This window comes from Sebastes umbrosus, chromosome 21 (genome assembly GCF_015220745.1).
Source record: "Sebastes umbrosus isolate fSebUmb1 chromosome 21, fSebUmb1.pri, whole genome shotgun sequence".
NCBI classification, from domain to species: Eukaryota; Metazoa; Chordata; class Actinopteri; order Perciformes; family Sebastidae; genus Sebastes; species Sebastes umbrosus.
In genome coordinates this window covers 18,660,029-18,786,081 of record NC_051289.1, presented here as the reverse complement: position 1 = coordinate 18,786,081, position 126,053 = coordinate 18,660,029, and the positions used below count along the sequence as shown (strand labels likewise).

The window sequence follows — 126,053 nt, the reverse complement described above, 5'->3', positions numbered from 1 at the left end:
GTTCATTGTAACTAGGGCTGTCAATTGATTGGAATATTGAATCGCGATTAATCGCATGATTTTCCATAGTTAATCGCACATTTTTTATCTGTTAAAAATGTACCTTAAAGGGAGATTTGTCAAGTATTTAATACTCGTATCAACATTGGAGTGGATAAATATGCTTGAGGCAACAGGCAACAACAGCTGTCAGTGTGTCAGTGTGCTGACTTGACTATGACTTGCCCCAAAACTGCATGTGATTATCATAAAGTGGACACGTCTGTAAAGTGGAGTCTTGTGGGTCTTGAGGTCAAAGGTCAAGGGACCTTTCTGAAAATGGCCATGCCAGTTTTTCCTCGCCAAAATTTAGCGTAGGTTTGGAGCTTTATTTAGCCTCCTTCAAGACAAGCTAGTATCTTCACTCTAGCTTTCAAACTGGGCCCGCTACAACCTAAAAATCACAAGTTGCGTTAATGCGTTAAAGAAATTAGTTGCATTAAAATGAATTTGCATTAACGCGTTATTATCGCGTTAACTTTGACAGCCCTAATTGTAACATTTTGGTCTTATTCAGCATTCGGTTGTACTTTGCTCCACCCTCTCGTGTCACTTCTGGTTGCAAAAAAAACAAGATGCTGACGGACAAAATACCAAACTCGAGGCTTCAAAACTGCAGTCCACAAACTTCTTATATACAGTCTATGGTAGAAACCAAAAACAGAGCTAAAAGGAGCGCTTATTTTGGACTTACATTCACCAGGTGGCGAGAAACACAACTCCAAATGAATGCTCATGTTGCACCGTGTCTGATGGATGTGTAAATATGCAAATGTTTGCTAGTGCATTTAGTATAAGAACTTTAAATGTGATTATATGTCAGTGTGGTGTTTTCACTTTTTTCTGTGGAATTTGGCAATTTCTTTAACAAGATAGAAGCGTAAAAGAGTCTGAAGAACGTATCTTTGCTGCATTGCCTATTTAACAACACCATCTTGTCCCTGCAGTACACCTCAGCTCACACGTATTATTTCACCACACACTGGTTTCAACTGCGAGAGAAGATGCCTCCAAAAATAACGCCTCGACGTCTCCGCCGAGCGCGCCGACGCTGTTCCAGCCGCAAGGACAAATGAACAGTAAAACGCAACAGGCGCTCCAATGAATACAGTATAAATTTACACAGGGCTTTCCAGAGGATGGCTGTCTCCTTTTGACAGTCGCAAGAGGAGGGAGAAGACCGGGGCAAGCCAGTCTGGAGCGCTGAGCGCGAGCGTTCATGTGTATGTGCACGCACGTGTTAGGATAACTTCACACACAGGTCTGGCTAGCCAAAACAAGTATATATCTTGGCCCGCCGTGGAGACAGGCAGCATTACGTTCACCCGCAGGTCAGGAGCTCTCAGGCCCGTGGCCTCCCACCCCCGTGGAATCATGGGAGTGGGGGAGTTTGTGTTTGTTTGCGTAACTCCGAGCATTAGAGGGGGCTTCTTCATCCTTGCCAATCCTCCCCGACAGTTATTATCTAACCTTGATTTTGGGATTTTAAAGTGAAGAAAGAAAGGGAGAAAGGAAGTAAAATAAAGAAAAAGTGTGCTCCTATCACTTTTTCTTTAGATTAAAGGTGCATTATGCTGATTTTACAAATAATCGGTTTATTTGTCATGGGGAGTCATACCCAGCCTGTGAAAAGAGTTCTATAATGTTTTCCGTGGCTCTGGAGGAGCTTTATAAGATCTTAGAAAATAACCCTGATGATGTCATGAGGGTTATCACAGGTTGGGCTTGAGGCTTTTTACAATGTCACACCATAATGGTGTGGTGACATGGAGTGGGCATGCAATTGTAACTGAACAAAAAGCCTTATACAGCATTACAACTTTTGAAAGACATGGGTGTTTGTTAAAGAGGTTCTACGGCCTGCAGGGCCATGTCAGCTACTTGTTGGTCTGTGGTAGCCCCGAGCCCATCACATCCTTTGTACTTCTATAACAAAGACACATCACAAGAGACATTTGGCCAAATTCAAAGCAGCACAGGCCAACACGTCGTCGTGGACTTTTATCCCCCATGGATCAAGAACCAAAAATACCACACTTCTCAAGTGTTTGCACTCAAGTCCCAAGACCTAAACTTTGAGTTTCGATTTCCAAACAAGTCATAATGCGTTCTTTAACAACAGAGTGATAATATATTACATTTACGAAAATCATGAATGCTTTTTTGTATTTATTTGTCAAAACAATAGTGACTGAACTTACTCATAAATAAAAAAGAGATCTGGGGAATTAAGCGTTGACTTTCTGGGAATGAATAGCATTAATGTTAGTTGATTCAGGAAATGAATTGATTCGTGCCACACTTTTTAATCTTTGGGTTTGTTGGAAGGTATCAAGTATTCTCAAGTCATAAGGCTCAAGTCCAAGTGAAGTCACGAGTCGCTGGCGTTAAAGTCCAAGTCGAGGTGCAAGTCTTTTCTTCATTTTGTCAAGTCAAGTATAAAGTCATCAAATTTATGACTCGAGTCCAAGTCATGTGACTCAAGTCCACACCTCTGTTAATTAGACCCTGCCTGTCTGGTAAATGCAGTATTCAGATCCTTTACAACACCACACTGTAATAATACTCCATTATAAGTAAAACTCTTTCATTGCGAGTTTTCCTTAAAGGGAGTGTATATAGGTTTTTACAAATATAACATTTTTTTAATCTTTTTTTATTTCCAATGTGTGAACCGGTTGTAAACTAACCTAAAAAATTAGACCTTCCGCCACTTTCTGGTTTTCCTCTATCAGTCCGTAGACTGCTTTAAATGTGAAGAATGCGGGCCCGTTTTTCTGGGGAAAATCCAACGGATGTGACGTCATGCGCGCTCACGAGTGCCTTTATTTTCAACTCCTCTTACAGGGCTAACAGTGCGCAACCATAGCTAATGTTCGGTTAGAAATGGAGTCCGCCAATGCCAACAATGCTCGCTCACGTCTACATAGTACGAGCACAAGAGTAACATGATTCTGACTGTCAGTGACTTAACGGCCACAGGTGTCACTGTGAGTCCCTTTAAGTAAAAGTACATCAATATTATCAGCTAAATGATTATTCTTACTGATGTGTTAATATTTAAGCAGCATTTTACTGTTGTGGTTCATTAACCCTTATCATTTTGCTATGACAACCGTCATAGCAAAATGTTAACTTATTTTCAACATTATTACTGTAGTTATGAAATTAATGTAATCTGAATAAAAAAAACTGATTATTATTATTTTAGGAAAGTTACAATTAATTTGCTTATTGTGTAAAATTAAAATAGACAGAGCACATGAGGAGATCTGTGTCTGTCTCTGTGTCTGTAACTGAAAGAGTGATCCTACCCCCCTGATAGTGTGTGATATTTTTTATTCGAAACTCATGGAAAACCTTTGATCTATCTATTCTCTTTTAAATAATTTAACAGTATAGGCTGCAATTGTGAGTAACCTATTTGAAATTTCTTTGGAATTACTGCCAAATTACCCCAATATTTAACTCAAAATGTATCGAACATTACTTTATTATAAACATTATTTAATAATGATATGCTAAAATAGCATATAATGGTTAAAATAGGGCCCTTAGGCTTGATAAGTGGCTGTGCGCTGCTCTTCATCGGAGGTAGAAAACCAAAACTAATAGAAGATACTTCTGATCAGGCACAAATCTCACCATTGTGTGACTTATTGTCTACACAAATGTAACCTGGTAGCTGATGCCATGACTCGGGGAGTTTATTAAGAAATTTCAAAGAAGGTATTTGCTAATTAGCAGACATGGAAATAAAGCATATCAATTAACTTTGTATTCTTTTCCTGGAAATGTATTAAATAAATTACCAGCTATTGGGGAAATAGCAGAATATAATTATTAAATAATGTTATAAAAAAGTAATTTTTTATCAATTTTGAGGTAAATATTGGGTTAATTTGGCAGTAATTTCAAAGACATTTTAAATAGGTTTCTTTCTAATTATCACCTAATTACCATGAAATTTGCGGACCTGTAAAATGAAGTGTTACTCTTAAATACAGTAAGTAAATGTACTTTATTACATTCCTCCCTGTTTACAGTTTGTAAGGCAGGATTTCTGTTAAAAAAACATTAAGTCTCTAAGTCCAAACCTGATAACATCAACAGGGTAGATTTTTTTCAGACTTTGGAGCGTTCCCTCCCGAGCTGATTACTCCTCATGACAAGTAAACAGAGTCTGTGGAGAGCCCTCTCTGATAGAGGAGGAGTATTTGAATACTTTTGGGATGTCTGACTAGTGTTTTGGTTCTGTCCTAGTCACCGTTTCCCCCTGACTAAGATGTCTGGGGTGGGGCTCGCTCCTACAAGTGTGTCAGCCACTTCCTGTCTCGAGAAAAAAATCCATAGAAGAAGACGGAAGCGAGTCGAGAATACTCCGAGAGATTGACATCTCTAGTCCTCAAAACATTGTATTGTTGTTCTCTCAGACTCTGACAGCAAGCATTCAACTACTGCTGAATACTCTTGTTTCAGGAGTTTCCCCGAGGGGGGCCGACTCGACCTCTAGAGAGAGACCCATGAGAAAATTCTCAGGCTCGCGGCGAGATCTGTTTATTTGCTGCGAGCCAGATTGTTCTCAGCAGCAGAATTTATAAATCACAGAGTGGGTTTTTTCCCTTCAAACTCGGCTCATTCTCGCAAGCTCTTTCTGGGCTTGAAATTGATCTTTTCTCTTCTCCGCAGTATCAGTTGCAATGTAGGCTCCACCTGAGCACTTTTAACGTGTGTCTGTGTGTGTGTGTGTGTGTGTGTGTGTGTGTGTGTATCTTTTAGCTGGATAACTGCAGCTGTGGCTGAGCAGAGTGGTGATAGTGGGGGTTGCTGGTCTGTAGAAAAGGGGAGGAGGAGGAGGACCTCACATTTAGCTGGCGTCCCCTGGGAGAGATTAAGCAGTTTAGTCTTTGCTGTGTCTCTCTCTATCACTGCCTCCTGCTTCTCCTCTCTATTTGGAGCAGGGCAGGGTGTTCCGTCGTCCTCCTTTTGCACTTTCTGTTCCTCTCTTCTACTCTCGTTTCCTCTGTTCCTCCGCCGTCCTTCCATTCATCCTGCCTGCTTCTTCTGACACACTGAGCTCTTTCGCTTTCACCCCCACACACCCCCGCCAGACTGTTTCTATTTTACACCTTCTCCCTTTTTTCTTCTTACCCGACCCCCTTAGACATCCAGCTGATTCTCGGAGCCCAGATGGCACAGAGAGCTATATAGCGTGGTTTTGTGGTTGAGCTGCACCTCCTCCTCTCATCTGCACACCAGCCCCTCTCTGCCCCCCCCACTCCACGATAGGCTGCCTCGGCCGGGCCGTCCCACCGAGCTGATCCCCTGGTCCTGCGTGGAGCACCACGGAGCTCAACCACTACTCACATTAATCTCCTAAACGATCCTGGACCTAAGAGGATCAATACTCATTTTCAGGGAGCAGCATGATCCCTTAATGTAGTGGAGGATGGCTGCTTATCCCTCACTCTCTCTCTCTCTCTCTCTCTCTCTCCCCCCCTCCCTCCCTACTCGCCTCAGTTTCAACTCCCCACAGGATGAGCAGGAGTCATTCTATTTCACGGCCCACTTTAGTTAAGACAATATCTCGGGTTTTAACGCTGATGTCGTAGCACCTGTATACGTCCTCTTTGGGGGAGAGTTCGCAAGGCCTACGTGATGAAAACTGACCGTTTTTATTAGTTAAACCTGCAGTAGGAAGAATGTTTTTGGCATCATTGGGCAAAAAATCCATAATAACCTTTCAGCATATTGTAATTCAAGTGTTCTGGGAGAAAACTAGACTTCTGTTTTCAGGCTTTAGAAAATCTAGCCCGTGACGGGAGACTTTGGCCAATCACAGGTAATTTCAGAGAGAGAGAGCGTTCCCATTGGCTGTGCTCCAGCTTGTGGGCGGTGCTTTGTATTTCCTCAACTGATCTCAACATAGCTGCCGGGTCACAAACTTTCTAATTTTTACAGCTAAACAGTACACTACAAGATGTTTCTGAGAACATTTGAGGAGAGAAATTGGCATTACAGTAACAGAATATTGATTCATATTTGATCAGCGCTGCCTAGTTTGACCGTTTGATCGGAGTTTGTGAGTGACTGACAGCTGCTCAGAGACGGCAAGGCTCCAGCTCGGCTCTGATTGTTGGTTTTCCTCCTGTCTGGGAAATCTTGCAGATGCCATTAGGAGCACCGGAGGACACAGAGGCACATGATTTTTTTCAGAATACCTGTCTCATCCACTACTGTCAGGATATAGTGACCGTTTTTTAAAATCATATTTGCTCCAATTCTACCTACTGCAGCTTTAAGATATTAGTTTTAGTGCGGGGTGGCTGCTTTTATGGTTTTAGATCAATGCCTTAATTGACTTCTCTGACCCCGCATTCATCCAAATCATAGAGGGGTCATCGGGAAGCCTGTGTGCGTATCTAACAACATAACCATCTCCATGTATTTCTCATTTGCTGGTGCATGAATTTGCTCCGTTACAAAATACACAGGGATTCGCCAGAGAAAATAAATCACCCCGTTTCACTTCAGTTCCCCTGAAACACATCAGAGACGTCTTCAGGCTATTTCGTACTAGTAGCGGTCGTATAATTGTTATTCTTTGTTTTCCACAGACGCTGAGAAATGACTGCATGCTAATAGCGGCGCGATCCAAGGAAAATGGGGGGAAAAAATCTGACTTTCCATTGGATAACAAGCATCCTGTTTTTCCAGGCTCGGCGTGCAGGGAACGCCGCTACGGCTGCACGGTTAGCCGAGCGTCTCGTCATTGATCTTTGCTGATGTCGACTGTTTCTGGGGCCTTTTTCATCAAGGGAGGAGGGCGGGGAGAGGTGGAGAGAGAGAGAGAGAGAGAGAGAGAGAGAGAGTGTCCCTCTCAGGCTGGCTGTCTATTGGTGGGAGAGGCCACCTGGAGCAAGTTTGGAGGTGTTGTTTATGCTAAAGCTATTACTCTCTGTCTGGGCAGCCTGCCCCGAGAGCTGGACTGCTCCACTGCTACTGAATTATTCAGCCCAGAGATCTGCCATCCTATGTATACAAGCTGTCACATGTGGCTGAATGATAATCTGATTGTCCAGCAATGAGGAGTGTGTTACCTTAAGTCTAAATGCTTGATAGATATAGGGGCTGTCAATCAATTAAAAATATTGAATCGTGGTTAATCGCATGATTATCCATAGTTAATCACGATTAAATGAATCGCACATTTTTTTATCTGTTCAAAATGTACCTTAAAGGGAGATTTGTCAAGTATTTAATACTCTTATCAACATGGGAGTGGGCAAATATGCTGCTTTATGCAAATATATATTTATTTATTATTTGGAAATCAATTACTAGCAGAAAGCAATGACAGATATTCTCCAGAAACCCTCACAGGTACTGCATTTAGCATAGAAAAATATGCTCAAATCATAACAAATAAGCAAACTGCAGCCCAACAGGCAACAACAGCTGTCAGTGTGTCAGTGTGCCGACTTGACTATGACTTGCCCCAAACTGCTGATGGAATATCATAAGTGGGCATGTCTGTAAAAGACTCGTTGGTACCCATAGAACCCATTTCCATTCACATATCTGGAGGTCAAAGGTCAAGGGACCCCTTTGAACATGTCACTTTTTCCTTTTTTTTAAGTTTTGAGCGTTATTTATCCTCCTTACCTGAACTTTGACAACCCTAGTAGATTTATATCAAGGCTATATGCTCGTGTGACATAATATCTATGGTTATATGATAATCCAAATACATCCTGTAGAAGGACAGAAGTCAAAGTGGTATCTTCTGCTTGCTAACTACAACATTCCCAGTGATTGCAACATGTCATGGCCGCATTTAACAGTCAACACAGGACACCATACTGGAGGCGAAACTGGGTTACACAGTCTAGCTGCCACAATAGACTGAATGATGACAACATCTCACATACCAGAGGTTCAGGCATCAGAAACCTTATAGTCATCTGCCTCAAGAATAGCCACAGCCTGCCTGCCTGGCAGCAACCGCTGCTCCTCTGACCTATAATTGCATGTCATGGGATCTCAAACATCATTTCATTCTCTGCTGAGTTTATAAACTTCATTTTTTTTTTTGTCAATATAAGTTTCCAGAAGAATTCATCTCAAACATGTGATTCTTTTTTTTCTATTTACACAGAGCCTGCTGTGATAAGTGCTGTGTATGTGTGTGAGAGAGCACGGCTCAGGAGAACAGCAGGGTTTTTCTTTAGGTGGAAGATAGAATCAGTGATGACAGTCTCATGACCTCTTCCTCTCTCTAACACACACACACACACACTCTCTGTCTGCTGCGTTTCTATGCTACTGTGCTACACACACACAAGCACACACACAATGTAAACAACAGGTCGGTATGTCAAAGTTGGGTAACAAAATGACATACTTGAAGGTGCTTATAATAACATAATGTGCACTGATTATGTCATAGAATAATTAATCTTCAACTAATTATTTATAAGTCTGTGTGAGTAAGAGTCAGACACTGTCAATAACCTTCTAACACTAAATATCCGCTGCTGCCATTATAGATTATAATTTACAGTCTTTGATGCACATTTTTAGATTATAATTTACAGTCTTTAATGCGCATTTTTGCACATTTTTTAGATTATAATTTACAGTCTTTAATGCGCATTTTTGCACATTTTTAGATTATAAATTACAGTCTTTAATGCACATTTTTTAGATTATAATTTAGTCTTTAAAGCACAGTTTTGCACATTTTTTTAATTATAATCTACAGTCTAATGCACATTTTTCAGATTATGATTTATAGTCTTTAAAGCACATTTTTGCACATTTTTTGATTATAATTTACAGACTTTAATGCATTTTTGCACATCTTTAGGTTTTAATTTACAGTCTTTAATGCACATTTTTTTATTATAATTTACAGTCTTTAAAGCACATTTTCGCACATGTTTTAGATTTTAATTTGCACTCTTTAATGCACATTTTTTAGATTATAATTTACAGTCTTTAATGTACATTTTTGCACATTTTTTAGATTAGTTTAGTCTTTAATGCACATTTTGCACATTTTTTTATTATAATTTACAGTCTTTAATGCACATTTTTGCACATTTTTTATTATAATTTTGTCTTCAAAGCACATTTTTAGATTATAATCTACAGTTTAATGCACATTTTTGCAGATTTTTTAGATTATAATTTACAGTCTTTAATGCACATTTTTATCTTATAATTTACAGTCTTTAATGTAAATTTTTTTAGATCATAGTTTACAGTCTTTAACGCACATTTTTAGATTATAAATTACAGTCTTTAATGCACATCTATGCACATTTTGTTAGATTATAATTTAGTCTTTAAAGCAAATTTTTGCAAATTTTTTAGATTATAATCTACAGTCTAATGCACATTTTTTTTAGATTATAATTTAGTTTTTAAAGCATATTATTTAGATTATAATTTACAGTTTAATGCACATTTTTGATTATGCACACTTCAGATTATAATTTACAATATTTAAAGACAATTTTTTTCACTTTTTTAAATTATAATTTACAGTATTCAAAGCAAATTTGTTTCACATTTTTAGATTATAATTTACAGTCTAATGCACATTTCTTTGTAATATGTATGAATCATCTGTCACTTTATGTAGCCTACATATTGTAATATGTACATATCTGTCACTTTAAATCCTACATGCTGTACATACATTATAATACAGACATCCTCATGTGTACATACAGTACATAATCATCCAGTCCATGTATATCCATCCAGTATTGCACTATTTGTATTGTTTACAACTTCCAGAACACTTGACTTGTATACAAACATTTTATCTTTGCTATTGTATTCTTATTTTATTGTTGGTCATTGTTGTTCTTAGCTGTTATCGGGGGGACAAAACAAACAACAACAAAAAATAAGATAGCCTTCAGCAGGTAGGTTCTTATGTCTAATGCACATTTTTGCACATTTCATATTATAATTTACAGTCTTTAAAGCAAATTTTGTTCACATTTTTTAGGTTATAATTTACAGTCTTTAATGCAAATTTTTTAGATTATAATTTACAGTCTAATGGACATTTCTTTGTAATATGTATGTCTCATCTGTCACTTTATGTAGCCTATATATTGTAATATGTACATATCATGTCACTATAAATATAAATCCTACATGCTGTACATACATTATATAGACATCCTCACATGTACAGTACATACAGTACATAATCATCCAGTCCATGTATATCCATCCAGTATGGCACACTTTACACTTTACACTATACATCCTATATACAACTTTATAGACTGCACATATGTACATATTACATTTATTTATTGCACATACTACATTTATTTATTGACGGACTATGTTCACCCATTCACTCTGTATCTCTATTATTGTTTTTATAATTTTTGTATACCTGTACCTCTCCTGTGTTTCACTCTGTTTGCTGATGTTGCAGCTTTGACACCTGAATTTCCCTCCGGGGATTAATAAAGATTCATTTTATCTTATCTTATCTTATCTTATGTATTCCAAATGTGCACTATTTGTATTGGTTACAACTTCCAAAACACTTGACTTGTATATAATTAAAAATTGTATATTTCATCTTTATTATTGTATTCTTATTTTATTGTTGGTCATTGTTGTTCTTAACTGTTATTGGGGGAGACAAAACAAACAAACAAACAAAAATAAATAACCTTTAGTAGGTAGGATGTTATGTTATAAATAATGCAAACTACCCACTATCACCTATAGGCCCACACCTTTTACTTCCTCCTATAAAAAGACATGTCTTAGATCCATGAGACATTCAGTGGAAGGCTAGGGCAGGTATACAGAGCTGTGCATGCAGTCATCCCTCTCTCACTTCCAGTACTCACTAGTCTGATACTGGCAGCGTGGGTCGGGGAGGTGCTGGGAAGGTGATGTCGTAAAGCTGAGAGTGTCGTAAACCAGGTGCGGAGAGAGAGAAGGGGAGGTGAAGAGGAGGGAGGTGGAGGGAGAGGAGGGAGGTAGGGAGGGAGGTGGAGGAGGAGGAGGTAGGGGGGTGAGAGAGGAGGTGACTCTCCGTGCAGCATTTAGACACAACGAAAGGATCATGGCGGATGGCCCCAGGTGTAAGCGCAGAAAGCAGGCGAACCCGAGGAGGAACAACGGTGAGTTACAACTAAATACTTCACTCTAAGGAGCTTTTTTCTTTCCCTTTTTGTCATTTTAAAAAGTTTAACAGCCCAGAAGTGCGGTAAAGTAGCTGTGGAAGTAGCTGTATGTGCAGCCCCTCTGTATAATATGTGGTGTACCGTTATATACCTGCAGTCGCGTCTCTCTCTCTCTCCTCCGCCTAGCGGTCCGCTGCACCGGAGACACAGACCGTTATATACGCACCTCACCTCCTTGTTATGAGTGCACTTTAACACTTCTTTTATTCATTTAAACACACTTTTTAGCTTCTTTATACACGCTGCTTTCATTGGTTTTGTTTCATTTTGTCGAGTTTTTTTGTGAGCACACCACTAAAAACTCGGGACCTGCTTCTATGGGAGACTACCTGACTGTTATTGCGGACAAACACAGACGGTTCTTTAACAATCATATGTTTGTTTTTTTTAAGTCGTGGACGTGGGTTTATGTTTGTGAAACATAAGGGAACAGTTTGGTGTTGTTCTGTCTTTCTTTCGCTCACTCATAGCAGGTAGCGACAGGACACTGTTGCTGTGCACTACACGGACTGACAAAACGCGTTTTTTAACGAAACGCGTTTTTTTGCCGCCTGCTTCAGAACTCGCTTTGTATTATCGATGTTTTAAAGGCAGAAAAGGAGAAGAGTGTTGTTGTGTTGAAGCACGTTTTTAAGACAGCTCTTTTCTCTTCTACCCTACAACTTATTACGCTGTTTTTAGTGCCGTGCTTTAAACGCTAAATGTTTTTTTTACCGCGGGTGTTTTTTAATAGTAAAAGTAGCGGCAGAAAAAGATCACCATAGAAACATGGTTCAGGGGGTTCCGGGGAGAACGAGGGGATATCTCACGCGCTGTTTGTGTGTGAGCAGCTGCCCATATAAGGGCAGCGGATCCTCTCGGAGTCGCGCTCTGGGAATCTTGTTCGACACCGGGGAGACGAAACCACACTCAGTTTTTCACGTCTTTCCTCTTATCGCTTATTTTAACAGGCTGTATGGCGTTTATTGATAACACAAGTGGACACATAATGTTCGTTTCGGTTTGCGAAGCAAAACGGCGCTTTTCCCTCACCTTATTGTGGTGTGAAAATAGTGTTTATATGGCAAAAAGTAGGTTACTTTGTCACTAGATTTATCCCCTGTTTGCATTACACGCGTTGATGTTGATTGAGCTTAAATTCGTGGTAAATCAAATGGAGTTTGGCGAGTTGTTGAAAGTCTGTTTTTTGAGAAAGCAAGCCTTTTTTTTGTTGTCTATCAACTAGACATGTGTTGTGCCACCCAGTGTAGCTCAAAGGAACTGGACTAACACAGGATATTCAATGTAAATGTAGTCAAAACAAACCTGTACCATCAAATATAGCCTATGCTATGGGATGGAGATGGACGGATGTCTACTTGTTGTGCTTAAAAACAGTAATTCTGTGGGAGGAAACAGTGTTTTCTTGCTGTCGTGTGGATTTGCTGTGGATACCTGCGGGAGTGATGTGTTTTTTTTTGATGGATGCTATAGATGTTTTCCCACTGTCATCTCCTTTCTTTATGGGATGTGTTCAGCTATGCATTCCCTGCCTGTGTGCAAGGTGTGGACACACCTTAAATAACGGTGCAAGGTGTGGATGTCTCTCTGAGAGAGAGAGGACAGAAAGGGAGTCTAATTTACCTTGGATGTCTACCTGTCATTTGTTGCTCCTTTAACTTAACTTATTAAATAATGACATCCCTATTGATATTTAAAGTCACATCCTTAACCAAACAGATGTGTTCCCTGCTACTTTGCTACTCATTTGCATTTTGCTTCAAAGAGCCGTCAAGGTCTTGCTTTTAAGTCCTCACTTCCTGCCACCTCCTGACAAGACTGTCATGTAAATCAACATCTCTGCTTTTTTTTGAAGGCAATTCCTCAGTAAAAGTTAGATTGAAGGCTGCTGTTTGCATGTTGTCGTACCCTCTGTTTTTGTTATACTTTTATAACAAGTTGGCGTTTTCATACTGTCTTTGCTATAGGGATGCACCGATGCCAATACTGGATCGGATATCGGGCCGATACTGACTCATATAGGTGGATCGGGGTATCGGTGACAATGGATCTAATCTATTAAAATATATTCTATATTTATATAATATATACATTATATACTGGAAGTTTAATTCCTGTTTGAGCAGTATGTTACTGCAATAAAAAAGGTTTAATTGTAATTCCTGTTAATTTTTAAGATTTTTTTTACCAAAGGTGCTGGTGATGATTTATTATTTTGATAATAAATAACAATTCACAAAATGTATATTTATTCGTTACATTTTGTTTTACAAAGTTAGGAAAGCGATGAGTAAGTCTCAAGCCTGATGTTGCCTCACACATAACAGAACGATCCCAGTCACTTCTACACAGTGAGGCATACAGCTGATTCATTAAACACTGCTATATCGGATCGGTACTCGGCATCAGCCTAGGTATATCGGTATCGGGACTGAAAAAAGTCGGATCGGTGCAACCCTAGTCTTTGCAGAAAGCAACTCCAGCCCTTAAAAAAAGTTTCAATAGCCATTGCTTGGGCTCTTATAATTAAACAAGCCCTCAAGTCGTGCCCAGTTTGTTATGGCCAGCGGCCTTGCCAGGTCCCTGGCGAGCACGGCGGTTGGGGGGGGGGGAGCTGAGATCAAGGTGAGCTCCATTCCCCGCTGTAAACAGAGAGGTGTTAACAGCCTGCAGGACGACAGGTGTTTGCAATCGGCGGGATACTACAGCTTCCTTTGTCGCTTCTCCCCAGTCAGCTCCCCCTAAGGAATAGCAGCCGTTCCCTGCGACGGTAATTTAACACAGCAATTTGGGAATAGAGGAATGCGCCCGGTGTTAACATTCTTTACAAAAAAATAAACAAGGCTGTGCTGGGACAGCTTTGTGCCCCATGCTCAGGAGCTGATGTTTTCAGAGCGGTGTTACGGGGACACCTTGAAATGCATACAGGTATAGCTGATTTCTATTTATTTGACAATATCACACGGCTCATTTGTCTCATCCCCTAATCTGTCTTTCCTTCCCCCTCCATCCCCAACCCTCTCTCTCTCTCTTTCTGAGGCGTTCACACACTTGCACCTTGATGAATCATCCATCAAATAAGGAAAATGAGGTTGTGGGCTTGGCGCTTGGCAACAACTCATGTAACGTTGAAGAGCATGTTTATTGGCCTGGTAAAACTATACTTAAACTATACTTAGTGTGCCCTGGACTCACTCACCCTGTCTAGAAGCTATTGAATGCAACCACATGCTGCAAGTTTTGTGGGAGAACAATAAAAAACAACAACGAGTTAGCTCTAAGGTGCAGTTTGTTAGTGCGAAACAAGCCGTGTTCTGGGCTACAGCGGAGGAGGTGGGGATTGGCTCCGTGGCTCCGCATGCCACTTCGGTGTTTTTAAAAGACATCTGTTTACATTTAAAAGGTCCGCCCCTGTTGTGCGAAGAGTTTAGCAGAGGAGGAAATTTTTCATTTATCTCGCTGCTTTTCACCAACTTCCTCAGCAGCTTCATTTAAAAGTGCCAAGTAAGAAGAAAATCCCCCTGCCTCCTCCTCCTCCGCTCTCTCTCTCTCACTCCTCCTTCCAGAGCTATCCTTTATTTTGGGGGGTTAAGACACAGTAGCCAGGGGTGCTGTTGATTGCCCCCTGACCTAGGCACCCATGCGTGCCTAGAGTATGACTTCACTTTCCCCCCCCTGTGCCATTGTGAGGCTTCCAGCATGTCCAATTGTGTTTGTGTTAAAGTCTGTTCAATGAAAAGGGAAGAGAGGAGGAGGAGGAGGATGAGGAGGAGGATGAGGAGGAGGGGGGGGTGTTGGAGCTGCAGCTTTTTTCTGCGCTCCCTCCTTCTCTTCTCTTCGTCCACTCCTCTCTGACCCCTTCAACTGTGGGCTCCGTGCTCCCCTGTGGAGCCGAGAGGGGGGATGGAGAGAGCTGGTGAGAAGAAGTGGCCGGGGTGACTAAAGGACTTTACAACAGGTGACATCTGAGGGATGAAAAGCATGAGACACATGGCAGCTATCTCACCAGACCTGTATGGATTTTATTAGAGTCAAAACTAGCTGTATGTTTTGCACATACAACCCAAAATGTATTTTGTACCCCAAATACAGGTAAATATCACGTTTTACTAGGGCTGTCAATCCATTAAAATATTTAATCGTGATTAATCGCAAATGTTAAATGTTCAAAATGTACCTTAAAGGGAGATTTGTCAAGTATTTAATGCTCTTATCAACATGGGGGTGGGCAAATATGCTGCTTTATGCAAATGTATGTATATATTTATTATTGGAAATCAATTAACAACACAAAACAATGACAATTATTGTCCAGAAACCCTCACAGGTACTGCATTTAGCATGAAAAAATATGCTCAAATCATAACATGGCAAACTGCAGCCCAACAGGCAACAACAGCTGTCAGTGTGTCAGTGTGCTGACTTGACTATGACTTGCCCCCAAACTGCGCGTGATTATCATAAAGTGGGCATGTCTGTGAAAGGGAGACTCTTGGGTACCCAGAGAAGCCATTTTCATTCACATATCTTGAGGTCAGAGGTCAAAGGGACCCCTTTGAAAATGGCCATGCCAGTTTTTCCTCACCAAAATTTAGCACAAGTTTGGAGCGTTATTTAACCTCCTTTGCGACAAACTAGGTTTTCTAGTTTCATATGATGCCAGTATCTTCACATAAATAAATACATTAGCATTAACACATTATCGCATTAACTTTGACAGCCCTAGTTTTTAGTTTTTTTTGTTTGTGGCTCAGCTTCATCACTCAACACGTCCATCAGGGTGGGAAAAGGCCTGTCCTTGTCTGACCATTCGGCGGAATTAAAATGATGTGATGTACGACCACGCTCCCACCTCTGTTAAGGCAGCTTAATGATTAGCTGCTCCCATGGAGGCTGAGAGCATTAGCCTATAAAAAGGTGCTCTCCCTTCGTAAAAGCAGGAGTTTTAAACCCAGAGTCAGTTTCAGTAACCCCCTTAACTGCGCTTGGATGTGCTTTATTGGGGTTTGTGTGGCTGAATGCTTAAATGAACCATTGTGTGTTTGGGCTTTAGTGAGAAAGCCCGAGGAGAAAGAGCCTAGTTACCTTTGCAGTTTGCCTGCTCTACCTCATACACTTTCAGTGGCAGAAGAAAAGGCCCATTCAGCGGGCCCGGCATGGGGAGGGAGAGCCCTTTTCACACTCGGCTTGTGGGAAACTTCTCCTCCATACTGTGCATGCCATTTGCATATGACCCATTCTTTTCCCAAAGGTCCCCGTGAGGGAGGAATCCGCGGAACGTTCGCAGAATTCATCAAATCCCTCTCTCACGCAGCCCTCGGGCCCTCAAGAGCCCTGCTCTGCAGCGCTCCGTTTTGACATTTTTGTCTCGGAAAATGTAGCTTACGTCTGCGTCACGTTCGCTTGCTTTAATGCTAACGCCGACGCATCCCCGTGGCATTTATGTCCCATGTATTTTAAAAGTGCTACCCAGTTGTGCTATTTTTAATGTCAGGGTGAAGGCTTAATTTGGCACAGCAGGCAGGAGTTTCCCTAAAATCCCCAGCATGGGCCGTGAGGGGGTCCATCTGCATGACAGGACAATGTGATGAGGCCGCCGCGCGCCTCGGAGGCTCCCTAACTGACGCCCACGCAGCCATCCGCGGGGTCGACAACACTCTCCCCCGAAAGGACAAAAATATTGAACACGGGGGGTAATACAGGGATGAGGCGGTGGGAGCTTGTAGCGACGCGTCAGCTCAGTGAACTGAACAAAAACACGACCGTTGGCCCCCCCCCGCCCCCAGAATAGCAGCCCGAGCGCTAACGATCGTTTAAGTACTGCAGGAACCACAACTGCTGCCTTGATGCAACACACAACACGCGGAACAGCATCCATACGGTTGAGTTGTGTTGGTCTGCAACAGCTCCGACAGCCTTGACCCCGATACTGACACAGAAAGTGGTGTAGGCAAGTATCTGTTGCAGTGCAATGCAGGGAGGGAGAGCTCAGTTAAGTGTATCATGTGAGCTAACTGAGCCGAAAAGCCTCCTCTGCCCTCCTCTCCTCCACCGACTCCGGAGCAGTGAGTCACAGGCAGACAGGTGTGTTTTGCGAGATGATTTCAACCTCACAAACTCTCCAACCATGTTCTTTTTCCTCTTTCACATTAACTGTCCCTCGCTCCCTCCCTGGTCTCCCCCCCTCCGTCTCAGCCCCTCCCCACTAGTGTGGGGGTGAGAGGTAATATTCTCCAGTAGTGTGTATACTTGAGGGAGAGATTACCTCTAAATTGCCATCCTGGCGGAGGTAAATATTGTGTATGGTGTGCCCCGGCGCTGCTTGCTGATGTGTGTTTTTAATCATGTATTTGGTGGCTTCTCTTCAGGTCCACAGTGAGTCCCTCTGGGTCTGTCTGCAGACCCCTCCTTGTCCCCCCACCACCACCTCCTTCTCTCCCTTCCCGCCCATCTATCCCCTCCCCTCCCTTGTGGTCCTCAGTGGAGCGGTTAATGAAAAAGACTGGACTGACACAATAGGCAGAAGGCGGGCCCGGTAAGGGGCTCTTACGCCAGCTTGTGTTTATGGCAAATACTCATCAGGACTAACCTCTGCTGTAGCTTCACTCAGACCAACCGACTGTCACTTTGTGTGTCTTTGTGGACGTAGACGTTGGATGTCTATTCCTGCTTGACCTTACTACAGTCCCTCAGTGTCTCTTGTCTACAGGGATGAAATTAGATGACATCAGATGAGTAGTAATCCGCCGCCGTGCATTGTGCTTTGAACGCAGCCTAGTGGGCTGGCTTTTTGCCAGCCCGTTATGATGACCATATTGATTTTCCCCTCCGTAGCACACACAACTGATAATGGCCCTCCTGAGGGGGTACGCATTCATATTCGCATACTGATTCCAGTTGCACAGCTTCGACTGCGATGTGACTGACAAATGAAGTCCCCCCACAACTCTGTGCATTGAGGTGGCTATAGGCTAGGCCCGTGACACACAAAAAACCTTAGTCACCCTGTTTGTTAGTCAGAGAGAAGGCCGGCTGCTATGTTGAATGTCAACATGGATAAACATCCACACAGGATTAATGAGAGGAGAATGGTCAGCCTGAAAACAGAGGGGAGGGCAGAATAGAGGGAGGCATGGAGCATCCGCGTCGCCCCATTTAACTCATGAGTGTTTTGTTGGGCTCCCCATGACCCCGCTAGTGTGACCTAACAGAAGGAGGCAGCCAAGCCTAGACACACTCAGCGACTGTTAGCTATAAGAGGAGAGATACAGTATGTCTTTGTGAAGGAAAAACACAACATATGAATGCAATGAAGGAATAATATGCAGTCTGGACTAAATTGTCTTCAGAGCGGTAAACAGGTCAAAACAAAGACAGAGAACGTTTTTTTTATTGTATACTTACTAACTATAAACATTTACAGTATTTCCTAACTATGTTAGGTAAGTTGTGTCTTAAGTTTGCATGTGGTTTCATTAAGTTCCTCTTTAAAGAGACTCAACAGGGCTGGTCCCATTTAACAAATACCTGTCACTGAATGATGCATCCATCTACACCAGCGCTTCAGTGTATTCCCCAGTGCGTCACCTCCTTCCATATATGAGTGTCACTATTCTTTCTGCTAATCTTAAGTATTGCTTAAACACATAGTTAACAAAGGTGGCACCAAGTCATTGTTTTTAAAGTCACAAGTAAGTCTCAAGTCTTTGCGCTCAGGTCCCAAATTAAGACTGACAAGCCCCAAGTCAAGTCCCAAATCAAGTCCCAAATCAAGACTGACAAGTCCCAAGTCAAGTCCCAAACAAAGTCCCAAGTCAAGACTGACAAGTCTTGAGTCAAGTCCCCAAGTCAAGACTGACAAGTCCCAAGTCAAGTTCCAAGTCAAGACTGACAATTCCCAAGTCAAGTCCCAAGTCAAGACAGGCAAGTCCCAAAACAAGACTGACAAGTCCCAAGTCAAGACTGACAAGTCCCAAGTCAAGTCCCAAATCACGACTGACAAGTCCCAAGTCAAGACTGACAAGTCCCAAGTCAAGACTGACAAGTCCCAAGTCAACTCCCAAAACAAGACTGACAAGTCCTAAGTCAAGACTGACAAGTTGCAAGTTAAGTCCCAAGTCAAGACTGACAAGTCCCACGTTAAGTCCCAGGTCCTAATTTTTGAATTTCAAGTCCTAAACAAGTCATAATGCTCTCTTCACCAAATTTAATGTAATTTGCGTCTCCATTTTGCATGGTTTTTGTACGCGAACAAAATTATCTTTGGTATAATTTTTTCCAACTGATGGTTTGTAACATAACATTAGTTATTCATGGTTCTCTCCAGCAACTTGATTGGATGACGTGAGATTGGTTCGAACATAATAGATCTTAGGAATTAAGTGCCAACTTGCTGGGAATGAATGACGTTAGTTGATTCAAGAAATGAATGGAAATGAATTGATCTGTGGCCCACTTTTTGAATAACATACTTTTTAATCTTTGGGCTTGGGGTAAGGTATCTTATAAAAAGTATTTTCAAGTCAAAAGGCTCAAGTTCAAGTGAAGTCACGAGTCATTGGTGTTAAAGTCCAAGTTGAGTTGCAAGTCTTTGTTGAATTTGAGTCGTTATTTAATTTGTGACTCGAGTCTGACTCGTGTCCAAGTCATGTGACTCCGATAGTTAGTTTCACATTTAACCTTTTGGATTTGATGTTCTGTACAGTACGGTTAGAGCTGGGATTGTGTTCTTGCTCTTGTTGACCAACCTGTAAATTTAGGCTTTCTACCCGACAAGCACCTGTGATACACGATCGACGGCCTTCTGGAGCAAAGTACATAGTGCAGTTTTTTTACACTGGGACTTTATGTACCTGGGAGCTGGAATCAAGCCAGTGACCCGCTGACATGTCTTTGCCCACCTGTCCTGGCTCAGCTCACCGCTGCCAGCGTTCAGGTGTTTACAGTCCAAACACACCGGGGCCTCCCCGAGCACGTAACATAAATACATGTGTGGGTGTAATGTGTGTGTAGGTAGTGAGGGGAAGGGATCTCCGTAGCCAGGCGATCATACATCTGTCTTCTTACTCATGCTGACAGCGCCCTCCCCTCTCTCGTTACACTGGCGCCGGCGCTTTTGCCTTCGAGTCAATGAAGCATGGCCTTTAATTGATCACGTTTGGAGTTGTACGACACTATCAATTAGTGCTTGCTCATCACTTGTTTGTTTGTTTTGTCCTACTGTTCCCATTATAAGACCCATCATTAGTTGTATGATCTGTGCGTTGACAACATCAACAAAGCCACACTATTGCCCCACTGTCAGGTACTTTCCTCCTGTGACCCTCTATTTCTCTTTTTCCCCATAAATCGTCTCACTCTTTGGCTCCTTCTTGAGTCCGATGTATTCTTCTCTTTTAGCTGCCTCTCTTTCTCCCTTCTCCTCTCTCTGGCAGCTGCCTTGGCTCTGATTCTCCAGCACCAGCAGGTGCTGTAGGCATGCAGCAATTCAGCTATACGGCACTCATAAATAACACCTGACAAAAGTAGGAGAGAGCCAGAGCGAGCGAGAGAGGCAGAGATTGAAAGTTTCCTCTGGCAGGAGAACAGGGTGTGGCTCACGGTCAAATGCCGGCCTTCTCAAGAAGGACATGTTCAGAATAGAGAGAGAAAAATGTGAGCGTAGCAGAGAAAAGAGGAGGAATGCGAGCTGCATTCACTGTAAATGTGTGAATGCGTCGCCTGTTCTTCTGAAGTTTGCGCTTCTCCTCAATGCCAACTTTTCAATAAACCGCTTTCATGCAAATTTCTAGTAAATGGCTCTTTTTAAACACAAGGCCAGCACTAAGTGACTGGTTAAGGAGGAACTTGAATTTGAAGGAAGGGAGCGTTATCTTTTCTGTAATTAGGATGTAAGAGCTCGGAACAACGTTAATTGTGCTCTAAAAGCAAATGAAGAGGTCAGGAAAGGAATTATATGCACACTTTCATAATCATCATCAGTAATGAACCAGCACTCGGAATAAATGAACCCATAAATCAGCCGCGATCAAGGACTATTAATGAACGCAGCTCAAAATCAAACCCGGGCTGTCTCTTTGTCATTTTACGCTCTTCAAAAAACGCCACACACACATCCTGTCTCATCAGAAGCTATCGATCAGCTTCTCAGGGCGAAGGTTAGTTTGTCATTTTCTCTCGCCTCGCCGTGAACAAAACCAGGAAGTGTGTGAGAGATTACGGCCCAGGATGCAACCTGAAAGCCCTTTATCTCTGGGAAAACAAGAGGCTTCCTGCGGTCCTGCTCCCATCCAGGCCACCTCCCCCCTCCTTCACCTAACTGGCCCCCAGCACCTGTGGCAGCCTATTTATAAGGCTCCTCATCAGGGGCCGTGGAGACCACAAACCGGGAGCAGAAAACATGAAAGCCTGGGAAAAAGAGTTAGCACTATTGCTGAGCTGTGGACCCGTCTGTTTCACACCACACAGAGGGCAGAGAAAAACAGCATCTCCTTTCAGACACATTAAAACGATTTGGCTCTGTTTAATTTAAGGGTGACGAAAGGTCAGTTTTTCTTTCTGCAGAGTACTATGCTATCCCGTTGAGACTTAGAAAGGGGGCTGAAGAACACTACGACTGTGTCAACCCAATGACTCCAGTTAGGGGTGAAAGGATCTATCAATCTGGATCTATATATCGGTTCAATGATCAACGATCCAATATCATCAATGTAAAGTGAAAACATTTTGTGGCACGTCTGTTTCACCATTTCCGTCCAAGCGCAACTCGTTCCAAAACATTCACACAGTGCTAGCAAAGAGCGTATACTGCCAAGAAGTGAAAGTCAATTGTTCTTTCCATTGCAACATCAGCGCCCAGCAGCAGAGCTACGCTTCTGCTATTTTGGACTAAAAGCGACTACCGGACGCCAGTAAAACGTCCGCCCACAAAGTGCCATATAAAATCAAAACTACATTATTTCTATTCTAGTTACTATGACGGTGAAGATAATAAAGAAACTACTTTTTGCAAAAAAAAAAAAAAAACTGGCAATTTTTTCTTAGAAAAATAAGCACTACAATGGCACAGGACAATAAGGGGACATACTAAATAAGTGTTTTTCATTTTCTACCTAGTTTCTAGTTACTTAAAAAATATTCCCGAAGCCGGATCATGTTCCAAATTGCCACCAAAATGTAATGGATTGTTCATTGTGCCACACCCCACCCCTCCAAAAAATTGCATTCAACTCCATCACGGACTTTTGGAGTAATCCTCCAAACGGACAAACCAACAAACCAACAAACCAACGCCGGAGAAAACATAACCTCCTTCCTAGGCCTTCGGCGTTGGCGGAGGTAATAATAAGCATTTTCAGTCCAAAATGGCAGCAGCGGCTGTTATCAAAAAAACACCAGAGTTTCGTCACTTCGCTTATATAGTGGTTACTGGCCACTCGGTTATGCTTTCCGCAAGGATGGCCGCACGGACATGAGCCGGCGTGGAATCATGAAAAGGAAACAAGCGGGGTTAGCAAACGGGGTTAGCAAGCAGTGCTAGCGGCGTAACGTTAGCGAGTGTGCAGTCGGACGAGAGAGAAAGAGAGCGTGTGTGGGATGGTGAGTAGCAGTAACGTTATAGCGTTATAGCAGTCACTTCTGACCTGCCTATAAAGAGCAACTGGACACAGTAAGGAGAAAATAGTCCTGTCAAGTCTGTGTCATCCTCATGAGGAAGTTCATGACTTAAATTAAACACTTATGTTGAAACCATTTCAACATAAGATTCCACCTCTCATCTGGTATTTTTTGATGACTAAGCAATTGGTACATCGCAATCCCGTTGGTCACCTAATGTTGTGTTGTTAACCCAAAAACCTCGACCATAGAAAACACTCCCTTTGCTCCTTTGAGTTGCTGCCACAGCTGGCAAGGATGGTTTGTCTTGACGGTACCCTGCGTTGAATTTCAATGACCCCCGTCCTCCCCCTGGTCTTATTATGCCATCGCTGCTAACTGGCTCCTATTCACTGCAGTGTCCTGACTTCCCAAAGGGGCCTAGATAAACAAGGGCTATTCAGTCCCTGAAAAGCCCCCCCTCCCATACCCCTTGCAGCCTCGGCCTCTCCTTGTTTCAGTGCCAGGCTGCAGCGCGTCTCGCTCGCCACCGACGCCAAGCAGCAGCGGGCACCGTGCCATCGATTCTTCTGCACCACACAGCACACTTTTAGAGAGATTAAACTTCGACTTGACTGTGACGACTGATAAATGGCTGCCGCTAATGTAACGTATGAATGGCGAGGAAGGGGTGCCTTTCTGCATGTTTCTGTGATAATGTGCAGTGTGTGTGTGTGGAAGAGGGAGCAGTTATCTGTAGGTGTGGCGTGGTGTGATGTTGCAGGCCAGGCTGACTTCCTGTTGTTATAGTCCATCAGGGAGATCAGGGGGTGGGGGATGCTCCCATGAGACTACCCCGTGAGAGTCACATGGTCTGGCTGCAATGCATTTAAAAGGCCATGTTTTTTGTGTGTGTGGCTCAGCGTGGTTTGCGAGTGCATTCCTGGCCTCCACCTGAATCCTGACCCGAGTGTGAACTGTCTCCTCCTGGCTCTTCCTCTCCTATTTCTATTTCATTTTCTGCCCGTTCCCTCCATCCATCCTCCATCCTCCATCCTCCATCCTCCATCCTTCCTCCTAATCAACAGATCTCAGAGGAAAACCACACATCTCCCCAGGGTGCCCCTCTCTCTATCTCTCCTAACCAGATGTTTAAAAGCTGTTTGTTTGTTTATCCAACGGAAGTCACTTTGATTGATGCCTACTATAAAACTGTGCCTGTCGTGCACGCCGATGCCACATACCTCTGTTTTTAGAGTCAAATATTTGAAAGAGCGGATCGAATAAATCGGCCAGGTAAATTGCATCAGCAGTTGTCCACGGCCCTTGTAGTTGAAATGATTGCAGACATCATTGTGCTCGCTGGCGTCTGTGGACCATTGGTATGCAAGAGGGACAGTGTCCCTTATGCCGACCTTACACCAAACGACTTCGGTCTCGCAGACATATTTCCAATGTCGGAATAAAATCACGAGAGTGTTGCGGCGCTCTCCCGCGATCTCAATCGTTTAGTGTAAGGTGGTCATAAAACTCAGTCCAAGCTCTCTTAAGTCAGTCCTTTTCTCGTCTCGACGTTCCGATAAAATCAAACAAGTTTGATATTATCATGAGTTCAATGACGTAAACATTGTCAACAACCAGTAGGTGCGCTCTCTCTCCAGCACCAAACAGGAAGCAGCAAATGGGGTAGAAAGTAAACACGGAGAAACTGGTGAAGTGAACAAGAGTGCCTCTTTGATGTGTCCTCCCATTTCTACCACGATAGATGATAGTTAATCAACAGTTTTTCTTCTTGTAAATTTCCACCAGGAGCAGGATGTGACATCATCTCAAAAGGAATCTAGTTGTAGTTTTGTAAATAATGACCCTGCAAGATCCCCAGTCTTTGCAAAATCTTACAGTCTGTGACTCAAAACTCTGTGACTTAAGACACATTGTCTTTAGATGTGAGACTTCAGTACTTTTAAAAGTCTTTGCAAAGTCTCCCAGTGCATGGTCGGCATTAGATTGTAATGGCCCTCCTGTCCAGCCCACCTCCGCCACTCCCTGACTCGCCTGCTAATTTAAAGCAGCGCCCTTCTAATCGAATGGCTGTCTGATAAATCTATGAATCAGGACAGATGTCCGGCATGGCAGTGGCAGTGACACAGCGTCTAGACGGGCTGAGGGGTGAGCAGACGACTCGCGACGTGATTCAGATCCGAAGGAATCTCGACGCCCTCCATCAACCGGGGGCTGGTCGTGTCTGCTGAGCGGCATTTTAACCAAATCTGTTCCACCTGAGCGTCTGAGAGGGTCAAGTCCTCAAGAGGACGAGGGAGGATTTTCTCAGGCCAAGGTGGATTATTATGGACAATGATTCTAAAGTACGCCCTCAGAAATAACATTAGAGTTGATTGAAGCGTGCATTATGGTAACAAGGTAGCAGGCTTGTATTTGGGTCAGGCTTTATCTAGCCCTCTTCTTAGGAAAAGGCAGAGGCCCCGGGGCTGGATTCCACCTAATAATTGTATTGCTCCCGTGACAGATAACATTGATGTAAAGCTGTTTATTGTTGATGATGAGTCTATTGAACCCAGCCGTGCTCTCTCTCCCTCGTCCTTGGGGAGCTTATCCCCCGGGCAGGGCCGCTTGTGTTTTTATTAAAACCCAGGTTTAAGTGGACCAGGTCCTGCGATCGACAAGCAGATTAACCAACTAATAAAACATACATCACGATATATATCGAGAGGCCCCCTCTGAGACTCCGGCTATTAATATACAAATATGGAGGATTACTGTCTGCTTGTCTCCATGGCCGTGGAGAGGGGATTAGGGTCCTGGTCCAGACAGATTGGATTTAATGTGTGTGTACGACTAAACGATTGCTGTACTACAAAGCCCTTCTGTATGCGCAGACTGATCTCTGCTCTCTCTGGCTGAGACGTCATAACATCCTGTTGTGTTTGTGGATCGGTTACATCCATGACATCTGTGTGTCAGTTCTTTCTCAGAAAGAAACATTTTATTTGATCCTCTATTTTGATAGTCATAGTCACCTAGTTAGTCATCTGCATTTCTACATTTCTGTTCTTCACAGCCCATACTAACCTTATTTCCACTACATTATGCAACACTTGTTTACTCGACCAAAACATGCAGGTTTGCAAGAAATGACCGGGATGGTCTCTCTGTAGCACTTGTGTACTTTCCTGGTATTTAGTTTGTTGTGATGACTCAACGAAATAAACACCTTAGTGTATAATTGTATTTATAATTTTCCTTAATGAAACTTTTGGTAGCACTCTCCATGTCTATAATGCATTAAAATCTGCTTATAGGTCGCTTGACCTCTGACCTCAAGATATGTGAATTAAAACTCTGACATGAACAGAGTGAAAATTGTACCCTATTATATAAAACCGATGTTGACAATACTCAGCATATCGCAAAATGTTTAAGATTGCAAGAAGATTGTATGGTGACTTAAGTATCGTGATAATAGCATATCATGGGGCCTCTGGTGATTCCCAACCCCTAGTATGAGTGCTTATAACTATAATTATACAGCGCTATAAGCAGATTATACACATTATAGACATGGGCGTCACAGAAAATGCTACCAAAGGCGTTTTTTTCTAATCATAAATAGCATAAAAATTAACATTTGTCAACTGCAAGTTACGCTTAAGTACGTCCAACTGTCACAGTTTGTTGGATGGGTGGCGATTGACTCGTACTTTCATAAATGTCCATGTATGTGTGTGTTTCCAAAGCGGGTAGTCGTGAACCTGACAGAAAAGTTTGCCATGTACTAGAAATAATGCATCGCCTTTATAAAAGAAATGTACATGAGCTGTACATACCTTTGCTGCTGAGGACACCATAACCTCTCAGGCTGCTCAAGTTGTTCATGGACGTCTCAGCGACATGGAAGTCTGAAACAGATCAATTCGGATCCCAAATAAAACAGGAGACAAACATGCACACAAACAACACAAAGCACAGACTAGCAAATCATATGACTCTCTTAACTCACAATCAACAATTTCATAGTCTACAGCATGCTCGACACTGAGAAATTAGTCCCAGTCTGGCATACATATTGTTCCCTCTAGCAGCTAATGTGACGCCATTTCAGCCTGACGCACTATTGAATTGACAAATTACTAGATAATGCACGGGAATAAGGCTCCTTTAAAAGCACAGACTTTGATTTAAACAGAATATTCATATTTTTTTTACTGCTATCGGGATGTGCAGAAATAAGCATTTCCTTCAGACGTTCCCGTCTCTCTCTATTCCGGTTATGAGAAGGACTATATGCTCACATTCTGCAGAAGTGAGAAAAAAAACTCCAGAGATTTGTTTTAAGTCCCCAACTTCCTCTGTGCGAGTCCCCGATCCGTCTCTCTCAGCATTAAAGCGTAGCCTGAGGGGAATCCTCATAAAGTCAAACTTTAAGGGGAGATGGATTAATGCACAGACACAGATAGGCAAAGACTGGGGAATTCTCAGTGGGCTACAAGTGACTACACCGAGTGTGGCGATAATCACTAAAAAGTGAAAACACGTGTAGTATCCTACCCCGCAGATGTCCTAGAGATAGCACTCGGTGTGTGTCCTTTACCTGTTTTAACATGCGGCCCACACAGAAACACACTCACACACACACCCTGGGCTGTTTATCCCCAAGGGCGCCCAGCTAAAGGAGAGAGAGCCCCTTAATCATGTCCCTGTCCCACGTCCTCGTTATCAGCCACGATTAATGAGCTCTCCATTAATGAAAAAAAAAAAAAAAAAACAGGAGGTGCCAACCCCTCCTGTAGGAGAGAGAGGCGAGGGGGGAGGGAGGAGTGTGTGCGTGTGTGTGTGTGTGTGTGTGTGTGTGTGTGTGTGAGGGGGGCTGATGCTCCCCAGGTGCAATGACATCACCCTCCAAGGTAGATATGATAACTGTCACAGCTCGCTTTTGTTGAGGATGACAGAGCATGTGTGTGTTTGTTTAAGTGTGTTTGCGTGCACATGTGTGTGTGTCGGTGTCTGTGTGTGTGCCTCACACACAATGCTGTGTTTTGATTGTTCAAACCCAACCTCTTGGGTCTAATCCGTTTTGCCTTTGTATACGTGTCTCCCTCTTTTGTCTATGGTGGCTATATGGCGCGAGGAGGGCGTGAGGGAGGGGAGGCGAGGGATAAGGAGCGCTTGATGAGACAGTGGGAGAGGAGGAGGAAGAGGAGGAGGGGGAGGAGGAGGAGAGGGCGGCAGGTGCAACGGACACCCGGCGCAATCACCGGCGCTCGGCAAAAGCGGCGACAGGAAATCAAGGTTGTCTTGGCAACCTGGCACTATCGATTAAGCGCGGCCGTCTCCGAGCTCACATCAGAGTCCCGGTGGAGATGGTGATGCGTCGGGTTTCAGGAGACGAGAGGAGAGGAGGGAGGAGGAAGAAGAGTAGATGCTGGACTTAAGAGCAGGAAGAGAGGAAGGATGGACACCGATGAATATAGGTGTCTCTGTCCTCCTTTACTGGACACCTCCGCTCCATGTTGCTCTGATTCTCTCTTCTAGATTTATGGATGCAGAATACTTCGGAGTCATTTCCACGGTCGGGGCCTTCTCAGAACCCCGCAAACATTTAACACGCCCGTGTTTCCCCGCTGCCTCCTTTGTGCTCCCTCCTCCTTGCATCTGTGAGAGCACAGTTCTCCCAGTGTTTCCAGGCCATTAGTTCACATTGTGCGGTTTGATTTAAGGACCCGGTGGCATACATGACGAGTTTACTTTCCTGTCTCTGCAGGGCAAGGGAGGGGGGTTGCTGTGCAAAGCCCTGCGTGCACACAGCGATTTCACCATAATTGTACAGGTGGTGATGTTGCATAAGGCCTGCGCAGAGGTAATCGATACGCAGTATTGACTTGTTAGGAGGAGTATTTTTGTCTGATACTGCATTCAGTTGGTGGATCTTAGACAGGCCACGTCTCTTTCACACTCGCTCCCCCCCTCTCTCTCTCTTTCTCTCTGCTGACAGAAGGTGAAATCACCCCATCCCAAATCCCTAGCAGATATGTCCTCTCTTTCTCTCCTTTATTATTAATTGCCTTCTTTATTTTATAGATTTTTTTTCTGTCCTGTCCATCATCCAAACGTGCAACGTGTTTCCCCCACCTACAGTATGAACTAAACACTTGTTAGATTGGGAAGCCGTGTTTGCCGGAGGAGATCTACCGCTGTCTTCTTATTGGAAGGACAACAGTACAAAACTCTCCCTGTCTCCATCCCTCCCTCTCACTCGCTTCCTCCTACCCCCCGCGGTCAGCAGAACACAGAGCAGTCCTCTGTCCTGCCATCATGTGGGTGTTACAGCCTGGTTAACCCATAACTATCTGCTGAGGATCTGTATTGTTTCACACACTGTTTCATTTAGAGAGTTCAGTAAACTCAGTTTTTGCTCAGGAATAGTTATGTATTTTGGGAAATACTCTTTAAGATCGACACCACTCTCCTGACTGTTTGGTAAATATGAAGCTACAGCTAGAAGCCAGTTGGCTTAGCTTAGAGTAAAGACTGTGAACATGGGGGAACAGCTAGCCTGGCTCTGTAGCGTCTCTAAAGCTCACTTATTAACATGTTTTATCTTCATTTAATCAGTACAAAAAACAAAACAACACTTTGTGGTTTTACAGGGGGGCAGGGCGTAGTGATTTCCTGTAGTTGCCACTGGTTGCCTGGCAAACTCACAGTCACAAGACTCCAGGAAGTCGCTGCGTCAATGAATTAGCTTGTTATTATTCTGCTTCATTATTGATAGAAACGCTAAAGGCTATGTTTCTCAGCTTGCTTCTCCCGCTCAATCAGCACAAACAGCACTGATCAGTCTGACCAGCATCACCCCACTGCATCATGGGTAGGTTGAATTATGTCCAAACCCATCAGAGTTAATTCACACTGTTGATGATTTAGTGCGGCCCATCCAGAGAACTAGGTAAACAACTCTCTAGTTGACCCTTCATATTCATATTGGAAATGAGCTCAGCCCGCAGTTTACTTTCAGTGTTTGAAAATTATTGTTTTTTAAATCATTCCTTCATGACTTGATGGCTTGTCATGAAAACTTAAAGGTGCAGTGTGTAGGATTTTGCGACATCTAGCGGTGCGGTTGCAGATTGCAACCAACTGAAACTTTTTCCGTGTGGCTGAAAAAAACGCTAAAATATGAATGATCCTATCTAGAGCCAGTGTGTCCATTCTGGGCTCCTGTAGAAACCAACCCGGTCTCACAGGAAGGCATATAAATACCACGACATTACACAGACATTCCGCGTGTCATGAGTACGCATTTGAGCTTTTTCTACGCTTTTCGCGTGTCATTTGTACACCACGCAAACGTCCGCAGTTAGGTTTAGGTCGTTTCTCACTTTTTATACTACGTCACTAACTCTTACCGTAGCATTTATTAGCGAATGCATTTATATTACAGTCAGTACATAATACATGGCGTACAAATGACACGCAGAAATAAAGAAACGCCTTGTGCATTATCGTGGCACTTATACGCCTTTTCGTGCAAACGGGCTGGTAGAAACATGGCGTTGCAACATGGCGGACTCCGGGAAGAGGAGCCACTCCCTATGTAGATATAAACGGCTCATTCTAAGGTAACGAAAACACAACGATTCTGTGATTATACACTAAGGAAAAAAAATTATTAATTTTATATTCCATTTCTGCCAATAGAAATGCTAAACACTGGCCCTTTAAAGACACCCTGGCTTTGAACAGTATTACAGTGCAACGTCATGGCTCCCAAAACAAATATATGACAGAAATCAACTTGAGAGGCTATTCATGTATCGATATGGACAATTAAATATTGTTTCCTGTATTAACCAGTAGTGTTTAACATCACTTATAAGTCAAAACAACAGGCAGGACTTGGTGTAACTAATAAGGTTACAACAACACTGACTGATTTATACTAAAATGAATTAAGTAGTGCCAAATTAGACGCCCTCAGACTTAAAATGAACACATTAACAGGTGAGAACAGAACTGAACTGAGCACGACCAAAATCGTTTGTGGCCCAGAGTAATGTCTTACAAGACTGAAGGGGCGCCTAACATCCCAACTCCCCTCTCATCTCTCTTTATTTGGGCCTATTCTGGGCTGGACTAATGTGGCGGCGGCGCTGCGTGCTGAGTGAGTCAGCGGTCATTAGGGCGTGCAGACAGCACTCTGCCGGAGGCCACAGGAGCCAGTCAGTCTAATGATGAGGTCGGTGAAGTGCCAGGGACCTGAGCGCTCAGTCAGGACGTCCTATAGCTCCATCCAATTAGCCTCACCCCCCCCTGCCCCGCCCATAGTCACCGTTACTCTGACAGCGCAGGACAGCTGAGAGACGGACATTAACGCTTCCTCTTTGTCGGAAAAAGATCTACTGAGTGCTTCTCTTTGCCATGCAACAAGTATCGGATTGTTGATTTCATAACTTCCTCATCTTGCATTTCCTTTTGTAGACGCATATTCCTTTGTTAGCCCCGAGCAAAGTCTGTATGCTCGTATGTGTCGGCCACAAGTATCTAGTGTAACCGTCATGTAACTGACTTGAGCCGTGAGAGAGAGAGAGAGAGAGAGAGAGAGAGAGAGAGAGAGAGAGAGAGGCTCAGATCCAGTCCTCCTCCCCTGGGAGAGGCTGACTGAACAGGAATGTAAACATGGCAGCTAAATAAACTGCTGTGTGGGACACAGAGAGAGAGAGACAGGGAAGAAGACAGAGAGGGAGGAGAGAGTTCAGGATCACTCAAAGGAAAGGACACCCTATTACAGGCTGGATCTCAGTTTAAAGTGAAGAGTAGATGGTTCTGAATCAGGACAAATGCAGCAAAGGGGATTCTCTTTTACATCACATGAGCTAGAGGCAGCTGTAATCAAAGTATTGAACCTGGGAGGGGAAGATGTCATCCGCGGCGCATCGAGGCTTACAAGGACAGCTCAGCATTCCTCTCCCTCCCCTCCTTTTAACACCTTATCTCAACCTCTCACTCTAAAATAAGATGCACTCACACCATGTCACATGGCACCAGACATCACCCACAGCTCCTCAAATACTCCGCCGACTTTGAAAGCTTGAAAGTGCAGGAGGCTGCTTCGCACTGGTCTGCATTTCATGTGAAAAAAAAAAATGCAGTGTCGGGGGTAGCTGTCATTCTCTGTGATATGAGGAGTAACTCTACTGTTGCACTGCTCCCGTGCCAGTTCTTTTCAGTATTGTATTGCAAACAGGGCTGTCGATCGATTAAAATATTTTGATCGTGATTAATCGCGTGATTAATCGCGTTATTATCGCGTTAACTTTGACAGACGTAATTGTAAACCATCAGGTGCTGTATGAGGTGAAAAGCTGTCCATACTGATGGTACAATGCCAAAGATAATTTACTTTTCACATTTATGAAATTGTTATGCCGTCAACAGCACCAGCAGTCCTCTTTCCACTGGTCCCAGTGCAGGGAGAAAAGCATCCTGAAAAGCGTCTCTCTGTCTGGGGCTTCTTTCTGGCGCCCTGCGCCTCCACTCCCAGTAGCAGTCTAATCCTTCAGGCTTGTTTTGATGTGGTGATGTGACTGTTGAGCACAGGTGGTGCCGGCTGCTGCCATGCGGTCTTTCTAGTTGCCGTAACCCAGGGCAGGTGGCAGCCATTACGACTCTGTCTGAGGTAGCAGACGGGCAGGTTTAGCCATCAACCGTCCCACCGCCTGTTCTGCTCTCTCAGCCCACAACGGCTACCGATGGATGACTGTTGACATAGCTGAGAAAGCTGCGCTGGCATGGCACAGAGTCCCACTACCACCTGTCCCTTTTTTACCTTCTCCCCAAAGCTCCAACCAGCACTTCTTAAAGGCACTGCTTTAGATCCCGCTTCTCAGGTCCCTGGTCTTCCATGTTTTGCTTTTTTTTTTCTCTCTCTCTTTCTCAGTGCCTTTCATTTTCTCCCAAGGTGGATCAAAGAGAAGAGGTCTGTGGAGGCGTATAAAACCAGACTCAGTGTCAACAAGAAACTTTCTCTGCTTCTTACATAGCTAGAGGAAAAAATCCCCTCACAACTTCTGAACGCTTTATATTTAATAGGGCTGGGACGATACACCTATCTCCCGATTCAATACTATCCTGATACTTGGGTGCCGATTTGATATGTATTGCGATTTTTAAGTATTGCGATTCTACAAGTATTGCCATTCCATATAACGATTTGTTGCGATTTTTGTTCACTTTTTAAACACTAGACCATAGGGAGAGGTTGAATCATCCACTTCTAGGGACTTTTACTTTGGAAAATATCTAAATTAGTACAGTCAGATGTCCTGAAGTCAAATAACTAACTCATTGCCAGGCATGATTTATTATTTTTTTTCCAGCAATCAAAAAATCAAAGAGTAAAGACATTTCCCTCACAAATTAGTGGTATTTTATTTTTAATTTATAAGGGACATGTAATGTTTGTTGTTTCGGCTCGCTGCTATTTCTTTTGGTTGACTACAACAATAAAAGTGGTAACTTCCTTCTACCTCCGCAGAGCCTCAAATGAGGCAATTATATTCTGGCATTAAAAAATCGATTTAAAAATCACAACAACAAGAAAAAAATGTGATTCATAGGTGAATCGATTTTTTTTACCCACCCCTAATATTTTGTTACAGTAGTCACTGAAAATGGGTGCATCTCTTTGCCACAATGTCCTCTTCTTACACCAACAATATATCTATGCCACCGGCTCATCAATGCATCCTGATATCCTACCTGATGTCTTCTCCTTGTCCTCCCGCTACCATCTCTCCCTCCCTGCCTCCAACACTGGGCACCGGGCCAGAGGTGCTAAACAGCGTCTTAACCTGGTGTCTGAGCCTCGACTCATCCTTTATTCATTCCCATTAAAGGAGCATGAGAGTTGTTCTCCGCCTGTAGTCGCTGCCGTCCCCCCCCCCCCCCCCTTCCATTAGAAAGACAAACGGCCGCGGTGCGAGTGTATCTACCTAGTCTTCTGTACATAACTAATGAATGAGATATGGTGATGATGTTGGGGCTCTTCTGATACCTGTGAGTCCAGTTTGTGACATGACGGACCATATGGTGAGGCTGTAGGAAGACACAAATACACTACAGGGGTATAGGTGTTGTTGCATAAAAAGTCTTGATATATATACTCAGAGATGAGACTCTGCGGAACGCATTGATGTTGTTTTTCTGTGTGTAGTGTCAAAAATGCGTCCATGGGAGCAGGTTAGAGAACTGGTAGTCTTTGCTGTCCTCAAAAAAATATTGGTCTGGATTAACATGAGTGCCGATGGGGCAGTTGGTCGGAGTTTCTCTCACTTTCAGGCTCCTAGAGCCAAATGTGTAAGTCAGTTTGATTCTATAGTTACATGTCTGCGACCAGCACAAGCTTTCCTTCCCTTTCAGAAGATTTTAGAGCTCCCCTCCACTCTAGCGGTGAAAATTTCACGAAACGTGAACTGCGATTTCGGGGAAACCGCTCCAGCTATCAAAATGCCCACTTGGCCCAATAAAGTCCCAAGTCTCGTGAACCGTTCAAACTTTTAATCATTTTTCTACGTTAAAGTATGGCGAATCGGCATGGCCCCAAAGAGGGAGTGTGTTTGAGCTCTCTTCACGTCGATTTCCCATTGTTTTCTATATAAAATTAAAAAATTCAAATTGATTTTTGGGGTTTTCAGAATGTTTCTTGGTAGCCCAGTGAGAATTCCACCCCCTCTGTGTTCAGCTCAGATCCATGTTCAGATTAGGTCTACAGCTGTGATAGTTTTCTCGTTTATTAAATTTTGGTCTCAAGCTGCTTTCAAAGTGGCATAAAAATGTGGTAAAAAACCTTGAAATCCCCATTTGAGGAAGCTCGCAATCATCTTGAAATAGTTATACTGTTAAACAGAGGCACAAAAACAATAACACTCATCGAGTACACATGTGCACACAAATGCCTCCAGCAGTGCCATTTAGCTGGCAGCGGGCCAAAATCTTCCTTACAATATAAGCCCCCAGGCTATAGTGCTTCATGTAGAGCACACACACACACACAGACACACACACAGGCCAAACAATATCAGCATCTCCCACTTTTACAACCTTGTTTCCCTGCGTGAAAGAAAAAGGAGAGATAAAGAGAGGAGGACAGCAGACGATGGGAGGAGAGCAGCGAGATAAAGGTTAAGAATGGCGATGAAAATGGAGAAAAGTGCTACGCCAGCGACTCCGGCAGGGAGACAGACAGGAGTGAGCATTTCTGCCCCGCTGGTGGAATTTTGAGGGTGTAGGGAGGGGTGTGTGTGTGTGTGTGTGTGTGTGTGTGTGTCTGTGTGTGTGTGTGTGTGTGTGGGGCAGGTAAATTGAATATCAGCATATCCTGTGGACTGTCATCCCCACAGTCTCTCTTTCTCTTTTAACCCTCACTGGACTGCATCTCAATCAATTAACGTAACTTGTAGGGGTGGGAAAACACATCGATTCCCCTGTGTATCACGGTTTGTTTGTTTTTTTTTTACGATTTTTTAATTACATTTTTAATGCCAGAATCAATATATTTGCTTAATTTGAGTCTATGCGGAGGTAATAGGAAGTTACCACTTTTATTGTTGTAGTCTGAGTAACGTGACGTCATATCCGTTCCGTATCCGTCAACCGAAACAAAAGTAGTAGAAAACGGCGGAGGGTCCACGTGGATACGACCTGCACCCTCACATTTTAAATCCAAAGTGGTAAACACTACACATACAGTAAAAAAAAAAGTATGGAAATGCACATATGGAAATAAGATTGATTTGATTAGCGGGAGTATACACGTGTGACTACTTCCGGTTTTCAAAATAATAAAATATGCTCTCCAGAGGTATAAAACATTACATGTCCCTTATAAATTTAAAAGAAAATACTACTAATTTGTGAGGGAAATGTCTTTATTCTTTGATTTTTGGTTTTGCTGCAAACAATTTAATTCCGTTTGACTTTCGGACAACTCTGACGACAGACATGCTGAAAATCAAACATTTTTACTGTATTCATTTGGATATTTTCCAAAGTAAAAGTGCCTAGAAGTGTATGATTTTCCCATGGTCTAGTGTTAAAAAAAGTCAAAAAAATCGCAATAAATCGTTATATTGAATTGCAATACATATCAAATCGGCACCCAAGTATCGTGATAGTATTGAATCGGGAGATAGGTGTATCGTCCTGTCCCTAGTAAATGGTACTATTGGTTGGAGACCCTCGTGGGAACAAAGATCATTGACTGTTTGACTGTGGGGAATGTGTGTCACTCGGTGCAAAATGTGTGTTGTGTTGAGCAGAGGTGGGCGGGGGTGGGGGGATTGGGTGAGCACCTGAGCAGTAATCCAGCCAGTTAGTTTTAGAGGAGCCATTTAAAATGAGCGGAGGCGTTAAAGAGAGGTGGATGAGGAGGTCAGGATTTTCCTTTAATCCTCACGCTGCTGCTGGCAGAGGAGAGTGACGGGGGCAGAGAGGCAGCAAACTGCACCGCTGTGACAGTATGTTTAGGGAGGTTTGAGGTTGGCGCTGTGCCACTGTAACACTGTGTATTAAAAAGAAAAAAAAAACACAAATTATAGTCAGTTAGAATGGCACTGACTGGGGTTACATAGCTGAACACAGACCAGATGTATATTAACCCTCAGATGTGTGTAACAAAGCTGGCATCTGCAGAAACATGTTGGCACACACGGCCACGCAAAGCTTCAGATATCACCCACCATTCCATTGTTTCATACCTCTCTCATTAATGAAAATCTATTGTGTACCGCGGTCCAGATCAGACCCGCACACACACACACAGGTTTCCTGCCCTACTCACCAGCCCCGTGGATAAGGGGCATTACAGTAAAATAGCAGGTGCCTGTCCATCGCGGCGGTGTACGGGCTGATTTGATGGTAATCTCTAATCTGTAAAGCTTTGATGCCACCGCCGTGCTTATCAGCCAGCTTTGTTTGGCCAGGCTCGGAGCGCTAGTTTTAACAGGATGACGATGTTGCGCGATTAACCTTTGGTGGCTTTTGAAAAAGCAGCTTCATTGCTGCTGTTTTTATTTTTGCACGAATGAGTTGATGGTTGTACGGGGTATGTTTCTGTGCTGGCATTTCAGTGTGGGGAGTTTTTTTATTTTTTAGTTGGAAGGTAAAATATATATTGTAATGGCCCATTTCCTGTGCTGTTTGTTTGATCTTTAGTCCAGGATACCAGGGGTGGGACAATACACCTATCTCCCGATTCAATACTATCAGGATGCTTGGGTGCTGATTCGATATGTATTGCGATTTTTAAGTATTACAATTCTACAAGTATTGTGATTCCATATTACAATTTATGCGATTTTTCTCGATCATGGGAAAAATTGGAATCATTCACTTCTAGGGACTTTTACTTCGGAAAATATCTTAATTACTACAATAAAAATGTTTGATTTTCAGCATGTATGTAGTCAGAGATGTCCTGAAGTGAAATATATCAATGTTTTATACTTCTGGTGAATATAATCCAATCAATCGTATTTCCGTATCTGTATTTTGTATGTACAGTTCCCTTTTTTAACACTTTATTTTGAAAACTGGACGTAGTCACACATGTATACTTCCTCTAACTTCTCCCGTCAGCTCCGTTCTCTTTATGCATCCATTTTCAGCTCCATCGGGGCCGTTTGAATGCATTTAACATAAATGTCAGTATATGGGTGCTCTACAGTTGTAGCGTTGGCCCATTTGACCATGGAGATGAGAGTGACGGTCGGCTTGACCACACGTTGCAGCAATACGATAACGTTTCCTATCCATGACAGAGATAGCATGCAGCTTTTCCTGTCAACGTGTGAAACCCAAAGTGTTTCCATACTTAACTGTATGTGTAGTGTTTACCACGTTGGATTTAAAATGGGAGGGTGCAGGTCGTATCCACGTGGACCCTCCTCCGTCTTCTACTTCCTCGTTTTGGCTCGTTAGGGTACGTTTTGGTTGACAGATATGACGACACATTACTCAGACTACAACAATAAAAGCGGTAACTTCCTTACTTCTACCCCCATATAGACTCAAATGAAGCAAATAATTGATTCTGGCCTTAAAAACTCTATTTCAAAATCATAGAAAAAAAAAACATAGGTGAATCCATTTCTCCCTACCCCTATAGGATACCTAATCTGTGCTGGTTAAACACTATGGCAGGCTGCTTCCTATACATTATACATGAGAATGCATTGTTGATTTCATTTGTCTTTCAGGTATGCTTCCATCCCCCAACTCTCTATATCTCTCACTGTAATCCAGTATGTGCTGGGGGGCTTGTGTATTCACTATAGTGGTGTTATTAATCCAAATTTGCTGGTGGATCCACCGTGTTACTGTGTGCAGACTGGAAGTGCAGCAGACAGCGGGGCTGTTGGTGGTGACATGCACGGCTCACATGGCGCCAACCTGCTTTTATTGGACAATAATGGGAGGCTGCCACGGATGACTTACACAGGGACGCACCCGCAACCTTCCATATGGAGGGGTTTTATTTGAGCACAGGACGCTTGGTGTGCAACCGTGCCATGTGAACCACCGTATGATGTATTTTCTGGCCTCTAATGCTTCGCACCGCAACACCTACTGGATAACAGGGAGTGGGTGTTGGGTGTGTGATTGATTGTGCCTCATAGTGGAAGATGTTTTGCATGCATCATAGGTGAAGCACTGTGGAACATTTAGTGGGAATACATTTGTCGGTTACTTGTTATGGTTTCATATGCTTACACTGGTGAGTCACACCCCTGCAAGACATCATGGTGCATTCAAAGACCCACGTCTTGTATGAATTAGACATGCAGATGTCATGTTATGACGAGCTGCTGAGACGTAATCAGGACAAGGCGAAGTTTTCTGCATCCTGCATGTTGAACCCATTTCAGTTGGCCATCGAAGAAGTCATAACTCATCGGTTCATTATGTTGTCTTGGGATGAAGTGAGCCTGCTAATGAGTTAATAGTGTTAGGTTATCAGATTAGAAACGCACCTGTATGGCATTAGCACACAGCAGAAGTCTGGGTAAAGGAGTCCCAGTGGACTCCAGCATCGGTGGGTCGTCAAAAAAAAAACTTAAAGTTTTTACTTTGTGTGCCTGTCAATCTGGGTGTGTGCATGATTTCAGAGCCTTTAGTGGACATGCAGAGCAGAGAATACTGCTTATTTTGTCATGATTTTGAAACCTATTTTTATATATTTCTTTTAATCATTCAAATTTGCCTCGGTGGTTAATAACACCTTTTTCTGTGGACGGAAGTATAGAGTTGCACTGCAGCTTTGTTACACTGTATGTGATGTTCTCCACATACATTTATACATCAACTAATGGTAATTCATGCTAAATAAATGTAATAAGAGTAAAATGTGCAGACCCATTCAGGGTCAGGTGACACATTCTTTGGTCTCACCTGTAGCTCATTGGCTGTTGTTGTGCGAGTCACATGTTCTGTCTGGCGTAATCCACAGCCAGACTAGCTTCCTCTGAACGTAGTCACCATCCTGTCTCCTCTGGCAGGTACTGGAAGTGTTGTGTCAGCTCTGTGATAGCCTCTTCAACTTCCTCCTGCTCCTAAGATAAAACTTCCCCTTTGCCTGCGGGGCGCTCAGCGGGAGAGGAGCTGTGGAAACACGCTGGAAAAATGGAGATATTAGAAATAAGCTTAGCTGCGTTAGTGATACATGGGGCTAATTATAGACAAGACAAACAGCAGAACATCTACTACATGAGTATTTCATGTTCCTCTGGAGAGCCAGCTTCTCTTGTTCTCTACTTTCTCCCTCCCTCTCTCTCTCTCTGTTGATGTCCAGTTGGAGCACCTGGGAGGAAGCAGCTGTAGGTGGTGATTACAGTTCAGAGACTCCAAAATAACCTCTCCTCCTCTCCGCCTGCTCTCTCCCTCCGTTCTCTCCTTCTCAGCCGCCCTCTCCCAGCCTTCTTTTCTCTGAATCACCCCTTCATCCAGAAAACAGATAGGCCTATAAGAAGTAGAAACAAAAAGAAGAAAGACAAAAGAAAAAGTGCAATAAATTGCCTCCATTCTCTGCTTTTTATGTGTGTGTGTGTGTGTGTGTGTGTGTGTGTGTGGCCATGTAAATAAAGTGACTAATCCACACTCCCTGGCTCATCAATATGGGGAACGATGGGTTCAGCTCACACAGATGAACACAGGATGAATAATGTTAGCTGAGCATAGCTGCATATGACCACCCCTCTCTCCACCCACCGCCAGTGTGTGTGTGTGTGTGTGCGTGTAAAAGTGTGTGTGCATGTGTTTACCGTGCTGAAGCTCCCATCAATCACACGCCCAGGACCTTTCAGCGAGCTCCACGCACACACCGAAGACACCGACACGTACACACTCCCGCTGAGTTTATTAAAAGCCAAGAGTGTTATCTCTGATCCGTCTGACAACAGCTGCACACACACACACACAAACACACACGTATATATACAGTCAGCTCTAACACAACCATCAACACAAGTCACACTCATGACGGTGGTGTGACGAGAAGAAGAGCTGGTTACTTGGACAGATCTGTCTTTCTTTCCTCTTCCTCTCGGCTACGGAGCGCATCGCCGCGGTGGAACAGGAAGGCCAGTGTTCAGGGTCACGCTCTGCCCAGCGGAATTCCCCCCTGAACCACAGGGAGCACACAGGGCTAAAACACAGCCCCGTTTGACCCAGTTCAGCCACCGTAGTGCCAGAGAGACAAAGAGCAAGCTCCTCTCCTTTCCAAAACGGTTGCAGCTCTCGTGGAATCCTGTAGTGGTGTATGGATGCATCAGTAATGTTACTGATTGTATCGGCGCTGATGTTTGCTGCCCTAAAGCAGGTGTTAGGGCTACAGGGCCACTTCCTTGTCAATCTGTCCTTCCTGGAAGAAGACAAACCAAAAGGGATTTTTTTTAGGGCTGTCCTCGACCAAAGAAATTCTTAGTAACACTCAGATTTTGTTGACTAATCAATCAGTTGATTTAATAGCCAACATTTAGTCCGCTTTAATCAAACTCTGGTCCGGTTAATTTGGGCAGTTATGAACGCAGTAATTGTACTCTGGTGCTGACCAAATCAACTGCTCCAAGACCGCTTGCGACCGTTTCCAAGTGAACCAAAGGGTGGGGCTGCCTGTGTGGCCATTTGTTGAGATGGACACAGGTAAACGACAGGTTAACATGAGTCGGGAGAGAGCCTGGACTTCTGCAGAAGTCTGATGTTTGCTTGACATCTGGTTTATGGACGTTCATAAAATCATAAAGTGGAGCAGAAGGGATTCAGGCGCACAGTCGATCAGTGTTTAGTCAAAGTGTAAAAACTTGGACAGCAATATATCAAAGTCTGCGATTCCCTGAATAGAAGTGGCAGCTCATGAGACGAAAAATATAAATTTGCGCCTTCGTACACACCGGCTTAGCAATTTTTTTTTTTTTGGTCTGCTTTAATTTGTGCAATGTGTAACCGAACCAGACTAAATACAAAACAAACCAAAAGTATCAATGCCACTCTTATTCAGACTAGCCAAACGCACTATGGTTTTGTGAAAGCACCCAAAGACCAAAACGACCAATTAGTCGACTAATTGACTAAAAGTGGGCATCTCTAGATTCCTCTTCCCACATGGAGTAGTGTTGTAGTGTAGTGTTGTAGTGTTGTAGTGTTGTAATGTAGTGTTGTAGTGTTGTAGTGTTGTAATGTAGTGTTGTAGTGTTGTAGTGTTGTAGTGTTGTAGTGTAGTGTTGTAGTGTAATTTAATACATAAAAAAACTGGGATCACAATCACAAGTCACTTGAACATCAGCCATCCTTTTTTATAGATTGTTTTACCCCTAGGACAACTAGGCGTTTTAAGTGTTCCTACTTGGGGATACTTGACATGAAAAAGAGGGGAGGCTCTGTCCCAGAAAACATCTGGCTGTTCCCTGCTAAATGACTTCACAGTACGGGTGACGTCACATGGGATAGTCCCGTGAGTCCGGGCCAATGATTGCAGTGTGCTTGGGTAATCGACGTCCCCACCCTGTTGGCTGTCGCGTACGAGAAAACCCTGATGTGGCCTCCATCCACCAGCCTCGGGGATCTGGCGACCGTCAGAACAGAAAAGAACATGACTAAGCTTGAATGAAGGACAAGACAGCTGTTTGTAACTCGCATCCAGTCAGAAAGTAACATCATTATTTGGTTTGGCAGTCGCGTTGGTCCGAACTATTCTCACACAATCGATCAATTCAGGGATATGGAGTCTGGCTGACTCACTCGTGTTGCCCTTCAGCTCTCAAAAGCAAAAAAAATTCTCCCGTTTACAGCGCTGGAGTACACTAAGCGAGGCGATATGACACAAGAGTCCCACAGCAGCAGTGTGCTTGACTCACTGTAGGCCCATTACCACAGATGGCGAAGGGGAGTGAGAGATCTTTGCCTATCGATCGCCCCAGCTGGACTGTCGATACTCCCCTTCGAATTCTGACACGGCGAACTAATGGTCTCCCGGGCCGGTGGCAACCAGACACACGCCCACGCGCCATCCCAGCACCTCTGGGTGTAATGGACAAAAGAGAGGCCCCGTCAATACATCAATACGCGACTGCCTGCGTTTTACCTGCTGCCTCAGCCATTTCACCAATCAGCGGCGCATTGAGGAGGCGCATTAACAACGGCGCGCTGTGATTTTTCATCTGTCCGCCCTTGTTCTGCAAATCATAGTTTAGTCATTACAGTCGTGGAGAAAGGAGGAGCTGGGAGAGAGGGGGACTAATTTGACCCCCTTGTACACACTTTAGGCAAGGTCTTGCAACATGTATACACACACATGCACCCTTTCTTGTCTCGCCTGGTTTAGCAAGACAGATTTCCGTAGCCGTCCATCCGACAGGCCGCCTGTAGTCCGCCCTCATGGTCATTTAACAGCAGGGTAATGGTGTGAACGGCGCTGGTTGACTGCTCTTCAGCTGTAGTCGCCCCGGGGGCTGGTGTTGTGGGGAGAAGGGGCTAACCCTTCCTGATCACACGGGGACTTTGCCTGGGGAGAAAGGAAAGGACGTAAGGGGGGGGATTGGGTTGTGTCGGTGGAGGACTGAGGTGACAAAAGAGCTTTTGTGGATGTAGGTTTTACGGCGTTAACCCCTTTCTCTCCCTGCTTCACATGACTAACAAGAAACCACTGTGACAACTGAGCAATAGCCCCGGGGCAGTGTGTTTGATTATGTGTGTGTGTGTGTGTGTGTCAGGGGTTGTGCAGGACGTTTGGCCTCGGGTGTCTTGTGACAGAGCTGACATTCTGGAGAAATGAGAGAGTGGTCAGCTGTTGTCAAAATGCCAGAAAAGAGGAGGGTTTTTCCTAGAAAAAAGAAGAGCTCTCGCTGCACTTTTGCGCGTTAGTGTCAGAATTAGTGAAGCCAGAGTAGGCTGTCGACGTGGATCTCGGTCCACGGCTTCACTGAGGTGTGCTGACCTGCTGATTGCTATAAATGGTGGGTGTGGGGGGGCTTTAAAATTAGATGTAACCAATAAACAAAAAGGCACTTCTGGGTTATTTCTGCACTTCCACCTGTCCGTACAAGCCTGTTGCCCTACGGCCTGTCCCCTCACCGAGACATCTGTCAGGCAGAGCCACAATGACCTTTTACTGAGGCGCACGCACCAACATAAATGTTGTCCATCGGCCTCACTCTTTTAGTTTCTATCTCTCTTATCTTTTATTATTTTCCTTTCTCAACAGCCACCCTTGTTTCAACCTTTTATGTCTCCTTTCCCCCAGCCTCCGTCTCTCCTCTCCGTCTTTCTTTCCCCTCAGTCTCTCTGACAGTTTGTGACACTCCCTCCCCGGGGCAGCCATCACTTCAGATGAGCATCGTATGTGACAGGCCAGCTTTGTCTTTTTAAGCCATTAGCGGTTCTTCTCCTCCCACCTTGCCAGAGCTCCCCTCCGTTTACCTCTTCTGCCCTCTTTTTGAGTTTGTACTCGCACATCTCATCTCGCTGCTGACTTTGTATTAATCTACATAGCAAACGCAGTCTCGACTCGCACGGAGTGTAAATATGTGACAGCGCTGATGACGACGATGTTAAGTCTCCTTAATAAACTGAGGGTTGAATTTACTGATGATGAATCTGTGCAGTAAGGTACACTTACTGTACAGGTAAGCAAGCAGGATTTAATGAGATTTTCCAGTTGGAGGACTGTTTGTCTCCCTCCCTTCTTCATAGGCCGGTGTAATTCTCCCTGCTCTGTACTCCCCCACAGTAAACTGTCAGGCCTAATACAGGCAGGAATGTCCAGTCACCTGCTCCTAAAATGCAACAGCCCTGTGCTACACTAACCTAATATAGACCTGCGCCACACAAGCAGGTTGGATAACACCGTTGTTGCTCATTGCATATATTTAAACACACACCTCAGCGTGGCCCAGCTCAGCTGTTAGGCCACAATGCAAATCATGCCATGCAATTCTATACGATAAATGGATGGATGTATTATGTTTGTTGCACTTATTTTTGTTCATAAAGAATTGAGTAGTATTTATGATCCCTACATGTAATTTTAAAGAGGACCTATGTTTCAGATGCATACCTGTATCCCGAACCGTGTTCATTTTGGCAGCTATTTTTGATTTAGTCTTTGTCTTAAGATGAAAATGCTTATTAGTTTTTGTCACAATTTTGGTCAATTTAAGTCATTTTTAGTCTAATTTTAGTCACCAAAAAGTCATTCAATTTTAGTCAAAATGTTTTCTCTTAATTTTATACAGCATTTTTATTTTATTTTTAAGAGAATGCGGAAGATGTCCAAAATAAAGACACATTTTGGTAGTTTCCATGTTTTTAAACTACATTTTAGTTGTGTCTTTTTTTGTCAGCGATATTGCATGTTTGATCACCGTTAGTGTTTAATGAAGTTGGTGCCGTCTCGTCATCTTCTCGTCTTAATCCTGGAAAAAAAAGGTCGTTGACGAACATATTTTGTCATAGTTTTCGTTAACAAAATTAACACTGCTCCCGAAAAAGCCCAGTCTGCTCTGATTGGTCAACCGAACCAAACTCTTTGGACTCCGCTCCAGTTCCGCTCTAACTAGCTTTGTTTGAGGCCGTGCCAAACTAGCCGCTAGGCAGGTATTATGCAAATGTGTTACTTGGTGACATCACCATGTTACGGAAGAAAAGGCGGGGACTTCAAGCAAGGCGTTTCAGGAAGTTCAGGAGCAGTGTTTCTGTGGGGGACTTTGGGCTTTGTAACTTTACAGACCTTTTACATGCACAAAATACTACATAACATACTAAAGGAAAGGGGAAAACGCATAATAGGCTCTCTTTAAATGAAAGCATGATCCTGTACAGTGAGACACCGTTGCAGCGCCAACTGGCATAAAGAAAGACTGGTAGCATTTGTAGCGTGTTAGCCATAGCTTTCAAGCACTCAGCCGTCTCACCCGGCCCTGTGTATCTATAACAGAGTTGGATCAAGCTGTGAAATTAGATTCCGCTGTGTGACAACACATTCAACAGTTTGGCCCGCCACTTGACAAATGATTATTATCACAACCCCCCCCCCCCCCCCCCCTCCCCGAATACATCTGCCTATTGTCCAGCCTTAATGCGTGGGCGGATGATTTTAACACATGTGGGCTATAACAGTATCTGCTGGCCCAGTCATATTTCTGTCATTAGCGCTGAAGTGGTCGGAGAAAAAGGACACGAGCTATGTAATGAAGTTTGATGCTACTGATGTAACTGACTACATTTAAACAGGCCTGAATACCTTTAGGCAGTCGCTCTAATAATATCCTCACAGAGCCTCCGCTCAAAATGTCAACCCTAGACACAAACTGGCAAAATCAAAAGGGGGAGAAGACCATTACACCACTGTGCAGCCTTCACAGCCTATCAGTCTGTAACTGCAGCCTGAATGGAGTCTGACAGCAGAGGTGACAGGGACATTTCATTTTGCTCGCGACACTCCAACGAGGTTTGACGGAGGCTAATGTAACATTAGCCAGGTCTGTGTTTGGATGCCTGCCTCGTATATTACAGAGGTTTTTGCTCTTAACTTGAAACAGGCTGTAACAGAAGGGAAACAACTGTTTACCCAGGTGTGTGCTGATGTTTTCCTGTGCGGGCTGAATATTTGTGTTGCTGTTTTGGTGTTGTTTTTGTTTTCGAGGTGGTTTCCAGTGCGATCATGTGTGAATAATTTTGAGCCAAATACATGGTGGAGCTCAGGTAACATAGTTTGTTGTTATGGTCTGATAAGTGATGGCATTGAATGAGACAAAGGGGAGAAAAATAGTGACAGATCAACCGTAAAAAAGCATAGAGCAGAAGGAAGCATGACTGCAGGTTTACCAGAATCTACAGCAGGTGTTTCCTCTCTTCACCTACTTTTTTTCTCACCCCCCGCTCACCCACCTTCTACATCGCTGCTTTCTCAGTCACCTGATTGTACTGTGTGTACAGCCGATTAGATTGTTTTCAGGCTATTAAATAGGCATTATCAGTCGCTACAAGCCCCAGAGACGTGGGTCAATAGGGGCCTACTACACCCACTAGTAGGTTTTAGCATCTATTCACATGGTGGATCACAGAAAGAAGCGACCATGGTAATTATGACAGGAACAGAAGCGAAAGTCAGGCGCTGTAGTATAGACAGTGTGAAACTCCATGTGGAGTTGAGGTTGGGGACAACAGATGAGACACAAACCACAGGGTATTCACCTAGGAGACCAGAGAACGCATCATGTGTGAAACCAACAATGTGTAGTTGTCTTTGTGTTCGTAGTTATTTTAACCCAAAACACAATATTTTTCCCTAAACTTGACCAAGTGGTTTTGTTGCCTAAACCTAAAGAAGTTGTAGTTTTGTTGCCTAAACCTAAAGACGTTGAGGTTTTGTTGCCTAAATCTGAAGAAGTTTTAGTTTTATTGCCTAAACCTAAAGAAGTTGTAGTTTTGTTGCCTAAACCTAAAGATGTTTTAGTTCTGTTGCTTAAACCTAAAGAAGTTGTAGTTTTATTGCCTAAACCTAAATAAGTTGTAGTTTTATTGCCTAAATCTAAACAAGCCTTTTTGTTTGTGTTCAAGACGTAACGTTTCATTCAGTTTTACAACATGTTAGAACGTGTTGCTTTTAAGTTTCACTTTCACTTTTACAAAGTAGTAGATGTAGTAGGCCCCAAATGATCCACATCTATGGTGCTGATAGCGACTGATAATGCAAATTTAATGGCCTGATAACAGTCGAATCAGGTGCAGCGTAGCTGGACTGGTTCATTAGGTGGGCATTCTCTCACCACAGACCTGCTGAGTGTTGGAGAACTGGAGCAGGCCTCTTCACTGGTGGACCAAGGGAGGGAGGGATGGTGCAAAGATACTGTAAGTGGGTAGCACAGGGTTCAGGTGCATGTGTTTGTGGAAGTTTTGCAGGACTTTTTTTTATGACAAGTTAATTGTCTAAAAGTTCATCACGGCGTGAGGGATATGTAGCCATCCATAATGATAGAAAGCCCTCTACATGCCAAGCATGCCTTTTACTGGCTTAACATATAGAAACACTTCAGTCTCACTTAGGTGTACCACTGTTATTACCGTTGATGGGGTTGTCTCACCTCTAATATAAACATGGGCTGGTGTAAACTTGGTGGCCGGTGCATTGCTGTGGATCGTGTGTGAGTGTGTGTGTGGTGTGATCACACCCGCCGGTCCCCACCAGCCCACTGGCCTTATTTAGAAGAGCTGAGAGGAGCCAGATGCAGCAGCTCTCCGAGGAGGCCCAGCGTAACAGAATGTGTGTGGCTCATCACCATGCTCATTAGCCCCGCAGAGAAATACCAGCGCCTGCCACTGTGATTCCTACCGAGAACAGCCTGTGACTTCCCCTCAGCAGAGACACAGCCTATTATCTAGGTGCCATTGAGGTACGGCGATACTATTAGGACTAACCCTGAGAAATAAAGTCACGTGGCCTAATAAGCAAAGCACATAATAGACAAGGTTTAGTCATTTTCAATCTCTGAGGTGCAGTTTTCCTAACACTCATTCACAACCACCGACTTCCTTTACACTTGGAAGTGTCATCGTGCAGATTAAGAGAACAATAGCCACCATTAGCATTAGTGTTATCATGGAAAGTGCTCATCAGATGGGAGATGAGTGACCCGCCGAGGCCCATTAGCTCACGTGCTAAAACCTTGATCAGCGTCATTAGGAAGACAAGAGCCCATTGTCTCTGGCTCACCTCTGAAATGTTTCCGAAGAAGAGCTCTGCTGCTCCACAGGTTGTTGAAGTGCTTCCATGGAATAATCTTAACCGACTGTCTGTGTTATTGTTATTTGCTGCCTGAATCTATCCGTGGAACATTTAACATCTCTACAGTGGTGGAATGTTATGAGGTACATTTACTTGAGTACTGTACTTCAGTACAATGTTCAGGTGCTTGTACTTTACCTGATTATTTCCATTTTTTGCTATTTTATATTTCTTCACTACATTTTGGAGGAAAATATTTTACTTTTTACTGCACTACTTTTGTTTGACAGCTATCTAGTTACTAGTTACTTTGCATACTCAGATTGCAGAAGCACAATCAACAATTAGATTATGATGTAATATTATGGATTAAAGTACAAAGTGTTATATAAAGTAGTTAAAATTAGCCCCACCTTTACTAGTTAAAGGGGACCTATGCTTTTGTGCTTTTTCCCTTTCCTTTAGTGTGTTATATAGTTTTTTGTGCATGTATAAGGTCTGCAAAGTTACACAGTTCAGGCCAAAGGGAGTTACTCTCCCCAACAGAAACACTGCTCCTGAACACGCCTCGGTGAAGTCCCGCCTTTTCTTCTGTAACGTGGTGATGTCACCAAGCAAGACATTTGCATAGTACCTGCCTAACGGCTAGTTCGGCACGGCCTCAAACAAAGCTAGTTAGAGCGGAGCTGGAGCGGAGTCCAAAGAGTTTGGTTCAGTTGACCAATCGCAACAGTGGGTCATCTGACCAATCAGAGCAGACTGGGCTTTTCAGAGGGTGGAGTGGGCGCTCAAACAGAGGGTGAAAAAAGGTGCTGCAGCACAGCCGGTATGACAAAAGTAAAGTGTTTTTTGAACATTAAACATGTTCAAAAAACACTTCTAGTATACTAAAACATGTTCTAGTATACTAGAACATGTGCTGCCACCGAATACTTTCATATAAGCACCTGCAAATGAGCATAATAGGACCTCTTTAAAGTGATGTACACATTTAATGTATCACTAATTATAATCCAGTGATGTAATATATGATTCTGAAATGTACCTGTGTAATGAGTACATTAACTTTTGGCACTATAAGTATATTTTCATGCGAATATTTTTGTACTTTTGCTTAAGTATGATTTTGAATGCAGGACTTTACTTGTAACTGCAGTATTGCTACTTTGACTCAAGTAAAAGATGTTTTTCCACTGCATATCTGGTAGTCATGGCACACGTAAATACAAAATTGCAACAAAAGTGACTAATTCTCAGGACTACTTGGTGCTATTTTTACCTGAAGTCTATACTAGTGCTTCTGCTTTTTGCCCTTAAGCAAACTTAGAACAATGAGTAAGAGTCACTGGGTGTTGTTTGGGGATTTTTTGGGGAGCTGATTGTTGTGTATCTATAGAAACTGTCCAGGGTATGACTGGTCCTAGATGTGACTGACCACCTTTGGTATGGTTGACACTTGGTAGTGGAGAGACTTGGCATTAGCTGTCAGGAAACAGTCTCTTGGGACCCCTAGTGCCCTCTCCAGCTAACTGACTGTGTGTGGGGGGATACAGCTATGTTATATCTCTCAACTACTGGAACCAAACAGTTTTTTCCTGACCTAAATGGCCTAACAAGTTTGAGGCAGCCTGTGAAACAAGCCAACCATTAAAAAAAATCCCCAATTCCTTTGTTTTGTTATAGGCACTCAAGTTGACCTTCCTGACTCTGTGGGAGGAAGGCTGTTGTTTTAACAAAACCAGCAGCGTTTACCTCAGCGCCGAATGAGGCACCTCACCTTGAGACGGCATACTTGAGGTTTTGAATGGCACGGCTTTGTTTTACTTCGGTTCGAGCTGGTGTTTTTTTTTTCTGTAGTGGTTGGCTTCCCTGAGAAAACGGCACTGCGGAGCCGCAAGGGTAGACTCTGTGACGACAGGGTCTGTGCTCTTTGAGGATGCCTGTGGTAGTTTCACCGCTGGCTGCCTGGCCTGGCCCTGAGCTCCGAGTGAGATAAGTGGCGTACCTCAATGAGGGCTAAATATAGAGACAGAAGAGAGGTAGAAGGGCAGACAAATAGTGGCTGCTGCTTAGGATGAGTCAATATGTCTAATCGCAAGCAGCAGAATATGTGTCAGTCAGTTGGTTGAAATTAGTAGCAGGGAGGGCGCACACCCTTTGATCTGTCTCTTTAAGACAGGGAAAAAGTGTTTTGGTTGGACATTCCAGACATACCGCCTACACACTGTGGTATGGGGCAGTCGGCTTGCACATAAAACCTATAGGTTTACAGATGTCATTATAGGTAATGAATCAAGATAAAGCGTCCTTCAAACGGTAATGTTGTTTGTTCACAGCGCTATATGTATGTTTCTCCGTGTCCTCATCTGAAGCTCAGTTATTACGCCAGTCACTCGCACCTTGAGGGCCTCAAAGTACAGAGATAGCTCACTCCCACAGAGGTTGAGATACTGCCATTCCTATCTGGCACGCCTCAGCGTATGAAAGCACAAACCAAGCCATCTGCTGTTGTACAAACACGACTCCGCAGTGATTTAAAGTTCCTAATGTTTCTTATTCATCAGGATCAAATGGCACGGGCCTCAAATAAGTGCCAGCGAGGTTTACGTCCATACATAATTACAGGACAGAATCAACAAAATGAACCTGTGTCAGGGGGGACACATGGTGCTTAATGTTCCGCGCTGACAGATCAGCGATGATCTGCCAAGGTGATCCCCTCCAATGGGGTAACGTTGGGGCCTGTTTTGGGAGTGACCCACACAGTCACCCATTCCGTTGCCCGTAATTGATACAGCCTGGCAGGTGTCATAACAACACAGCCCTCCTCTCTCCGGCAGGCATATTAAAGTGTGGCTGACATGGACTGTCTGGCACTGTCTTTCAATAGACTCTGGGAACGTAGCGAGGGTGACAAGTGATGGTGAGGGCGGAGAAATTCAAGCAGCATCGGCTACAGTCATTTACCGAGGTGTTACCGGGGCGCTCCAGCCGCGGCCACGTATGTGTAGCATGTTGCAAAGATGTGTAGGTGACGAGTAAATAACATACCTTCATTTCACATTAGCTTGCACTATCAATAACAGTTGGAATCAGGACCAGGATGCATTGAGGTCTTCCAAGGTAAAAGGCCTGTAATCAAGACATGTTATGTTGAGGCTTTAGAGTGCTGCAGGGATGACGTATTTTTGTAGGGCAAACTGGAAGTTAGCATCTCGCTTGTTCCCTCGACAAAAAGCCAATTGGATTTTTCCATTGGATTATTGCAGAAAATAAGCTCTGTGGTAAACCATAGACATACTGTAATTTATATAACATATATAACATATATGTATATAACTTATACAATAAGTGGACATAATCACCATGACGTCAGCCATTGGTTTGTGGACTGCCGTTTTGAAGCCTCGAGTTCAGCAATTTGGCCGTCAACATCTTGTTTTTTTGCAACTAGAAGTGACACAAGAGGGTGGAGCTAAGACATTTTTAGGCGACCAAATTGTTACAATTAACTTTCATGAACTGAAAACACACTGTGAAAGGGGTTAAAGTCCTAAGACGGAAACACAGACAACTCCCAGACCGGACAACGCCGCGGTAGCGACCTGTCAATCACAAGGTAGCCACGCCCTAAAGCATACCCTGCTTTATGGTCTATTTGACTCTAAACGGGACCATAATTTACTAAATGAACTTCATGCTGTATTGAAGAAGACTTGAAACTAGCGATTGAGACCATAAACTCATGTTTACACATTTTATTGAGATAATAAATCAAGTGTGAAGTAGGCTCATTTTGTCATAGACTTCTATACAATCAGACTTATTTTTGCAACCAAAAAAACAAAAGCTTACGTTAAGTTATAAACAAACTACACCACTAAGCTAAAAGCGAACTAGTGTTCGGCGTGAGGATGTTTTGTAGTCTCATTTAGCCACTTGTTAGCAATGGCGTTTTTTTAAGATACGTAAAAGCTTTACGAGTGGGATATTGTACAACACGTTAACCAAAAACACATTAAAAAAAAAACATTGACTTCGAGGCGAGGGAACAGGAAGTGCTAACTCATTTCCAGGTTTTAGGACTAATTGCGTTGCATTGATTCTGCCCTATTACCCAGATCCATAGAGTCCGCGTGGGCGGGTTTTGCAACGGTGTGACCTATGGCCACTTAAAGCCAAAGCCACGGTTACAGTTACAGGCTATTATTTTCTCAGGTGTTCAACCTATGGAGGCAAGCAAACTTTCAGAAGTAAGCTCTTCACCTCCTCCACCTGGCAGTGCTTTCTCTCTCAGCTGCGTAGGAGTCGTCCTCCTGTTGTGTGCTAGCATGTTAGCGCTAATGAGGCCAGCTGTCCAAACGCTCAGCCGGTCAGCCAGAAGGGACCGCAGCCTTTGTTGATGCTAGGTGTTACATCTCCTGTAGGAACACACATTTTTGTTTCGACACCGCCAACCATTTGGCACAGGAAGGCCGTCTCTGTTCATCCCCCCCCACCACCACCACCAACCAACACCACTCGCCATCCATTACTCTTTCTCTCACCCCCTTTTGCTGTACTTTGCAGCTCCTACTTTTATTGTCCCGCTGGCCGTTGCCACCTCCCGCCTGCACACACACCGGCACATTGATTTTCTCTCTACAGCTTTATATTTGATCATTTTCTCTTGACACTGCCGACGGAGAGTGTTGCCTTTGTAATCGCTGACCTCAGCTCCACACCTGAGTGGCTGTGGCCCTAAAACAGCCTCTCAGAGTCGTCCTAAAGCACCTCCTGTTTCAGAATGAAGTGTAGCGCCCTGTTTGGGCCGCTGAACGGACAATACATCACCTGGCAGAGACAGAACAGAGAGGTAGGGGCGGGGAGAGAGAGGTGGTGGTGCAAGGCAGATGAGGGAGAGGGGAGAGACTTGTTCATACAGTCTCACAATGTGATATAAATCCAATTAATTATCAGTTTTATTTGAATGGAGAGTGCTCCCAGCTCTTCAATTGTTCTATTGGCTAGCCCGGACAGCAATCCAGGTACAAAGAATGTGCGTTACCGCCTGAATGTGTCTTTTGAAAACCACAATATGGTGGCGGTGGCGGTCACATCATATTAAAGAGAAAAAACAGATAATATTGTGGAGTGAGGAGCAGTGTGAAGAGAGGAAAGAGGTTGAGAATGAAACGGCTCCCCTGATGAACCCCGATAGGATTTCGCAGCTGCGGCACAGCGGTGTTGACCCCGCGAACGACTCGCCAAATAACAGCGCTTTCTCCCTCCTCCTCCTCCACCACCACCACCACCACCTTTCATCCCTTCCGCCCCCACGCCTCCTTCCTCCCGCCTCCCCCTCAGTGCTGAACCCTGCACGTCTATACCGAGTTTTGTGTGTGAATACCGACCGGTTGTAACGACCTGCACAATGCCGAAACAATTCTCATTGATTGAAAACGGAGGATCATGATTCTCCCAGATAACGCCTCCTCCTCCTCCCCGACAAAAAAAAGAAAAAAAAACATTAGCAGCCACTTCAGAAAGAGGTGGGCGAGTGGGGTTGGGGTGAGTGAAGATAGAGAGAGAGAAAAAAGTGTTCAGGTGCTTTGTACTGGCAGTGCATATTCAGCGAGTGAATGCAGGTGGTGTGTGTACGTGCGAGCGCTGTGTGTGTGTGTGTGTGTGCGGCGTGAGATAAAGTAGCTGGAGAGGTAGTTTGAGCGCTGCAGCCCGGGCCCTCTGCTGACTGGGCTGCTCTCACTGGAGAATTGATTTGGCCTCCAAGAGGATCTGTAGCTCTCTCAGTGGAACAGAGGGATGGAGGAAGGGTTGGGGGCGGGGGGAGAAATGGAAGGAGAGTGGGTGGAAGTAACACAGGTGGAATTGAGAGGTGGAGGAACTGGGTGGAAATGAAAAGAAGACACAGGAACACGCACACACATCTGAGGCAGACAGCCGGTCAGGAGAATTTACTCCCCGTAATAACCCTCTCTGTAGGCTGGCTGTCTCTGTGTCTCCTGGCTCCTCCAGCCCATAACACCACCGACCAGGTCACACTGACTCCCACACAGCACACACACACCGCTTCAGACTGCAATCTAATGATCTCACACACTGGTACTGTATGTGTGTCTGCGAGTTTCTGCCAGTGTGAATTCTCTGTTTCTCTGTTGTTCCAGAGTTTGTTGACACCGTGGATTCAGATCTTTCTCAAATTTTTATTTGCGTTCTTTTTAGGGACGCACCGATTTATCGGCCGAACATCGGTATCTGGGCTGCTGTCGGCAAATAAGATGACGTTCGCCGATAGCAGTGGGCGATGTTTATCGGTTGTGTTGCATCAATGTGTGTTACGACTGCGGTGTGATGCGCATGTGTGGTTTGTTTACAAATGAAAGTGAAAGAAAAAGTTGTCTCCGTGGGAATATTACGCCGTCATAGAGAGAGTTCAGCAACAATAGCATTGTTGTATTCAATTAAAATTACGCAGTAAAACAACGGCTTACAAGATTTACTAAAAACACTCACCGTGGCGAGAAGCCACCAGAAGCCCGTCAGTCCAACGAGTGGGGACGCATCACAATATTTTTCCTGTCTCAAGACTTTAAAATAGATACAAAAGGGGAATAAATAACAACAAAAACAACATTAACAAAAACATCGGTATCGGCTATCGACCATATTGTTATTTTAAACATCGGTGTCGGTATCAGCCCGGAATTTGACCATCAGTGCATCCCTAATACTTTCACTTCATCGAGGCAACAAAATCATCAGTTGCAGTGTTTTTAATAGCCCTCCATTCACTCTGTTGTTAGTGGCCAAGCTGTTTTATTCTCTCCTGCTTTAACAACTTTCCCCCGTGGGGATCCTTTAAACTTTCATCTCATCTACTGAAGTTAGGCCGTGGTCTGTTTAATTGGTGTTTCCAGCTCCGCACCCCCTCCTCCTCCTTCAACCATTCCCTTTAATAGTTCTGACATTTAAATGACATAGTACATATATTTAACCTCCCCCGACTCCTGGCCTTTCACTTTCAGTGCTCATAATCAAGAAGCACATACACCCCCCGCCTCCACCCCCCATTATCTTTATCCAGGATACAAACACTAAATTCTCTCCTTTAAAGATTAATTAAAAGAGATCGACCTGTCATTCTAACCTCTGTCCTCTGTGTCTCCTCTGTGCAGTGACTAACTACAGTAATGTGGTGGAGGCCGGCTCAGACTCGGATGACGAGGACAAGCTGCACATCGTGGAGGAGGAAGGCAGCCTGGCGGACGGGGCCGACTGCGACAGCACCCTGCCAGACGACGAGCACCCCAGGGAGCACTGCTGGGACGGAGGTGAGACCAGACGCGCACTCACAGGACGCTACGTTATTATTATTATCACACATCACACGCAGTGAAACGTGCAAATGCACACCTCGTCTCCCCCGCCGACGTTCCGTGACTCGTGTTCCACTTTTCCTGCATTGCGGAAAAGTTCATCACAAGCGCTCATTTAATCGTGTTTGCTGCTTTACAATCTTATTTACGCCAGTGGGGGATGACGGCACTCGATTCACTGTTTGCCAGAAACTGTCTTTAGACTAGTGCCAGTTTATTGAGACGAGGCACAGTAAGGTTCTTTCATGCTGCTGGTATCGTCCAAATTACACAGAGAGATGATTCCGTATCAGAACAAATGACTTCTTAAAGCTGCAGTCGGTAACTTTAGGTAAATATGATAAAAAAGTTATTTTTATGAAACTGTCACTATATCCTGTGGACAAATATGATGCTTTATGCAAATGTATGTATATTTTCATTACTGGAAATCAATTAACAACACAAAACAATGACAGATATTGTCCAGAAACCCTCACAGGTACTGCATTTAGCATAAGAAATATGCTCAAATCATAAAATGGCAAACTGCAGCCCAACAGGCAACAACAGCTGTCAGTGTGTCAGTGTGCTGACTTGACTATGACTTGCCCCAAACTGCATGTGATTATCATAAAGTGTGCATGTCTGTAAAGGGGAGACTCGTGGGTACCCATAAAACCCATTTTCATTCACATATCTGGAGGTCAGAGGTCAAGAGACCTTTTTGAAAATGACACTGCCAGTTTTTCCTCCACAACATTTAGCGTAAGTTTGGAGCGTTATTTAACCACTACATCCTAAAAAATCACAAATTGCATTAATGGGTTAAAGAAATTAGTGGCGTTAAAACAAATGTGCGTTAACGTGTTATTATCGTGTTAACTTTGACAGTCCGAGAAAAAATGTGTGCAAAAGAAATACAAATTCCCATTTATATATCAAAATACAATCATCTTTTCTTCCTGTTAAAGAAAATATGACGTGTGCTTACGTAAGGTAGTACCAACCAATTTCAACCAATGATATCATGACATCCATCCATCAATCTGCGACGTTTAGCAACAAGGGAGGTGTGTGTGGAACCACAGTCTTCTGTAGCTCCATATCACACTGAGCTTTTTAGCGGTCCCATCAAATGGGAAAGATTTGATTTAAATCCCTCTTGTAACTGTGCACCGTTCAAATACGTCACAGTACAGCTGAAGATGCTGTAGCACTGGGACTTCAAGATGTATACTTTCATAGTGTCTCCTTTCAGTCAGTCCTGCAACTGTGTCATGCAGCCTCTTTATTTACTCTCACAACATCTATTGTTTGACTGCTGCTGTCTCATTCTGACCTCAGCTGACTTGAAGCAGGCTAAGTTAAGAAACGTCTCGCTGACGTCTGTGCACGCAGTGAAGTACCACCAGGCTTTGTCTCATTGTGAAACAGCGAGTGTAAGGAAACAGGTACTACACGTGGTGGGTTCCTAACTAAGGCAGGAAACACGATATTAAACAAAGACAATGCCAACAGAGGGAGAGACCTTCAGGCACAGAAAATAGCCTCGCAAACCAAAGAGCCGGCGGAGAGCTTTATGGCACTGGTGGGCATTGGAGGGGCCGCCGTGAACTTCTCTTTACCTCAAACCACGTGGAAGTGACATCAGAGGCGGCTCACCGCCACAGGAAGGGCTGACGTCACACACACCCCCCCTCCTCTTCCCCCATCCAAAACAACAATCGCAGGTGCTGAAGGATGTTGGTGTTTCAACCTGAGCCCAAGGCCTCCGCGCTGCTCTCCTGACCTCGTACTGCATGTGCATATAAATCCGTGTGACGCCGTTAGTTTCGGGGCCTGTGCCAAGTACAGTATGTGCAACACTGTGACAGGTCCGTATGAAATGTAATTAGATATTCAGCCACAGGAGTATTTATTCTAGGGTGTTGCTCCTTGCAGATTTTGGCTGGATTGTTAACGCGTGAGAGATGTGTGAGGCTGAGGGGGGGCTACGGTTGAGCAAGAGGTCAAGTTAGCACATGTTAAAATGTCCAGCGACTCAAACACTTTCAGTTTAGGGAGGGAGTTTTTGAAATTCCTCTCCAGTGAGTTTCAGGCTCAGTCAGTTTCAGGTGCGAGGTTTCGGTTGCACGTGCACACAAACAGTACAGTATGTGTACAGACTTAAAGCTGCAGTAGGCAAGATTGGAGCGAATATGATTTAAAAAAGTTATTTTTATCAAACGGTCACTATATCCTGACAGCATGAGACAGGTAATCTGAGAAAAATCATGTGCCTCTGTGTCCTCCGGTGCTCCTAATGGCATCTGTAAGATTTCACAGACAGGAGGAAAACAACCAATCAGAGCCGAGCTGGAGCCTTGCCGTATCTGAGCAGCTGTCAATCACTCGTGAACTCCGATCAAACGGTCAAACTAGGCAGCACTGATCAAATATAAATCAATATTCTGTTACTGTAATGCCTGTTTCTTTCCTCAAATTGTTTTCACAATCATCTTGTAGTGTACTGTTTAGCTGTAACATGAGAAAGTGTGTGACCCGGCCGCCATGTTGAAATCAGCTGAGGAAATACCAAGCACCGCCCACCATCTGGAGCAAACTCTCTCATTTTGCAGCCAAACAGTACACTACAAGATGTTTCTGAAAACATTTAAGACGAGAAATAGGCATTACAGTAACAGAATCTTCAATTTGAGTCTCCGTTGAATGAACAGCCAATAGGAACGCTCTCTCTCTCTGAAATGACCTGTGATTTGCCAAAGTCTCCCGTCACGGGCTAGGTTTCTTGAAAGCCTGAAAACAGAGCCATGAGGAGGTGCAGAAGTCAAGTTTTCTCTCAGAACACTATATGCTGAAAGGTTATTATGGAATTTTTTGCCAAATGATGCCAAAAACATTCTGCCTACTGCAGGTTTAAGCCACAGACCTGTGCTCAGTCCGGCCACCTATTCCCCACACTATGCTGTCATTCTCGTCCCTGCTCTCCAGCTCTACCTCCTTGCATAAAGGGAAAGTTGGAGGAAGAATAATGTCATTGGTTTTGGCCGGGGCTCGCGAACATTAAACACTTCAAAAGCATGAGTTACACTGAAACAGCTCAGTGAGCTGGCTGCACTCCACACTTATGCCTGATCAGGCATATTTTCTTTTGCCTTCACTCATGTGCACACACGCACACACACACACACACGCACACACACACACACACACACACACTCTCACACCGTCTCAAGCCCTCATATCGTACATCAAGCAACATCTTTGCTGTCACTCTGAATCGCACTGATGAAACACGGGGAAAGCCACAGTCCTGTAAACAAACACACCTCTCTTGCCTCTCATCCCTTCATCCCTCCCTCTGACGGTTTCACTCCTCTGAGAGAGGAGAAGTCTCTGGCGCAGCCTTGAAAAGTGACCACCACCCACTAATCTTCTCCTCAGCGGAGCCCAGTTTGCTTCAAATTAAAACCTTGACACCCCTTCTCCTGAGACCGCCGCGCTCCAAAACCAAACGGTGGTTTCTCAGCGCTCTGCCATCTCTCCTTTCCTCCCCTCCCCTCCTTTCTTTTTTTTAACGCTCTCACTGTTTCTCCTGTTCTGAATCATTCCTTTTGATTATATAGTATCATGGGCACCCTGCTCGCTGTCATTACTCATTCACTCCTAAATGATTATATAGTGGTGGAGTAACCCAGTGTCGGTGCAGTAAACTGCAGCTCGTTTTTTTCCTCTAAGAACAGGCTGACTAACTCCAGGGGATAAAAAAAGGTAGAGAGAGAGAGAGAGCGTTGACCTGGGAGGGCTTCTCCTTTATATTTGATGAGTTGTAGAGCATGATTACATCTCACAGAATGGGCAGGGTGGACCTGGAGAGCTTTGATATCGTGAGGCGGCGATGGCACTTAATGACAGCGAATGGCTGTGTTTAACTGCATGGAAATATGGCTTTAAGGCCTCTAGAAGATGAGCCGGCTGTGAGTGGGTTTGGCGGGCACTCGTCCTGTACTGCTTTATTCCAACCAGCAGTGAAGTTGCACGGTTCTCACGCACAGTGACACTCAGTATTTCCTCACTGTTGGCCTGACATGAAGTGATGATATTCAGTGTCCCTTAGAATCGGTCTCAAATCCATTCGGATCCCTTGTGCAGCAGGAACACCTACATTCCTGCGCGCCTTACGTCACCATAAAACTGAGCCACCCTTCTGGACAGGAAAGGATGAATCTCCAGAGAGCTGGGGAGATTGTCCGGTGGAGACACGAAGCACAAATACTTGCTAGCCAAGGATAAGCAAATCATCCCAGATTTGGATGTGTTCCCTCCTGTTGACGGGAGATAAAGCGAAACATCTTCACTAATCGTTGTGGAATATTTGAGCTGTTTGCGCGAATCCTTATCGCTGATATGCCTCTCCCCGTCCAAGATAGAAGGTACGAACCGGGCCTGGATGCACAACCACAGGAAGCGTTGGGGGCAAAGGTCGGCCAGAGCAGGAAATGCATCATGGGATACCGCCGTATCATGTTGCAGAGATGTGGGCAGGGAAGGATGAGAAGGGAGCGAGGGAAAGAGAAGAGGAGAGAGTGGGTGGTCTGGTGATTTTGTTCTAAGACGTGCTATAGTTAGGTTACACTGTAAAATAAATAAAGAAAACACTACAACTTCAGAGCTGCAACAGAACGTCCTGCTACAACCTCACGAGGGCCTTCCTTCTGGGGGTTTTTCAACTGATTTTCCACTTGTGCAGTGGTGCATTCACATCCCTGCGTCAGCACATAAATGGCCTGTGTGATGTTTCATGTCAGGGGAGCAGCCTGATAACACGGAGCCGCCTCAGCGAGGCTGTGAACCCTTCTGGCCTCGCTCTGTACTTAACAAAGAGCCGAGACACACGCACACACACACACACACACACACATACAAGGAGTGAAAACAACCGCTTGTCATACCTTTGCACCACAGACCCCCAACTGGGACTTAACTTCACACACATGCTCAACATTTAGTAGCCTAGAGGTGTGTTTTGGATGCTGCCTTTGAGCAACAGTCAGATCAGCACTTTCCCACATGCGACAATGTTTGACAATGACCACGTTTTACATGCACACTAATATTCCACTATTGCTCCAAATGTGAGAATATTCAGAATTTGATAAAGGTCATGTAAACTAGGGGTGTAAGAAAATATCGATGCAGTATCGCAAAATATAATATTGCGATACTCAGACGGCCCAACGATGGACGACTCGGCCGTGATTCTGTCTTTCGGAGGTTGTGGCAGGATCAGTTTTAAAGCTAGAATGAAGATACTGGTGTCATATGAAACTAGAAAACCTAAGGAATCCATTAATACCAACCCTTGACCTTTGACCTCAAGATATGTGAATGAAAATGGGTTCTATTTGTACCCACAAGTCTCCCCTTTACAGACATACCCACTTTATGATAATCTCATGCAGTTTGGGGCAAAAACGTGCAGCTTTTTGAATGCAGTATAAAGGTGTTATTTTCTCCTATTCTAAAATGATGTGTTGGAATATTTCTGCATACTGGGGTCCTGGTTTATGTGTGATGATGTTAGTCCCCATAGTAGCCATTTCACATAGTAACTCAGATTTTATACATACGATGGTGTGTCTTTATACTATGACAGTTTTCCTAAAATTAGATTTGAATCGCAATATATCACCTGGCTTACAGTATCGCAATATATTGAATCGTTAAACCTGTATCATGATATGTATCGCATCGCCAGATTCTTGCTAATGCACAGCCCTAATGTAAACAGCATATTCCGTTTGGATATTCTGAATTAGGTCTTATTCTGAACGGAGCATTTTCCGATTAAGACATGTAGGATATGCCGATATTATTCAGGTTTTAGGAGCATTCTTTGGACTGTTATACAGCTTATTCAGAATATGTGTCTCAATTTGGGGTTTTTAAGGCAGTTTGCGACACACAACGTCTTTGTCTGTCTGTTTACGGCCAGCTCTGTGCATTGTACACAAACCAACTTGCCGACAGTTTGCAGAGATGCACGACCTAAAGAAAAGCCCGCATTTCTGGTCTGAAGGAGAAACTACTTTTAAACATTATGAAAGACTTGGATATCAACAGGTTTTTTGGATGTTCGTAAATATGGCAACGCCGACCTTTTCAAGAAGGTGGTTGAAGGAATGAAAGAGGGAGGTTGTGTTCGCCACCGGTTAATCGGAGTATGCACGGCTGCATGTAAACGGGAATATTAGTGGAATATTTTGTGCATGTAAATATAGTCAACGTGTTGTTAACAGCCAAAAGAACTGTGACATTTTGTTAGACAATTCACTTAAAAAAGAATGGTAAGCGTAATTCCCAAATGTCTATTACTATGTCAATTTACTATTTCTTTAAGATGAAAAAACAGCGGTGTTGTTGGTCATCATGGGAGAAAAGCTGTGTGATATGTGAAGGTTAGCAGCTCCTAATGTGTCCCTGACTTTCCACTGTACGATGAGAATTCCACAATTCAACTTTCTCAGCAACTGCTGTTGGCCTCTGCTTCACATGTTCACCGACACAGCCTCTGTCTCTGCATTATCTATTATCTCCGAGCGGGAAGGTTTCTTCGAGCGGTCTTTAATAACCCTAGCAACAAATGACTGTGCTCATATTGTTCCCCGGCTTTGTTAAGGTGCACCAGAGGAAGCCGGAGCAGCGCCTGCGTGTAAGAGCACTGGTATTCGCCGTGCGTCGGTGTCCCAGCACCTGTTCCCATCTCCGAGGAGAGCGCAGCTGGCCCCGTCTTTCAACAGGCGCACAATTCACAAAACACAATCCTCAAATCTCCTCTGGAGCTGGAGGAGCGCTTAAATCAATCCGTAAAACATCTGCCCAGTAAACACAGCATCCACAGTAGCATCTAACTTTGCTTTTAGCTGATAGCTCACCCTTGTAATTACTCTCTGTAATGATACACACAGGCACACTAACACATCCATAGAGGAATAATGCTCGGTTTAATCGCCGACACACTACACTCGGTTCCGGTATCCACTTCAGGAAGCTCAGGGAGAGCAGAGATGGAAGGAAGCATCTTAAACTGCGTCCTCAGGTTACACTTCCTATAAGCCGCAGCTTGGTAATTAGTGCTCGTTAGACTAGCTAGCCGGGGCTCATGTGATGAGGAAGAGCGCGCTCGGCTCCCACATGCAGGCTCTCATTTGTTGGGATATTAAGCACAGTCTGAAGGCCAAGCCTCTCCAGAGAGCAGAGCATGGTGTGTGTGTGTGTTAACATGCATCCGTTTCCTGCGTGATATCCATCCGCCGCAATACATCAGGACAAGATCCATCACCTAATTATCAGTCCCAGTCTCAACAAGTACCTTACCTAACATAGTGAATAGAGGCTCGCCATTCAGTTCTTACAAAGAGCTTGATGCTCATACAGTAGCCTGTGGCCTTTGATGCTAATTAGTTTTCTCATCCTATTGTGAACAACAGCATTCAGGATGTTTGTTTTTTTTTCTTCCCCCGCCGGGCACTGCACGCCTCATTCCAGGCTGGTGAAACATGTCATGATCAAGGGCTCGGCCTGCAGCTCCGGTTCAGCTCTAATGACACTCGCAGTGACATTATTGGATTATCAAGTTTCATATACAAAGGTTAAGGTTTCATATGCACGGCCTGCATCGATAGGAAAACATGTACGCCTTTGAAATAACGCGGTGATCGATAGCACTTTTTTTTTTACAGGCATGGCTCTGATCATCAGTGTGTGTTTTTGTCCCCCTCACAGTGAAGGAGGATTGTGTGTCAGACGCCGAGGACGATGTGAGCACGGACGCCCTCGTGGAGGAGATGCTCCAGCAGGGAGACACGGCCGTCATCTACCCGGAGGCCCCAGAGGACGAGCCTCAACGCCAGGGCACCCCCGACGCCAGCGTCCACGACGAGAATGGTACAGGAAAAGCACCACACGGCAATCACAGCACATTCATGTTACGGGTGTTTCTGAGTTTTGTTCAAAGTTGCAGTGATGAATATATATACAGTGTTATTTAAAAGATATTACAAAATATAACAAAAATAATGTGATTTAATCAAATTTATGAAGCATTTTATGGGTCCAAACTAAGGCTGTCAAAGTTAACGTGGTAACGTGTTAACGCAAATTCCTTTTAACGTCACTAATTTCTTTAACGCATTAACACAATTTTTAAGGTTGTAGCGGGCTCAGTGTTAAAGCTAGAGTGAAGATACTGGTATCATATGAAACTAAAAAACCTAAGGAATCCGTCGGTACCATCCATGTCATCCTAGCTTGTTGCCAAGGAGGTCAAATATTACTCCAAACTTGTGCTAAATTTTGGCGAGGAAAAACTGGCATGGCCATTTTCAAAGGGGTCCCTTGACCTCTGATCTCCAGATATGTGAATGGAAATGGGTTCTATGGGTACCCACGAGTCTCTCCTTAACAACTATATGTCATTTTGTGTACCTGTTTATACAGTATGTATTGCATACTCTGATGGTTAAAAATTTAAATTCATAGAGATTGATTTAATTTGGCAGAGTCAGAAGTGACCGGGCGTTGCAGAAATAATACAAAAAAACAAAAAATAACACTCTTAGTGAGATCTTTTTTGTGCACACATCCCCATTTCCGGAAATACTATTATGTGCTTTGTGCATTGATTGCTTCAGATGTCATTCATATCCCTATTAGTAGTGCAAACACACACACACACACACTGAAACACACATTTCCACCCGAGAGCTCCCAGTCACACTATTACTGCACCTACCCAGTAATTACTGGCCCCCCGGGGACGGCTCTACCTGCTCTCCGTCTCACCTTTAGGTGTTAACTCCACCCCATTAACGCCACTCTCCGACATCATTACACACACACACACCGCTATTTGTTAAGTGCAGCACACTGGGGCTTTTATTGCTCCCGGGCTTTTGGCTTTTACCTGCTACCACAGAGGAAGGCGGGGGGGGGGGGGGGCGGGGGGGGAAGCGAGGGAGGAGGAGGAGGAGGAGGGCCGGAGGGAGAGAAACGGCAACACCTGAGTAAATTTGTCACGTCTGTGCGAGCTCTGACTCACGGCTACCTGGGCGATAATGTGTGTGTGTTCCCATCCCGAGGCCCTCACCTGTCCCGCGGGGAGGCGGGGGGGGGAACTTAATACATCACCTGTTAACGAAATAATGCTTTACCTGTGTGGGAGCCGGGCAACCGAGACCCTCTGTTTTAACCGGCCTGGATGTCGGCAGGCGGCTGTTGTTTACCCAGCTCACTTTTCCTTTTCATGCGTGGGTGTTTTTTTGAAACGCACAATAGGCAATCAAATGATGGAATCGCAGGCGTGCGGAAGCTGTAATTGCTGAGCAAGAAGCACAAAAGCAAAAAATAAATTCCTAGGTCCTGCGTCAGCAGTCCAGTGTGCTATTTCTACAAGGACAGGAAGGTGCATACTATGGATCACTAATCAGCGTTTATCCATTTGGTTACCTGTGTGCTGTTTACCTGTGGGGGAGGACCTCTCAGTGATTGGTGAACTAGCAGAGGAGTGTTACTGCAGCCGTCCGGCCTTGTGTAACATCAAAGAGCCCTCCCTGTTCACCATGTGTTTTTTAACCTCCTCCTCCTCCTCCCCCTTCACTCTCACACATGTCATTACAACACACTCTTGTGTTTTCTGTTCACCCAGGAACTCCTGACTCCTTCTCCCAGCTGCTCACCTGCCCGTACTGCGCACGTGGCTACAAGCGTTACAGCTCCCTGAAGGAGCACATCAAGTACCGGCACGAGAAGACCGAGGAGAGCTTCAACTGCCCCGAGTGCAGCTACAGCTTCGCATACCGCGCTCAACTGGAGCGGCACATGACGGTCCACAAGGGCGGACGGGATCAGGTAAAGACCGACCGACAGGATACTGATAAAACACCTTTACCGGTCAAACTCATCTTCTAATGCTCCGCTGATTCCACATTTTCTGCTCTTAGTGTTCCCAGTTGTGAGTGGAGAATGTATTTTTTTGTAACACTTTATAATAACTATGATTTCTAAATGGTAAATTGGTAGTTAATTAAACCTAGTTAATAGTTATTTTACTGTTAACAAACAATGAAATGATAATTAATAATGTATACTAATTATTAGTAACGCTATAATTAATGTTATTTTAACAGTTTATTGTTGCACACATTCTATATATATATATATATATGTTAATAATTACAAAATGATTTGTAAACCTTAAAGAAATTGTTTGTAAAACATCTATAAACATTACATAGACAGATGTTTGTAACACTTTGTCAGTGGTTAATAATTGGTTTCTGGTCCATCTATTTATGTAATGTTTATAGATGTTTTACAAACCATTTCTTAAAGGTTTACAAATCATGTGGTTATCATTAATGAATACTTAATATAGTATATAAAATGTTATATTATAAATAGTTCACTAATGTAATCAGAATGTAATTGTTATCGTCTCTTATCAGCTTTGATACTTTGATAATATAGAATTTATAAACAAATGATTTCATATTACACAAACTAATGATAAAATAAATTATAGCATTATTAATAATTGTTAAACATTATTCATTATTATTTCATTGTTTGTTAACAGCAAAATAACTATTAACTAAGTTTAATTAAGTAGCAATTTTACATTTATAAATGATGGTTATTATATAGTGTTACCTTTTTGTTGTTGTTGCTAACTTAGATGCTTAATGCAGCTAGATGATTTCTTTGAATCCTCTTTTAAGAGCATGCTACATACTCTAGTACTATAATAGTGAAGAGTGCTCATTAATATTTTGTCAGCTTGACTGGATTACTTGTGATCGGTGTCAGTAGCACGCAGTAGTAATTATGCACCGACAAAGTGATTCTAAATTATGCAAACCTGCATGGAAGCTTTAGTCCCGTTTCTTTAGCAGCTCGCTTCCAAACACGATAAATAAACACGAACTTTTGCCCCCGATTGATTAATGACATTGTGACATGAATTAGTAGCGGTTCAAAGGTCGTGTTTTCATTGTGTGTCTCACCGATCGTCCCCTCTCCCCTCGCCCTGACAGAGACACATCACACAGTCGGGAGGCAATCGTAAATTCAAGTGCACTGAATGTGGCAAAGCATTTAAATACAAGCACCATCTGAAGGAGCACCTACGCATCCACAGCGGTGAGTGGACAACCCTCTGTCACCATGGCAGCATTCTCTGTGTATGTGCACGTGAGCAGCTCTACTGTATACGTCTTTGCTATGATTCTCTGTTGGCCACAGATGTTACAGTGAACCAATATTGATGTTTTATTTAGGTTTAAGCCAATTCCCTGTATTTAGCTATCCTTCATTGTGTTTCAGTCCATTGTGTGCTCTTCCTTAATGTGCCATAATTGTGTTTCTTTTGGCATTATGGGACAGCAATTAGAGAAGGGCATTTCCCAATGGTGCCATTACATCAGCGTTTAAGCATCATTGAAATGCATTAGAGCTTTTTCCTACCGCACTGCTCATAGCCTAGCTTGCTCATTTAGCTTCATTCACTAATGGAAATCTGTCCCCCCTCACCCCCCTCTCTCTCTCTCTGTTATACACATTGTGGTTTTATTCAGGAGAGAAACCCTACGAGTGCTCCAACTGCAAGAAGCGCTTCTCCCACTCAGGCTCATACAGCTCCCACATCAGCAGTAAGAAGTGCATCAGCGTCATCTCATTTAACGGCAGACCGCGCTTGGGGAACGCCAAAACCCAGACCCAGGGTCCATCGCCGGCGCTGCCCACGTCGCCCTCGGTCCTCCGCACCCAGATCAGGGAGAAGCTGGAGCACAGCAAGCCCCTGCAGGAGCAGCTGCCACTCAATCAGATCAAGATCGAGCCCGTGGACTACGAGTACAAGCCAACGGTGATAGCGTCCCCGGCTATGGCCGCGGTGAACGGCGGGGTTTTCAACGGAGGCGCCGCGGCTCCTCTGCAGGGCACAGTGCAGGCCGTGGTCCTGCCCACTATGGGGCTGATGTCACCCATCAGCATCAACCTGGCAGACCTGCAGAACGCTCTCAAAGTGGCGGTGGACGGCAACGTCATTCGCCAGGTGCTGGAAAGCAATGCCAAAGGCCAGGTGCAGATGACCTCGGGGTTAACCACTGGAATGCTCCATCCCGCACAGCAGCAACTCATCTCAGCCATCAGTCTGCCTATCGTGGGTCAGGATGGAAATGCAAAAATCATTATAAACTACAGTTTGGACCCAAACCAGGGCCAGCTCACAGCCCATAACCTGAAGAGAGAGCCTGAGCCAACCACCACTGACACCTTCAAGTCCCAGAAACTCCCCGAGGATCTAACCATCAGAGGCACCAGGCCCAACGAGACTACAGAAAAAGAGGAAAAGACCACTAAAACATGCCTCCTGTGTGATAACTGTCCCGGCGGGCTGGAAGCACTCGACGCCCTCAAGCACTGCAAGAAGGATGGTGTCAGGCTGAACGGAGCAGGCCTGGATAAGTCGGAGTCTGCTGTTGCTGCCTTGCTGTCAGAGGGAGGACTCTGTAACCAGCCCAAGAACCTCTTGTCCCTGCTCAAGGCCTACTTTGCCTTAAACGCAGAGCCCACCAAGGATGAGCTGGCTAAGATCTCTGGCTCTGTCAGCCTGCCGGTCCACGTGGTAAAGAAGTGGTTTGACAAAATGCAGGAGGGTCAGATATCACTGGGCGCCCCGACACCTCCCTCAGAGGAAGAGGACACCTGTGAAGCTAACAGTGTGGTGTCTCTGTTCCCGGGGAAGGACAAGGCCACTATGAGCCCCTCTGTGACCCAGGACAGCCCAACAGAAGCCACCCCAGCGGAGGTGAACGGCGCCCACAGCTCGCCAGCCTCTCCCTCACCACTAAACCTGACAGCCGGCGGTCCCGTCCCAGCCCAGCCGCCCCAGAGCACTGATGGACCCCTAGACCTGTCGCTGCCAAAGCCCGCCAGAGAGGAAGCGGGGAGAGTGCCGGCTAAAGCACGCGTTCGCCCCTCCCCTTCCTCCGGCTCTACCAATGCGGACGAACCCCTTAACTTAACTTGCACAAAGAAAGAGGCATCGCCACTCTCAGCCATGGGCGTCAGCCCCATCGCACTGTACGCCAGCCAGACAAGTGCCAAACCCCTCGACATTGTGACCACAATGCAATGCCTACGGGCGCTAGCCACTAACAACAAACAGACTATCCTGATCCCTCAGCTGGCTTACACCTATACCACTACAGCAAGCAGCCCTGCTGGGACCCAGACGCACGAAACCATCCACCTCAACGGAGTCAAGGTGAGCAATCATTTACCTCCCCCAATTTAGCAACAGTCTTTGTTAAAAGTATAGTTTGACATTTTGGGAAATATATGCTCATTCGCTTTCTTGCCGAGAGTTCGATGAGAAGATATTGCTCTCATATCTGTATGCTGAATATGAAGCTAGCCAGTTAGCTTACATGTGGCTCAGCACAAAGACTGGAAACAGCGCCGTCCAAAGTTAACAAAACCCGCCTACCAGCACCTCGAAAGATCACAAATGTCTAATTAAAGCTGCAGAAGGCAGATTGGAGCAAATATTATTTTGGTGCATAAGACAGGTAATCTGAAAAAAATCATGTGACTCTGTGTCCTCCGGCATCTGCTAGATTTTTACAGACCAGAGGAAAACAACCAATCAGAGCCGAGCTGGAGCCTTGCCATCTCTGAGCAGCTGTCAATCACTCGGAAACTCCAATCAGACGGTCAAACTAGGCTAATCAAATATGAATCAATATTTTGTTACTGTAATGCCTATTTCTATTTATCTTGTAGTGTACTGTTTAACTGTAAAATGAGAAAGTTTGTGACTCGGCAGCCATGTTGAGATCAGTTGAGGAACTATCAAGCACCGCCCACCAGCCGGAGCACAGCCAAAAGGAACGCTCTCTCTCTCTGAAATGACCTCTGATTGGTCAAAGTCTCCCGTCGCAGGCTAGATTTTCTAAAGCCTGAAAACAGAGCCATGAGGAGGTGCAGAAGTCTAGTTTTCTCTTGAATTACGTGCTTATATGCTGAAAGGTTATTGTGGAATTTTTGCCCAATGATGCCAAGAACATTGTGACTACTGCAGGTGTAACTTGTTTGTTTAATTCAAAAACTTAAGTAGAATAGAAAACATGTTGTGGTTTTATAGGTGGTTGTGTGCTGGACTATTTCATCACTATGAGTTTACAAGGCAATCAGTGGAGACTCCAAACAAAATATAACGTGTTAATTAGTCCAATGTTGAGGTGCCGGTCGACAGATTTTATTACCTTTGGACAGAGCCAGGCTAGCTGTTTCCCCCCGTCTCCAGTCTTTGTGCTAAGCTAAGCTAAGTAGCTGCTGGCTCTAGCTTTATATTTAGTGTCCAAACATGAGAGCGGTATCAAACCTTCTCATCTAACTCTTGCCAAGAAAGCTTACAAGCATTCCCAAAATCTCCGACTGGCTGTCTGTACTCCTCAGTTACTGCGTGGCCTACTGTACACAAGGGAGGAAGTTATTTATAAATGTTCACAACTTTATTAGCTTCATCAGCATATCAGAGTTAGTTTTTTGTTCCTCTAGTTTGACAATAAAATTGTTCTTTATACAACAATGTCGCTGGATTTAAAGTCAAAGCAGCAAACAGGTCCGACTCTTAAACTCTTATTTTGTAAAGCAACTGATTTACAGACAACGCAGGGAAGAATTTCGGAGTCTAATCCAGAAGCCATTTTGAGAAGCAAGTGGGTTGGAATCAAGTTACCTTTTCTCTTTTTGGAGCGATCAGTCAAACCCTTCAGTCCAGATCATTACTTCTTATTGTTCAGAAACCACCAGGACATGATAGATAGCGCGAAACCATCCAAAGTGTAATCAATAAGTCATATATAGAAATGTCAGAATTCAGCTCGTCGTAAAAATGATAGCCATTAATACTGTAGTTCTTCATTGTGCGGACACGTGGTGATGGATGTAGATCTCTGTTGGTGTATGAGTGATCTTCCCGGGCTGTCACCCAGAGGACATGAGGCTGCACTTTACTGCAGAGACCCTATTGATCTGCTGGAATCTGTTTAAACGGCACACCTCTGCCTGCCCCATTGATTTATTGTTGTTGTATTATACTTTCGTGTTAAGTGGATTGGCATAGACCTGCCTTGTAAAAAGAAAGGGCTCCGTGTATATATCATCTCCTTAATATTGGCCCACATCCTCTTTCCCTGGGCAGGAGATAACTGTTAGTGTGCTCATAAGTGAACAGAATGGGCCGAGGAAAAGATTGACCCCCCTTAACCCTGAAAATTCAGAGTGATTTTACAGCCATGAGTAGGATATGACACGGCATCATTTCCTGCAATGCCCACACACACACACACGCATTGTTCACTAGGGGTGGAAAAAACAAAACAATGTATTGTATTGTTTTACGATTTTGAAATCAATTTTTGCTTCATTTGAGTCTATGCAGAGGTAGAAGGAAGTTACCGCTTTTATTGTTGTAGTCTGAGTAACGTGACGTCATATCCGTTCCGTATCCGTCAGCCAAAACAATCCGCAACGAGCCGAAACGACGAAGTAGAAAACGTTGGAGGGTCCGCGTGGATACGAGCTGCATCCTCCCATTTTAAATACAAAGTGGTAAACACTACACATCCAGTAAAGTATGGAAACACTTTGGGTTTCACACATTGACAGGAAAAGCAGAGCTAGACATTGCGGCTAAAGCTGCATGCTAAGTCTGTCATGGACAGGAAACGTTATCGTATTGCGGTAACGTGCGGTCATGACGGCCGTCGCTCTCATCTCCGTGGTCAAATGGGCCGACGCTACAAATGTAGAGCACCCATATACTGACATTTATGTTAAATGCATTCAAACGGCCCCGATGTAGCTGACCATGGATGTATAAAGAGAACGGAGCTGATGGGAGAGCTAGAGACGGACTTGGAGAAGTTTGACGAAGTATACACGCTTGACTACGTCCGGTTTTCAAAATAAGGTGTTAACAAAGGGAACTGTATATTCAAAATACATATATGGAAATAAGATTGATTGGATTATATTCACCAGAAGTATAAAACATTACACATGCCTTATTTGTGAGGGAAATCTCTTTAATCTTTGATTTTTGGGTTGCTGGGGGAAAAAAATAATAAATAATTCCTGATAATTACTGATATATTTGACTTCAGGACATCTCTGACTACATACATGCTGAAAATCAAACATTCCTACTGGATTAATTTAGATATTTTCCAGATTAAATGTCCTTAGAAGTGTATGATTCAACTTTTTCCCATGGTCCCACCCAGTGTTATAAAAAAGTGAACAAAAATCGCAATAAATCATAATATCGAATCGCTATACGTAAAAAATCGCAATACATATCAAATCGGCCCCCAAGTGTCGTGATAGTAATGAATCGGGAGATAGGCGTATCGTCCCAGCCCTGTTGTTCACTAGTACCGGTGCTTTTCTGACTCATTCATTCGTCAAACATTTTGAATTCCGACCAATACATCTGTGGTATCTCACATTCTCCAGGCGGAGCCGCAGGACACGGGCTCAGAGGGCGTGTCCACCGTGGAGGAGCAGAACGACTCCGACTCGGGCCCTCCGAGGAAGAAGATGAAGAAGACGGACAGCGGCATGTACGCCTGCGACCTGTGCGACAAGATCTTCCAGAAGAGCAGCTCACTGCTGAGACACAAATACGAACACACAGGTAAATAAATGTTCAGCTCTCATGTGTTTCCCAGACCTACACAGCCCCAAACACAGCCAAAAACCACAGATGGACTGTGAGACAGAACCGGAACTTGTCTCACCAGCACTCACTGTCGGGTCTTCTTGGGAAAGATGAGTCAGAGAGCGAGTGAAGGGGGATTTTGAGCTAAAGCTTAAAGAAGGGTGGACACCTCCATTCCATCAGGTATTACTCAACATGCACAGAAGAGGTCTGAGAATTTCTTTCCGCCAACTCCCCACCTCTGCACTGCCAGCTTCTCATGTGAAGCACCAAATGTTGCAAGAGGCGAGCTCTGGTAGTGATTTGGATCGCTCCAAGATGATGATTCCGTGGCCAAGTGCAGGTCAACGCTCTCAGAGGCGTTTCAGCTTTATTTCTTTTTTTTCTTTATTACTCCGATACCTGGCTTGCAACCATAGTTTTCAGCTCCAAATGACCTCATCCAAGGTGAAAAGCTGTTCCCTGCCTGGATAAAGTTTCCTTGAAGGTTTGCGAGCACAATTGTTGTGATTTTGTTGTATTGTTTTGAGCTGTTTCTCCTTGGATACATCGATGATAGATACTTGTTATGGGCCTCTCTACCTCACTGCGATTGTGCTGGAGTGTTTATTGTTTTCCTCCGACGTCTGTGCCTTTTCACTCAACAGCGTTTCCCATTTTTCTCAAACATACATATTTATTTTTCTCTTTCTCTGCAGGGAAGCGACCTCACGAGTGCGGCATCTGCAGCAAGGCCTTCAAACACAAACACCACTTGATCGAACACATGCGGCTCCACTCGGGGGAGAAGCCGTACCAGTGCGACAAGTGCGGCAAGCGCTTCTCCCACTCAGGCTCCTACTCCCAGCACATGAACCACCGCTACTCCTACTGCAAGAAGGAGACGCAGAGCCAAGGCGAGGGCCGGGAGAGCCCCGAGGAGGACGGCGAGGCCCGGGCCGAGATGGAGGCGCTGGGCCGGCTGGAGCGGCTCCTGGCCACCTCCCAGCTGGACTTGGACGAGCGAGGGAGCAGCACAAGAGAGGAGGAGGAGAGCGAGGAAGAGGAGGAGGAGGAGGACAGCGGCGCGGTGGACATGGACGACATCCAGGTGGTGCAGATAGGGGACGAAGGAGGGGATGAGGAGGAGGAGGTGGAAGAGAGGAATGAGGAGGAGGTGGTAGAGAGAGTATTGGTGGAGGGAGGAGGAGGAGAGGAGGAGATAGAGGGAGGAGGAGAGGAGGAGAAGACAGAGACAGAGGAGAAAGAGGAAGAAGAGGAGGCTGACACAAGGCAGCAGGAGGTGCTCGGGAGCATTCAGGAAGAGGAGGAAGTCAAGATGGAGGAAGAGGAGGCGATGGATACAGAGGAAGGGGTGACGGAAGAGGGGAAAGCAGAGGAGGAGGTCACGGAGGAGGTCACGGAGGAGGTCAAGGAGGAGAGCGGAGGCGAAACAGACACGGTTTGCGAAGAGCAGAACCCGCCGCCGCCGGAGAAAGGAGATACTGACTAAAAAGAGGAATCAGACTCCTCCATGAGACACAATCAGATTCCTCCTCTCCCCGCGGAGAGGAAGAACGCAGGAGATGATGTCTGGTCACTCTGACAGTTCGCTTCAGTTCACTACTGTGTAGAAATCCAGGTGTGCCTGAAAAAAATACTAGTGACTTTTCCTGCAGGAGAACGATTTTCTCACTGTTAGAAAAATCAATTTGTAAAGAAAAAGATGAAGACGAACACGAATTTTAACAAAACGAAGGAAATGCATTATACAGACTTTGGAAGCTAGAGCCGACACGTTTTAGATAATGTTTTATTACTAAAACACCTTGGGTCATTTCTTTTTATCAGTGTTACTAATTTTATCACTCATATTTTAACCTTTAAAAGCTGTACAGTTGGGAGATATTTCTATACCTTTTTATTGCCAATGAACAAAAAAAAAAAAAGTCAGTATTTTATTAAGTTGGAAGGAAAATAAGAAAAAATCCTGTGCACTACAAGTGGCTTGGTTTACCTATGGATTGAGCAGTTGAGTTGTGTTGTCTACCCTTCAGTATTACCGCACTAGATATACCACGCCATCACGCTAGCAGACGTTAGCGTCACATTTTCTTTTTTTGATGTTCTTTTGATTGGATTGTGAGCCTTAAGAAGAAGAACAACGGAGAGCAGGACGGGTCTTTTCAGTCATTTACTTCCTGTTAGACTTTTAGACTCATTGTTGTCAAAGCTTCTTTTACAGATCAGTGTTTTATAGATAATAGTTTGACATTTTGGGGAAACAAACTTGAGAGTTAGATGGGAAGATCGAACCAACATATCTGTCCGATAAATATACGGCTACAACCAGCTGCCGCTTAGCTTAGCTTAGCTTAGCTTAGTTTAGCATGAGGACCGGAACAGGGGGAAACAGTGAGCTAAAGCTAAATCTAAAGCTGCTAAAGCTAGCAGTTATTTCCTGCTTATCTACCGTTGCACGCTACAGTCCAGTAGGTGGCGGTAATGCATGCCAAACTATTTCCAAACAGAGCAAGGCTAGTTGTTTTCCACCTGGATGTATAATACGGTAACCAGACGTCCCAGTTTCTCCGGGACTGTCCCAGTTTCTCCGGGACTGTCCCAGTTTCAAGCTGATGTGTCCCGAGTCCCGACACATATCTGTAAAACACTCAAATGTCCCGGTTTTTAACAGTCACTAACAAATTGTCCCGGTTTTCACCACAATTAAAATAATAATATTATACTTACATTATTATTATTAAACTATAATTATTCTACACAGTTCCCACAGTTCCAGGCCAAAATGTCGTCTGAGCTCCACAATTTTAATTATAATCGCATGGGACAAAACAAGTTGAAAAATAACCTACGAAGGCCCTGACATCAATACGTTTTGTCGGAGGAAAACTCTCTACGGGACTCCCAATCTGTCAGTGCGTCATGACAGGGATAGCCCTGTGATTAAAGGGGGGAGAAAGTAGACCACCATTGTAAAAGAGGTGTCTGTAAAACTGTTGACAGGACACCTCGAACTGCAAACAAGTCTATTATGACTCTTTCTATTAAGAATTTTTGATCCATAGTTTTATATTTGTAAAACTTTTGGTCGAGCCGAGAAAAGCGATTTAAAAATCTGTGACGTAATCGTAAGGTAAAGTCTACGGGCTGAGCGGGAACTCGTGAGCAGCGCCAGCGGCAGAAACACTACTGCACATATTCAGTCGGCCGCACACCCCGGAAGTAAACCCGGAAGCTAGAAAACTTTTTAGGCGTACGCACTGGCCGATCAAATCTCATTGTACGGAATAGGCACCATCTGGGTGTCTGGTATTCGAAGCTAATCATTTCCTGGCTGTAGCTGCATATTTACCGGACACATACAGGAGTTGTGTCGATCTTCTCATCTAACTCTAGAAAGCAAATAATGCTATTTTCTTAACATGTCAAACTATTGCTTTAAATGTTCAGAGCGAGCAGAAAGGGGATGTAGAAAACTGTCTGACCCTCTCTATGCCTACCCCCCTAACTCCGAGCCATATGCAAAAAAAAAAAAAATCAAAACTAAAACAAGAGAAACATGCATATCAAAAGTGCCATTGAATTTTGCTGTCTAAGCTTAGCAGCTATGATCAGGTATTGCCGGGTCCCAGATCAGTCGATAAGCCGGAATACTGTTGACTTTGGATCGCCACCGCACCTGAGAGAGGAGAATTTAGCCCACCACACATTGACGTGTCCTAGATTTTAGAGAAGTTGCTCTTGTTTCTAATCTGAGCATCTAAAAAAGAATTACAATGCACATGTGTTCCAATGGATGATGATGAAGTATTATTTCTAATTGCTAACTGTGTCCTGCCTTTTCAAAGCTTATTCAGTGCACTTGTTTAACACACCATGAAACGCTCAGATGTCTCTTCAGGTAACAAAATGTAGGCAAATATGAATCCCAGGAGTTTAATTCAACAATGTTTTTACCTGTCAGTATTATTTTTTTGTCTCTTATGTTGTTTTTATGTTCCGTTTCATTGTGTGTACTGTATGTTTTCAGCAATGGCAGTATTATCCCCACCCCCAAGGAGATGGGTATGTCTGTTTAGTCATAGAGAACTTTTATATTTATGTGTCTTATTTTTTATATTTCTTTAAGGTTATTTATTACACTATGTAGTGTACAATACTGTAGTTTGTATTAATACGATAATATATTTTAGTATGGAAAAAAAAAGATTCAAAGGCAAATAACTACAAGCCTGGAAAAATGAGACTCCAGCATACTGAAGTATGTTTTTAGAACAAATAAAATGATGTTTTTCCTCGGGAAAAAAAGAAAAAACTCGCACCCTGCAAGCCTGAAAATTGGAACGTGTGACCTCTGTGCATCCATTCTCATGTTAGTTTTCTTTCCCCTCTCTAATATGAAGCTACTGAACTTATGAAAACTAATCGTATGTCTAATAGCATGAGTGTGTGCTGTTTTATTGAAGGATTACCCTTAACCACACAAACTGTCCTTTATGCCAAGCCAAAATAATATTGACATTTTGTTCTTATGTTTTTATTTGTGCCAATTTGTTACTTTATGTCAGTGTCAAGACCACACCCACTTTTATATGCCCCTCCCCCCCTTTTAACACCCTCATGTTTTTTTTATAGTGATTGTTTTTTGTTTGTTTTCTTTTTTTTTGTTAATTTTTTTATGACTCCCCATCTCACAATAAAATACATCAATTACAAGCTGCTGGGTTTATGATGATATTGTTATTGAGAGTTTTAAAATCACACATTATCAAGTTGTTGCTTGTACTGTGATATTCAAGGGACCACTTCAAAAATGTAAAAAAAAAAGAAAAGTCTAAGAACCTTATTTAAATATTATAATAATTGAAACTGTTTAAACCAGCTCAAAAAACACACTTAACATTGTTATTTGGTGTGATAACAACAGGCTTTATGCTAATTTAAGCATAATTGTCCCCAAATTTGCAAGCCCAGTTTTTCGCAAAGATAAGGGTTACCGCTTCAATCATTTTATATATTTAGTTTTAATAATATCAGAAGCAAAGACAGAAATTAAAGGAAAGCATTGTTTGATTTTGCAGATTTTTTTCACATACAGTAGGGTCTGTGAGGCCCCAAACAATCACGAAGTAAAGCCAATGTCATCAGAACAAAAGGGTTAAAGATTTCGTAAAAAAAAAAAGAAGGCTTTTTTGCTTTAAGATCAATAGTGTGCTTAAAGACTGGAAATGGGGAAAGAGCAAGCTTGGCTCTGAAAGTGACAGAAAAGCTAATTTATAATGAACAATTATTAGTTACCGAGACTCCAGGAAGTGACTGCCCCCGGCCAAGCAATAAAAAAATAACGTGAGCTTTAAAGGTGCAGTGTGTAGGATTTGCCGGCATCTAGCAGTGTGGTTGCAGATTGCAACCAACTGAGTACCCCTCCTCCTGCTCACTCCTCCCTTTCCAAGATGGTGGAACCCTGTTCGCCTCACTCAAAGCCTTACCGTAATAACACTACTTTAGGAGCAACGGAAGTCAAGACTGCACCGGCGGCTGGCGGTACCACGGTTTAGCACTCTGCGGCTCACGTTAGCGCAGTTTTTTGGAGAACTACGGTGGCCTTCGGGTAACATAAAAAAATGCGAAAGGCTCTCTCTTGAGCCATTGTTTGGTTTGTCCGTTCACTGTAGAAACATGGCGAACTCTGTGAAGAAGACACGCTCCCTATGTAGATATAGACGGCTCATTCTAAGCTAACGAAAACAGAACGGTTCTTAGTTTCAGGTGATTATACAATAAAGAAAACATAGTTATAAATATTATATTCCACATGCTAATAGATCCCCCGAAATTTTACACACTGTTCCTTTAAGAGCGTATTTATACATTTTCCTGTTAAGCTTAGCTAACCAACTAGTGGCTATAGCTTCTTATTTAGCATACAAACATTGCATGAGAGGTATCAATCATCTCATCTAAATCTAAAGAAAGCAAATAATCCCAAAATACCAAACTACTCTTTTAAATCAACTACATTATATATATATACTGTATATGAATAAAGGACCTGCACATATCCGTCAGTGATCAGTCACAACAGCCCTTTCAGTCCAGTCTGCCTGTTAGCAGCCCAGCCCAAGGTCAACCCTATTGATCCAGATCAGGTTTCAGGTTTCCAGGAGGGTCGCCCCCCAGCCCCTCCACCAGCATTAATTAGTAATGGAATGGACTAAAAATCCATAGTCTGTTGAGGAGCTGAAAATGATACAATAGCTGGTGAACATATTTAATCGTTCTCTCTCTCTCTCTCTCTGATGCTTTTTGTCTTCCCAGAAGCTCTGGGAGGGTTTTCTGGGGGGCATTTTCAAGAAAGTACTTCAATCTTAAGAAGGGAAAGCAGGTGTGAGTGGGACGGGATTCAACCTGCAACAGCCTCTCTTTGTCCGTGGACGGAGCGGGAGCATGTGGCCTAACTACCTGAGCTTTCAGGAGAGCGTGTTTGTAAGTGTGTGTTGGGGGAATACGGAAGGTTTGACTGTCATCATGTCGAATGGGTCCCCAGAGACACTTGAGAAGAAGGGGGTCGGCGGTGGAATAATGCTTTATAGGACAGCTCACACCATAACATTACTGTGTCAAACTGTTCCAACAGCATCTTGTAATTGTGCCTATTACAAATGTCTTTAACAGCGGCCACAGCGGCAGCAGCAGCGGAGGCAGCGCTCGGCAACTCCGAAAAAGGTCAAAGAGTGGTGTAGCCTGTGGCTGCGTGTTCAGGTTGCGGCGCCGTTTTACAGGCTTTCAGTCCAATCCGGGGGACCTAAAGCCAAGATATTGCCATATGTTCTGCTGGGCTCAGCATTTCAAAGGAAAATTGAAAAGCTATAACTGCTAAGAGGATATGGAGTGCTCTTGCCAATAATGGCGCAAAAGCCTGATGAAGTATCATGGCTGCCGGGACTCTGACACCGAGCCAAACCCAGGGGGGGCTGGAGCTCCCCGGGGAAATTTAGAGAAAAGCCGGGAGGAGGAGGAGGAGGAAAGAAAAGCCTGCTCTCAGGAAATAGCAGTCACTTAAATATCATGTTCATTTACTCAACCACTAAATAGCAGAACGTACACACAGACATTATGTGTGTGTGAGTGTGTGCAAAGGGGAGGGGTTAATATGTCACTTTCATGTGACAAATTGCGGTTTCAGAGCTCCATTTTGAACCCGCTGGTCAGCAGACGTATGTGAAAATGTATTTATTTACCTACAGCTCCTAACCTGTGAGGCACACAGGAACAATTACACATTCAAGTCACAATCAAAACACGACTGCCTCGTATACATTTCTTAACTCTCGACGACAAATCAAATCATAAAAAATGCAATGTATTGGTTAATCTCGACGATCAATGGACTTCTTATTGATTTCACTTTCACTTGAGTGAATAATTAAGAAGCCCACATATTGGTCAGAAATGCTTGTACTAGTTCTTATTATATGTGTACATTAATTTAAAATAACATTAAGCATAAGATAACAAAGCCTAGCATAACAAAACAATGTAACATCATATATCATGACACTAGGGTTGTCAATCGATTAAAATAGTTACATTGATAGATAGATAGATTAATTGCAAATTAATCGCATGTTTTATCCGTTCAAAATGTACTTTAAAGGGAGATTTGTCAAGTATTTAATACTCTTATCAACATGGGAGTAGGCAAATATGCTGCTTTTTGCAAATGTAGGTTTTAACAACACAAAACAATGACAAATATTGTCCAGAAACCCTCACAGGTACTGCATTTAGCATGAAAAATATGCTGAAATCATAACATGTCAAACTGCAGCCCAACAGGCAACAATGTATGTCAGTGTGTCAGTGTGCTTACTTGACTATGACTTGCCCCAAACTGCATGTGATTATCATAAAGTGGGCATGTCTGTAAAGGGGAGACTCGTGGGTAACCATAGAACCCATTTTCACTCACATATCTTGAGGTCAGAGGTCAAGGGACTCTTTGAAAATGGCCATGCCAGTTTTTCCTCACCAAAATGTAGTGTAACCCGGTAGCACTATTTTAGCCTCCTTCGTGACAAGCTAGTATGACATGGTTGGTACCAATGAATTCCTTCGTTTTTTTAGTTTCATATGATACCAGTGTCTTCACTTTGTCCTCGCTTTACAACTGAGCCCGTTACAACCTAATAAATTGCGAGTTGTGTTAACGCGTTAAAGAAATTAGTGGCGTTAAAACTCATTTGCGCTAACGTGTTCTTATCGCGTTAAATCTGACTGCTCTGGCGACAGGTTGTCCATCCAAACCATTCTCTTGAACGCAATATCTCAGAGGAGGAAATCTCTTTAAATTTGGTACATACGGTACGTCCACTTGGACTCAAGGATGTCCCGATTAGAATTTGGTGGTCAAGGGTCAAAGGTCACTGTGACCTCACGTCCATTCCATTCACGTGAACGCGATATCTCAGGAATGCATTTCTTCAAATTTTGTACAAACTTCCATTTGGACTTAATGATGAACGGATTAGATTTTGGTGGTCAAAGGTCAAGGTCACTGAGACCTTACGTCCATCCCATTCTTGTGAAAACAATGTCTCAGGAACGCCTGTGAGGGAATTGTGTTACATTTGGCACAAAACGTCCACTCGGACTCAAGGATGAACTGATTAGATTATGGGGGTCAAAGGTCACTGTGACTCACTCAAGAATTCATATGCTAATTATGACAATTTCACACAAATGTCTGATAGGATAAAATGATGAAGTGATGACATTTTTGGACAGAAATGGATGTGAACTGCAACCTGAGTGGTTGGCGGAGGCATACGACTGCGAGCTGGTAATTCTAGTTTTTGTTCTGAAACAAATCATAACGAAAAAGCGAAACAAAGCACAACGTAATACCAAACATGTTATGTTATGCTTAACATCACATAAGGGATGCATGTGACGATAAGGGTTGTAGAGAAAAGAAAGTTATTGGTCAGACCAATATTGAAATCCCATTGATTGCTCATTATGGGAAGCATAAAGGAATGCATATATTACTCATCTGGCTTGCTGTAGGGCGTTTCTATTACAGATGTTTAAGCTTCGGCCACTTTGGGAACAGAGCGTTGTGTCTTCCTTTTGATTTTAAGAAACAATCTGCAACACGTACACTAAACACAAGTGTGCGTCCAATTGCAGCGGTCAAAGGACTCAACAAGGGTCAACAACTGAGGAGGTCAGTGAGAACATCCCTATGTGTGTGTGTGTGTGTGTGTGTGTGTGTGTGCGTGTGTGTGTGTGTGCGCCAAAGGGTTGATTGGATTGTCATTGTGCCATATTTAGCTCGAACCATAAACATATCCCTGGAGAATATTACCCTTCAGCTCCAGTAATATGAAACCAATCGTTAACCATGGTAGAGATACACTAAGGTTTTAGGTGTCCTTGTTTTGCAGGGATTCATTATCCTGAATCCTGGTCACCTTTTACCAATCACCTCCATCACAAATACAGCTTCACTTACTCCATATATACTGTAGCACACACACACATACACACACACACACACACACCTTTATTCTCCTTGCCTTCCAGCTGAATCCTATTACAGTGTTTCTCAGAGATAAGCCCTGGTGAAATCTATCTATAAATGAAATTTATGCATCATCGTTTAAGCTTGTAATTGCTTAGAGACTCTATTCATTTTATTAGACAGCGTATCTTCTCCGTTGCTGGAGTGAACGTGTGCGAGCAACTGTTATTTGTCCTCTTTTGTGCACTTTGGGTTGCTTTGTAATAAGGACAATGAGTTGATAGCTTCACATGAACTCAAATCACATTGTCTCACTCTCTCTCTCTCTCTCTCACACACATACACACACACACACTCTCTCTCTCTCGTATATTCAGTATTAACGTTCTGGCAGTTTCATGCTTTCTTTTCAGGTGAGGTTCAGGGCTGACTTTCACCACTTCCCCTCCTCGTTACCACATCGGGACTCGAGTTGCGCTAGAAAAACACCAGCGCAACCACAACCACCTCACAACCCCACTGCTTCTACACACACACACACACACACACACATATATACATACACACGGAGTGCAAACCAGCCAGTGTTTGCAGGTATACGGCCGGCCCTCCCACACTGCTGGGACAACATGGAGCGGCTCTCAGTCATGACTAGAATAACAAGGAGCTGCACAGAATTCAATTAAATGGTCTAGCTCTTTGAAAAGCTACCACCCACCTACCTGCACACAAACACACACACACACACACACACACACACACACACACACACACACACAGCACTATGTTGTAAGTAACACACCTCCACCCAACTACCCACTCTTGTATGCTTTGGTCCTCCCACATGTACAGGAAAGCATGCATGAACACACACACACACACACACACACACGCGCGCAAATATCCCCTGTGTCTACGCTGTGTGTGTGTGTGTGTGTGTGTGCTGTGTAATCCCATTGTCCCGTCCTCCTCGGAGGAGCCCGGACCTTCAAGTGTCATCTCCGGAGCTGCCACCTGATTGGCTGCTGGAGGTCAGTGGATAAGCCCATAAAAAGGCGTGACATCTCTTTACACTCCCTTAAATGTTCACCTTTTTGTCCTTACAGGGCCCGCGTGCTACACAAGGACTATCTCTCTCTCTCTCTCTCTCTCCGCCTTTGGATCGTTCACTTAGCGAGGTTTGTGGAAGCAAATGAGACAAACGCCCTCTCTGCTGTGACCAAACTAAATAGTCTCCTCCTCTTCCTCCTCTACAGAGGAGATGATGCTCGACAGAAGTCGAGTTGTGTTCTCATCTGGGACTTCCTTATGAGTTTCTGATGAAAATGGAACTAGAACAACTTCCCTTCTTCTTTAAAATGTCACCATTCCTCCAAAAGTAGCAAACCATTCTCAGAAAGAAGCAGATGGTTTATCCAATAATTATACTGTTTTTAAAGTTCCCATGAAACGGCTAGTAAGCTATAGGGAGGGACTTTTTGTGGCTTTTGACTGGCGTTTACAGTAGCCGATAGTACGAGTGCTGCTAGCTAGTGATGGTGAGATGAAGCTTCATGAAGCACTGAAGCTCTCCAGCAAATTGGTTGGCAAAAGGGGTTCATTTCACGAGGCTTCATGTGGGCTTTATGTGCACACGAAACCACCTATCTGTAACTCTACGGATATTTTTTTTTTTTAGGTAAATCAACTTCCCATTACTATCAGAACTGGAGAGAATATCTTCACTGAAAGAAGAGCAAAGAACGCCACTGAAAGTTTTTCCTCGATGGAAAAGCAATGTTTTTGCTCTTTTCCCGAACTGTTACATGGTGGTCGGGCACACACCGATTACATTACGTACCCACCATCCCCACCGTCCCCACCATCGTTTTGCTTTTTTTACACAAATAAAACCCATTTAGTTCATTTTAGCGTATCAGCACCATGTTATCAATAGATAGTCGGACGACGGACGCTACAAACTGAAAGTGAATGCATCTGCTCCACACGGAGACTCAGCTCAGAGTAGCAGGAGTCATATTTCACACACAGTGAACGAGAGAGTTGATAGACCGAGAGATGGCGGAGGATTTGGTGTCGAAGCGAAAAGCAAAAGCGCCGTCATCTTTTCTTGTAAAATGTCCGGTGCAATCGGTAACACCGTTATTGTTACAAGTTTTATAGGAAAATGTTACACCCCTGTGTGTCACATCCCTACTGTATATAAAGATGGACGACATGACAGCTCCCCAAAAGTGAAGCCAAAACATCTGGATCGCCCCCCTGGTGGCTGGCTGCGGTATAGGTCATAAATCCCGCCCTCTCCATGTTAGCGGATAGGACATCTAAACCAAACTAAAATCACTGCTGCACAGACTCCGGCTCCAAATCACATCAAAAGCTCAAAATGGAAGCTCAGAAAAACAAACCACATTTGTTTAAAAAATATAATCAAGGATTGTGTTGTCTCTATACCACAAACACATGTGGTTGTTTTATATTTGATTACGTGTTTGTCTTGCAGATGCCAGCACCTCCAGCCCTGAAGTGCATCCTTTCCTCAAAGCTCTTTTCTCGTTGACCATCAGTGTTTCAGAAAGCTTTTCAGGTCACTGTAAAATGGTCTTGGGGGGGGGTAGGGTGGCTGCTTGGGCTTATGACCTCACCTATTCTTAAAGCGTTGATACAGCCCTGCCTCTGAGGATAGAAGTGCTGTGTTGACCAGCCAGAGATGAGAAAAGTCATGGCGCAAACATCCAGATGTGGGGGCCAATGAGTCACTCAGCAGCCGACAGCTGAGCTCAGATAAACTGGCCGGCGGCCGTCGGCCCTCTCACGTTCAGGGCGCCTCGCCACTGAGAGCTTTTCTTTCTGCCCGTCTCTTTACAACCCCCTCGTCACCCATCGCTCCTATTAGGAATGTGTCCACTACGTCCACCCCGCTGTGCTCGACCTTTGGTTCCTCCCCAGGTGTACACGCCTCGGTAGAGACAACCTTTAACCTTGGCCTTTGTCTGACCCCGCTGGGAGATGTCGGTGTGTGTGTGCATGTTTTTTAATGTGAGCAGAGGTTTAAAGAGGGGATGTTGCGTGCTTTGGCAACCTTGGTCACGACCCCTCCTTTTCCGCGAATACCTGAGCTTCTATCCTCCATTTACTTCTCTGTATTTACACACCCAGTTCCCTCCCTCACAGTCCATTCCCTCCTCCTCCTCCTTATAACACACATTTCACTCTCAAATATGTGGTTTTCCTGCTTCTCCTCCTCCAGCTAATCGGCCCAGAGAGGCTTGGACAGCACCTGTTGTTTCGAATCCAGCGATTAGCAACAGTTTCGGTCTTCCTCCCCTCCGCTAACAGCCGGGGCCTCACAGCTCCGGCTGTTGTGTCTAAGACACCGGCTCCACAGCTTTTTACATAACAGTGTAAAAAAGTGCAAACAATGAAAGGAGTCTCTGTTTGCCAATTAGAGACAGAAACTGAGAAAGGGAGTCTTGTTTGTGATGATTTCATATCATCACTTCTGGGTGAGTACCTTTCAACAAAAAATGTCAGAATCGAAGAGCCACAATGGGTTTTTAGTTTGATGATGATGCATTTTTAAGTGGGTAAAGTGGTGATTTTAGCCAGTGGGAAGCTGAGCCAGACATAGTCGTATGTCCTTTACTATTGTCACACAGCGAGCACAGTGTTTAAGGGTGTCATGAGCAAGAACAGACACAGAATTAGAGTAAGTTGTTAGCGTGAGTTTTGCACCGAACTGCCAGTTGACGTTATTTAAAATGGTATAAGGCCTGGAGCAACTCACTCTATGATGGGGATGATTATTTTTATGGTTATAGTTTATGGTAGTACTAATCATTACTGTTGACTGAATTGACTATTTTGCTTTTGTTGATCCACATTTTGAATTTTTATCCTGCAACAGATCTGAGACAGATGCCAACTCGCTTAATCCCATTAAGAACTGCTCTGCAGGCAAAACAATCGAAGCTTCTAGTCCTATAACTCATGACTTATAGTGAAAATAAAATTATGAATGAACATAATAAATTATGTGCACCAGCTTTGAACCGTAATCAATCAGATTGTCTGAGTCTGTGTCGTGAGACACAACAGATGAACAGAATAGAAATGTTAGACATTTTTTAGTGGTCAGGTATTATGAAGCCAAAATGTTGCAGTGTGTCAAAACCAGTGAGCTACGTCTGGGTCTGAGAGGTGAAGCCAATGCTGAAGTGCCTTAAACCTGCATTCTTTCTAACAGCCAGCAGGGGGCGACTCCTCTGGTTGCAAAAAGAAGTCTGATTGTATAGAAGTCTATGTTAAAATGAGCCTACTTCTCACTTGATTTATTACTTCAGTAAACATTGTAAACATGAGTTTATGATCTCAATCTCTGTGTTTGTATATGTGTCTGTTTATTTGTTGTATTTCTATTGTGGGATATAACCTGGAGCATTAGTTGTGGGAGGTTCACGCTTGCGATTATGACTGAATGATGTTTGGATGATGCTAGATGATGTCGGGCTAACATGCCAGAATGTTTGTTTGTTTTGTTGCTGGTTAATGTGTCTGAATAATCCCATGGGGGATGGGTTATGTAAACGACCGGACACAAAAACAAATTATTTATTCATTCATTGTACTTCTCGGGTCACTTCTGGTTGCAAGGAACCAAGATGGCGACGGCCAAAAACCGAGATGGTGACAGTCAATAACCAAGATGACAAGATGGTCCAAACATCCAATCTTTACTTTAAGTTGCAGACTGCAATGAAGCATACAAACAAGAAGGCAATAACATTACTCGCTCCCGTCGCCGCTGCTCTCTCTCTCTCTTGCTTCACCACTCACTCCCCACTGACTCTGCTACAAATGGCCTACGCTATATACTCTTACAACTGGTTCAAGAGAGGGCATTTTGAGTTTTTCGTGTCAGCCACCATAGTACTTCTATACACGCTTGGCACACGGGAGAGGCTTCAGATGGTTGCAATCTGCAACCTCACTGCTAGATACCGCCAGATCCAACATACTGCACCTTTAAAAAGGAAGCAAACCCTCACAACTGTGAAGCTGAACCATAAATGTTTTTCATGAAAAATGACTAAATATAAGCTCCCAATTAATTTTCTGTCAGTCGACTAATCGTTTCATTAACTAACAATTTGTTTGTAAAAGAACTACAAAATAAAGCGGTTAAATAATGGTAGTACAATATTTCCCTCTGAAATGTAGTGGAGTAGAAATAGACAGTGGCACAAAAAGAAGAGAAATTTGTACTTAAGTACAGTATTCGAGTAAATGTACTTAGTTACATTTCACCACGATTCATCACTACGACCCACATCTTCCACATTACACATAGTCATTTAACCCATTTTTCATATTATAATATTGATTAGTGCAGCTTTAAAGAACCAGCAGTTTCAAAAAAAGAGAAAACTAGATCATTTGGCAGAGTGGGGTATTAGGAGGCATTTAAAAATCCAATACTCAGACTGTGTAATTCCAATGTACATCAAACTGAGGCGTCACTGTTTTCAAAGCAATCTCTGCTTCGGCTACACTCCCCCCCCTCACCTTGGGCAACTTGGCGTATTTTTGAAAGTGTATATTTTAGTAATAATCTGAAGATTTCAAGTGATGCACGACATTCTGAAATATATGTATCCTACAAATCTTACTTGGAGACGTCGTCACCTCGCCCCCGGGAATGCCAAAGTGGCTCATCTCACCCCCCTGTTCCCTGAAAAATGAAGTGAAAAGTGCCAAAATATGAATTATGAGGTGTCCACACATCAGTAGAGATACTCTCTCTCTCAGTGTCAATGAGAAGCAGGTTACAGAGATTCTGACAGTGATTTTTTTCGTGTTTAAAATACACTAAAATGACAGAAACGAAAGCTTAATTCCCATCATCGCTCAGAGTATCGATCATACAGACACACTTCATTTGCTTTTCTTATCATAACCTTTAAAATGACCCTAGAAATGAGGCTCCGAGTCAGAGGACGGGCGATAGAGGGAAATGAAGCGAAGACGGGGAAGGGGAGGGAATAAAGCGAGATGATGAGGAAGGATCCTAATCAGTGCAGGCAGCTTTCATTCTCTCCTTCTGTCTCTGTCTGTCCCCATTTCCTCAAGCTCTTTTCATTAAGACACCGGGAGCTTCGGTTCTGCGCCGGCGTCCATCAGCATCCCTGACCTTTTGATCCCCGCCTGGGCTCCCTGTGTGTGGGTTAAGACGTGAGTGTGTGTCCTTTTTGGCTGGGGGGGAGGGGGTCCACCCCTTCCGGGCTCTGCCGTGCCTTCTGTCTCCGTCATCAGTCACTGGGTGTGTGCTGGGCCACTGGGGACAGAAACCAGTACACTGGATAGGTGTAAATGATCCAGAAGAAGAAGAAGAAGCAGAGGAAGACACACTTTGTCCTCGACGAAGGTGAGTGAAAAAAATAAGAGACGGGAGATATCATAAAATCCCAAAGAGTGTGTGTGTGTGTGTGTGTGTGTGTGTGTGTAATCCAATCCCCCCCCGCCACCCCACCTCAGGAAGGAGAACAGGTTGGAGCCCCATCTTTCTGTGCCAGATGGCTCCACATTGACAAATCAATTAGGCTCCACCTCATCACCGGGGGGACCGGGGCAACAAACCTGCCCGCCTCCAACCCCCCCACCACCCTGGGGTCCTCGGTCAACCACTCCTCCGTCTCTCCTCGCCTTAATCACCCCCTGATCCCCAGAAAAGCTTTGCCCGGGTAAAGAGGGCGAGGAGGCAAAGAAAAAAAAAAAAAAGATAAAACAAAGAGGCTGGCAGCACATGAATCACCTAGCATCAATATGGATGACTTCCATGCTAATGCAGAGGGGACCGGAGAGGAGACAGTGGCAAAAGCTTGATTTTGTGAGTGTGTGTGTGTGTTTACAAGCTCAGTCAGAGCAGATTTGCCGTGTGCTGAAGAGCCAAGTGTCTCTGGTTGTTTTTCCTTCACCGTGTGGAGGTGGGAGACAGGAGGAGGAAGATGAGGAGGAGGAGGAGGAGGAGGAGGAGGGTGGACGTTTGGGGAAGCTAATCCAAGGAGAATAAACAGCGCAGCCTGGAGCAGGTATGCATCTGGGTCGGCAGGAGGAGAGGGTGAATCTGTGTTCTTCACTACACCCTAGTGGGAGAGGAGGGACACAGCAGGGACGAAGATGGACACAGTCAGAGCTACTGGACCGGCCGACACTCATCATATATTGAAGGTTCTTCTTCTTTTGAAGGAAATTCCTGATGAGTTGCGTTGAGTTCAATGGGAGGTTTGATTGGAGTTACAAATACTTGATCTGAAACAAGAATACATTCAAATGTATATAAATGCAAAAGTTTGTTATCATGCAAATGCTCTATATGCAAATTTCTATATCACGAACATGAAACACAAAATGCTATACATCAATAACTTTCACAATGAAAGGATAAATACCATAAAATAGGATCAATTCACATAAAAAAAAGACAAAATAATTAAACTGTAATGTTTAAAACGGTGTCTTTGTTTAAAAGTGTCAACCGTTCTGACCTCAGGTATACTCAAAGATGTCAGCGGAGACTGCAGACTAAACTTGCTTGGTATTTTTATGTGCTGTTGGTTGGACTGTATTGTTCCACAATGCAATGCATAAAGGAAATAAAGGAAGTACTCACAGCTGGAAATAAAATTAAACGTTGGAAGTGACGACACGGCTCAGGGAACACCCTGGAAAATAAGTATTGTTATTAAGTTTTACATTTTGCTTTCTCTCTGTTTACTGCCTATATTGTAATTTTAAACTGTAAATCAGCAGCAGCTTTCAGGGGCAGCACAACAGCACCACAACTTTGATATATTATCACCTCATGAAGTTGATATGGTTAACGTGTTAGCAAACAAACTCAGCAGACAGCAACACTATCGTTCATTTGGAGTTGTGTTTACGCCCACACTATGAATATAAGTCCCATATTCACTCTCTTTTAGCTCTGTTTTGGTCTCCACCAACTCCTGAGGGAATTATCTGACTCTTTAACTGTTAAACACTAAACTATGTTCACCAGCTAGTTGATCATTTTGGCAGCTGTGGAAGAAGTAGTCAGATTTCACTACTCAACTACAAATATTAATACCACAACGTAAAAATCTGAGTAAAAGTCCTTCATTAAAACTTAAGTATCATGCGCTAAAAGTATCAAAAGTAAAAGTACTCATAATGCACCGTGGGCCCTTTTTACTGTAGTGTTATATATCACTGGATCATTAGGAGTTACTTTAACTGTTAGGTAGTTTAATCTGTAACAATGCATCATACTCTATAAACTGATCACATGTTTTGTATGTAAAAGGTTATTCTGTAAAGTAAGTGGCTGTTAAATAAATATAAATATTTCTTTTTGAATTGTAGTAGAAGTAGAAGTATAAAGTTGAATAAAATGTCAATATTAAAGTGAAGTATAAGAATCTCTTGATTTGATGTTTTCATTAGTGTATAATCACCTGAAACTAAGAATCAAGTTTTCGTTAGCTTACATGAGCCGTTCATATTTACATATGGAGCAGGTCCTCTGCACAGAGTCCGCCATGTTGCACCGCCATGTTTTTAAATTTTTTTATTAACAATTAATAACGGGGCGCCCATATTTTATGAATAATTAATAATCAACAACACATGTTGCTCCGCCATGTTTCTACAGTAGCCCAGAACGGACAAACCAAACACTGGCTCTAGAGAGAGCCTTTCACATTTTTACGTTACCTGAAGGCCAACGTAGTTTTCCAACATTCCCGGAAAGAGAGGGGGTGAGCGGAGCAGCATTCAGTTGGTTGCAATCTGCAACCACACCACTAGATGCCACCAAATCGTACACACTGCACCTTTAAGTACAGCACAGTAAATTTACTTAGTTGTCATCACGCTCTGCTGTTTGGTGCTGAGCATGTAGCGGGTTTTCAGATTTTTTTTTTGGAGGGTGAAAACAGCTGTCGCTGGCAACGGGATTGATGAGAGCTGTGAGAGTCAACCAAAACATTACAGGTACATTGCAGGTAAAACCAAAACAATGAGCTAAAAGCTGTGTAGAGCTGAGAGGAAGAGCAGAGTTGGGTTGATGATTCTCTGTGGTCTTGTCACTATGGGCGATACCTTCCACATTCTACGTAGTCAGGTAATCCATTGTTTATAGAAAAATAGTGTCATGGTGAAGATTAGTGCAGCTTTAAAGTTTGTGAAATCTTCAGTCTGCGAGTGCTCCACGTTGCGGCCTTGAGCTGCATGGCTGATGAAGGAGTGAGGGGGAGGTGGGAGGCAGGTTTACGTGTTGGAAGGGGGGGGGGAGGGGAGGCGTGGGGTGATGGAGAGATGTGTGGGTGCCCTCCTGGCTCGCCTCAATCCCTGCGTCCCTTTACTCATCCGATCTGGGGGCAGCGTCGAGAGAGAAAAGAGAGTGAGCTGATGCCGAGACCCCTGGGGAGAGATTAGCGCTGACAGCACAACAAAGAAGAATTATGCCAGGGGCTCTCAGCTCTTCGACAAATTCAAATGTAATGTATGGCTTTAACTGCGCCAAGGAGGATCAACATAATATATGATCGACCCACTTTGCGGTGCGCTCCGTTGGCAGTGATGTAAAAGCGATTTATGCCCGTAAAAATGTGCAGGCTAATTAAGTAAGACGTTGGCACGGGAGCAAATCCAATGAGCTTATGAGAGAGCTGGCAGAGCGAGCGCGGCCCTCCCTCTGAAAAGGTCTACCTGCGGTGAGAGGAAGAAAACTTCTACTTCAAAATCAGAAATGGTCGTGATCGAGAATCGTCTGATCAGATGTCGGCGTCCACGTGTGAGGCTGTTGATCCTTTAATTAAATTCTTGTTTGTGATTTGTTTAGGGTCCCCCAACCACCCCCCTCTGCCCGGCGAGGCGGGGGCCCAGGGCCTCTGTAATTACGCAGGGCCTTTCCTCCAATCAGACAGCTGTGGTGAAAAGGCTGCGGAAGAAATGTCCTAATTACAGCCTCAGTGGAGAAAGGCTCCACCAGGGGAATACATGTGCTGTTAGCTAACAGATTCTGGAGCCAACAGTGTTAATGAGACCGAGAGGAAAAAAACAGACACCCCCCCTTTTCACATTAATCAGAGCACCTAGTTCTTCCTGTCTCACTGTCAGTTCTTATCATGGCCAACCTCAACCTCACATCTCCATCCAGGTTGGAGGATCACTTCACTGCTGCTCTTATTTCCAAACAAGATGAGAAGCTTTTTCAGCCGATTAGACTGTTATCAGGCCATTAAATAGGAGTTATCAGTCGCTATAAGCACCATAGATGTGGGTCAATAGGGGCCTACTACGCCTACTATGTTGTAAAAGTGAAAGTGAAACTTAAAAGCAACACGTTTTAACTGAATGAAATGTCACGTTTTGAACACAAACAAAACTGCTTATTTAGGTTTAGGCAATAAAAACTACAACTTCTTTAGGTTTAGGAAACAGAACTACAACTTCTTCAGGTTTAGGAAACAAACTACAACTTCTTTAGGTTTAGGCAATTAAACTACAACTTTTTTAGGTTAAGGCAATAAAACTACAACTTTTTAGGTTTAGGCAACAAAACTACAACTTTTTTAGGTTAAGGCAACAAAACTAAATTTCTTTAGGTTAAGGTAATAAAACTACAACGTCTTTAGGTTTAGGCAACAAACCTACACCTTTTTTAGGTTAAGGCAACAAAACTAAATTTTTTTAGGTTAAGGTAACAAAACTACAACGTCTTTAGGTTTAGGCAACAAACCTACACCTTTTTTAGGTTAGGTCAACAAAACTAAATTTTTTTAGGTTAAGGTAACAAACTACAACTTCTTCAGGTTTAGGCAAAAAAAACACTTAGTTAAGTTAAAAAAAAAGAAGAAACTTGTGTTTTTAGTTAAAATAACTACGAACTCAAAGACAACTACACATTGTTGGTTTCACACGTGATGCGTACTCTGGTCTCCTGGGTGAAAACCCTGTGTTTCGTGTCCCATCCATCGTCCTCAACCTCCACCCCTTATCGACTTTCAGTCTATACTACAGCACCTGACTTCCACTTCTGCTCCTGTCATAATTACTACGATCGCTAGAGGTCGCTATCTTCTTTTATTCCTTCTTTCAGTGATCTACCATGTGAATAGATGATAAAACCTACTAGTGGGTGCAGTAGGCCCCTATTGACCCACATCTATGGTGCTTTTAGCGAATGATGATGCCTATTTCATGGCCTGATGACAGTTTCTGAGGTCTGCTGCACCTCGTCCCTCCATCAGTCTTAATTAAAAGAAATACACAGAGCACTTTCTGGGTGTAATCATCACTTAACGGACCCAAAAAAAAAACATACACACCACCAACACATAATCCCAGGGTCTTTGGGGGAAGAGTGTGTTCGTGCAGTCAGCCAGCTCAGCCCATTTCTCTAATGAGCTGCTGAGCAGGCCGTGTCATAGACCTACAAAGGCTAACTACCACCTCAGGCCCGCGGCGCTCCACTTCATGGAAAAGGCAGACGGCGTATTTGATGTTAATACTCCAGCCTGGAGGAAGATGTCATAACCACCGGTTGACAAAGCCAAAGAATGTGTGTTTTTTCCCTTCTTAGCAACAGTAGGTGTGTTCAGTTGATTGAAGTCCCCCTCCACCTCTGCATACATACAGCATGGCACTATTGTCTCTGTGTTCTCACTCTCTACCTACAGTTAATTTCCCCAGACCCCCATAGCAGCTGCTGCAGGTAGACCTCAGAGAGGTGTAACATGGGGCATCATCTCAATTCTCCTGAACGCCCTTCTCTGCCAGCAGCCAACCCGTTTCAATACTCAATCACTGCAGGAAACAATACCACATAGGACCGAGGTTGTCAAATCTTCTTTAGCAGGTGAAGAAGAAAAGGATGCCAAGTCAGACTATAGATGTGCCACGTGTGTCTGCTAGAACAGCAGCTGTAACTGTCCAAGGGTAAATATATAGATATTCTGGAGAGGGGCCATTATCTGTCATGGAGCGCTCATACAGTCTTGCCTTGTATTTATTGCCTACTTAATGGACTTGATTGTATTACTGAAGGTAAAGAGGGAAAAAAAAATCCATTGCCAGCAACAAGGTACTTTCAGCATCCTGCAATTACCTTATGTAAATCCTGGCCTGGAATGTTGATCCACTGCTATTTAAAATGCATTGAATTTCCATGGAAAATGATCCACTCCTGCCGCCCGAAGCTCATTAATAACAACGATGAGCCGGGCTGACATTTGGAATACTTACACGCTTACTTAGCATTGCCATGCATGCGAGAACACAGCCCGGTCTGCCATGCGCTGCAGCTATGACAGCACATTTGGAAAAAGGATGGCTGTGAGTTAAAGCGAGCCGGCAAATGAGTTATTTCTGCAACTAGAACCGGTTCTTCTTCTTATTCTTCTTCTTCTTCTTGCACATGATGTTATGCTTGTAAGTGCTCACACTATCTTTGATCATGCGGAGAGGGGATTGCAGGGAGTGAGCAGGCTTCTACGCATTTGCAGAAACAGCTTCATTACCCTGGATTTTACCATTATATTAACATGACACTGTACTCATGTTGTTACAGGTAGTTTTAAAGGAGCAGTTCACTCAAATGATAAAAGAAAAAGCATCTCTAATGGTATGCAGCCATGGAGATAGTTTTGGTCCAGATTTTGAGATTTCTACGTTCACCCCAAAACAATGGAGGTGAATGGAATTATATTTGCAGTGCTCACAGTTTTCAAGCATTTAAAGAGCCACTCCATCAATTTTACTCACAGAGAGCAGTTTACTTGTCACAAGGAGTATTACTCAATGTCTGTAAACCGTTGTATAATGTATTCCAAAGCTGTGGAGGAGGTTTGTCTGAAGAAACAACCTTGATGATGTCAGCAGGGTTATCTCAGATTAGGTTTAAGACCTTAAAGGTCTTAGTGATAATATTTTTATGCAGACAAATATTTAAAAAAAAATACATCCACAGAGCTTTTAGAAAGGTGCAGAAAAAAGTTTTGGTGGGTCCAAAATTATTATTATTTTTTTAATCTCTGTGGAAGATATCTGACGTTTGGGTCCCACTTCTAACAAGTCTTGTGAGCCAATAGTACAACGTTGTTGGTATCACGTGGTATCTCTGTGTCGTCAGTTAGTGTTGAAAAAACGGATAAATGAATGAGATTGACGGTAAGTGCCTGATAGCGACTTGTTGTGAAGTAAATGCAATGGAACGGGGGAAGGGAGAATGTGACATCTAGTGGCTGAATGTTATCAAGGTTAACAATAAGCACCTATAAATTAAAACAGATAGCATGTGTGTTACGAACTTGGGGCGTGGAGAAATACGTCAGCCTTTATCACATAAGGCAGGTCTAACAAAAGGCACTATTGAGTTGCATTGTGGGAATCGTAGGATCCATTTTTTTCTGTAAGATAACCCTACAAATCAGGATGTCCTGGCCACAGCTTCATCCATTTTGACCAATCTTTTGGTAATCTGTCTCTTGTGAGTCTCCCAACTTCATGAAAGTGCAACATTGTTGGAGTAGTGTCCCCCATTTGTATGGATAATCCACAAAACACAACGGCAACAGTGTTCATAAGGGCAATTAAAACCCAAACTATACGTGGCTAGATAAAAATGACTTGATTTAATTTGGATGAACTGGCCCTTTAAAGGTTCTTAGGTTGTCGAAGTGCTCTGGTTGCACAGTGACTCAGCTGAGCCACACGGGCCCTCTCTGCATCTGTTGCCAAAAGGTTGATGGCACATCAGCTCAGCAAAGTGAATGGGGGGGGAAATCGGCGGAGCCCGGCACCACGAATCAGAAAACCAACAACAGAAGGTCAGTGCCGTAGCAGCGGAGTAGCAAAGGGCCCTACGATGGTGAGATGGATGCACAGAAGAGCCAGTGGAACACTAGTCCTGTCAGACCATTTGATTAGATTGGAGGTTGGGTTGGGCTACAGGCATAGGCTCTATAGGAGCTGAAGCTGTATATAAGCAGTTAATGTGTCAAATGGAATATCACATGTAGTCTCACATGTAATACAAATCAGACAAATGCCAGATAATTTAGAAATAATCAGACTGTATTTAAAAATGTAAACAGTGAAACTTGATTTAAACAATATATAATGTGAAAGGTATCACTTGGAGAGACAAACACAGAGAATTATCATCCAATTCTGCAGTTTCCATTAGCTATATGGAGCGTTTTAGCGTCTTTTGGCTAATTGTTTTGCTTTTGGTTCAGTCTCACCACTCTTTATCAACCTCGTTTGCAGCCACGGCCAGCAAGTTTCACCCAAAAAAGCTCTGATAAACTGACTTTGTGCTATACCAGCTCAACATCAAACATCAAACAGCAGACAGGAAAAGTTAGCGACTAGCTGGTGAACATAGTGGAGCATTCAGCAGCTAAAGAGACAGATATTTTTCCACAGGAGTTGGTGGAGACCAAAAACGGAGCTAAAAGAGAGTGAATATTGGACTTCACATTCACCAAGTGGTCAGAAACACGACTCCAAATGAAGGCTGTTGTTGCTCCGTTAATGCTGCATGTGTAAATTGGCTGCTAACAACTTCATCAACATGGGATTTGATTCCTAAGTTGCTAAAGTGTCTTCTAAAATGCTGTTTCTGCACTTTAACGGCTTTATAATCACAAACTAACAGCATCACGCCACAGATAAGTGACCATTTGCTCGCTGAGCTATGAGTAAAAAGCAGTGGGTAAAGTACAGGGGTCTTTACCACAGAGTGGCAAAACCTCCCAACCATTTTGTTCCTCATCCAGCCACTTTGCCGACAGCCCACCTGCAAATGAAGCATGGGGTTGGAGGGGGGGGGGGGGAGCACTGAAGACCCATAAATCTTTTACGCTCCATAATGGCTTGTTCACATTACCTGCCCACACCTCAGCCTCCACGGAGCAGGCCGGGCCAGCACTGAGCAGATCAGGCCTGGAAAACCACCGTGAGCATATGGAGCACTTCAAACACTCAGAGCCTCCCCGGGCCTGAGCTGTGGTCGCACCCATGAATTATAGAAATGATCTAATTGTTTTCTCATTTGGAAATAGTGGGGGCCCTCGTCTCCGCGTCTCAGTTTTTAACGGCCTGTGGTTTCCAACGGGGGCACATGATTCAGTGCTGCCTACCTACCGACAAGTTTGTTGAATCCAAGGTGGTCCGTCCTGTCAAAACAGAGCCGGAGCTGAGGTATAAGTCAAAAACCTGTTGCTGTAAATTAACACGTAGGCCAGAGAGGGGAGGGGGGGGGGGTTCAATGGGACTTCAAAGAGGAGCGTTCGTGATCAGAGGAGGGAGGAGGGCACATGTGGTGGTAAATACACATGAAACAAACCTGGGGAATGGATGAAAACTTCTGCGTCCTCAGAGAATCTACACCGTATGGAAGCCCGTTATTGCCAAGAAAACAGGAAAGAACACAGTTGAAAAGTTAGTTATGACAAAAGCAAAATACTCACTTGAAATACTTAGTCAACACTATGAGTTACTAAGTCATAAGTGTAATCATGACAAATGCAAACCATAAAGTCTTATTTGTGTATGACCTATGGATACCTTGTACACACCACTAGCTATTCCTCAGGTAAAATTAATTTATGACTTAAAATGATGAGATACAAAGTTAAAATTATGAGATTACAAGTCAATTTACTAAAGTCAAAATTATGAGAAAGCAGATAAGTCAAAATATGAGACAATAAGTCAAAATTTGAATGAGATCTTGCAAGTGCTCAAGCAATGGTTATCTCAAAACCTGGACAAATGTGAAGTTAGAAACAACAAAAAATAAAATACTGAAAATGGTGAATGAAAATGGTGAGATATGAGAAGTCAAACGTCTGATTTTCTGAGTTCAGTTACGACAGTTTTATAGATAAACAGATTGGTTATTGAGTCTGACAGGGAGAATGTTACTGGTTCCACTTGGTTTTGTCTGTATTATAAGAAAAACTCTTAACTGTAGACAAACCACAGGATCCCACACATAATTTAATGTTTCAATTATTTAATCTTATTATTAATAATATATAAAATTAATATCACTAAATAATAATAAAAGTCAAACATTTATGAGTCAAAAATTTTGACGTTAAATCAAAATAAGTTAAATTATGGGCGCCTGGGTTAGCTCAGTTGGTAGAGCGGGCGTCCATATATCAAGGCTTGGTCCTGACCGCGGCGGCCCGGGTTCGAATCCGGCCTGTGGCCCTTTCCGCATCCACTCTCTCTCTCCCCCCTTTCCAAGACTCTATCCACTGTCCTGTCAATAAAAAATGGAAAATGTCCCCAAAAAAATAACTTTAAAAAAAAAAAAAATAAGTTAAATTATGAGACAGAAGGTTGGTCAAAATTATGGGACAATAAATCAAAACTGACTCATTATCATAATTGCAACCCGACCCAGGACCCGTACAGGTTCGGATTTATACGGTCCGGTCCCGTTCCAGGTTTGGGTCCAACAGTTCAGTTCTGGGAAGTACCTCTGTGAATTTTTGATTGAAGACTTCTATTAGAATGTCAAAATTTCTACAATTTAGGCTCAGAAGTCAAAATGTCGACTATCATCATTTTTACATAAAAAGGAACATTTTGACTCACTCTTATAATAACGAATTAGTGTCTCATAAATTTAAAAATCATAAAGTCAATCAAAAAATTTAATTTCTTCTGACTTTGACCAAAGTTGAGCCTTTTTATTTCTATCATTCTTGACTTTGAATGAAAAATGTTCCCCTATTTTTTTGGCAGAAATGGTCTTCCATACAGGGCTGCTATTCTGTAGATGCTGAAGCAGAGAAAACATGAGATATCCCAACACAAACACAACCTGCAGTAAAAAGAAAAAGGGGAAGCTAAATGGAGGCTTTTCGTTCAGCGCTGCCTGCAAAGCAAGCAGCTTTGCTCAGCACTTGCTCGGCCTCGTGCTTCTTAATCAAAACTGGCACCGTGGCAATTACCTAATTAGACATCAATTAATCCACACCCTTCAGGTCCGCAGCCACGTTTGACCCGCGGAGTAATGACAAAAATGCCTTCAAAGAACGGAGAAATCAGATTAATGGAAGCCGAGCAGGCAGAGGTTGCGCCGCATTTGAGAAATCTCCAGAAATATACTGCAGTTCATTTCATAATTAACAGGTAGGAATATAATTGATTGAGACGTGAAAGCTTAATCACTCAATTCAATAACCAGGATATCAGTGTTGAGTAGATTAATTCAATTCAGTAATTAAAGGCGAGGGAAAGGTGAAGCTTTAGTTGATTGAAGGTTAAACAGCAGACTCACCTTCTCTTTCTCTTTATCGTCTCCATCCGCCGGGAACATTTAGCTCCACATTCATTCGGAACAGAGAATATACACACTCTTTAGTTTGTCTTTTTTTATTAGACATAGCAGTTTCACAAACAGCAGTTAGCCTGAAAATTACATTCAGAATGTGCAGCTGAACCATGCGCAAACACTCCAGGTACACCTTCAAACAAAAGTAACAGTCGATTCGTGTGTTTGTTTTTCTTCGCAATCTGTGTATTGTGTATGTTTTAATTCAAATTTGCTAAATCAAAATCATCTTCCACTAGTTCACCATCAAAGCATACATACCTCAGTCACTATAACACGTTTTAACAACTAGTTTCTGTCTCTGTACATAATGCTCTGAAAGTTTTTTTTTTTTTTTTTAAAGGCTCCTCTTTGCATTTTAACACCCATACGCTCCCATACATCAACCTGTGAGATATTCTCAATGCCGTCTCCCTTCTCTGAATACTCTTTAACGTTAGCTTAGGGTGATGAGAAGGGTCGTCACGCCAACAGTCACACAATTCATGTCAACATTGGTAACATTGCAGTCCCCAAGAAATGTTGTTTTCCAGTAACACCAGGACCTCGGTGGCGTTTCCTGCCACTGAATAAAACCAACATTGAAGTTGATGAAGGAGCACAGACGATGATGACCCGGCAGTTTAACGGAAACTTTACCAAAAGCACGCAAGACTACACGACAACACAGTTTGTACAAAGTGGCAAGACGAGGATGCTTCTGCTCAGGTTTTATTCCATTTAGGGTTAATTCACTCACACACACACAGACAGACGGAGGGTTTGTCCTCCCGTCATTCAAGTCACAGGACGCTCATGTCACAGGGTTAATGGTTAACACTGGCTGGAAGGAGGGGCGGAGAGGAGTGGAGGGGGGGTGATGGTGTCGCTAAGGTAAGTTGGGGACACGATCTGTAACTCCAGTTCATCCAAATGCCAAAAGACAGTCCGTTAACGTAACACTGATTATTTATTTTTTTCCCAAACCTGATCAGGGCTTATACATCACAGACGAAGCTCCACGACACAGAAAAACCAGTTCAGATTCAGCGAGGTGATGAGGTCGCCGGTTTTGGCTATTAATGCCACACGCGCTCCCCCCGCCGCGATCCACCAAAGTCCGGTCGGCTTCCACCTGGGAGGCGAAGGGTGCCAGCCACCGTTTTGAATTACTGGCCACGGGGATCCAGTGTATGTGAAAACACCTGAATACTCAAAATCCACCAAAAATCACACGGACGTCACCACGTCATCACTCTGAAACACTGTCCGTTTGTCCGGTCCCGCTATACTCGCAGCAGGAATGGCAACTGAAGAAGAAGAAGAAGAAGTAGCGGGTGAAATCTGTACACCTTTTTTCTTTTTTTTAAAATTCTTCTCCAAAACTTCTGTTAAGTGCGACCCTTTTCGTAAAACTGTCCTGTCAATGAAGGTAATTTTTTTTTATCTCCCAACTGCTTGGTCCACAGCAATGTTCAGTTCAGTCAAAGAAAAGGAGGGCGGGGGGGAATAGGGTTAGGGTAAAAGAAAAAGAAGAAGTCCGTGTTTTGAAAAAGCCCGGCAATCTATTTCTCTGAGTGCCTCTACCTGCCGAAGATGCTTTCGTACTCGAGCAGTATGAGCTCCACTATCTGGTTCTGGTAGACCATGTGGACCGCGATGTTGCCCGTCTCGGTCTCGGGCCGGAGCAGCGTGGGTCCGAACACGATGGCCACGCTCTGGGTGGTCATTCGGTTGGCCTCCCCGTGGTCAATCACCCTAAGGAGGGGGAAGAAGGAGGTAGCACATGGGGAGATTTAAAGATGGAGAATGTGTCATGAGGGGCTTTAGGTGAGCGTCTGTTTGTTTGACAGCTCAGTGCAGCTTCGGGGCTTCATCTAGAAAAACAACATTACACACATCTTCAGGGCCCTCGCGACACACTCACACACACACACACACCCTGTAACGGTACACAACGCTCCAGGGCTAGAGCATAATAGCCTTTTTAAATAGAATCTACATCCTTGCATGCAGATGCACAAAACAATAACATATTCATGGAAGGGGAGAAAAAAAAAAAGGAGATTAAATCCGCCCGCTGATATACGTAGACCTCCATACACTGAATGTCACGCTATAAATTTCCTCAAGAAACACCACTTCATAGGTGCTGAATTACAGCAAACACGGCGCCATATAAATGCAAATTGGAAAACCTAGGCAAATGTCATTGTGAACATATGGTATTGCCACTGGCTCCGGTGGGCTAAGAATACACGTTAAACCGGGCTGTAGTTGGTTGTTTGCCCACAGGCTGATCAGCGCGAGGATGGAAAGGTAAACACGGGAGCGTCAGACAGGAGCCGGTAACATATCCTCGGTGCCATTTATGATCCGAGTGCATGAAACTGTGGAGTTAATGTGAACAGTCGGACGTGTTGTCGAGGCAGAGCAGAAGCGGGTTTTCTAAGGGTGCTCGGGAAGGTGCTCGGGAGCATAGGCACCCGAAGGTAACTCTAAATGTGAGTGGACCATATCAGAAAAACAGTCACATTGTCCAATAAAGATCAATATGGGAATTGACATGAAGTTTAACTACAAAATGGGTCACTGTAATGCCACTCATTGGTTTGTGGACTACGATTTTGAAGCCTTGAGTTCAGCATTTTGTCGTTTCCAATCTGGGTTTTTTGCAACCAGAAGATGAGACGAGACGAGAGGGTTGAGCCAAGTACAACCGCACGCTGAATAAGACATTGTTAGGCGTCCAAACTGTTATAATTAACCTTCATGAAGTGAAAAACACACTGTGAAAGACCGGACAACGCCGTGGTAGCGACCTGTCAATCACAAGGTAGCCACGCCCTAAAGCATCCTCTGCTTTATGGTCTATTTGACTCTAAATGGGACCATAATTTACTAAATGAACATCATGCTGTAGTGAAGAAGACTTGAAACTAGCGATTGAGACCATAAACTCATGTTTACAATGTTTACTGAGGTAATAAATCAAGTGAGAAGTAGGGTCATTTTCTCATAGACTTCTATACAATCAGACTTCTCTTTGCAACCAGAGGAGTCGCCCCCTGCTGGCTGCTAGAAAAAATGCAAGTTTAAGGCACTTCAGCATTGGCTTCACTTCTCAGATCTGGAGGTAGCCCACTGGACTGGGCGTGAAACAAATGCGCAGTAAGTTTCCAAACAAGGCTGTTTGCAAAGGCAGTTCACCAGTAAATATTTTCTTTGGTAATGATTTTACTCTACTTACAAAACTATAACTATTATAGTTAGGTTATCAATTCTTATTTAGTGATAAGATGGATGTTTTGACTGATCAATCTAATATTATACGTATATGTGTTTATGGATATAGGTCCCAGAGGCAACTCCAGTGAGAAAAATGAGCCACTAGGCAGGTATTATGCACTGGTTACTTGGTGACATCACCACGTTACGGAGGAAAAGGCGGGACTTCAAGTAAGGCGTTTCAGGCAGTTCAGGAGCAGTGTTTCTGTAGAGGAGAGTAACTCCCTTTGGTGTGCACTTTGTAACTTTGCAGAACTTTTACATGCACAAAAAACGATATAACACACTAAAGGAAAAGGGAAAAAACACAAAAGCATAATAGGTCCTTGTTTAAAATGTTCAAAATATAACAACCAAAACAAAATATAGTCAAATAGTAAAAAAAAAAAAAAAAACAAAAAAAAAAGTTCCTGATTTAATTCAGGAAATATCTGATTTTAATCAGGAAGTCAAGCCTAAGAATCCAACTGTCAATAAGTATAGAAATTCAACACACAGCCAAACAGTGCTAGTAGAGTTTGTAAATGTCATATCTGTCAGGATTATCAGTCTCAGTGAAGGGCTCCTCATGCCTTTATTACTGCCAAAGAAAGTATGTAATTAAGATATAATAATAAGGTTGGTAAGTAGTTCTTACTTATGGATGTAATATCTAAAAGACCTCATTGTGTAAATTAAGGAGATTAATAGCAGTTGTTTGCACTTACCTGCGCAGGTGTTCGAAGAGGCCTTGCATTGTGTCGTGGTTGGGTTTTGGCAACTTGTTTATTAAGTCTTTGATTGAATTCACTCGCTGCTTGTAGTCGGAGGATTCTGCAGCACGGAAACAGACGGTCAGTGAATGCACGTGTGCAGAGCACCATCTTGTGGCCAAAATTAGGAAAGAAAAATGCTGCACTACTCTAAAACACCTCGTCATAGAACAGTGATCCTTTGACACAATGAATCAAGTTACTCACTGATGGATTCGACAAAGTCTTCGAAGGATCCGTATGTGAAGAGAGGCTCGGGGAGCTCCCTGAAGAACATCTTGAGAGCTCCGGTGGTGACGTGAATGTCCTCCCACTTGCTGTCGTTCAGATCCACCTTCTCATCTGATGGAGGGGTTGATGGAGGGAAAGGGATTTAACGAAAGTGTACAAGGTCAGTATGTGTCCCACAAATGTGAACCGTACCATCCCCTATAAGGGAGGTAGCGTTTTAGGCGAGTCCTACCGTGATTGACAGCAAAGCGGAGCTTCTGGATGACCGCCAGGTTCCCGCTCACTCTGTACAAGCCGTCAATATCGAGACCTGCAGGAGAAGGACGAGAGGAAAGACAAAAGCAGAGAGTGGAAATGAGACACTGGTGGTCCTGACCAGTGTTGGGTAATGTTACTTTTTAAAAGTAACTTGTTACATCACAACATTAAAAAGTAACTTGTTACGTTAACAGTAATACCTACTGAGAAAAGTAACCCCTTTGTGGTTCCTTGTGGATGTTGGGTATATTGTCCAGCGGTACGCTTACCTTTGAATGTATTGACTTTCAGAATAGAATGGATGAATAGATCACACCTATGTATGGAATTTAACAAAGATGTAGCGTGTATGACTATTTCAGCCTTCTTTCAGCTGCGTCCTCGACTCCGGCGGTGTGAAACGGACTCGAGAGCAAGTAAAAAAAATAATATAAAAACATAATTCAAAGCGGTAAACACCCACAGCATAAATCCAGCTGTCCTTCCTGCATTTGTCAGTTTAATTGTGTTGCTTTCAGCCTGGATTATGACTTAAAACGTCTATGTATTTGTGTAATATTATCATATGATCTACACACCAGGCTCTGATTGGTCAGTATGCGGTGCTTTTATACGAGTTGATCTCTTATCTGGAACGTAACCAGGTTAGGTGTTCAACATAAGTTACTATGGCGATCTACCCCCGGTAAAAAGTGAACCACTGTCGTAGGACTGAAAACCCTGAAGGGTTAACAATTGAAGTTTCCTCACTAAATCGCAAATCCTGCTTCGTGGTACAGGCCTCTGGAGCTCTCGTCTACAAACGGTAATCAAAGCTGGACAAATACAACTTGTTATATGCGTTATATACACACATTTCTGGCCTGAGTTTTGATCATACCTTCGTTCTCCACGTGGTCGATACACATTGTGACAAAGTTGGGCACTGATGTGTTCTCTCGCTGGCACAGACTGGTCAGACTGCAGCCAAACACCTGATCTGTGAATCACCAAAACACACAGTCATTTCTAAACCTTCACCTGTCCGGTGCTGCTGTGATATATTTAAACACACGATATCCACATCAACTGTGTTCTGTCTGGATACCTTTGATGTATCCCTTGTCTCTGACGGCCTGGTAGGTGGGACGACGTGTCAGGAACTTCTTGAGCTTCAACCTGGTTTTCTTCTGATCTGACGAGTCCATACTCACAGAGGTCTTCATCACTGAGGAAGACAGGCAGGATATGAGTGTATTTCTTAACAATAAACACATTTACAGTATGTTGTAGGAACGTTCTCCGTCGGGCCTCACCTCTGTTCTTCTTGGAGTCCCGGTGGTCTTTCTCCTTGTCCTGTTTCTCAGCTCCTGGAGACTCGGGCATGTCCTCCTCAATGGCCTCATCTGACTCCCAGGCCTGAACAGAGGGAGACACACATAATATACTGTTAGATACGTTCAGATTTAAAGGAACTATCCCTTTAAGGCTCATTTGTTCCAACCAACTGAAGAAATGAAACTGAGGCAGCGCAGATAAAAGGGATGCATCTGCTCTAAGGTCAAACTTGTGACAGATGTCTCCTCACATGTGTGTTGATGGTCTCGGTGAGGGCCCGGTACCAGTCGTTGATGACGCTGTCGATCTCTGACTGGATCAGCAGCTCCGTCCCTTGACGAGTCTTCAGCTGAGGGAGGGAAAAGTCAACATTACTTTGTGACCACGTTAAAAACACAAAGCGCAGGCTGATCTGCGGCGAAACCGGACAGCGGATCCACTGAGTTTCAGTACCTCGATGACGTGTTTCTTGCTCGACTTGTCCTTGGAGGCCCAATCCACCGACCCCCCTCGCAGATCAACGGTGAACTCAGGCTTCGACTGGTTGCCCCCAAACTTCTGGAATCAATGAATCAGCATGAGGACACAAAGATAATAAAAACAGGGACACGTCGTTGTTTCAGGAGGTTTGTTAAAAACAAGAAACTATTTGGGATGTGTGTGCTTTCAAAGGTAGGTTCTTAAACACTGTGAATGTCATTGTGGAGCTATTCATGAACACATCTTTAGTATTGAGTTACAAGAAAAGCAAAAACACTGTTAGTTGTTGTTATTTATATTATGTGCATGTACATTATTTTGGTTAGATTCTTAATGCAAACTTAAAACATAACATTCAAGCCATTTCAATGACTTTCAAGGTGATTTTCACCTTTTCAACGTAGTTTTGCCAGAGTAGTAGCTGAATCCTACAGAGTGTAAGTGAACATTATGAATGTTTGTGATAAACACTGTTAAATCTATATGATAATTGTTTCCATTTTGTTTGTGTTTCAGCAGAACCGTTATTATCTTATCTAATCTGACTTCAGACCAGTGTGCTGCTGTTCTTCCAGGTTATCACTCATCTTTATAGGAATCTAAATGGACATGTTTTTGGAGTTAGACACAGGTAAAGTGTTGCATGTCTTTCCCCCATCTGTCTCTCCCGGTCATCTCTCTATTATTCGGTATCTAAACAAGGCAGAATAAAAAATAAATAAAATAGATTCGCACACCAAATGGATTTTTATTGCTGTAACGTTTCGAGCATCAGGCTAAAAACAGATCGATCCTCTAAAAGTCACAGCAATGAAAAATACTAAATTAAAGGGAGCTATTTGGTGTGCGGATCTATCTGTTTTAATTCTGCTAGTTCTTTCTTTGACCCAGCAGCGATCCTATGTGTGTCTTTCTTATTGTTTCTTATCTAAAAAAAAAGGCAAACACAGAGACTTCATAATTTTCATGTTTTCTTGCTAAATCAAGAAAATTAATCTATTGAAGACTTTTGAAGCTTAATTTCATCTTTCCATTCAAATTAAACTTGCATTAACTGATTTGTTAGCCATTTGAGGGAACTGAAACAAGCTGCAAACACAACACTGACATACAGTACATTATCACCATATAAAGTTATTATGGCGAACATGTTAGCTAACTGTTGCCTGTTTACAACTCCAGCAGACGCAGAGCGACAGTAGCATGCATTTTGAGTCGTGTTTCCGCCTGATTAAAGGAGAACTACACCCATTTTCAAAATTCATACATGTTATTCCTACGGTCTGAGACAGTCCAAAAAATATTAGTAGACATGAGTAACTCTCTCCCAAATCCAAAAACTAGAGTGCTAAAACTCAAACTTTGAATTTGGAGCTGCTCCAAAGACAATGAATAGGGAGAGATGACACTATGACATCACAAGTTTGAGACTTACTTGTCTGGTTTCTGGCTTTGAGAGAGATTAACTCATGTTCACAAATATTGATTGACCTTTCCTCGGCCATGGAGATAACATATTGGAATTCATAATTTAGGTGGTGTTCCCCCTTTAATGTAAGTCCAGTACTCGCTCTCCTTATAGCTCTGATTTGGTCTCTACCAACTACTGAGGCCTCTTTTGCTTAGCCTTAGCTCCACTATGCTCACTGTAATAGCGCTGTAGTTATCAACTGTGTCTGTCTGCTGTTTGGTGCTGAGCAGGTAGTGAACAGTGGGTTCATCAGCCGCCTGCTGCTGCTGCTGCAAACAACGCTGAGATGAGACTGAACCAAAACAATAAAGCATTGGGCTGTAAAATTTGATCCACTATTAAAATAAAAAATATTGATTAATGCATCTTTTCTGCATTAGGATCAGCTAAATCAAGCTTTACACACACACACACAAAAAAGCTAGTGTCCCAGTCAGCTAAAGTAGGAGTGAATAAAAGAATGAAAGACGGGCAGGAGGAACAGCAACACATGCAGAGATGGAGAGAGAGAGGGGGGTTGGACATACAGCGGCAGCCTGCACAGGCCTACAGTTCACATAGGAGACAGCAGGACGGGGCTTGACTGAGCGCTTCCAGTTGCTAAGGAGAGTGAGGAGCAGCTCAGGGATGGAGCCGCTGCGGTAGTACGACTTCAGGAAGGAAGAGGAGAGGAAGAAAAGCAATAAAACAGAGAAGGAGAGGATGACACATTTCGCGGCACAGGTGGCAATGAAGACAGGAATGAGGAAGAGGGGAATAACACAGAGATGAATGGAATGCCTCAGAAACTTGACGGAAACATGAGGGCTGATGGGAAACGTACCCAGCTGGTGCTGCCCCCCTGACCCTTTGCAAAGAGCAGCGAGGAACCCTGCAGCACCGTCCACGACGAGGTCCAGTTCTTCCTGTGTGACACAATAAAACAAAGACGTTAAGGGTATAGCAATTGAAAGGCTGACACACAATCAAACTAAAAAGTCTTTCATAAAACATGGGGATTTATAGCTTACATTTTTGGAATCAAGATCTGATAACGTAACATCTTGAATTTGACATAATACCAATGTACCTCTTAGAGATAGACAGGCAGGTATGTCTGCATTTCTGCATGTGGGAATTTGTATTTACACCGATCAGCCATAACATTATGACCACCTGTCTAATATTGAGTAGGTTTTGCCGCCAAAATAGCCCTGACCCGTCATGATATGGACTCCACTAGACCCCTGAAGGTATGCTGAGGTATCTGGCACCAAGCCGTCAGTAGCAGATCCTTTAAGTCCTGTAAGCTGCGAGGTGGGGCCTCCGTGGATCGGATTTGTTTGTCCAGAACATCCCACAGATGCTCGATCGGATTGAGATCTGGAGAATTTGGAGGCCAAGTCAACACCTCGAACTCGTTGCCATCCACATGATGTAAAAGAAAAACTTGACTCATCAGAGCAGGCCACCTTCTTCCATTGCTCCGTGGTCCAGTTCTGATGCTCACATGCCCATCGTAGGCGCTTTTGGCGGTGGACAACGGTCAGCATGGGCACCCTGACTGGTCTGCAGCTACGCAGCCCCATACGCAACAAACTGCTCCTCACTGTGTGTTCTGACACCTTTCTATCAGAACCAGCATTAACTTTTTCAGCAGTTTCAGCCCCAGTAGCTCTTCTATTGGATTGGACAACACGGGCCAGCCTTCGCTCCCCACGTGCATCAGTGAGCCTCGGGTCTGACCCTGTCGCCGGTTCACCGGTTTCCCTTCTTTGGACCACTTTTGGTAGGTCCTGACCACTGCAGACCGGAAACATCCCACAAGAGCTGCAGTTTTGGAGATGCTCTGACTCAGTCGTCTAGCCGTCACAATCTGGCCCTTGTCAAAGTCGCTCACATCCTTACGCTTGCCCATTTTTTCTGCTTCCAACACAAAGTTCAAAATGTTCACTTGCTGTCTAATATATCCCACCCACTGCCAGGTGCCATTGTAACGAGATAATGTTGTTAATGTTACTCACTTCATCTGTCAGTGGTCATAATATTATGGCTGATCAGTGTATGTATGAAGGTAATTTAATTCATTTTTGTTATTGTTATCATTTTGTAAACTATCATTTTTGTTATTATCTACACCGAGGGCTCAGAGCTCATGGGACTTGAAAGATGTAACCAACCCATTTTGGAAAAGTGATGTATTATGTTCAAAATCAATAAAGATGATGTGATAGAAAAACAAAGACATTCGGGGTCTCTCATTTCAGACAAAAGCTCATCAGGATTTTGAAAAAGTAAAGTTCCACGTAGATCCGTTACCTGACTTTCTTTCCATTCTCTGTGATTTTGGTGACATTGAGGACTCCGCACTTCTCTGAGGGCTGAGGAGACACAGACGCAGATAAGAACCTACTAGAACACATGCATGAAAACACACATACACACACTGAAGCTTGAGAAGCAAATGAGTCAATGTTGGAGGCTGGAAGTGGCTGTGCTGCTTGATGTTATGTCCAAATGTCACCAGCAGAGGGCGCCCTAACACTGCTGCGCAGTGAATTTCTGCATTATTTGCTGGTATATTATTTTAGCGTGGTGTTAGATGTGATGTAGTTAAGATGTGGCATGCAGAAGATGAGAGGAACCAAATGCTGGGAGAGTTTTAGAAGATGAGGAGAAGAGACGTGTTTGTGTTTGGATGCGGGTGAAAGTGGGATGATGTGGTGCGATGCAGTGCGAGCTGGGATACTAACAGTCGAGGGGTGCTTAGGAGATGAGGGGCAGGAGTCAGAGTCTGGAGAGCTCTGCTTGGGCGCCGTAGCACACTCCTACCGACAAGAGGCACAACATGATGAGTTGCTAATAACTACCGGCTAACTACGAGACACATGAAGAAGACAAGTCAGTCTGAGGTTAGTGAGGAGAAGAGGATGGATCGGGAACCTGGAGAGGAATCACAAGATTGTGTTGGATGTTAGCGAAGGTCATTAGAAGATAAGGGAGGGAAGTTAGGATTTAGGGTTAGAAACAACATGCGTTAGAGGTTCTGATAGGAGTTAATTCAGAGTGAGAGATTCATTCCAAGTTGCTGCTTTCCTTCCTGTTTATCCAATCCACAATAAATCAGACATATTTGATTGAGTGAACACGTGGCTTTGATTTGTCATATGTGTATTCTACAGGACACACTGGCAGAGAATCAAAACGGATCATGTGTTGTGATTAGAGAAGGGACGGGAGAGCGGAGGCTCTGTGTGGTACCAACTTTATCACGGTAAAGAGAGAGACGAAATCTCCTCTTGTGCGAGTCGGAAGTGAACCGCCAGAGTTTGAAAGGGAACTGCAATGAAACGGCCACAGAGTGAGTTAGCCTCCAGTATATTTACCTCACTCTTTACACTTTGTGTCTAATTCAAACGCCCCCCCCAAAAAACTACGCCACAGAGTTTATTAACCTTTACTTCAACCAACCAAGGCATTTGAAAGATCTGAGGATTTATGAGGCAGTATGACAAATAATAATAATCTGTGGGTACACACATTAATTAGTTTAAGTGTACGCTATATTTAGAATGTTTTTTACAGCTTTACTTCGCCGTCAGACAGCCCTGAAGCCGTTATCTATGCTCTCTTTAAAGTCACCAGACTCCATTGACAAAAACAGTAATTTAACCTTGCAGAACACAGGAGTTACTGGTCTACCGCTGCCTCCATCGGTTAGTTTGTTTGTGTTGTTGTGCGACTTTGGTGAATCTGAACTAACCCTTTAAAACACCAAAGTCACACAATAACACAAACTAACAAACCGATCGAGGCAGCGATAGCCCAGCAACTCCCGTGTTTTGCGACGTAAAATTACTGCTATTGTTAATGGAGTCTGGTGACTTTGAAGAGAGCATAGATAACGGCTTTAGTTCCCCGTCAGAAAGGCCTGTCTGATGGCGAGGTAAAGCTGTGAAAATATTCTAAATATAGCATATACTTAAAAGAATATTGATTTTCTTTAGGTGTCTAAAATCAATATTCGGTACTCGTGTCTGTTTCTCCAACCGACCGTCATCTACTGTAGGTAATAGGGCTGGGCGGTATGGCCAAAATCTTCTATCATGATATGATAAGTAATTTCGTATCTCGAGAACGATGTATATCACGATATAGCATGTTTTCCGGTAATTCAATAAATAAATATTCTAAATGGAATAACCACATGGTAAAATTTTCTATACTCCTGTGTAAATTAAATACTTGACAAAATGAAAAGTACTGAGTATCATTTTACAAACTTGAGTGCAAAATGAACATAACTTTGAAGTGAAATTATAGAAAAAAATTAAATAAATATAGTTCTAGCCTATATTGCAATAGAAACAATATAGAAAAATATACACGATAGACATTTCATCATATTGTTTTGATGATATATATCGTCATATTGCCCAGCCCTAGCAGGTAATTCACTGACTATGGCCAAAAGTATCTCATACAATCCCACTTCAAAATATTCAAGCTATCCCTTTAAGGGTTGTCAAAGATAACACAAGTGACAGGTGTCAGGACAAACTAATCTAAATAATATGCTTAGATTAAAAGCAGTTTTTATTTTGTGTATCTATATATAATATATAGTAAAGTTCAATATATTGCTTTATATATATATTATAATATAGGCCCTATATTGCCGGGAGAGTCTAGCAAAAACACTACAGTTTTTCTGGAGCTTGACTCGTACCAGGGACTAAAAATCTGAATATTTTGGCCTCCGTTGCTTTAATTTAGAGCATTTGTCCCTCGTAAAGACCACGACTTTATAGGAGTGCAATACTAACTCAATGTAGCACTCTTTTAAGACATCTTGTCTGCTGTAATGGATCACCTTGCTCTGTGGAAGTTAGCTTGCAACCTGAATCTGCACAGAACCTTAAGGTGGGTTTTCACTAACATCACAACAACATGTTGAAAATCCCATGTAAGTAAACCTGTTTTTCACTTGAATAATACATCATCCTTTTGTCAAGATTCCAAAATAAAAGAGACAGATTAATCCAGTGTAAGCCTGTTCCTGTGTTGAGCTGAACGCGTCATTAGTATTCGGGGATTAAACTCGGTGCCAATAAGACAGGTAATGGAAAGAGTCTGCCAGGAAGCCTGCAGCAGCCAGAGTGCCTGTTTCCACGCCGATCAGACCCAACGGTCTACGTAACCTCGTTATTGGTTCTCACATTTCCAATCCTGCCGTCTTCGCCGTGTCTTACCTTGTCGTTGAGGTCTAAGACGTAGGTGCTGTGTCTCCACTTGGTGAGGACGATGGGATCCTGCTGCTTCCTCTCCAGACTGCGACTCTTGGGAACCTCGCCGGACTGAGGGGAGATGTTGTACTGCAGAGACAGAGAAGACGGCTTTTAGACATCACAGAGTTCTCCTAGAACGCCCTTTACTATCTCTCCTCTCCCCTACCTCTCCTTTAACTGTCCACAGCACCATTGGACAAAGAGGGCTTCTCTTACAGCCCATGCATTGTCTTCAACAGTCTACTGAACGCATCCATGTCCGCACTACTGTCCATTCACCGTGAGAATGGACCGCTCTGTTCAGATCGGCTCTACAGATTAGCAGGTAAAGAGCCAGTAATAGTCCCGTCACCGGAGTTCAACTCAAACTTGGCTCCGGTGGGAGCTCGCCAGACACTCATCCTCTTACATTAACAGGACCAGTCTTAAGTAAACATACCAGGAGGTGTTGCATTTGAGTGTGTTACTGGGTGGTGGTATTATTAGGTGATGTAATATGAGAACGTTTTCCAGGTTAAAGAGGAGGAGATCATTTTAAACGAGGTATGATTTTAGTCTGTATATAAGAAGTGGACGTAGTCACCGTGACGTCACCCGTTGGTTTGTGGACTGCCGTTTTGAAGCCTCAAGTTCGGCATTTTGGCCTTAACTTTCATGAACGGAAAACACACCGCGAAAGGGTTAAAGGTTCTAAAGCCGGGGACACGCCAAGCCGACGTAAAAGAACTAGCGGCGACGAATGCCGCCTGTTGAGCCCGCCTCACATCGCCTTTGCCATGGCCAAAAAGTTGCACTTGAACACACCGCAAAGACTACAGCTGACGGCCAGTTAGCACGTACGCTCTGCACCTGCGTGAGAGGAAATAACTCTCCGCAGGCGGCGGTAGTCCGTATTCATCATTCAAAAAAGGGAAACCGGAAGATCGAGGACGACTGATATACAAGCCGTTGTTATGATACGTACATGAAACAAAGCTGCGTCTGCCGACCATTCACACCGCTTAGCTTCATTCCAGACGGCCTTGTCGTTGAGAAAATATCAGTGTATTGGAATGATCAGATGAGATGAAGATGAATAAGGAGAAGTCCTCTTGACTTTACTCGTTGGCTCGCTTTCCTCACTTCCGTTTATCTTCTCCTGCACTTACTCATTTAAGTTGAACAGCCAATCAGTGATTTCACTCACCGACGAGTGCCGCCGCCAATTCAACATGCTGAATCGGCCAAAAAACCTCAGAAACAGGCAGACTAGAGCTGACGGTGCGGGACACACCAAAACAAGGCCAACGAACGCTCACCGACAGCCCCAAATTGTCCGGTGGCCTACTGACGGCTTGGTGTGTCAGGGCCCTAAGACAATAACAAGGACAACTCCCAGACCGGACAACGCCGTGGTAGCAACCTATCAATCACAAGGTAGCCACGCCCTAAAGCATACCCTGCTTTATGGTCTATTTGACTCTAAATGGGACCATAACTTACTAAATGAACATCATGCTGTGTTGAAGAAGACTTGAAACTAGTGATTGAGACCATAAACTCATGTTTACAATGTTTACTGAGGTAATAAATCAAGTGAGAAGTAGGCTCATTTTCTCATTGACTTCTATACAATCAGACTTCTTTTTGCAACCAGAGGAGTCGCCCTCTGCTGGCTGTTAGAAAGAATGCAAGTTTAAGGCTCTTCAGCATTGGCTTCACTTCTCAGACCCGGAGGTAGCCGCCTGGGTATGATGGATGTAATAGTTCATAGGATCATCTTACCCTAGGTAGTTCCCATTCTGACCTGGACCCGTCAGAGCTGTAATAGTAGGGCCGGCCTTGTTCATCCACATGTTTTATCCACTGCGAAAACAAACACATTAGTCAGAACTCAGCATCCAAGAAAGAGGGAAAACCAGCATATCTGATGCAGATGTAATTTGCAGTGGTGGTAGACAAACTATCAAAGACTGTGATTTGATCTATAAGCTGGCTGGTTAATGAATAGACTGTACCTTCTCCTGTGTGTACTCAGAGACGTAGAGAGTGTGTCCGTGCTCATCCAGCTCCTCGGACCAGCCTCTGGGGGGCGACCCGTACTGGCTGTCGGACTGACTCGAGTGGGTGCTGTGACAGTTTTCCTCTGAGGACAGCGGCTGTGGAGGACAAAGAAAAACAAACGGAGGGCTTAATGATACAGGTTTTACTAGCGGACACAACACATGACCCATGAAGACATTACAAACCTTCTACTTTATTTAAGTATGGAGGCTCAGCTAGCCTAGCAGTGACGTTACAGAGACTGGAAACAGTTAGCCTGGCTCTGTCAAACTGGTGTTGTTACACTTCAGTTTTTGTGATAATTAATCAAATAAAATGCAGCATAATGTGTTCATAAGTGAGCTAGTTGTTTCTTCCCGTTTCCAGTCTTGCTAAGCTGAGCTGAGCTAACTGACTGCTGTCGGTGGCTTCATATTTACCATAAAGACATGAGAGTGATATCACTCTTCTCGTCGAACTCTCGTTAGGAAAGCTAATAAGAAAATTTCCCAAAATGTCAAAATAATCCTTGTAAAAAGATTATTGTTCCACCACAGCTACATCATTAAAATGTTGCTTACATACACAGAGACACATTTGTAATAATTAGGCTGTTACTAATGATTATTACCGTTTATTACTGGTTAACCTGTGTATTTGATAAATTGATGGATCAGTTGGTCTATAAAATGTAAAAAAAAAAGTTTAAAAAAAAGTAAAAAAAAGTAGCACTGTGACATTTGTTTTAAATGCAAACATATTCAGTTTACATTGATAAAACAGAAAAACCCCACATTTCAGAGGCTGGAACCAGCTTAAACATTGAATCAAATATCAAAATTTATGTTGATTAATTTTCTGTTGACTGACTCATCAATTCAGCACTGATTATATTCCAATAATACTATATACTATATATATAATTAGCCATCCCCACTCTCCCTAACATAATACTTCAATAAACCAAAGCACCACACGGGGGCAGTGTTGGATAGATAGGCAGGAAACTACAACCTGACAGGAAACCATCACTTCCCCATATCAAAGGCACTCTTGTTTCCCTACCTTAAGTAACAACCACAACACCATCATAAAGTCATTTGAGGTCCACCACACCTTCACCGCAGCCTGTTGATTTAAGACCGACTGCCAGAGAGTCCGTTTACAAACAGCTTTGATTTTTTGCTCACATCCAAACTAAACACCTGAATGTTGTGTTTCCTGTGGGTTTACAAGGAGTGATTTTGGTGCAGTTGTGTGTACGCTTTGTTCATGCTTGTACGGAAACCCCTGAGAGGCAAGTACAAAGAAAAAAAAATATTGTGGTGATCCATTTTCAAAGTTTGATCTAAATTGTTTTCTCTCCTGAGTTATGACTTGAGAACAGGAGGGGGAAAACATTTTGCCAGGATGATTTTTCTAAGTAACTTTTCTATTTCATCTGTGAAAACAGGTGAAAAAAAAGGGTTTTGGCAAGTTAAAAAATGTTGCCCACCAGAGGCTGAAGGTCACCACTACCCTGTGTTCTAAAAAGTACTAAAAGCATTCATGTTTTCCTCCAGGTGAGATTTTGCAAAACAACTTTGGGTCAGTCATACTTTTCAGTAAAAGGAATACATTTTTGGAACGCCCTACCAACGGAAATAAAAACACAACCTGACCTGAAAACGTTTAATAATGAAAAGGTGAAACATTGGCTGAAATTAAACCAAACCTGTGATCACTGATTACTGATTGGGAACATTCATAAGTAAATTGATTTTATGTATGATGTGGTATTTTTATTTTTTTCTTAAAAGCCTAACCAGAGACAAGGTCTGCAAATTAGCAAAGGTTATAGAAGTCCTATATACATTGCATCGGTTGCACTTTAATTCAATGTACTGTAACAATGCCTACATGTATTGTCCCTGTCAAATAAATGATAAATAAAAATAAATACATTTACATAACTTGCTAACACACAATATATGTACCTTATGTTTAGAGTGTATGTTGGAATTAAATCTCGGCTGGAAGAAAACATGAATGATTTTAATCCCATTTAGAACATGAGGTAGTGGTGCACTTCAGCCTCTTGTGGCCGGAATGAGCATTACAACAAACACTTGTTTGAAAGAAAAAAAATTCTCATCTGCCAAAACTTCTACGTTTTCACGGATGAGAAAAAAGTAACTTAGAAAAATGATCCTGGCAAAACTTTTTTTTTCCCTTAACAGATGAAAAATAATGTAGGGAACATTGAAAAATTATCCTGGCAAAACCTTTTTTCACCTGTTCTTTAGTAATAAACACAGGAGAGAAAACAATTTAGATCAGACTTAGAAAATTCACCAGAATTTTTTTTTCTCACTTGCCTCTCGGGGCTTCCACATACTGCCTAAATAGAAGCTTTTAAACAGAAGTCACATAGTTTCACAACAATTAAATTACTTTCTTACACTGTGTTTATACTGTACAAGACAAAGAAATGGCTTCAATTGGTTTTAAGCATCCCTCACCTCACTCTCCACCGTGCTCTGGCTGTCTCCTCGCATACTGCTGGTGCTGCCGCTGGCGTCCCTGGTGCGCGGTGGCTTCCAGGTGCGCTCTCCGGTGGCGCGGTTGTAGTAGAAATGCCTGCCGCTCAGGTCTTTGTGGGTCTCCCAGTCGCCCAGGATGTGGAGAGGGGAGCTGGAGGGGACGGGCGGCAGGCTGGACTGAGAGATCTTCAGCTCCTGGAGGTTGGTGTAGACCGGCGAGTCAGACCGGCCCTGGCCTGTAGGGGATGTTGTCTGGTGGAGGAAAGGAGAAAAGAAGAGAGGTCAGATCATGAACACTTGTTCCTGTTTCTCCCTTAACTTCTCCAGAGACTTAATGAGTGAAAATTCAAATCATGTTTCAGGAATTCCACAACCAGAAGGAGCCCTGAAATCCCTCCAGAGTCTGCCGAGGTCTAAGTATCTGTAGGAATGTGGGTCCTGTCCAGCACAGAAACCGACAGCTATCACATCCTGGACTAGAGGACTGAGGAATGTAACAAGCTGAGCTGTTTGTCACAGTTCAAATCACAGACGTGAGTGCACATTTAGCTGCAGAAACAACAGACCTGCTATACATAAACCCAACTTCTCTTTCTAAGAGCATGAAGGTGAAGCAATGAGTTACGAGTCTCTACGAAAGTCTGCACGGCAGGATGCAGCCGCTGATCACATCACACACCAGATGTGGCCCGCAGATATTTTAAAACCACATCAGTCTAATCATGTCCTCAAAACAGATGGATTCAGCACAGTTACAGAATCACTTATCTGTCCACTCAAGATACCAGAGACTAACATAAAGGGCTACTGGTAATAGCATGCAAGCTTTATGTATATAGCACTTCTCAAAATAGAAGTCACAGAGTGATTTACAGGAAGAAGAGACAGAAGGCCGTAGACGAGACAACAAATGAAAAGAAGCACAATTAAGTGTAGAACACTTAAATAAAAAGGTATAAAATCCAGATAAAGTCGAGAAAAGCAAATGGATTTTAAGGTGCTTTTTAAAGATGGAAGCCGATTTGGCTTCTCTGCAGTGTTGGAATGTAACTAAGAACATTTACTCCACTACTGTACTGAAGTACAATGCTGAGGTACTTTACTTGGGTATTTCCATTTTCTGCTACCTAATATTTCTACTCCACTACATCTCAGAGGGAAAACAACACACATGATATGCTCTTATGATATGATGCAGCACTGTACCACTGATCTACCCAGTAGTATATAACAAAAAAAAAATCTAAATTGACGAAGAACTGCGATGTTAAAATGTTTTTTAGAATAATATAATTTTGTGTAATACCAATATATAATAATACAACAATTTGAAAGGAGCTGTTCTGCATTATGAGTACTTTTCATTATGATACTTTCAGTACACTTTGCTGATAATACTGCAAACTTTTACTTTTCAGTAGCATTCTGATTTCAGGACTTTTACTTCTAATGGGGTACCTTTAGACTGTGGGATTTGTACTTTTACATAAATAAAAGATCTTAGTACTTCTTCCAGCGCTGCTTCTCTGAGGCTTTGCGTAAGTCTGTTTGTGATCACCTTTAGTTCACAGTTCAGACATTAGATTAGGCTTCTCCCAGAGGTCAGAGGCCAAAATTACTATTTAAAGTATAGAATGGCTTGACCTCGTGTGCCTTGTATGTCAAAAGCACAACTTTAAAACCAGGAAAAGTGACAAGGAATCTACACCTAACTTCTGTTAAAAGCCTGTCTGTTTGCAGAGATCTGGACCATCTTGAGTTGAGCTAAACATGTACGGAGGCAGGTGATCGAGGTGCTGACGGGGATTCAGGTAAAAAGAAAACAGTCCAGCGCTTAAACATTGAAAGGGGCTGTGTTGAGCAGTGACACAATGAAATACAATCCAGGAAGTCAAACAGATCATGTTGAATCAGATTACAAAACACTTTATAATAAGTAAGAGATAATGTACAGCGAGCCGTCAGGGATTTTTTCACAACAATGACCCGCCAGCTGTACATTATTCCGCTTATTACACGGCTACTTACTTGAGAAATCAATATTTTGACACAAAAACGGTCCGCCAGAGTCCCACATCAGAACTGCGCCCATAGCAACGGTCTGTTATACAGAAATTACAGACCGCAGAACGCCGTGATAGACCAATCAGAATCGAGCATACAACACAGCCGTGTAATAATTTAAGTTATCACCACTATTATCACAACTACTATATCTTTTGTCATGAGGACTGGGAGGTAAATTAGGTAATCCGAATCAGAAATGTTGCGTTTGCCAGACGATATTATGTTTTGTGATACTGCATCGATTCACTGTTGATTTTTAATTCATAGTTTACATACACAGACTGTTGCTTAGATTGCAAAAAAAAGTAGTGCTATGATATTGGATGTTACAGGGACTGTGATAAATGCAAATGCAGATCCCACTGTTCTGATTGCATTAAAAAAGGTCAACTTGTTTTACTCAGATTTTACACACATGGTGGTGTGTTCTTTATACTATGACAGCTGGAAAAGCAGAGAATCCACATGGAGCTCAAACTTTATGTTGGAATCACAAATAACCCTTTTTCACAGTAGATAACACTTTTAAAATCCTCTCTAATAACCAGACAGGTAAGAAAATCATTATGGTTAAACATGTCCATTTTCTCTGACATGCTGCTAAAGACCTGCAACCAGTGAGCAGATAGTAGAAGTTCAGTATCATGACAGGATGCATGTTAGAATTGCATAAAAAAGGTTGGTTAGAAGATAAGAGTGATGAAACAAAGCAGAAAATGCATAATGCACGGCAGAGACAAGCTAAGAGGAAGCGGAAGGGGAGATAAGATACAGCCTACTTTTTGAGCAAGGGTCTGGTGTCAAGTGTTGATAAGGTGTATGAGGAAAACGAAAGAACAGGGTTACTAATTATTAAACATACGGCTGTCAATCGATTAACAAAATGTTAATCTGCTCAAAATGTACCTTAAAGGGAGATTTGTCAAGTATTTAATACTCTTATCAACATGGGACTGGGTAAATATGCTGCTTTATGCAAATGTATGTATATATTTATTATTGGAAATCAATTACCAACATAAAACAATGACATATATTGTCCAGAAACCCTCACAGGTACTGTATTTAGCATAAAAAATATGTTCAAATCGTAACATGGAAAACTGCAGCTAAACAGGCAACAACAGCTGTCAGTGTGTCAGTGTGCTGACTTGACTATGACTTGCCCCAAGCTGCATGTGATTATCATAAAGTGCACATGTCTGTAAAGGGGAGACTCGTGGGTACCCATAGAACCCATTTTCAGTCACATAACTGGAGGTCAGAGGTCAAGGTCCCCTTTGAAAATGGCCATGCCAGTTTTTCCTCGCCAAAATTTAGCGTAAGTTTGGAGCGTTATTTAGCCTCCTTCGTGACAAGCTAGTATGACACGGTTGGTACCGATGGATTCTTTAGGTTTTCTAGTTTCATATGATGCCAGTGTCTTCAGTCTAATGCAAGTCGCGTTAATGTGTTAAAGAAATTAGGGGCGTTAAAATGAATTTGCGTTATTATCGTGTTACATTTGACAGCCCTAATTAAACAGCGTGCTTTGTGTTGAGATCAAAATGTTATTCCACATTATAACTTCAGGGTGGCAATTTCTAATTATACTTGACTGGACTCGCTGCAGTTTGCTTTTCTAAGTGACAAAAACTAACCACAGTGAATAAACTTAATCACAAATGTGGCCCCATGTCAGCGCAGACACACTTCAAAGACAGTTTTTTGAAAACTTGGCAGCATCCGAAGGTCACTCCACAAAAGCCAGAAAGCTACGTTACCATGGCTACAGCTCAGAGCATATAACATTGTTCTGAATGCTTCTGAAAAAAAAATATATTTGGGGCGTTTGGAGCAAGAGCAGAGTCTGTGAGACTGCTGCCAGCTTTGTGTCTCTCTGGAGGAGATCCAGCACCAAACATTGTGTAAAACACAGAGCGGATAAAAAGGAATAGAGTAGATATCAGAGGCTGTGCCAGCACCACACCTCTCTCCCCTCTCTGCTTGTTACAGGTGAGGAACACTTCAGTCAGACGGTTTGAACTGTTCTCAGGACACAGATGGGACTTCCTGCCGCTCTTGGAATAACAGGAATGTTTTTCACATTATTTAATATCCTGCACACATGCGGGAGCAAAGGAAAGGATTCGGCGGCGCCCTGCTGTTTTCAGTTAGGTTCGCCCCGCTGTTTCTCGGTTTCAGTCCAACGCGCGGCAAGTGCTCGAGCATGAACCGCTGAGAGATGATGATGATGGTTTGGCTGAACTCGGGTTCAGACTCATCAGTTACGACCAGGGTGGAGCCGGTGTGCCGCAGCTTTAATTGGGTTTTTAGGGAATAATGTGGTAAAGATGAAATCTAAATGCAGATGATTTAGTGAGGCTGGGACTCGGGGACGCTGAGTTATCTGGACTTTTATGGATCAAGCTCCAGAGATCCTCAATCGAACACTTCCCATAATGCAATACTGAGTACGGTTTTTCATTATGGTCACAGGGGTTATTTCCTCAGACTTGACAAAGCTCCCTCCAGGGCCACAGAAGTCCTTATACAACCGCAGCACTCCCTGTATCGGATGAATGGATCTTAATGCGTAGAATCTGTGGAGTTCCCCTTTAACACACACGGAGAAACTTCCACTGGGAAGGTGCTAAATAGAACCCGACCAATATCGATATGGAGGGTTAAGAAGAAAAATCCTATAATGACGTGAATCATTTGATATTTGTTTTTAGCCATGCTAGCAGCATGGCTACGGGGAAGGCAATGACAGAAACCCCATCCCAAAATGACCTCTAATAATACTATCGAGCAGTGGGTCCCTGTTTTGTTTGTTTAGACTGCCTGCCAGTAAACATGAATATAAACGATGCAGGATTTGAAATACTTTATAAATGTTTGATGAGGAAGGAAATGCATTTAACACATTTAGATTTCCAGGATACACCCGATTTGTTTTGGTGCGTGACACTGACCGTAAACGAAACTTTTGTTTGTTTAGAATTACAAGAAAAGGCAGGGTATCTTTAACTAGACAGGTCATTTAGACTTGGCTAAAAGGTCGGATCTCAGTTTAATGTTAAGACCTCTAAAATAAACAAATATCATAAGGAACGTTTAAAAAAAAAAAAAAAAAATCCTTATAACGTGGTTAACAACATTTGAAAAATAAACGTGTCAGTGCTTTCTGGTGGACAAACTATTTCATGGAGGCTACACTTCCGCAACGGTCTGTCGGTCGGGATGGCGTTATCAGCTGTAACTGCCGTATGAGAACAGTGCAGAGCGATGGCCGTGAGCTAGCCAGTGGGGCACACTCACATGCACTAAAAGGTGCAGCCTGCCCGGCTATGTCAACAAAGCACAAAGAAGCTCTGATTACAACACACACAGAGGGAGAGACTTCATTCTCTGCTCTGGTAGACATTACTCCTCTATAGCTTTACATAGACAATAGTTGTTTAATGTTACATTAATGCTCTGGATATCATCATAGAGCACCTTTAATGATTGATAAAAAAATACGCCGATGGGGATAAACTAAAATGGGCCAAAAACATCGACCCCGTCAATATATCACTCAGGCTCTAGCACTATATCTTTAAGTCTATATATCTTATCACTCTTTGTAAAGAAAAATAGCTGACTAACTGCTCCCTTGAGACTAAGCAACAAGCTCAAAATAGAAGTGATGTCAAGAGACAATGGGTGCCCTCTTTTGCAAAAAAAAGGACTGTTCTGTCTCCGATAGAAACGCAATGTGACCATATGCTGAGAGAGAGGTCCAACACATGCCTGGAACAGCAGAACACAGCTCTTCTACAGTCAATGTTTAACTGAACTCAACATCAAGTGTTTTACTGGCAGACTGCAGTCGGTTAGTATCTGCTACTCTCTCAAACTGGCAAACTTTTGTTAGGACCACATTAATCCTACCTGGAATTCAAACTGAACAAAGCCGGCAATGCCTGCCGAGTGTCAGATGGAAAGTTCTCCAGCTATAAATGGACATTTTGAAGGAAAATGACACCGGGAAATTAATTGTCACGGGACATGAAATCCATCTGTTGGCAAAGCAGACGCCCCCTGTTCTATATGAATCTAGTGCAAACACACCTGACATGGTAAAAAAACATCATATATTATGTTTAATTTCATGTCACCTTGCGTCCGGGGCTGCCCACAAACACCTCGTCATCATCCTCGCTGGCTCTCCTGTAACCTTTGAATACACTGAATGCACGACGCATGGCGATGCACGGCGGCCATCAAGTGTGACAGCTGACCCCCCCTGTGGCTTCACCTCCTTCCAGCATGCACACACACAAGCTCTATTATTTCTTCCCCGTCCTTCTGGCTGTGTAGCGGTCCAAGCTGAAGGTAGGAGGGGAATTTGATATCGACTGTGACAGAAGCGAAGGGGGAACCGGAGCTGTTCTACCTCACAAACACGCAGCGCGCCACACACACACACACACACACACACACAAACTCATCTGACACAACAGGAAATGGCACTGAAAAGTCAGAGCTTCCTCTATCAGAGCTTGCGTTCTGTGTGTTTGAGTCAAACTGGGCACTGGCAGACGTGTTGACAGATAAACCGGGTCGGGCTCTATATTTAACCTGGTCGCCACACTCAACACACCAGAGCAGAGAGGAAAGATAACACCACTGTGCACCACTGTGCAATGTCCAGCTCTCATCTTTCACTTTTATTAATGAGTTTTGTTTGCACAACAGTGTATTAGCAAAGTTGTTGCAGCTACAGACGGATACAGCAAGAGGAAGGATGACAGAAAGGGATGTAGCAGAAATAAGATAACCCAACTGTTAGAGAAGGGATTATTATAAATCACACTATGAAAAGGAGAGTGCTAGTGTCTATTATCAGCTTCATCACTTCCCTGAACATTTTGCAACACGTGTTGTAATTTAACTAAGATCTTTCAACAACACAGTTCTTGTTTTTTTTTTGTCTTTGAAACACGTGTTTTACAGACATATCTGATTTTGGGTTGTTGTTTTTTGTTTAATCACTAACAGGAAGTTTAACAGGCTGCAGACAATAAATGCTAGTTGAGGCATTTCTGGTATTTTAGTGCCTGGTTGATATGGAATTTCTGAGGTTTTAAAAATAGGATAGTCAGCAAGATGTGTCAAAATGACTGCATCTTTCTTTCTTCTTTCAGTTCTTCCTTTAACATAAACACATGTGGCGGCAGGCCATACTGACATTTAGAAATCCCCTAAATTTCTACCATAAACTTGTCAAAAACACAAGACTAACAGCAAATAGATCAGTTTATTCTAAACAGTAAAACTTCACTGAAAATCTAATTCAAGTGTGATTACTAATGAACAATGAAAATATATAAAAAAAATAAGAACAGACTCACAATTTGAATCACGATTAATCGCACATTTTTTTTCTGTTCAAAATGTACCTTAAAGGGAGATTTGTCAAGTATTTAATACTCTTATCAACATGGGAGTGGGTAAATATGCTGCTTTATGCAAATGTATGTATATATTTATTATTGGAAATCAATCAACAACACAAAACAATGACAGATATTGTCCAGAAACCCTCACAGGTACTGCATTTAGCATAAAAAATATGCTCAAATTATAACATGACAAACAACAGCTGTCAGTGTGTCAGTGTGCTGACTTGAGTATGACTTGCCCCAAAATGCATGTGATTATCATAAAGTGTGCATGTCTGTAAAGGGGAGACTCGTGGGTACCCATAGAACCTATTTTCATTCACATATCTGGAGGTCAGAGGTCAAGGGACCCCTTTGAAAATGACAGTTTTTCCTCGCCAATATTTAACCTCCTTCGCGGCAAGCTTAAAAACCGCAAGTTGCATCGATGCCTTAAAGAAATGAGTGGCGTTAAAACGAATCTGCGTTAACGCATTATTATCGTGTTTAAGTCCAAATATATAGTATTTTATTCAAAACATATAGTTGGCATTCTGTACTGCAATTTCTTGTACCACTGATCGATACCAGCAGATACAGGTCTATCTGATCTGTGATCCGATAATGGATATTATCAGCTCACGCAGCTCTCATAGCAACAATCAACAATGAAGAAACTCAACTTTTTACATCATTCATTCATATCTGTGGGATATGAATCCTTCCCACAATGCACAATGGCAGTCTCTCTCGACGTCTGCCTGATAGTGAATCTCTCCTCACTTTACTCTCAGAGGCAGATTCCTGGCTAGTCTGAGGTGAATGAGATGTGGCAGAGAGCTGGGAGGCAGGGGATCCAGACCCGGGGTCTGTGACAGGTAATTAAAAAAAGAAAAGGGGCCCGAGGGGGGCGGGAGGTGTGTATGAGGGATGGATGGAGTGAGAGATAGAGGGCAAGAGAGAGGGAGAGAGATGTACTGTTGAATGCAGAACAGTTTTACAGCAGCAGCAGCAGCAGCAGCCTGTCTGCACGGAGGTGATAAATGAGTTTCAGACTACAGGCCAGTGCGGTATAGAATCCACACATTAGAATGCATTATGCAGCCTGTAGTGTGTGTAGGCACACCCAACATGGAAATGTGCGATTAATTCAACTCGTGGGTCTAATGGAGTATGTGAAGGGAAAAGAACTGATGAGAATTGGCTCGCTAATGGAGCCCTATACGATTATGCTCTGCTGCGTGGAACACAGCTTATAACCATGTTGGGAATACTACTCTGTGTTTCCCCTTACCCCCCCCTTCTCCTGTCCCACTGGGCTTGTACAATCACTAGAAAATGCCTCGCACCATAAATTATTCTGTGTGTAAAGGAAGCGCAGGTCGGGGTGAGGGCAGCGAGGGGATGAGGGGCTGTAGTTGCACCCTGAGTCCTCTAGGTGTCTCTCTCGGGTTGGGGAGAGAGTACCGGGGAGCAGGGGCTGCTGGGTGAGTGGGTGGGAGTCTCCATCAAATGCATCTGGCCATGAGGAGAGTAGCGTGAAGGGGGGGGGGCTTTCTTTCTCTCTCCGTGCACACATGGCAACCCGCTCTGCAGCATCTCCACGCTGCACTTTGACACATTAGTAGTGTCTGTGCAGCAGGGTGCACACAGCCGGACTCACATATATATACTACACAGAAGCATCATTCTATCTCGCTGCAGCTGATTCAGAAACTGCTGCTTATTCACAACACTGCTGCTGCTGCTGCTGCT

General features: G+C 43.4%; 2 protein-coding genes and 2 long non-coding RNA genes across 11 annotated transcripts in view; 1 reads left to right on the top strand and 3 right to left on the bottom strand.

Annotated features, from left to right (window-relative positions):
- The first annotated feature begins 10,732 nt into the window (after positions 1-10,732).
- zeb1b (zinc finger E-box binding homeobox 1b) lies at positions 10,733-74,288 on the top strand. Its single transcript, XM_037756518.1, has 8 exons — positions 10,733-11,210; positions 55,335-55,490; positions 63,303-63,464; positions 65,224-65,426; positions 66,611-66,716; positions 67,151-68,844; positions 72,102-72,282; positions 73,005-74,288. Exons 1-8 carry the CDS (start codon positions 11,153-11,155, stop codon positions 73,796-73,798), a joined length of 3,354 nt encoding a protein of 1,117 aa, XP_037612446.1. The 5' UTR covers positions 10,733-11,152; the 3' UTR covers positions 73,799-74,288.
- LOC119480366 lies at positions 37,567-48,768 on the bottom strand. The gene is made up of 3 exons (XR_005204898.1): positions 48,758-48,768; positions 48,573-48,577; positions 37,567-37,715 (listed from the first exon to the last, which is right to left on the bottom strand). It is a non-coding gene; the product is annotated as an uncharacterized LOC119480366 (long non-coding RNA).
- LOC119480367 lies at positions 65,472-81,146 on the bottom strand. Its single transcript, XR_005204900.1, has 4 exons — positions 81,011-81,146; positions 80,490-80,492; positions 70,018-70,024; positions 65,472-65,482 (listed from the first exon to the last, which is right to left on the bottom strand). It is a non-coding gene; the product is annotated as an uncharacterized LOC119480367 (long non-coding RNA).
- An 18,112-nt stretch (positions 81,147-99,258) lies between these two features.
- The window catches only part of arhgap12b (Rho GTPase activating protein 12b), a 72,154-nt gene continuing 45,359 nt past the window's right edge, over positions 99,259-126,053 (bottom strand). For 2 of the 8 annotated variants that reach the window (XM_037756802.1, XM_037756803.1), the window contains exons 3-19: positions 116,800-117,072; positions 114,274-114,414; positions 114,041-114,121; positions 112,241-112,363; positions 109,742-109,816; positions 109,308-109,369; positions 107,833-107,914; positions 107,537-107,659; positions 105,512-105,616; positions 105,309-105,407; positions 105,037-105,139; positions 104,829-104,948; positions 104,622-104,720; positions 103,716-103,793; positions 103,460-103,594; positions 103,208-103,313; positions 99,259-100,970 (exon numbers count right to left, since the gene is read on the bottom strand). In XM_037756802.1, the coding sequence (XP_037612730.1) occupies positions 100,796-100,970; positions 103,208-103,313; positions 103,460-103,594; positions 103,716-103,793; positions 104,622-104,720; positions 104,829-104,948; positions 105,037-105,139; positions 105,309-105,407; positions 105,512-105,616; positions 107,537-107,659; positions 107,833-107,914; positions 109,308-109,369; positions 109,742-109,816; positions 112,241-112,363; positions 114,041-114,121; positions 114,274-114,414; positions 116,800-117,072 (1,980 nt within the window). In that variant the 3' untranslated portion in view covers positions 99,259-100,795. Of the gene's footprint in view, positions 100,971-103,207; positions 103,314-103,459; positions 103,595-103,715; positions 103,794-104,621; positions 104,721-104,828; positions 104,949-105,036; positions 105,140-105,308; positions 105,408-105,511; positions 105,617-107,536; positions 107,660-107,832; positions 107,915-109,307; positions 109,370-109,741; positions 109,817-112,240; positions 112,364-114,040; positions 114,122-114,273; positions 114,415-116,799; positions 117,073-123,032; positions 123,236-126,053 lie in introns of those variants that run through there. The other 6 variants (XM_037756810.1, XM_037756804.1, XM_037756806.1 and 3 more) reach the window with 6 other exon arrangements.

Coding starts and splice junctions, on each gene's coding strand:
- zeb1b (XM_037756518.1), top strand. CDS start 11,153: ATGGCGGATGGCCCCAGGTGTAAGCGCAGAAAGCAGGCGAACCCGAGG. Junction 63,465..65,223: donor CAGCGTCCACGACGAGAATG/GTACAGGAAAAG, acceptor CTGTTCACCCAG/GAACTCCTGACTCCTTCTCC. Junction 72,283..73,004: donor ACACAAATACGAACACACAG/GTAAATAAATGT, acceptor CTTTCTCTGCAG/GGAAGCGACCTCACGAGTGC.